The sequence below is a fragment of the Neofelis nebulosa genome, chromosome 18 (assembly GCF_028018385.1).
Source record: "Neofelis nebulosa isolate mNeoNeb1 chromosome 18, mNeoNeb1.pri, whole genome shotgun sequence".
NCBI lineage: Eukaryota > Metazoa > Chordata > Mammalia > Carnivora > Felidae > Neofelis > Neofelis nebulosa.
In genome coordinates this window covers 16,388,131-16,532,309 of record NC_080799.1, presented here as the reverse complement: position 1 = coordinate 16,532,309, position 144,179 = coordinate 16,388,131, and the positions used below count along the sequence as shown (strand labels likewise).

Here is a 144,179-nt window from a genome sequence, read left to right as displayed (position 1 = left end):
TTGTACTCAATTCCGTGAAGAAAACATGAGGGGAGGGCCTCTTGCAAATGACATGCCCTTTTCACTAAGCAGGAAGTGTTTGTTTATTTTTTATTATTTTTCTTTTGGAAGTGTTTGTTTAGAAGCCGAGCGGGGCCTACGAGGCAAGCCTATACACTCAACTCTGTGAAGCAAACAGACGGGGAATCCAGATGTCAACTAATTTCTCCTTCCCCTAAATTACACGGGTTTGAAATCCTTGCAGGGCCTCACAGTAATGCACCCCATGTTCATCTCCCAGAAGCAAGGCTGTCTGCAAACCAACTTCAACTGGCGTCAGTTGGTACCAGTAAGTCAGAAGTGTGGGAGTAGGTGTGCCGGCAAAATGCTTAGACTGTCATACACTCATCTTGAGAACCACACTATGGTGACTCCACCTATCCACTGAAACTTTGTTTCACAGTCAACAGGGTTTGAAAACCTAGGTGGAGCAATACAAAGAGTGCCGTATGCTGAACTCGGTCAAAAGACACTATAGGGAAGCCTTCTCTGAGATCCCATCATGCTTCACTCATGTCAGTAGTGTTTGCAAAGGCCCGCAGGGTGCGGAGCTGTGAGGCAAGTGCCGTCTACGCTCCTCTCTGAAGCATCAAGGTTGTGACACCATCTTGCAACTAACATCTGGTTTCACTAACTTACAAGTGTTCGAAAACTTATGCTGGCTGACAAGGAACGTTCCCTATGCTGATTTTCAGGAAAGAACACTGTGTGAGTGTGTTGTGGGGAGGTGGCAGAGGGGGGCGATAAGACCCCTCTTGTAGCAAACATCTCATTTCACAAAGCTTCAAGTGTTTGAAACATAAGTGGGGGCTGAACGTGAGGTGTCAACCATGGAGCTGTGTGAAACCACAGTGCAGCGATACGATCTTTCAACTCACATGGGTTTCACCAAGTGACAAGTGTCTGGAATATTAAACGTGGCCTATGCGGAGAGTCACTCATGTGGTGACAAAATATTGAGGTGAATCCTTGCTGTGACTACCCGCTTGTTTCCCAAAGCTAGACTTGTTTGAAATCCTGTGCGGAGCCAGGCTGGAAAGAGCCACATAGTGAACCCAGTGAAACAGCACGGTGGGGAAGCCTTCTTTCAGCTAACCCCTGGTTTCACTAGGTTGGCAAGCTTTGAAAACCCCAGCGGGCAACTAGCAGGGCAATTCCATGGATTCCACTGTATGAAACCTCAGTGTGGTACCACCATCTTTCCCTCTACCTTCACGAAGGAGGAAGCCTTGGAAAACGTCTGCCGTGGCTGCCTGGAAAGTGCCAGTAACTAAACTCTGCGAGAGAAATTCCAGTTGGGGAAACACAGCTTTCAATCAACAACGTTGTTCCACTAAGGAGGAAGTGCTTGCTGGAGAGCACTGCGGGGCCCACACGGCCCGTCCACTCTACTCAAATGCGGGATGCAAACTTGTGCGGAGGGCCTCTTTCAACTGACACCCTGTTTCCCTAAGGAGGAAGTGTTTGCTGAGAAGTCCTGCGGGGCCAAGGAGGCAAGCCCCGTATGCTCAACTCTGTGCAGCCAAAAGGTGGGGTCATCCAGATGTCGAACGACTTCTCCTTCCCCTAAATTACAAGGGTTGGAAATGCTTGCGGGGTCTCACAGTGAAGCACCCCATGTTCATCTCCCAGAAGCAAGGCTGTGCGGTAACTGACCTCAACGGGCTTCAGTTGACTCCAGTAAGTCAGAAGTGTGGGAATAGGTGCAGTGGCCCTAGGCGTTAGGCTGTCATACGCTTGTCTGGAGAAACCACGTTATGGTGACTCCACATCCCCACGGACGGACACCTCGTTTCACACAAAGGGGTTGAACACCTAGTGGAGCAATACAAAGACAGAGCTGGATGCAGAACTCTCCGTCGACAGACACTATGGGGAATTCTCTGAGAACCCATCCGGCTTCACTCATGACCGCAGTGTCGGCAACGGCGCGCGGGGCACGGAGCTGTTAAGCAAGTGCCGTCTACGCGACTCTCGGAAACATCAAATGGGGACACCGTCTAGCAACTAACATCTGGTTTCGTTTGGAAGTGTTGGAAAACTTACGCTGGGCGACAAGGAAAGCTCCCTATGCTGATTTGCAGGAGAGAACACTGTGGGCGTGTGTTTGTTGGACGGTGGCGGAGTGGGGCGATAAGACCCCTCTTGGAACAAATATCTCATTTCACACAGTTAGAAGCCTTAGAACAACCGAGATGGGGGCTGAACGCGAGGTGTCCACCATGGAGCTGTGTGGAAGCAAGGTGCGGCGATAGCCTTTCCACACAAAGGGGGTTTCACCAAGTGACAAGGGTCTGGAAAACTACCCGCGGCCTAGGCGGAGAGTGCCACACACTCCTGTGGTGAAACAAAATAGGGGTGGAGCCCTGCTGTGACTACCTTCTCGTTTCCCAAAGCGAAACGTGTGAGCAAGCCTTTGCGGAGCCAGGCTGGAAAGAGCCACAGAGGGAACCCTGTGACACAACACGGCGGGGCAGCCTTCTTTCAGCTCACCAAACCCTGTTTTCGCCAGGTTGGCAAGGCTCTGAAAACCCCCGCGGGCAACTCTTCAAGGCAATGCCTTGGGCTCCACTCTGTGAAGCCTCAGGGTGGGACCACCCTCTTTCCCTTCTACCTTCACGAAGGAAGAAGCCTTGGAAATAGTCTGCCGTGCCCGCCTCGAAAGGACCCTTGACTAAACTCTGCGAGAGAAACTCCAGTTGCGGAAGCCCAGCTTTCAACCAACAACGTGGTTCCTTCCACCAAGGAGGAAGGGCTTGCTGGAGAGCACTGCGGGGCCGACACGGCCTGTCCCCTCTACTCAACTCCAGGAAGCAAACGGGCGCAGGGCCTCTTTCAGCTGACACCCCGTTTCCCCAAGCAGCAAGTTTTCGCCGAGAAGCCTTGCGGGGCCCACGAGGCAAGCCCCGTACGCTCCGCTCTCTCCAGCCAACGGGCGGGGGGGGGGGGAATCCAGATATCGACCAGCTTCTCCTTCCGCGAAGTTACAAGGGTTGGAAATGCTTGCGGGGCCTCCCAGGGATGCGCCCCATGTTCACCTCCCAGAAGCAAGGCCGTGCGGTAGCCCACCTCAACGGGCCTCAGCCGACGCCAGTAAGTCAGAAGCGTGGCAGTAGGTGCACCGGCCCTAGGCGTTAGGCTGTCACACGCTCGTCTGGAGAAACCACGTCTTAGGTGTGGTGTATGTGAGATGCGTGTGCAATATTTGTGGTGTTTGCATGACATGTATATTTTGTGTTTTTTTTGTTATGTTGTGGTGTATTTGAACTGTTTGATATAATTGGTTTTTGTGTCACATGTGTACGTGTGTCATGGTGTGGTTGTTCTTTGTGATGTATGTGTGCATGTTTGCATGTGTGGTGTGTCTGTGGTAGAAGTAACCACATGTGTGGTGTGTGTTGGTAGGCGTACGCTGTGTGAGTGCTATAATTGTGGTGTGTGTGTAATGTATGTGTTTGTGTATGTGTAGTGGGTGTTTGGCCTGGGTGTAAAAGGGTTTTCTTTGTGGTGTATGTGCGTAGTGTGTGTGGCATGTGTGCAGCATTGATGTAGATTAGGTCTATTTGTATCAGTAAGGATTTTTTGGTATGTGTTAATCATGTGTGTGGTGAATCTGTGGTGTGAACGTGGTGTCTGTGTAGTTTGCGATTGTGTGCTGTGTGGATGGTTTTTGTATGACATGTATGTTGTTTGTGTGTGGTATATATGTCGTGTGTGGCATATGTGTTTGAATATGCGTCATGTGTGTTGTATTTTGTACAGGCATGTTATATGTGCAGTAATACTTTATGTGTAATGTTTGTGGTATATGCATGCTGTGTGTATACATTGCTCTATGTGTGATAATGTTTGGTGTATGTGTGGTATGTGTGCTTTTGTGGTAAATGTGGAATATGTGTATTGTAACATTGGGAATATGTGTGTTGCTATTTATGTTGAGTGTCTTGTGTGCAGCGTCTGTAAAATATGAGTGTTGTAGGTGTGGTTCATGTATGTGTAGGGTGTGTGGTGAAAATGATGTACCTGTTTGTGTTGTTTATGTGTTGGTTCTGTGGAGTATATGTGGTGTGTGTGTATTTCTTTGAAAGAATAGTGTATCTTTTGTGTGAGAGTTGTGGATGTTTTGAGTGTTGGTGCATGTGTTTTCTGTGTGTGTGGTATATATGGAAAATAAGTGGAGTTTGGTATGTGTGTATGGAATATGTTGTGTGTGGTTTGTGTGTGCTGAGCATGCATGAGGTATATGTGCTGTGTATTTGTGGTGAAGGTGTGGTGTGGTGTGTGTGTGTGAAGTATGTGTTCCTCTGAGTGATATTTCAGTGGTGTATTTGAGTGTGTTTGTGTTGAATAAGGTGTTGTGTGGTGGGTAGGTGTGATTGTGAAGTATGTGTCCCTGTGAGTGGTATTTGTGTGTTGCATTTGAGTATGTGTGTTGAATATGTGCAGTGTGTCTGCAGTATAGGTGTATGGTTCGTGCTTTCTGTGTATTTGTGTGTGCAACATCTGTGGTGTGTGCAGTGTGTATAGATCTTAATATTGGTTACAGTGTGGTTTACATGTGAATTGTCTATGTGTGGTATATATGAGTTGTGAATGTGGTTAACATGTGCAGTTTACACAAAGTGTGGTCTGTGTAGTGTGTATAGGTGTTATTTGTATGTATTTGTGGTACAGTGATTGACATATGTAGGGTATTTGTGTTTAAACACACATGTTTGGGGCGCCTGGGTGGCTCGGTCGGTTAAGCGTCCGACTTCGGCTCAAGTCATGATCTCACGGTCCGTGGGTTCGAGCCCCGCGTCAGGTTCTGTGCTGACAGCTCAGAGCCTGGAGCCTGTTTCAGATTCTGTGTCTCCCTCTCTCTGTGACCCTCCCCCGTTCATGCTCTCTCTCTGCCTCAAAAATAAACGTTAAAAAATTTTAAACACACATGTTTAAGGTGTGGTGATATTATAGTGTCTTTGTGATGTATATGCTGTGGAATTGTGTATATAAGGTATGTTAGTGAAATATATGTCTTCTATATATGGTACATATGAGTGTATGGTGTGGTGTAAAATTGGGGTGGCTATGCCTATTTAGCATGGGTGTGGTATACATGGAGTGTGTGGGAAGTATACCTATGGTGTACATGTGGTGTATGTCTGTGTTTTATGTGTGTTTTTTGGTGTGTGTGTCATATGTATTCATCCGTGTCATATGTATTCTCTGTGTGTGTGTGCATAATGAATGGTATGTGTGTTGTGCGTTTGATGTTGGCTTAGGTGCTTTGTTTCTGTGTGTGGTATCTGTGTTCTGTGAGTGGTGTTTCTGTGTTTATGTACATGTGGAAACATAAGTTGTGTGATGTGTCCTTTTGCTGTAGAGGTTGCATGTGTGGTCTGTGTGTGTGGGGACTTTTGTGGTTATTTTGTGGTATACGTGTCATGTATGTGGTATATATGTTTACCATATGTATGGTGTGTGTCACGTGAAGTATGCGTGTTCTAGATGGGCAGCATCTGGGTGCATGTGTAGTATATACAATGAAAATGATTGGTTTATGTGTCTGTGTGTGGAATTGGCAGTGAGTGTGGTGTCTGTGGTGTAGGTGTTGTGAGTCTATTCTGTGTATGTCATGTATATTTGTGTGGTGTCCTTGTGGTATATTTGTGGCATATGGGTAGTGTGTGTGTCATATATTTGTGTGGCATGAGAGCATATGTGTCTTGTATGAGGGATATGGCATATGTGTGGGGTGTGAGTGTTGTACATGTGGAGGTTTTTGTGGTATCTGTGCAATGTATGCAGGCTATGTGTGTGTTGTACATGTAGCATTTCTGTGTATGCTTGGTTGGTGTGTCATATGTGTGGTGTGTGCATGGTGTATGGGTAGCATGGGTGTTTTGTGTGTGGTGTGTGCATAAGGCTTATGTGTTGTGTTTCTGTGGTGTGCACAGTGTATGAGTTGTGAATGTCTGGTATATGTGTGTGAGTGCAGTATATGTGTGTATGGGAATGGTATTTGTGTGGTGTAAGTTAGGCTGTGTGTGATATATAGGTTTTGTGTCTGTTGTGTGTGCTGTATTTGAATTCTGTGTGCTGTACATGTGGTGAATGTGACAGGTGGTGTGTGTGCACTAAAAACGTGATGTACATATTGCTGTTTGTGGCATTTATTTGGCATGTTTTGGAGGGTATATGTGTGGGTGTGGGTGTGTATCTATGGTATATGGTGGTGTAAGTCAGTCTAATTTATATGTGTTCTTTGTGTAGCGTGTGTGAGGTCAATGTGTGGTGTGGTGGTATAGGTATGGTGTGGGTGATGTTGAGGTGTGTGCATGTTCTGTGCCTGTGTTTGGAAAAAGTGCGGTTGGTGAATTCTAGGTGTGATGTGTGTGTGATATTTGTGTAGTGTGTGAGTGGTGTTTGTGGGATGTCTGGGAGTGTATGTAGTATGTGCGGTCTGTGTGTGGTTTATATCATGTATGTGTTTTACGATATGTGGTTAGTGTTGTTTGGTGTGTATGCATTACGTATGTGGTGTGTGTATTCACCCAGTGTATGTGCAGTATATGAGTTCTGTGTGTGTGTGTGTGTGTGTGCATGTTTCTGGTGAGTGTTGGCATTTTGAGGATTGGGGCACTGTGTATGTTATATGTGTATATGTATAGTATACTTGATAAACGTGTGTTGGATGTGTGGTGTGTCTGTGATAAATGTGTGGTGTGTGGGGAGCATATGCATTTAATCTGTGTTGTATTCATTGGTGTGGTACATTTGAATTGGGTGTGTGGTGTGTGTGATGTAGGTGATATATGTGTGGCGCATGTGTGGTGTGTGTGTGTCAATGTGTCATGTTGTTTGGTGACACTATTCTCTGTGTGGTGTTTGTGGTGTATATTTTATGTATTTGTTCTGTGCACATGGTGTGTTTGTGAATATGTTTTCTAATTGTGATGCATATAGAGTGTATTGTGTGTGCAATGAAATTGTGATTTCCATATTGTGCATCTGAGGTGTATATTTGGTGTATGTGTTCTCTATATCTATAGTGTATCTGTAGTGTCCGTTTTAGATGTGTGTTGTGTGCATGAGGTGTGTTTTAGGCGTGGTGTGTGCAATATGTGTGTGTAATGTTTTTGTTGTATTTTTGTTGATATATGTGTGGTTGGTGTATGCGTGTGTGTGATATGTGTGGTGTGTGAGTAGTGTTTGAATTGTGTTTGTGTGTATAGTAAATGTGTGATGTTTGTACTGTGTGTGTGTCATATGTATGCTTGTTTATGTAAGTTTGGTGTGTGTGGGTCTGTGTGTGATGTGAGTGTGATGCATGTGATATGTGTTTTATGTGGTGTGTATGTAGTTTGTATCTGGTGAGTATGTGAAAGATCAGTTTGGTGGTGTGTGTGTTGTATGTGTATATGGAACATATGTGTGCTGTATTTTTGGTCTATTTGTGGGATGTCTATAATATATGTGTGGTATTTGTATGATTTCTGTGTAGCTCTTGTGTGGTGAAGGTTGGGTGTGTTTGATGGCTATATAATTGTGTATGTGTTGTGGGTGTGACATGTGTCACACATGTCACCTGTGTTGTGTATATGTGGATTTTGTATTTGTAATGTGTGTGTGTGTGTATGTGGTTCAGAATTTTGATATACGTGGAATGTGTTGGAGTTGTGTTTGGTGTGTGGTGTATTTATCTAAGGGGTGTGTGTATGTATATGGTTTATAAGCAGTATTTCTCTGGTGTATGTGTATGTCTGTGCATGGTATATGGAAAACGTGTGCATGGAATATGTGTGCTGTGTATGTGGTGTGATGTACATGTGGCATTTGGTCTGTGTGATTTATGTTTTGTGTATATGATGCATGTGTGTTGTGTACTTTCCATGTAAACTGTTGGTGTGGTATATATGTGGTGTGTGTCTTTATGTGATTTATAAGCAATATAAGAAAGAGCACATGAGAGTTCTATGTACGAAGTGTGACTGTGTGGTACTTTATGTGTGTTGTGGTTTGTTTTGTAAATGTGGTATATTTGGGGGGCTTATGTGTTATATAGGCAGTGTGTAAGGATTATGTGTGCTCTTTGTGGGGTATAAATGCTATATGTTGGTGTGTGCTTGGTGCATGGATCTTAGTTGGCTACATGTTGGTTATTTTATGGTATATGTGAAAGACGTTAGTTTGGTGTGTTTGTTGAAAGATGGTTTGCCAAAGTGTTGTTTGACAGAGTTGAGTACATGGCACTTTCTGCATAGGCCCTGCATAGGTTTTCAAAAACTTCTTAGTGAAAGAAGATGTTAGTGAAAGATGGGATTTCTCTGAAGTATTTTTTCATGGAGTTGAGTATATGTCACTTTCCTCATAGTTCTCTGCATAGGTTTTCAAACACTTCAACTTTAGTGAGTCAAGAAGTTAGTTGGAAGATGATTTCTCCAGTGTTTTTTTTTTTTTTACAGAGTTGAGTGTATGGCGCTCTCCTTACAGACCCCCACATAGGTCTTAAACAATTCAAAATCAGTGAATAAAAAATCTAGTGGAAAGATGGTTTTTCAACATTATTTTACAGAGTTGAGCACATGATACTTTCCTCGTTATTCCTCGCAGAATTTCCACACACTTTTATTTTAGTGAAAAATTGTGTTAGTTGAACCGCAGTTTTTACTGTGTTATAGCACAGAGTTGAATGTATGGCACTTTCCCTATGCTTTACTGCATTGGATTTCAAAAACTTCTTACCTACAAAAATATAAAATTAGCGAGATTATTTCTCCACAGTGTTGTTCCACAGACTTGGGTATAGGGGCACTTTCCTTATACTTCCCTGCAAAGGGTTTCAAACCCTTTTTAACTACTTTTAAAAGAATTAGTTGAAAGATTGTTGGTTTCTCCAGTATTGTTTCACAGAGTTAAGTGTAGGGAACTTTTCTTGTTTCCCACATAGATTTTCAAACACTTCTAACTTAAGGAAACATGATGTCAGTTTTAAAATAGTTTCTCCCCAGTGTTCTTTTACATAGTTGAGTATATGCCACTTGCTTTGAGTTTCTAATAAAAGTGCTTAAACTCAACTCAGTGACACAATACTGTGCAAAAACAATCTTTCAACTAAAATCTTGTTTGAATGAGTTAGAACTGTTTGAAATCTTATGCAGGAAGCTATAAGGAAAGTGGTATACAGAGCGGGCGGGTCAACATTGTGGAGAAGTAGGGGGATCCATACTTTCTGCGTCTCTCAAACAAAGAAGTGCTGAAGCCAAAGGACTTTGAACCCCAAGAGTCTGGGAGGAAAAGAGACTGTATCTACTGGGAAGAAAACGAGACAACTTGAGAAACCATAGGTGAGTGATAGCAAACTGGGGGAAAATAAAAACAGCCATGAAGGCATGGAGGGGAGGATTCGCCTTCTGTGGAGACACAAAGGGAACAGAAAGAGTGGCTGGGAAGTGGAGGACAGTATCTGGACAAGAGAAAAAACCTCAGTCTGGGACTCAGATGCTATCTCTACCTGCAGGGCTTTCTTTGAACTGGGGCCATCTTCCTGTTCATGCACTTGGGGAGGAGGGGAGCCATCCCTGGGTTTGCTGGTGGAAGAGTGGCACAGTCCACAGTAGGAGGAAGTGGTCCCCTCCCTGGAGGGCTGCACGATAGGACAAAGCCTGTCTGTGTCTGCCATCCACGGGCTCAGTGGCTAAGTCGAGGAAACAGTCCGCAGTAGGAGAAAGCAGCCCCTCCCTGAAATGCTGTGAGAAAATACAAAGCCTGCTTGCATCCGCCACCCCCGGGCTCCATGGTGAGTTCAGTGGCACAGTCCACAGAAGGAAAAGGCGGTCCTCCCTGAATTGTGGCAGCACATACAAAACCAACCAAGATCACATATCAAGCCGCACAGAAAGGGGTTTCCATGCCAGAGCACACAGAGGGGGACTTTGAATCCTAGACAAGCGTTAGGCCAGGGGAGTTGGTGGAGTGAGAAGGACCATGTCTGCACCCATGGCACAGTGAGGATGAATCAAAAGGAGTCCATCGGGTCATGGAGAAGAAACGGTGGGATCGCCAGTTTCCCCACTACCACCACCAAGGCAGGGCCTCGGGGATCAATCCTGGGGCCCATAGTGGAGGTGGAACCAACTTACACCAACCACGCCCCTCTGTGTCAGGTAAATGCGTATCTGCTGGAGCCAGATAAATGCTGTGCAACCAGACAGCTCCATCATCCAGAACAGTGATGCTGCATAACTTGTATTAATTGCAGGACAATTGTTTTTATTTAGATATATTCTCCTTTTCTATCTCTTCCCTCCTCTAGGCTGGTTAATCTGTTGGTTTGTTTAAGCAGACATATTTAATCCATTCCATTGATATATGATCTACATCTCCTTCTGTACTTTCCTTCTCTCTCTCTGGAATAATCAAGACAGAGTTTCTCTGGGTAACTTAATCTTCGTTTCTTTTCCCTGCCTCCTTTTTTATTTTCCTTTCTCTCTGGGTTAAGCCATTTAGTCTCTCTGCCAGTCAATGTTTATTTTCTCTTTGCCCCACCCATCATTTCTTTCTTTGTGTGTGTTCTTCCATCAGCACTGCCTCCACCCTGCTCTTTATTTGTAGCTGGTATTTCTGTTATTTTGTTTTTGGACTCTTTTTTTTTTTGTTTGGTTGTTTGTGTATGTGTGTGTGTTTTAATTCATTTTTTGTGTTATTTGTATATATTTTTGCATGTTTCCTCTTTGCCTGTTTTTTTGCCTGTTTGTTTTCTTTTCAGGGCTACTTCATGGAACAAATCACAGGACACCTCATGAAGGGTCCAAAACATCACTATGAGTAGAGAAATAAAATAGTCAAAGTCACGATAGAGAAGAAGTAAAGTTCTCCAAAATCTACCTCCTGAAGGGCCAGGCTGTAGACAGTGTATGACCTCCTTTTTATTAAAAACTTTTAAAACTCATAAGGGACAGAAAACTAGCCAAAATGATGAAACAGAAGAATTCTACTCAAAAGAAATTCCAGGACAAAGTGACAGCTAAAGAATTGATCAAAACAGATATAAGCAATATAACTGAACAAGAATTTAGAATAATAGTCATAAGACTAATCACTGGGCTTGAAAAAGGTTTAGAAGACAATCTATTATTAGCACAGAGATCAAAGAAGTAAAAAATAGTCATGAGAAATTAAAAAATGGTATAAATGAAAAATAAAATGGAGGTGGCCACTGTGCGGATTGAAGAGGCAGAAGGGAGAAAAGGTGAATTAGAAGATAAAATTATGGAAAAAGAGGAAGCTGATAAAAAGATTTTTAAAAATCCAGGAACAAGAGGGAAGAATCAGAGAACTAAGTGATGCAATCAAATGGAACAATATCAGTTTCACAGGAATTCCAGAAGAAAAGAGAAAAGGGTTGAAGGTGTACTTGAAAAAATCATAGCTGAGAATTTCCCCAATCTGGGGAAGGAAAGAGACATTGAAATCCAAGAGGCACAGAGAACTCCCTTCAGACACAACTTGAAGCGATCTGCATGATATATCATAGTGAAACTGGCACAGTAAAAGGATAAAGAGAGAATTCTGAAAGTAGCTAGGGGTAAACAAATCTTAACATACAAAGAAAGAAACATAAGAATAGTAGCATACCTATCTACTGAAACTTGGCAGGCCAGAAAGGAACGGTAGGAAATCTTCAATGTGGTGAATAGGAAAATATGCAACCAAGAATCTTTTATACAACAAGCTTGTCATTCAGAATAGGAGAGATAAAGGTTTTCCCAAAGAAAAACTGAAGAATTCATCACCACTAAATCATCCCTACAAATATCCTAAGGGGTATTGTGTGAGCGAAATGTTGCAAAGACCACAAAGTAACAGAGAAATCACTACAAACATGAGACCTACAGATAACACAATGATTCTAAACTGATACCTTTGAGTAATAAAATCTAGTGTAAATGGGCTAAATGGTCCAATTGAAAGACAGAGTGTATCAGATTGCATAAAAAATAAGACCTATCATTGGCTCTCTACAAGAGATTCATTTCGGACCTGAGGACACTTTCAGATTGAAACAGCAGAATATACTTTCTTTTCAAGTGCACATGGAACATTCTCCAAGATAGATCACATACTGGGTCACAAAACAGCCCTCCATAAATATAAAAGAATTATTAGGGAATACTATGAAAAATTATATGCCAACAAAATGGATAAACTGTAAGAAATGGACAAATTTCTAAATACCCACACACTACCAAAACTCAAACATGAAGAAATAGAAAATTTGAACAGACCCATAAATAGTGAAGAAATTGAATCAGTCATCAAAAATCTCGCAACAAATAAGAGTCTTAGACAAGATGGCTTCACTGGGGAATTCTACCAGAAATTTAAAGCAGAATTAATACCTATCTTTCTCAAGCTGTTCCTGAACATAGAAAGAGAAGCAAAACTTCCTGACTCATTCTATGAATCCAGCATTACTTTGATTCCCAAACTAGGAAGAGACCCAGCAAAAAAAGAGAACTTCAGGCCACTATCTCTGATGAATATGGATGCAAAAATTCTCAAGATACTAGCAAATTGAGTTCAACAGCACGTAAAAAAAGATTATTCACCATGATCAAGTGGGATTCATTCTTGGGCTGCAGGGCTGATTCAATATTCGCAAATCAATCAATGTCATACATCGCTTTAATAAAATAAAAGGTAAGAACCATATGGTCCTGTCAATAGATGCAGAAAAAGCATTTGACAAAATACAACATCCTTTCTTGATGAAAATCCTCAAGAAAGTTGGATGAAAAAACATACCTAAATATCATAGACGTCCACAGCTTTTATGAAAAGCCCACAGCTAATATCTTCAATGGGGAAAAACTGAGAGCTTTCTTCCTGAAATCAGCAACATGACAGGAATGTCCACTCTCACCACTGTTAACATAATATTGGAAGTCAGCAGACAACAACCTCATGAAGATAAGCTTCTGCAATGCCATCTGGATGTCTTCTTTAGAAAGGTGTCTATTCATGTTTTTTGCCCAATTCTTCACTGGATTATTTGTTTTCTTGGGCGTGGACTTTGGTGAGCTCTTTATAGATTTTAGATACTAGCCCTTTGTCCAATAGGTCATTTGCAAATATCTTTTCCCATTTCGTTGGTTGCCTTTTAGTTTTGTTGATTATTTTCTTTGCAGTGCAGAAGTTTTTATCTTCATGAAGTCCAAATAGTTCATTTTTGCTTTTAATCCCCATGCCTTTGGAGATGTGTCAAGAAGAAATTGCTGCTGTTGAGGTCAGAGAGGTGTTTTCGTGCTTTCTCCTCTAGGGTTTTGATGGTTTCCTGTCTCACATTCAGGTCCTTTATCCATTTTGAGTTTATTTTTGTGAATGGTGTAAAAAAGTGACCTAGTTTCATTCTTCTGCATGTTGCTGTCCATCTCTCCCAGCACCATTTGTTAAAGAGACTCTTTTTTCCATTGGATATTCTTTCCTGCTTTGTCAAAGAATACTTGCCCATACATTTGTGGGTCCAATTCTGGAGTCTCTATTCGATTCCTTTGGTCTATGTGTCTGTTTTTGTGCCCATACCATGCTGTCTTGATGATGACAGCTTTGTAGTAGAGGTTAAAGTGTGGGATTGTGATGCCTCCTGCTTTGGTCTTCTTCAAAATTACTGTGGCTATTCGGGGTCTTTTGTGGTTCCATACAAATTTTAGGATTGCCTGGTCTAGTTTCGAGAAGAATGCTGGTGCAATTTTGATTGGGATTGCATTGAATGTGTAGATAGCTTTGGGTAGTATTGACACTTTAACATTTATTCTTGCAATCCATGAGCACGGAATGTTTTTCCATTTCTTTATGTCTTCTTCAATTTCCTTTTTAAGCTTTCTATAGTTTTCAGCATACAGATCTTTTACATCTCTGATTAGGTTTACTCCTAGGTATTTTATCTTTCTTGGTGCAATTGTGAATGGAATCAGTTTCTTTGTCTTTTTGCTGTTCAATATTAGTGTGTAAGAATGCAACTGATATCTGTACTTTGATTTTTTTATCCTGCAACTTGCTGAACCAATGTATCAGTTCTAGCAGACTTTTGGTGGAGTCTATCAGGTTTTCCATGTATAATATCATGTCATCTGCAAAAAGTGAGAGCTTAACAACATCATTGCCAATTTTGATGCCTTTGATTTCCTTTTGTTGTCTGCTGATGCTAGAACTTCCAACACTTTGTTAAACAACAGTGGTGAGAATGGACATCCCTGTCACGTTGCTGATTTCAGGGGGAAAGCTCTCAGTTTTTCCCCATTGAGGATGATATTAGCTGTGGGCTTTTCATAAATGGCTTTTATGATGTTTAAGTATGTTCCTTCTATCCTTTCTCCAGGGTTTTTATTAAGAAAAAATACTGAGTTTTGTCAAATGTTTTTTCTGCATCGATAGACAGGACCATATGGTTCTTTTCTTTTATTTTTTTATTTTTTATTTTTTTATTTATTTTTGGGACAGAGACAGAGCATGAACGGGGGAGGGGCAGAGAGAGAGGGAGACACAGAATCGGAAACAGGCTCCAGGCTCCGAGCCATCAGCCCAGAGCCTGACGCGGGGCTCGAACTCACGGACCGCGAGATCGTGACCTGGCTGAAGTCGGACGCTTAACCGACTGCGCCACCCAGGCGCCCCTGGATCTTTTCTTTTATTAATGTGATGTATAACATTGATTGATTTGTGAATGTTGAACCAATCCTGCAGCCCAAGAATGAATCCCACTTGATCATGGTGAATAATTCTTTTTATATGCTGTTGATTTTGATTTGCTAGTATCTTATTGAGAATTTTTGCATCTATATTCATCAGGGACATTGGCCTGTAGTTCTCTTTTTTTGCTGGGTCTCTGTCTGGTTTGGGAATCAAAGTAATGCTGGCTTCATAGAATGAGTCTAGGAGTTTTCCTTCCCTTTCTATTTTTTGGAACAGCTTGAGAAGGATAGGTATTATCTCCGCTTTAAAAGTCTGGTAGTGGGGCGCCTGGGTGGCTCAGTCGGTTGAGCGCCGACTTCGGCTCAGGTCACGATCTCGCGGTCCGTGGGTTCGAGCCCCGCATCGGGCCCCTGTGCTGACAGCTCAGAGCCCGGAGCCTGTTTCAGATTCTGTGTCTCCCTCTCTCTGACCCTCCCCCATTCATGCTCTGTCTCTCTCTGTCTCAAAAATAAACGTTTAAAAAAAATTAAAAAATAAAAAATAAATGTCTGGTAGAATTCCCCTGGGAAGTCATCTTGTCCTGGACTCTTATTTGTTGGGAGATTTTTGATAACTGATTCAATTTCTTCACTGGTTATGGGTAGGTTCAAGCTATTTCTTCATGTGAGTTATGGAAGTGTGTGGGTGTTTAGGAATTTGTCCTTTGCTTCCAGGTTGTCCAGTTTGTTGGCATGTAATTTTTCATAGTATTCCCTGATGCTTGTATTTCTGAGGGATTGGTTGTAATAATTCCATTTTCATTCATGATTATATCTATTTGGGTCATCAACCTTTTGTTTTTGAGAAGCCTGGCTAGAGCTTTATCAATTTTGTTTATTTTATCAAAAAACCAATTCTTGGCTTCATTGATCTGCTCTACAGTTTTTTTAGATTCTATATCGTATATTTCTGCTTTGATCTTTATTATTCGTCTTCTTCTGCTGGGTTTGGGGTGTCTTTGCTGTTCTGCTTCTAGTTCCTTTAGGTGTGCTGTTAGATCTTGTATTTGGGAGTTTTCTTGTCTCTTGAGATAGGCCTGGATTGCAATGTATTTTCCTCTCAGGACTGCCTTTGCTACATCCCAAAGCATTTGGATTGTTGTATTTTCATTTTCATTTGTTTCCATGTATTTTTAAATTTCTTCTCTAATTGCTGGTTTGACCCATTCATTCTTTATTGTGGTGTTCTTTAACCTGCATGCTTTTTGGAGGTTTTCCAGACTTTTTCCTGTGGTTGATTTCAAGCTTCATACTCGTATACTTATGAAGGGCTGTTTTGTGACCTAGTATGTGATCTATCTTGGAGAATGTTCCATGTGCACTCGAGAAGAAAGTATATTGTGTTGTTTTGGGATGCAGAGTTCTAAATATATCTGTCAAGTCCATCTGATCCAATATATCATTCAGGGCCCTTGTTTATTGATCCTGTGTCTAGATGATTGATCCAATATTGTAAGTAGAGTATTAAAGTCCCTTGCAATTACCAGATTCTTATCAATAAGGTTGCTTATGTTTGTGATTGTTTTATGTATTTGGGGGCTCCCATATTCGGCACATAGACATTTGTAATTGTTAGCTCTTCCTGATGGATAATTATTATATAAAGCCTTTCTTCATCTCTTGTTACAGACTTTATTGGAAGTCTAGTTTGTCTGATATAAGTATGGCTACTCCAGCTTTCTTTAGACTTCCAGTAGCATGATAGTTCTCCATCCCCTCACTTTCAATCTCATGGGGTCCTCATGTCTAAAATAAGTCTCTTGTAAACAGCAACTTGATGGGTCTTGGGTTTTTTTTATCCATTCTGATACCCTATGTCTTTTGGTTGGTGAATTTAGTCCATTTACATTCAGTGTTATTATTGAAAGATATGGGTTTAGAGTCACTATGATGTCTGTAGGTTTCATGCTTGTAGTGATGTCTCTGGGCCTTTGTGGTCCTTGCAAAATTTCACTCACAGAATCCCCCTTAGGATCTCTTGTAGGGCTGGTTTAGTGGTGATGAATTCCTTCAATTTTTGTTTGGGAAGACCTTTATCTCTCCTTCTAGTCTAAATGACAGACTTGCTGGATAAAGGATTTTCGGCTGTATATTTTTCCTGTTCATCACATTGAAGATTTCCTACCATTCCTTTCTGGCCTGCCAAGTTTCAGTAGATAGATCACGAGTTTTATCGGTCTCCCTTTATGTTAGAGCGTGTTTATCCCTAGCTGCTTTCAGAAATTTCTCTTTATTCTTATATTTTGTCAGTTTCACTGTGATATGTCACACAGAAGATCGATTCAAATTACTTCTGAAAGGAGTTCTCTGTGCCTCTTGGATTTCAATGCCTGTTTCCTTCCCCAGATCGAGGAAGTTCTCAACTATAATTTGTTCTAGTACATCTTCAGCCCTTTTCTCTCTCTCTTCCTCTTCTGGAATCCTTATTATACGGATATTGTTGTGCTTGATTGCATCACTTAGTTCTCTAATTCTCCCCTCATACTCCTGGATTTTTTTTATCTCTCTTTTTCTCAGCTTCTTCTTTTTTCATAATTTTGTCTTCGAATTCACCTATTCTCTCTTCTGCCTCTTCAATCCGAGCTGCTGTCACCTCCATTTTATTTTGCACCTCATTTATATCATTTTTTAGCTCCTCCTGACTGTTTCTTGGTCCCTTGATCTCTGTAGCAATAGATTCTCTGCTGTCCTCTATACTTTTTTCAAGCCCAGCGATTAATTTCATGACTATTATTCTAAATTCATGGTCCGTTATGTTGCTTAAATCATTTTTGATCAATTCGTTTGTTGTCACTACTTCTTGGAGTTTCTTTTGAGGAGAATTCTTCCATTTCATCATTTTGGATAGTTTCTGCAGTGGCACCAAACCGCAGGGCACTTCCCCCGTGCTGTCTGGAGTAACTTGTGTTGGTGGACAGGGCCACAGTCAGACCCGATGTGTGTCCCCAGCCCACTCCTGGGGCCAGTCAGACTGTTGTGTACCTTATCTTCCCCTCTCCCAGGGGCAGGACTCACTGTGGTGTAGTGTGGCCCCTGTCTGGGTTACTTGCACACTGCCAGCTTGTGGTGCTTCTTTGATGGGATCTGGCATATTAGCTGGGGTGGATCCGCCAGGTGCACAGGGGCGGGAGGGACAGGCTTAGCTCACTTTGCCATCGGTGGTTCCCTGCGGGAGGGGCCCTGCAGCATCAGGAGGGAGGCAGACCCGTCAGAGGAATGGAACCACAGAAGTACAGCATTGGGTGTTTGCACGGTGCAAGCAAGTTCGATGTCGGGAACTGTTTCCCTTTGGGATTTCGGCTGGGGGATGGGAGAGGGAGATGGCGCTGGCCAGCACTTTTCTTCCCCACCAAGCTGAGCTCTGTCTTCCAGGGCTCAACAACTCTCTCTCCCGGTGTCCTCTTGCCCTCCCACTCTGCGAGCAGAGCTGCTGACTTTTAACATTCCAGATGTTAAGTCCCGCTGGCTGTCAGAACTCACTCCATCTAGCCCTTCCGGTTTTGCAAGTCGGACTCGGTGGCTCTGCCTTGCCAGGCAGGCTGTCCTTCCACCGCCCCAGCTCCCTCCCGCCAATCCATGTAGCACGCACTGCCTCTTGTCTATGCTTGGCTCCGGAGAGTCCATTGTGCTAGTCTTCTGGCAGTTTTGTGGGTTATTTAGGCAGATGTCAGTGGAATCTAAGTGATCAGGAGGACGTGGGGAGCCCAGCATCCTCCTACACTGCCATCTTCCTATTCTCAGTTTTTAAGAGTCTCCTATGGTATGGCTCCCTCCTCTTTTTTTTTCCTTCCCCTCCCCCATGATCTTCTGTTAAGTTTCTCAGGATCCACATAGGAGTGAAAACATATGGTATCTTTCTCTATATGACTTATTTCACTTAGCATGACATGCTCCAGTTCCATCCACATTGCTACAAAAGGCCATATTTCATTATTTCTCATTGCCAAGTAGTATTCCATGGTGTATATAAACCACAATTTCTTTAAATTTTTTTTTTCAACGTTTTTTTATTTATTTTTGGGACAGAGAGAGACAGAGCATGAACGGGGGAGGGGCAGAGAGAGAGAGGGAGACACAGAATCGGAAACAGGCTCCAGGCTCCGAGCCATCAGCCCAGAGCCTGACGCGGGGCTCGAACTCACGGACCGCGAGATCGTGACCTGGCTGAAGTCGGACGCTTAACCGACTGCGCCACCCAGGCGCCCCTAAACCACAATTTCTTATCCATTCATCAGTTGATGGATATTTAGGCTCTTTCCGTAATTTGGCTATTGTTGAAAGACATGGCATCCATTCAGGTTTGCATCTCAGTTATAACGTTTTTAATTTTGGCCTGTGTAGTTTTTAGTTCTCTTGTCTCTGCAGTAAAGGATTCTTTAGTGTCTTCTATGCTTTTTTCAAATCCAGTTAGTATCCATGTAATTCTGGTTTTAAATTCAATTGTGACGTATTACTTATATCGGTATTGATTAAATACCTGACATCACTTCTTTCTGTTCTTTCTTTATGGGTGAATTCTTCTGTCTTGTCAATTAAGAGGTAAAAAATAAAATGAAATAATAAAGAGAGCTATATCCTAGGTGTGTTTTGTTTTGCTTGTTTAGAAAAGTTTGGTTCAAGAGAGGAGTTAGATGGCAGGAAGAAGGGTGATGCTGGGCTCTCCATCCTCATTTCTCACAGTTGTATTGCAGTCAGTTCACTTGGAACACCCAGGAAATTGATCTGCAGACTGGCAGAAAGATCTCCATTGTTGGAGGGAGACATTGTGGAAAGTTCAAGGTTCATGGAAGTGAATTGGAGAGAAAAAGAGCAATGCCACGGAAGGAAGGGAACCCTTTCTGTGGAAAGGCAAAAGGAGAGTGATAAACAGGCATTGAAAGAATGTGGTATCGGGTTTGCACAAGAGGAAAACCTCTCTGGACCTCAGGCTGTGGAGCTAGAGGTACTGAGTACAGCAGGGATTTTTTGCAAGCAGCATGTGGAGTTCAAACACTGAGGTTTTGGAAGTGCATGACTTTCTCCAGAGTGGAACTGTGGCATGCACTCCTGGGTAGAAGGAAGGAGTTGGCCCTAGAGTGCAAATGTGTAGTGATCTCTGGAGCACAATGGGAAAGCACTCCCCTTCCTGAAATACTTTGGGCAGAGGGTATATTTCCTCTCCAAGGACAAAAGACCCTGTAGGTGCCAGAAAAGGGCTTTTCTTTGGCAGGTGATAGAGGCACCCATAGAGGGCTTATTGTTGCTTTTAGTGGTGGTACACTTTAAATTCTTCACACTGCACAGGTGTAGAACTGTTTTTCTGATACAAAGTACATCAGACACAGCATGGATAGGCTCTACTCAAGAGGAGGAGGGCAGTCCATTTAGTTCTGGGTCCTTAAGATCTTGAGTTTTAAATCCCAGCCACACGCTGAAGAAAAAAGCATAAGAGAGCTGTGACACAGAGTCAGCTGACTGCCCTCCCTACTTTGTGAGGGCTTCCAGAACAACGGAGGGTGTGAGACCCCTTATCTGGGAATGAGAGATAAGGGTGGCACCATTGTCCCCCAACACCAATATGGTAGGACTTCAGAGGGCAACACAGTGGCCCCCAGTTGAGGCAGGACCCACATACTCCAAACCTGCCCCCCCCCGTGCCTGGTAACTGCTTATTTACTGGGACAAGATTGACTCTGAGCCTCTTCCCCAGAAGACCATCACAGGTAGTGCACCCTATTCACCAAGTATACTGAAAATAGAGTGCTTCAAGGCATCACTTGATGTTTTGGTGGAAATAGAACCAGGCGTTCTTTCTTTCTTTCTTTCTTTCTTTCTTTCTTCTTTCTTTTTCCTTTCTTCCTTCCTTTCTTTCTTCCTTCCTTTTCTTTCTTTTTTCCTTTCCTTTCTTCCTTTCTTCCTTTCTTCTTCTTCTTCCTCTTCCTCTTTGTTTTATTTTTTAATCAGGTTCATAGTTTTTTGTTTGGTTTTTTTTTATTTCCTTTTCTCCCTTGTTGCTTTTTCTTACTTTTTTTTTTTTTTTTTGCTTCTTTCTGTTCTTTTCTTTGGAATCAGGCTTATAGTTTTTTGATTGTTTGGTTTTTTATTCATTCATTTTCCTTTTCTCTTTATTTTTGGATCAAGTTTTTTTTTCCTACTTTTTCCCCTTTTATTCAAATAAATCAAAGAACACCTAGTTAAAGTCCAAACACTCCCAACTACAAGCAAGGAGGAACTCTGCAGTGGACTGACCAGTGAGAAGGAGCAGCCAAAACACAATAGCGGATCACACACTGCGTACAGCATTCAGGAAAACTTCCTAAAGTGTCAGGCCTGGACAATGTATGAAGTTTTTAAATATAGCACTGCTCTTTGGTGTAGGAAACCTAAGAAACTTTTAAAACATGTAAAAGAGGCCCTTGTGTGGCTCAGTTAATTAAGCGTCTGACTCTTGATTTTTTCCCCAAGTTATGATCTTGCAGTCATGCAATCGAGCCTCACATTAGCCTCCCCACTGGGTATGGAGCCTCCTTCACATTGTCTCTCTCTTCCTCTGCCCCTTTCTTTTCTCACTCTTTCTCTCTCTCAATATAAATAAAATAAACATTCCAAACATACAGAAGACAGAAACTTAGCCAAAATCACAAGACAGATAATTTCTCCCCAAAAGAATGGTCAAGAATAAATCACAGCCAGATTAAGTAAGGCAACTGTTGGGATGACCACTGGGTGTTATATGTAAGTATATGTTATATGAATTAATAAATTCTACTGAAACCAATACTACACTATATGTTAATTAACCTGAATTGAAATTTTAAAAAAGGAAATTACAGCCAGGGACTTGCTCAAAACAGACATAGGCAAAATATGTGAACAAGAACTTAAAACAACAGTCATAAGACTATGAGATGAGCTTGAATAAAAAGCATAGAAGACACCAGAGAAACCCTTGCTACTGAGATCAAAGACCTAAAAACTAGTCAGGCTGCGATAAAGAACGCTATAACTGAGATGTAAAATTGACTAGAAACAGTCACAAGAAGGATTTAAAAATCAGAGAAGAGAATAAATGATAAGATAAAATAATGGAAAACAAGGAAGCTGAAAAGAAAAGGGAAAGGAAACTATTGGATTATCAAAGGGGACTTAGGTAACTCAGTGATTCGTTCCAGCAAAACAATATCCATATCACAGGAGTCTGAGAAGAAAAAACTACACTACAGTCCGGAACCTTTTGGGATGCAAGAAAGACAGTCCCAAGAGGAAAGTATATTATGATTCAGGCCTATCTCAAGAAGCAAGAAAGGTCCCCAATACACAATTTAACCTATACTTAAAGGATCTAGAAAAGGAACAGCAAATAAAGCACAAAGTCAGCAGAAGAAAAGGAATATTAAAGATTAGAACAGAAAGTAAGAAAGGGGATAGAAGTAAGAAAAGGAGATAGAAAGTTTATTGGAACAAATTATAGCTGAGAACTTCTTTAATCTGGGGAAGGAAACAAGCATTCAAGTCCAGGAGGACAGAGAACCCCCCCCCTCCAAATCAACAAAAACAGGTGAACACCATGATATATCACAGTGAAACTTTCAAAATACAAAGACAAGGAGAATTCTGGAAGCAGCTGGGGACAAAAGGCTCTTAACCTACAAGGGTAGACAAAGTTAGTAGCAGACCTGTCCACTGAAACTTGGCAGGCCAGGAGTGGCAGGAAATATTCAACATGTTCAGTAGGGGAAAAAATATGCAGCCAAGTGTTCTTTATCCAGCAAGGCTTTCATTCAGAATAAGAGATAAAGAGTTTCCCAGAAAAACAAAACCAAACAAGTTTATGACCACTAAAGCATCTTTGCAACAAATTTTAAGTGGGACTCTTTGGTTGGAGAAAAATAAAACCCAACATAACAAAGACTACAAAGAACCAGAGAACATTACCAGAAACACCAGCTCTACAATGGCACTATATTCATATCTTTCAATAATTGCTCTGAATGTAAATGGACTAAAGGCTCCATTCAGAAGATAGAGTATCAGAATGGATTACAAAACAAGACCCATCTATATGTTGCCTACAAGAGACTCACCTTAGACCCAGAGACACCTGCAAATTGAAAGTGAGGGGATGGAGAACCATCAGGCTAATGAATGTCAAAAGAAAGATGGAGCAAACACATCATACAAGCTAGATTTTAAAACAAAGACTATAACAAGCAAAAAAGAAGGGCATTATATTATAATTAAGGAGTCTATCCACCAAGATCTAACAATTGTAAACAATTATGTCTCCAATTGGAACACCCAAATATATAAATCAATTAATAACAAACATGAGAAAACTCATTGATAATGCAATAATAGTAGAGGACTTTAACACCCCACTTACAATTAACAGATCATCTAAGCAGAAAATCAACAAGGAAACAATGGCTTTGAGTGACACACTGGACTGGATGGACTTAGATATATTCAGAACTTTTCATCCTAAAGTAACAGAATACACATTCTTCTGGAGTGCACATGGAACATTTTCCAGAATAGACTGCACACTTGGTCACAAATCAGCTCTCAATAGGTAGAAAAAATTTGAGATCATACCATGCATATTTTCAAATCACAATGGTATGAAGCTTGAAATCGCCACACACAAAAAATTGGAAAGCCTCAAATACATGGAGGTTAAAAACCATCCTACTAAAAATGAATGGCTCAATCAGGAAATTAAGGAATAAATAAAAAAATACATGTAAGTCAATTAAAATGGAAACACTACAGTCCGGAACCTTTTGGGATGCAAGAAAGACAGTCCCAAGAGGAAAGTATATTATGATTCAGGCCTATCTCAAGAAGCAAGAAAGGTCCCCAATACACAGTTTAACCTATACTTAAAGGATCTAGAAAAGGAACAGCAAATAAAGCACAAAGTCAGCAGAAGAAAAGGAATATTAAAGATTAGAACAGAAATAAATGATCTAGAAACCATAAAATATATTAAGGCATATCAATAAAACCAAGAGCTTGTTCATTGAAAGAATAAACAAAATTGACAATACCCTAACAAGACTTCTCAAAAAGAAAAGAGAAAGGACACAAATAGATAAAATCACAAATGAAAGAGGCATCACAACCAACACCACAGAAATACAGAAACTATAAGAGAATACCATGAAAAAGTATATGCCAACATAGTAGGCAATCTGAAAGAAATGTACAAATTCCTAGACACTCACAAAATACCAAAATTGAAACAGGAAGAAAATGAAAATTTGAACAGACCCATAAAGAAATTGAATCACCATACAAAAATCTTCCAGCAAACAAAATTCCTGGTCCAGATGGCTTCCCAGGGGACTTATACCAGACGTTTAAGGAAGAGTTAATACCTATTTCTCAAAATGTTCTAAAAGATACAAATGGAAATAAAACTGCCAAGCTCATTCTATTAGGCCAGAATTACCTTGATTCCAAAACCAGACAAAGACCTCACTAAAAAAAGAATTAAAAGCCAATTCCCTGATGATCCTGGATGCAAAAATTCCCAAAAGATACTAGAAAATAGAATCCAACAGTACATTAAATGAATTATTCACGATAATCAAGTGGAACTTATTCCTGGGCTGTAGGAATGGCTCAATATTCACAAATCAATCAACGTGACACACCACATCAATAAAAGAAATGATAAGAACCATATGAGTTTCTCAATAGATGCAAAAACAAATGCATTTGGCAAATTACAGTATCCATTCTTGGTTAAAAAAAAAAAAACCTCAACAAAGTAGGGATAGATGGAACATCTTAACATCACAAAGGCCATATACAAAAGACCCACAGCTAATATCATCCTCAATGGGGAGAAAAACTGAGAGCCTTTCCCCTACAATCAGGAACAAGGCAAGGTTATCAACTTTCACCATTACTATTTAACATAGTACTGGAAGTCTTGGCCTCAGCATTCAGAAAACAAAAAGAAATAAAAGGCATCCTAATTGGAAAGGAAGAAGTGAAACTTTCACTATTTGCAGAGGACAGGATAATCTATGTGAAAAACCTGAAAGCCTACCCCGCAAAATTGCGTGAGCTAATAGATAAATTCAGCAAAGTCGCAGTGTAAAAAAATCAACGTGCAGAAATCTGTTGCATTTCTATACACAAATAATGAAGTGACAGAAAAAGAAATCAAGGAATAGACTCCTTATACAATTGTACCATGAATAAGATAACTAGAAATAAACCTAACTAAAGAAGTAAAAGATCTGTACTGATAACTCTAGAAGAATTATGAAAGAAATATAGATGGACACAAAGAAATGGAAAAACATTTCATGTTTATGGATTGGAAGAACAAACACTGTTAAAATGTCTATATCACCCAAAGTAATCTACACATTTAATGCAATACCTATCAAAATACCACCAGCATTTTTTGCTCTAGAACAAACAATCCTAAAATCTGTATGGAAACAAAAAATACCCCAAATAGCCAAAGCAATCCTGCAAGAGAGAAACAAAACTACAGGCATCCTGATTCTTGATATCAAACTATATTACAAAGCTGTAGTCAAGACAATATGGTACTGGTACAAAAACAGACATATAAATCCATGGAACAGAATAGAAAACCCAGAAATGGACCCACAACTAAATGCTCAACTCATCTCTGACAAAGCAGGAAAAAAGATACAGTGGGGGAAAAAACAGTCTCTTTAACAAATGCTGTTGGGAAAAATGACAGTTACATGCAAAAGAATGAAACTGGACCACTTTCTTACAACATACACACAAAAATATTCAAACTGGATGAACTACCTAATGTGAGACAAGGAACCATCAAATTCCTAGAGCAGAAAACAGGCAGGAACCTCTTTCACCGCAGCCAGAACAACTCCTTACTAGACATGTCACTGAAGACAAGGGAAGCAAAAGCAAACATGAACGATTAGGACTTAAGATAAAAAGCTTCTGCACAGTGAAGGAAACAATCAACAAAACTAAAAGGCAGCCTACGGAATGGGAGAAGATATTTGCAAATGACATATCTGATAAAGGGTTAGTTTGCAAATCCATAAAGAACTTATCATCAAATTTAAGACCCAAAAAACTAAAATCCCAGTTAAAAAATGGGTAGACAACATGAATAGACACTTTTCCAAATAAAAATCCAGATGACTAACAGACACATGAAAAGATGCTCATCATCACTCATCATCAGGGAAATACAAATCAAAACCACGAGATACCACCTCACACTTGTCAGAATGGCTAACATTAACAACACAAGAAACAACATTGTTGGTGAGGATGCAGAGAAAGGGGAACCCTCTTGCACTGTTGGTGGGAATGAAACTGGTGTAGCCACGCTGGATAACAGTATGGAGGTTTCTCAAAAAACTAAAATTAGAATTATCCTATGATCCAGAAATTGCACTATTAGGTATTTACCCAAAGCATACAAAAATACAGATTCTAGGGGTGCCTTGGTGGCTCAGTCAGTTAAGCATCCAACTTCAGCTCAGGTCATGATCTCACAGTTCATGAGTCCAAGCCCCTCTTTGGGCTCTGTGCTAACAGCTCAGAGCCTGGATCCTGCTTCGGATTCTGTGTCTCCCTCTCTCTCTGCCCTTCCCCTGCATGCACTCATGATCTCTCTTTCTCTCTCTCTCTCAAAATAAATAAACATTAAAAATTTTAAAATACAGATTCTAAGGGGGGCATGCACCCCAATGTTTATAGCATCATTATCAATAATAGCCAAACTAAGGAAAGAGTCCAAATATCTATTCTGATGAATGGATTACGATGTGGCATATTATACACTGGAATACTAACCAGCCATAAAAAAATAAATGAAATCTTGCCCTTTGCAACAACATGGATGGAGCTAGAATGTGCTATACTAAGCTCAATAAGTCAGAGAAAGAAATGCCATATGATATCACTCATATGTGGAATTTAAGAAACAAAACGGATGAACATATGGGAAGCAGGGAGATGGGAAGAGGAGACAAGGGAAACCACAAGAGAAGGAAACAAATCACTCTATCTTTTAATAATAGAAAACAAACTGAGGGTTGATGGAAGGAGGTGGATGGAAGATGGGCTAGAGGGTGCTGTATATGTAAGTGATGAATCCCTGAATTCTACTCCCGAAACCAATATTACACTGTATATTTACTAAAATTTCAATTAAAAATAAATATATGAACAATAAAGAGAGAATCTTGATTCAAAAAATAAGTAAAAATTAGGGTGCCTGGGTTGCTCAGTCAGTTAAGTGTCCGACTTCGGTTCAGGTCATGATCTTGCAGTTCATGGGTTTGAGCCCCATGTAGGGCTCTGTCTGAAACGAATCCGGGAGCTTGCTTCAGATTCTGTGTGTGTTTCTCTGCCCCTCTCCCACTCACACTCTGTCTCTCTCAAAAATAGACATTAAAAAAAATTTAATAAGTAAAAATAATAAAATGTAAAATAAAGTAAAAAATAAATAATAAAATAAAATTTAAAATGAAAATAAATTGCTTCCTCTGTATCCAAAAAAAAAAAAATCCCCAAGGAAAACTATATCTTGTTTCCCCTAGAACTGAAGATTTGCAGCACTCTAGAATCAGTAGAGTTGGTGCATAGGAGGGAATTTGTCCTAGTCGTCTGGGGGAGGGGCCTGCTGCTCTGATTCTCAGGTGAACTTGCCTTAGAGGAGATACCCTTGCAGGGTGCTTCCAGTGGTGTTTGGTGAAAGTAGCTCTGGCTTCCACTTGGTGGCACTGTTTTGCTCACTGAACTGGATCAGTGTTGTTGGGAGTGGGGGTAGTGAATGGCTTAGCCTAGCTCTCTTGTCTCTGGAACAGGGAGCTCTTATCTGCCACTCCTCAGGAAGTCCTCACAGATGAGCAATCATCTTTCCTGTGTCCCCAGCTTCCATCAGATCCCCACCCTCACCCTGTCTGTGTCTGAGCTGTCTGCCTTCCAGGCAGCAAGCACTCCTGCATTTTATCTCAGGTGTGGCTGTGATTCTAAACTCCAAACATCAGAGACACGTGGTGAGGACCCATGCTGATCCTTTGGGGAGGGTCTTGTTGCACTGTGGCCAGTGCAGTCTTGTCCAAAACTATGGCCACACAACCATCCTCCAGTTCGGAGTTTATGGTACATAGCAGCACAAAACTGGTGCCACGGCTGCTGTCCTCAGCCAGCATCTTTGTTATGTTATTGAACGGGGCAGCCCAATGGCATCCACAGGATCTTTTGTGCACAGAAAGGCCAAATCACCTCTGCCAAATGCACTCCAAGCAGGAGAACTTTTTCCTCCCCATGCAACCCTCAGACCATGCTGTCCACTCCTGGGTCTCTGCCCTCCTTCCCCACTCAGCACTGCTGAGCCCACTGGGTGCGACCCTCCTGATGGTGCTGACTGCAGAAACTTCAGACTCTGCACTCTACTGTTTATAAAAAACTTGTAGTATTTAAACCCTCTCCTTTTCCCAGTCAGTGGTTTGGGGAAGTTTTTTTGTGCAATCCCCTGCATTTGTTTTCACTCTTGTTTTCACTCTTTCTCTCTTGCTCCTCTCTCCATGATGACAGGAAATTTCTTAGCTAATCCTATGTTGGTAATTATTTTGTGATATATAAATATATCAAATCAACACATTGTACACCTTAAATTTACACAATGTTCTGTGTTAACTATATCTCAACAAAGATGAAAAAATGATAGACTTTGGTGTCTATTTCCTAATACTAAAGAGGTCAACACTTTTACTGAACATTGTAGTAAAAGTCCTAGTCAACTCAGTAAGGCAAGGAAATAGAAGTAAACTGTTTTGAATCAGAGATGATATGGTCACATACCTAGTAAATCCAAATAAATCTACAAAAAAATGTACTTCAACTTAATAAATTTAACAAGTTTTATAAAAGTGACAAAATACAGAATCATTGCATTAAAATTATTGCACTGTATATTACTAGTAGTGATCAAATGGAAACTGAAATTTTTAAAAAGGCAATTTGCATTAACATCAAAATAGTGTAGCAAATAAAAAAAACAAGGAAAGCCAAATTATGCTTATAAGTCTTTAATAACTCTGACTTATGAAAACTGTGCTACATAAATTTGGAACTTCTGTTTTACATAAAAATGGATCTGAAAAAGAAAAGTAATTTTAATCATAAAATTAAAGGATATATGTGAAACACACTATTTTACAAAACTGTTATACAAAGAGCAAATGTATGCCTTATATTACTAAATTATAACTTGTTCTATACCATTAGAAAAGAAATTGTTTAAATACACAGTTTATGTAAGGTAAACCTTTATAATCTCTAAAAGAAACTATGGACTGTCACATTATTACCAGAAAGTCCATTCTAATGTGCAATAGAGTGATAGTTTTTACAAAGTTAATATTATTTTTTATACATGTCTCAACTTTGCTGACTCCAGTTTTAATAACATTAGATTGTGTTGAAAGAGTAAGAAGATGAAAGTCCCTTAGCAGTATAACCCAGCATTTGAAAAGCACTAAGTTACATTGTCTATCTTCTGAAGATTAATGATCTAGATTAAACTATCCATACCTATAATACAGCTAAAGTATTGTTAACGTATTCATTTATCAAATAAACAGGTGCCAGCCACTGTGTAGTCAGGCAAAGCAAAAGTGAGAAAAATGCAAAAGTGAACAAAAAAAAAAAAAAAGACCCTAGTCCTAGTAGAGTTTCTATCGAAAGTTCATATAGAAGATTTCTTTCCTCCCCCAAATTATAAAATCTGTAAGATGATTTAATATCATATTTAAAAATCCTATGGATGTGGGATGCCTGGGTGGCTCAGTTGTATGAGCATCCAGCTCTTGATTTTGGCTTGGGTCATGATACCAGGGTCATGGGATCAAGCCCTACATTGGGCTCAGCGCTGAATGTGGAGCCTGCTTAAGATTTTCTCTCTCCCTCTTTCCCTCTCCCCACTTGTGCACTCTCTTTTTCTCTGTTTCTAAAAAAAATAATAATAAAGTAAAAGTAAAATTAAAATCCTGTGGATGTACCTCCCTTTCCCCATATTTTTAAATAAACTTTTCAATAAGTAAATATAACCAGAGATTATTATATTCTGAAGCTAAATTATAATACCCTGATATCCTTTTAAAAAGAAAAAAGTTCTGTCTTTGAAATTATGCAATAATAAAATTACAACAAAAACAAATATTCTTTTAGGAACATGAAAAAAATATCATGCACTATGCCAGATGTTGTTGAAATAAATATATAAATGCCCTCAAAGGTAGCATTTTTATTTTTGAGAAAGAGAGAGAGAGAGCCCATGAGCAAGGGAAGGGCAGAGGAAGAGAGACAACTTTAAGACCACATAGAGCTCAACCTCAAGACCCTGAGAACATGACCTGAGCCAAAATCAAGAGTCTATTAACCAACTTAGCAACCCAGGCACCCCTCAAAAGTACATTTTAACAGAGTGAGTCATGGTGAAGGCTAGCTACACAAATATTAGAATATTCAGTCAGAAAGAAAATTTTGAATTAGCAAAAAAATCCAACTTATTTTCTAAAAGCTTGGTAACTTTAGTTTTAATATATACATAAAATCTATAAATCATCATCCAAATATTACTTATGGTGCTCCATTGTTCTCTGGCTTGACCCAACTTCTAAAACTTTTATTCTAATAGTTTTACAAGGTCTGACTTCAAAGCATAGAAGTTCTAACAAAACTCAGTCTTTTATTGTAATAACTATCAAGAAATTATTATCAGTAGAATTTAGTAAAGGAAGTGAGCATAAGATGAGATTTTTATACATATGGCTTGCCGGAAGCCAAGCTATCCAACCAGCCTGATGGAAGGGCCCAGGCGGTGGATGGATCGGGACCGTCCCCATCCTAATCTAAATGCCTCTTAATTCTAAAGTGCCTCCTGGGGGCCAAGTGGGCCTAGGGGTTGGAGTAACTTGTGCCCATAGACACACTCCTTTGTTGCCAGAGTGGGGGTTTTAAATCCATTTGTCCCTCCTTGGCTGGGAAATGTATGAGGCTATCTTTCCTTTAGGTAGAAGAATCTTTATAGGGAGTGGCAAGGGCTAAATGTAGAGCTGCACAATTTCCTTGAGGAACCTTATTTCTTTCCCAAAGGTTCTTTTCCCAAGGGCCTGTCAAGGGCAATTCCCCAACAGAAAATTCCCCAGGTACTTTATTAAGGCCAAATTACATAAAGGCGGGAGTACAAATGGATTTGAAAACCCCACTCTGGCAACAAAGGAGTGTATCTATGGGCACGTTACTCCAACCCCTAGGTCCACTTGGCCCCCAGAAGGCATTCCAGATGATGATTGAACCTAGTCGGTTAAAGTACAGAATTGTTCATTATTTCCTAGGTGCATTGTCTCTCTGAGAATGTATAAGGCCTGGGTTCCTAAGGCCCTTTTGGCCCCCTCCTGGCACCTCAGACCAAGGCGAACACTTTTGTTCCTCAAACCACAAATTGTTCAGTGAAACAACTAAGAGGTCATGTTCCTGTATCTGTTACACTTGAGGTGTTGAGAGATAGATGACCTTTCATGAAAACAGCAAAGCAAATGCTTTATAGATTATAGATAAACGTAGATACATAATGAAAATAATGTAAGAAATTAATCAATAAGCAAAGGGCAGGAGGGAATATTATGAGAAAATAACCATGCTATTCCTTAAAAGGTGATTACACATAGGAACATTTTAGAATTAGGTAATGCTAGAAAACATAGATGATGCACACTACAAGGAAATTGCTAACAAATATAATGCCACATTTGCCACAATAAAGCAGCCAGTTCAACACACTGCTGTTGTCTGTGTCCATTTTTATTTTTGATTTATTTTTTTTCATTTTTTTGCCAACGTTGTTCAGCCTTCAGGAACCCCTCGACCTGCTGGAGCTTGACTCCGGCAATAGCTCATGAACAAATCCCCTATATATAGTTATAGTTGTTATAGTTGTTATAGTTGTTATAGTTATAGTTATATAGTTACAGTTATAGTTGTGCACTGCAGCCATAGCCAGAGCTATGGTATTAAAAAAACAAACAAAAACAGCTAATCGACACTACTTACACTATGTTATGTATTTCTTTGATTTTTTTTTCATTTTAGCAAATATTTACTGAGTGGAAACTGTGTTAGTTTTTGTTAAAAACACTGAAGACACAAAATCTAATATGATGGCCAGGGTACCTGCTCTTGGGAAGTTCACATTCTAATTGGGGAAGAGTTAAGTGCTATAAAGATAATCTCACAGAAAGATAGACTTGAGAGCGATAAGGCTCTATAATACACAGAATGGTAAGAGAGGGCTATTTCTTACGATCTTTCTCCTTCTTTATATTGGTGCACACCAGAGTCTGTAATGTTCCAGAAACAGCCTTCAATTTACAAAAATCCATTATTTCTTCTTCCAATTGTCTTCTCTTCTCCTCAAGTTTCATTTTCTCCTCTTGTTGGACTCGTTTAAGATGCTCAAACTTCTCCTGTAACTGTAAAACAAATGCGCAGCTGTGACTCAATGCACACTATGGTAGCACATTCCCAGGGACTTGATGGTGTTTTCTACTGGTTATTAAATATAACCTAATCATCAGAGTAGAGCATGATCTTAGTAACGGTCTCTAAATTTCATGTTTAAAGTAGAAAATCAGATATGAAATTTCTTTCTTAATTTTAATTTTAAATGTGTCCCCATTGAGCCAAATGTAATAAGATGCAAAATTATGAAAAATACTCAATTTAAAAATTTTTACTAATGTATAATTTTTTACTCTATACTTTTCCACTAATCTGAGTAAAAATTGATAGATCCATGTCCTGTAAAGATACATACATTAAATTATGAAATGGATTATAAATTTTTTGTTTATACTTTGATAAAGTCATTTCAAAAGAAAGTCTGATAATTTCCTTGTTAAGTAAGATTAGTACAATTATAGGAAGAAAAAAACCTCATTCAGTTACTTGTTATTTACTACTGAGATCTTTAATCTGTGGTATTTAAGCCAAATTAATCATAAGAAAGAGATAATACCACCTTAGTTTCCATTAGAGACAGGCCTGGGTCTTTAGTAAGACATTATTCAACATAAGGTTTGCTTGTATGCATCAGAGATGGTATGATTTTTTTGAATTTTTGCTAATCCAAAAAAATTATAAAGGACCAACTAATTTTCCATTTAACTTTTTGAAAAACAGGCTAGGGGCTTAAATTGCCACAATATTAATTAGCTGCCTTATATGGCTGTGAAGAACACAAGCATGGTATTGGTATTACCCTAAATGCCCATTAGAATCATTCAGTAAGTTTGTAAATCTCCTAATGCACAAGCTACCCACAGATCAATTGCATCACACTATCTGGAAATGAAACCTGAGCATCAGTCCTTTTAGAAAATCCCCAGGTAATTTTAGTGTGCAGCAAAGTTTGAGATCCATGGTCTTTCTTTTTTTCTTTCTTCCTCTTTCTTTCTTTCTGAGAGACAGAGAGAGAGTGAGTGGGGGAGGGACAGAGAGGGAGAAAGAGAATCTCAAGCAGGCTCCATGCAGTGAGCATGGAACCCAATGTGGAGCTTGATCTCATGAACTGTGAGATCGTGACCTGAGCCGAAATCAAGAGTCTGATGCTTAACCGACAGGGCTACCCAGGTGTCCCAAATCCATGGTGGGTTTTTTAAAATTTTTGTTAATGTTTATTTATTTTTGAGAGATAGAGTAGGGGAGGGGCAGGGAGAGACGGAGACACAGAATCTGAAGGAGGTTCCAGGCTCCGAACTGTCAGCACAGCTGACATGGGGCTTGAACCCATGAGCCATGACATCATGACCTGAGCTGAAGTCAGATGCTTAATCGACTGAGCCACACAGGCACCCATAAGTAAAGATTATATTCCTTCTGCTGAAGTCAGATAGAATTACATTTTCATGCCTGAGAAGGAAATGAATACTGACACACAGTTGAAAAGACTGGGGATGTGAGAGTGTGGTATCTATAAATGATGGGAAAAATCAGTGAGAAAACTCACTTAAAGATGGGAAGGTGAGACTTGGAAGGAAGATGGCAGTGGAGTAGGAGGAACTGAGGCTCACCTTCTCCCACAAACACAACTAACTATCCAATCATCCTAAATGTGCCAAAAATAAACCTGAAGACTGACAGAACAAAATCCACAATTAAAGGGAGAAAATAAGTCACATGAAAGAAGATAGTAAGTGTGGAGATGTGATTTAGAGGAGAAATGGATATCAGGTGCTGTGAAGGGGTGGTAGCTGTTGATCATGGAAAAGGGAGAGAGCGAGGGGAGCACATGGAGGAATGCACAAGGAGAATGCTTCCTCAAAGCCATTGGCTTGGAAAATAAAGTGGGTTGAACTATGTGAGTTCTTACAACTTGTGAGGCTTAGATCCTGGAGTTTTCAAGATCAGGAAGTTTGGCTCAGATAGAGCCCTGAAAGCACTGCCCTGCTCCTGGAGAGAAGACAGGCAGAGAACACAGGGGCAGATGGCATGGAAACAGTGATCTGAGGAACACCTGGGGCACATAATTGGAAAGATTATTTGTCCTTCTTAGAGCTTCTCTGAGAGACAGCATTCACTAACACATCTCTCCAGGAACAAAGGAGCTGACTGGCACAACTTCCCTTCCCCATCCTTCAGCGAAAACACAGAGCTACCTGCTGGAAGCAGTGCAGCACTGACACTGGCTGCCTAACTTCCATATACCAAGCCCCATGCATTCTAGCAGGACTGCCTTCTCAGTCAAGCTTGCCTCAGTCCCAGTGTGGCAAGCCCCTCTCTCAGAACACCAGCACAAACGTCTGCCCAGACCACATCTCCTGACCAAGGAGTACTGCAGGGCCTCACTTCTAGTGGAACTGATGTCAGGTCTCATTTCACAAGCAGACCAGAGCATATCTAGTTAAAACTCACCACATTCAGGCCTGAGACCAAACATTACCCACTGCAGGCAAGGAGAGCCTCTGCAGGTGAGTAGCCTGAAGGATAGAGCAGCCAGAAAACAACAGAGTGCACACAGTACACACTGCAGATACTTCAGGAAGTACCAGGCCTGAGCACTACCCGACCTCTTCTTTATTAGGCCATTACTTTCAGGAGGAAGAGACATAACTGGCTTTTCTAACACAGAGAAGAAAGGAGAGATTTAGACAAAATGCCAAAACAGAGTAATTTATCCCAAATGAAAGAACAAGATAGAGCCAAATCAGAGAGCTAAGTAAAACAGATATAGGTAACATGCCTGATGGAAACTTTAAAGGAACAATCATAAGGATACTCTATTCAGAAAGGAATAGAAGACATCAATGAGACCCTTACCACAGAGATAAGAGAGTTAAAAAGAACCAATCAGAGATGAAGATTGAAATAAACACGATGGGAAACAAGCTTGATGCAATGACGAGCAGACTGAAAGAAGCAGTGTCCTAGAAGGGAGCATAATGGAAAATAAAGAAGCTGAAGAAAAGAAAGAATTATGCAACACAAGAATAGAATCAGGGAACTCAATGAATCCATCAAATGTAATAACATTCATTTTATGAAAGATATGAATCTCTTTCATCAGCATTGTATAGTTTCTCTTCTTATAGAAGAATAGAAACAATGGGGGTGAGGCTAGAAAATTTATGTGAGGAAATAATAGCTGAAAATTACCCTAATCTGGGGAAGGAAACAAATATCTAGATCCAAGAGGCACACAGAATTCCCATCAAAATCAACAAAAGCAACTCAATACCAAGACATATTGTAATAAAATTTGTGAAAAATAGAGACAGAAAAAACATCTTACAAGCAGAAGTCTTTACAAGGGAAGACCCATAAGGCTAGCTGGATATTTCTCAATATAAGCTTGGCAAGCCAAAAAGAAGTGGCATGATATATTGAAAGTGATGAATGGGAAAAATCTGTGGCTAAGGATACTCTATCCAGAAAAGCTTTCATTTAGAATAGAGAAAGAGATAAGGAGTTTCCCAGCAAACAAAACCAAAGGAGCTCGTGACCACTAAACCAGCCCTGCAACAAGTATTAAATGGAACTCTTTGAATGGAAAGGAGGGACCAAAAGTGACAAAGAAGAAAGGATCAGAAAAAATCTTCAGAAACAGTGACAAAACAAGTAATGAAATGACACTGACTACACATCTATCAATAGCTACTTTGTAAGTGAACTAAGTATTCCAATCAAAAGATATAGGGTGACAGATGGATAAAAAAAAAAAACCAAGACCCATCTATGTGCTGTCTTCAAAAGACCCATTTTCAACTTAAAGACACATACAGATTGAAAGCAAGGGGATGGAGACACATCTTTCATGCAAATGGATGTCAAAGAAAGCCAGAGTAGCAATACTTGTATCAGACAAAATAGACTTAAAACAAATACTATAACAAGAGATGAAAGAAGGCACAATATCAAAATACAGAGGACATTTCAAATATAATATCTAACAGTTGTAAATATTTATACACCCAACATGATAGCCCCCAAATATATTAAAAATTGAAACAAACATAAAGGTACTCATTGATAATAAAAGAATGGTAGGGGACTTTAACACCCCACTTTATACCATTCACCTACTGAAAGACATCTCAGTTGTTCCAAGTTTTGGCAATAATGAATACATCTCTTTAAACATCTGTGTATAGGTTTTTGTGTGGACATAAGTTTCATTTCCTCTAGGTAAATACCAAGGAGTACAATTGTTGAATTGTATTGAAAAGGGCATGACTAGTTTTTTAAGAAAACACCAAACTCTTTCAAAGTACATGAAAACGTATGAAAAAACAAGAGTCCAAAACATCTGGAATGCAGCAAAAGCAGTTCCAGAGGGCTGTTTATAGCAATATACGCCTACCTCAAGAGAAAGAAAAATCTAAGCAACCTAACCTTACACTAAAGAAACTAGAAACACAACAGCAAACTCCCAAACCAGCAGAAGGAAGGAAATAATCAAGATTATAACAAAAATAAATGATATAGAAACTAAAAACAAAACAAAACAGGTCACAGCAATGAAACTGGGAACTGGTTCTCTGAAAAAATAAAAATAAAATTGATAACCCCCTAGCCAGAATTATCAAAAAGAAAAGAGAGAGGAAAGGACTCATATAAATAAAATCACAAATGAGACAGGAGAAATAACAACCAACACCACAGAAACACAAACAATTACAAAAGAATGTTATGAAAAATTATATGCCAACAAATAGGATAATTTGGAAGAAATGGATAAATTGCTTAACATATTAACCGCCAAAGCTGAAAGAGCAAGAAATAGGAAACTTGAACACATTGATAACCAGCAAAGAAATTGTATCAGTAATCAGAAAACTCCCAGCAAACAAAAGTCCAGGGCCAAATGGCTTCACAGGAGAATTCTAGCAAACATTTTAAAAAGAGTTAATACCTATTCTTCTCAAATTAGTCCAAAAGAGTAGAAATGGAAAGAAAACTTCCAAACTCATTCTATGAGGCCAGTGATTACCCTGATTCCAAAACCAAAGACTCCACTAAAAAAGAGATCTACAGGCCAGTATCTCTGATGGTTGCAAAATTTCTCAAAAAAATATTGTTAAATCCAATCCAACAATACATTAAAGAATAATTCATCATGACCAAGTGGGATTTTACCTGGAGTAATGGTGGCTCAATATTTGCAAGTCAATCAATGTGACACATTACATTAATAAAAGAAAAGATAACCATATGATCCTCCCAATCGATGTAGAAAAAGAATTTGACAATGTACACATTCGTTCTTGATGAAAACCCTCAAAAAATAGGGATAGAGGGTATAGACTTCAACATAATAATGGCCATATAAGAAAAATGTACAGCTAACATTATCCTTAAAGGGGAAAAACTGAGTTTTTCCCCTAAGGTCAGGAACAAGACAAGGATGTACTCTCTCCCCTTATATTCAACATAGTACTGGAAGTCCTAGCTACGGCAATCAGACAACAAAAAGAAATAAAAAAGAATTCATATCAGCAAGGAAGAAGTCAAATTTTCATTGAATGCAGACTGCATGAAACTCTAGAAAACCCAAATGACTCCATGAAAAAAACCTGCTAAAATGAATAAACGAATAAATGAATTTAGTAAAGTTGCAGGATACAAAATCAACATACACAAATCTATTGCACTTATACACAAACAATAAAACAGCAGAAAGAAATTAAAGAAAACAATCCCATTTATAATTGCACCCAAAATAATAAGATACCTAGGAGTAAACCTAAACAAAGAAGTAAAACAATTGTATTCTGAAAACTAATGCTGATGAAAGAAATTGAAGATAACATCAAGAAATGGATTGGAAGAACAAATGTTGTTAAAATGTTTACACTACCCAAAGCAATCTACACATGTAATGCAATCCCTATTAAAATACCAACAGCTTTTTCATAGATAGAACTAACAATCCTAAAATTTGTATGGAACCACAAAAGACACCAAACAGCCAAAGCAATCTTGAAAAAGAAAAGCAAAGCTGGAGATACCACAATTCCAGACTTATATTATATATCTGCAGTGATCAAAATGCTTTGGTACTGGCACAAAATAGATACATATATCAAGAGAAAAGAATAGAAAACCTAGAAATAAACCCACAACCATATGCAGGAAAGAATATCCAGTGGAAAAAGTCTTTTCAACAAATGGTGTTGGGAAAACAGGACAGCAACATGCAAATGAATGAAACGGAACCACTTTCTTACACCATACACATAAAACAGTTCAAAATGGATCAAGGACCTAAATGTGAGACCAAAAACCATAAAAATCCGAGAAAAGAACATAAGCATTAACCTCTTTGACATCAGCCATAACAACTTTTTTCTAGATATGTCTCCTGAAGTATTGGAAACAAAAGCAAGAATAAACTCTCGGGACTTCATCAAGATAAAAAGCTCCTACACAGTGAAGGAAACAAACAAAATTCAAAGGCAACTTAAGGAATGAGAGAAGATATTTGCAAATGACAAATCTGCTAAAGGGTTAGTATCCAAATTATATAAAGGAATTATAAAAGTCAACATCCCCCCAAAAAACAAACAATCCAGTTAAAAAATGGGCAGAAGACATGAACAGACAATTCTCCAAAGAAGGCATGCAGATGGCCAACAGACAGGTGACAAGATGTTCATCATCACTTACCATCAGGGAAGTGCAAGTAGAAACTACGAGACATCACCTCACACCTGTCAGAATGGCTAAAATCAACAACACAAGAAACAACAGGTGTTAGGATGTGGAGAAATAGAAATCTTCATGCACTGTGCAAAGGTTCAGCCATTCTGGAGAAAAGTATGGAGGTTCCTCAAAAAGTTAAAAATAGAACTACCCTGTGATCCAGCAATTGCACTACTGATTTTTACCTGAAGAATACAAGAACACTAATTCAAAAGGATACATACAGCAGCATTATTTACTAAAGCTAATATATGGATGCTGTCCATGTGCCCATTCATTGATGAATAAAGATGGGGTATATATATTGCAATGGAATATTATTCTGCCATGAAAAAGAATGAAATCTTGCCATTTGCAATGACATGGATGTAGCTAGAGACTACAACTAAGCAAAGTAAGTCAGTCAGAGAAAGCCAAATACCATATGATTTCACTCACATGTGGAATTTGTTAAACAAAACAAGTGAGCAGAGAGAAAGTTCAAGAAACAGACTCTTAATTATAGAGAGCAAACTGATAGAGACAGGAGGGTGTGGGGGGATTGGTTAAAGAGGTGATTGGGGATTGGGAGTGCACTTGTGATGAGCCCAGGGTAGCATATGGAAGTGTTGAATCACTATATTGTACACTTGAAACTAATATAACACTGTATGCTGGGGCGCCTGGGTGGCTCAGTCAGTTGAGCATCCGATTTCAGCTCAGGTCATGATCTCATGGTTTGTGAGTCCGAGGCCCACATCAGGCTCTGTGCTGACAGCTCAGAGCCTGGAGCCTTCTTCAGATTCTGTGTCTCCCTCTCTCTCCGTCCCTCTCCCCGTCATGTTCTGTCTCTTTCTCTCAAAAATAAGTAAACGTTAAAAAATATTAAAAAAATAACACTGTATGCTAACTGAAATTAAAATAACAGATTTAAGAAGATGAGAAGAAAGATGATGAAATCTCTAGTAATGTGGGAAATGTACAAACTTATCAATTTTAAGTATTTGAAAATTATAAAGTTGTAAGTTTGATTTCTAATTTATCTGCTACATGGGCTTAAAAAGTTTGCTTTACCTTTGTGAGTCTCCACTTTCCTTTTCAGTTAATCATAACTTCTGTCTACTTACCATGTTTTCAATAATTAAGCTGTTCCTTTTTTGAGGAAGTCTGGTGGGCCCATTTCCTTTCATTTTACTCTTCGTGGTTGCTTTTACTATCTCGGTCATTTTATTTCTACCAGAAATTTAATTTTTTTCTACAAAAATTAATCTCTGTTTGTTAAGAATTTCATCACTCTGCACAACCAACTTTAAGTTATGTTTGGTTTTTCTTGAGGGAAATATAACTGAAGAATGGGAGAATAACTGATGTGCAGAGGACAAAAATGAAACAGATGTACACAGTTCAGTGCCATAACTAAGGTGAATAAGGTAGGGAAGAAATAGAGAATGTAAATGGCTGGTATGGTTTCTGATAACCTCCTACTTTGGGTTTAAGTTATCATGAGATCCAGTTATGCTTCCTGTTCTTGGATTCCATAAGATACCCTTGAAAAATTCCAAAACTTTACCTTTATACTGAAGCTAAAAGAATTTTTATTACCTATAATTCAACTGTCCATGATTGAGACATCTGTTACAGAACACCTAATCACTACATTGTTTCTATTGAGAAAGAAGTTCATGTTCAATGTACCTATTTCTGCTCAAAACTAAAATATTAAGTTAAAACCACAATCATTTGAAAGGTATTTATGATTCCAAATATATTTTTTGTTAAAAAGGTATTGGTGCAAATAACCAAAACTATATAAGTTGTCTTTTTTTTCAATTTCTTGGAAGCATAAAGGAATGAAATGAAAAAAAATCCAAATAATTCACCAACTAGATGTTTTCTAATTAATTAAGATGTGTGTTATTCAACATTTACCTGCTTATTTATAAAAGTGAAAATTTTTTTATAATGCAGTAGTAGCATTAGAAAGTAATAACTCTTCACACATATCAATAGCTTGATTTTTTTATAAATTAAAATTTATTCATGAAAATTCATATTATAAAATAAAATAAAGGTAAATAGATTTTACAAAATTATTTTCGTTTTTTCTAAAAATACAAATTGTCTATATGTTCTAAAAAATAAAATTGTTGACTATAATTTTTAAAGGTTGTATTCAAAACCTATACTGTAAACAGTTACTTCAAAAGTAGCAAGTATCCTCCAAAATCATCAACTAAACCTTTGATATTAAAACTTCAAATTAATAATACACATTAAAATGAACACAAATTGGATTATACCAGTGTACTTGCCTCTTTTTCAGATTCTTTAAATGTTGTTTCTTTATCCTTTACTCGCTGCATAAACTTTTGTTTCAATTCTTCTTCTTCCCTCTGACATTGATCATAGAACTTTTGTCTTTTATCTTCATGGATCTCTTGAAAACTATAAAAAATATATTATTGTCATATTAAAATGGTATATAAGTAAACCTGTAAAAATATATACTGTACAGTACATAAACTATATACTGTAAAATATAATGTAAAAAAATTTATATCATGAGATGTAAAAAAGTGGAGTGCAATATTGAATATATGGACAGCATACCTAAAGAGTACTAGAATTTTGAAACACTTATATCAGTGATTTCTTATCAACACTTTTCATTATATCACAACTCTTCACATCTTTTGATAATAAAATTTCAGGAGACCTCTATAAAATTCTTATTTAAAATGAAGCATCATCATCATCCTCATCATCATTATCATCATCATAGCTATAATTATCAAAACAGTATGGTACTGGCACAAAAATAGACAAATAAATGGAACATAATTAAGATCCCCAAAACAAACCCAAGTTTATATGGTCAATTAATCTATGACAAAGGAGGAAAGAATACACAATGGGTAAAAGTCTCTTCAATAATTAGCACTGAAAAACTGAACAGCTAGGTGCAAAAGAATGAAAATGGACTACGTTCATATACCATACACAGAAAGAAACTCGAAATTAATTAATTACCTAAAGCGAAATCTGAAACCATAAAACTCCTAGAAGAAAACATAAGCAATAATCTCTTGGACATTGGTCAACATTTTTCTGCCAAAATTTTTCTAGCTATGTCTCCTCAGGGAAAGGGAACAAAGGCAAATATAAACTATTTTGACTACACCAAAATAAAAGACTTTTGTACAGTGGAGGAAACCATCAACCAAATTAAAAGGAAACCTACTGAATGGGATAAAATATTTGCAAATAATATATCTGATATGAGGTTAGTAACAAAAATATATAAAGAACTTCCACAACTCAACACCAAAAAGAAAAAAATAAACTGATAAAAAATGGGCAGAGGATGTGAATAGACATTTTTCCAATGAAAATATACAGATGGCCAACAGACACATGAAAAAATGCTCAACATTACTATCATCAAGGAAATGCAAATCAAAACACAATGAGACATAATCTTACACCTGTCAGATGTTGGTATGATGTGGCAAAAAGGGAATCCTCATGCACTGTTGGTTGGAATGTAAATTGGTACAAGTGCTGTGGAAAAAAATATGGAGGTTCCTTAAAAAGTTAAAAATATAAATACCATAGGTTCCAGTAATTCCACTACTGGTTATTTACCCCCCAAAATGAAAACGTTAATTCAAATATATATATTATATAAATATATATAATATATTATATATAATATAAATATATGTTATTTATTGTATATAATATATAATATATAATATTATATATAATATATATGTTATATATATTATATATTATTTATATTATATATATAATATGTGTATATATATGAAATCAAATATATATTTGGATATATATTTGATTATTTGGATCTAAATAATATATATTTGGATCCATATATATTCAAATATATATATTTGAATCCTTAAGTGTGCTTCAGCATTATTTACCATAGCCAAGACATGGACGCAACATAAGTTTCCATCAATAGATGAATGGATAAATAAGATGTGGGGTATGTCTGTGTGTATGCTGTGTGTGTGTGTAAATATTACTCAGCCTTAAAAAAGAATAAGATCTTGCTATTTGTGACAACAGGGATGGACCAAGAGGGTACTAAGCTCAGTGAAATGTCATAGAAAGAAAAATGATTTCACTTATATGTGGAATGTAAAAAACAAAGCAGATGAACAAATAAGCAAACAATAAAAGGAGGAACAGACAAATAAATACTAACAAACTGGTGCTTACCAAAGGCTAGTGGAATGGGAGATGGGAAAATGGGTGAAAGGGAGTGAGGGGGTAGAGGCTCCTGGTTATGAAATAAGTAAGGCAAGTGGGTGAAAGGTACACCATAGGAAATAAAGTCCATGGTATCATAATGGTGTTGTGTGGTGACAGATGGTAACTACACTTGTAGTGAGTGTAGCAGAATGTAAAAGTTGTCGTCATTATGTGTACACCTTAAACTAATGTAATGTGTATCACTATAGTTAATTTTTAAAAATTATTTTATGAGTGAGAAAAATCTTTTCACATTTCTTTTTTTTTAATTTTTTTACCGTTTATTTATTTTTGAGACAGAGAGAGACAGAGCATGAACAGGGGAGGGGCAGAGAGAGAGGGAGACACAGAATCTGAAACAGGCTCCAGGCTCCAAGCTGTCAGCACAGAGCCTGATGCGGGGCTCGAACTCATGGATCTGAGATCATGACCTGAGCCGGTCAGACACTTAACCGACCAAGCTACCCAGGCGCCCCATGGTTTTCACATCTTTCTTAGGAAGTCTATCTCTTCTCCCAAAATAAAAATTAAATATTAAGTCAGACATCTTTCAAAATATAATTCAGTTAAAATAACCAGTTCAATTTTGTTTGTCTTCAAAATACCTGAAAAAATCAGCATACCTGGATCATACCACACTCATCATTTGCAGTACAAAAACTATTCTACTTAAATATCACTAAATACACCTACTCTCAAACTATTTTCACTTGAATTCTACAACATTCCACTGTGGCTTTTCCTCTCTCTTTCATCCAACATTCAATGTCCTTTGTCATCCTTCTTAATATTCTTTGCCAGCTTTTATCAATAAAGGCCTTGCCAATATTTGGAAACCTTCTTCATGTACATCTATTTCATATAAAATACAAAAATAAAAACAATATAATGTTTTTCTTTTGGATACACATTTCAGCATATATACATATTGGATACATTGGATACTCTTTTTTGAGCATATAAATGAGCCCTTTAATTATGTTGTTCCTAACAACTCTCTCCAAGTCTGAAGATGATTAAAAAACAAAATTTGAGATTATCCATTTGGATACAACATGGCAGAGAAGTAGGGGGATCTGAAGTTCCCTCATCTCTCAAACACAGCAGTGTTGAGGCAAAGGACTTTGAACTCCAAGAGTCTGGGCGACCAAGTAACAGAGACGCCTCCAGGGACCCACTGGGACAAACTGGCAGGCCATTGGTGTGTGATTACAAACTGGGAGAGATAAAACGGGCAGCAGAGGAATGGAGGGGAAGGATCACCTTCTGTGGAGAGACAAAGGGAAGAGAAAGAGAGGGTGGGAAAGCATAGGACTGTATCTGGACAAGAGAAAAACCACAGACCAGGACTGAGAAAGATCCAATCTCTTAACTGTGGGGCTTTCTCCGGATTGGACGAGCTGCCCTGTTTGCACACCTGGGGAAGAGGAGAGCCAGTCCCAAGCTCAGTAACTAGTTCAGAGGTGCAGTCTACAGAGGGAGAAAGCAATTCCCTCCCTGGAGTGGTGTGGGAAGAAGGTATATAACCATTCAGAGGAAAAAGACTGCCTGCACCTGCCAGCCAGAGACCATATATCTGGCAGTGCAAAGAGGCACTTCCCAAAACTTAAGGTGTATAGAGTGGGAACCTTTAGACATCGGGGTTTAGGTCCCAGCCAAGATGCAGGGAGGCACAGAAATCAGTGGAGCAGGACAAACCACCTTGTTTGAGCCCATGGCACAGTGAAGACAGCCTGAATAGAGTGGTTTGGGACACACTGTCCATGGAGGAGAAACTAGGGTGTCATTTTTCTCCCCATTACCAATAATGTGGGGCTTCAGGGAATGAACAGTGAGCCCAGAGTGGAAGCAGGACCCGCCTACACCAAACCATGCCCCTCTGTGCCTGGTAACTGTGTATCTACGAGAGCAGGATTGACACTGATGAACCAGACAGCCCCTCCTCCAGACCAGCGCTGTTGCATTGCCTGATTTAATTTTCAGACAATTCTTATTATATAGACATAGTCTTCCTTCCTTTTCTCCTTCTTATCTCTCCCCTTCTCGAATCTGGTTATTCTGATTGTTGGTTTGTTTAAGCAGACATATTTAATCTATTGGCTTTATACATGTTATACACCTCCTTCTTTATTTTCCTTTCTCTCTCTCTGGATTAATCCATACAGTTTCTCTGGTCAATTTTCCTTTCTTTCTCCCCAACCCTGTCATTTCTCTCTTAGTATGGGATAAGGCCTATTCCATAAGCACTATCTCCACCATATTGTTTACTTGTAGCTGGTGTTTCTGTGGGTTTTTCTGGGGTTTTTTTTGTTTGTGTGTGTTTTGTTTGTCTGTTTTCCTTTCCAGGGTTACTTCCATCAACAAATCAAAGTAAACCTGGTGAAGGGTTGAAGCATCACTATGAGAAGTAGAGAGATAAAGTAAACCAAAGTCACAACAACTGAGAGCAAGTAACACACTCCAAAAGACACTTATGGAAAGGACAGACTCTGGACAGTGTATGACACCTCTTTAATATAGTACTTCTTGCAGGTGCAGGGCATGTAACAAACTTTTAAAACACATAAAGGAGAGAAAACCAGTCAAAATGACAATTCTCCTCAAAAGAAATTCCAGGAAGAAATGACAGCTACAGGATTGATAAACGTTATAACTGAACAAGATTGTAGAATAATCATCATAAGATTAATCGCTGGGCTTGAAAAAAAAAACATACAAGACAACAGAGAAGCTATTGTTGCAGAGATCAAGGAACTAAAAAATAGCCATGATGAATCTAAAAATGCCATAAATGAGGTGCAAAATAAACTAGAGGTGATGACAGTGAAGATTGAAGAGGCAGAGGGGAGAATAAGTGAAATAGAAGATAAATAATGGGAAATTATGAGGCTGAGAAAAAGAGAGTTTTAAAAATTCTGGACCACAAGGGAGAATTAGACAACTAAGTGATTCAAAGAAAAGGAATAATATCCATATTATAGGAGTTCCAGAAGAAGAAAGAGAGAAAGGGGTGGAAAGTGTACTTGAACAACCATAGTTGAGAACTTCCCCAATCTGGGGAAGAAGATAGACATTGAAATCCAGGAGACACAGGGAACTCCTTTCAGAGATAACTTGAATTGATCTTGTGCACGACGTATCATGGTGAAACTGGAGAAATACAAAGATAAAGAGAGAATTCTGAAAGCATCCAGGGACAAAAGAGTCTTGACATACAAACAGAGACATATAAGGGTAGTAGGAGACCTATATACTGAAACTTGGCAGGCCAGAAAGGAGTGGCAGGAATTCTTCAATGTGATGAACAGGAAAAATATCCAGTCAAGAATCCTTTATCCAGCAAGCCTGCCATTCAGAACAGAAGCAGAGATAAAGGTTTTCCCAGACAAACAAAGACTGAAAGGAGTTCATCACCACTAACCAGCCCTAGAAGAGATCCTAAGGGGACACTGTAAGTGGAAAGTTGCAAAGACCACAAAGGACCAGAAACATCACTACAAGCATGAAACCTACAGATAACACAATGACTCTGAATCCATATCTTTCGTTAATAACACTTAATGCAAATGGACTACATGCCACAATCAAAAGACATAGGGTATCAAAATGGATTAAAAAAAAAAAGACCCATCTGTTTGCTGTCTACAAGAGACCCATTTGAGACCTGAGACCTTTCAGATTGAAAGTGAGGGGATGAAGAACCATGTATCATGCTCCTGGAAGTCAAAAGAAAGCTGGAGTAGCCATACTTATATCAGACAAACTACACTTTCAATTAAAGGCTGTAACAAGAGATAAATATAAATGTCTATGTACTGAATTCAGAAGCCCCCAAATATATAAAACAACTAATCACAAACATAAGCAACCTTGTTGATAAGAATGTGGTAATACCCCACTTACAACAATGGACAGATCATCTAGACAGAGTATCAGTAAAGAAACAATGGCCCTGAATGATACATTGGACCATATGGACTTGACAGATATATTCAGAACTTTTCATGCAAATGCAGAATACACATTCTTCTCGAGTGCACATGGAACATTCTCCAAGATAGATCACATACTGGGTCACAAAACAGCCGTCAATAAATATAAAAGTGAGATCATACCATGCACACTTTCAGATCACAATGCTATGAAACATGAAATAAACCACAGGAAAAAGACTGGAAAACCTCCAAAAGCATGGAAGTTAAAGAACATCTTGCTAAAGAATGAATGGGCCAACCAGGCAATTAGAGAAGAAATTAAAAAATACGTGGAAACAAATGAAAATGAAAATACAACAATCCAAACGCTTTGGGATGCAACAAAGGCAGTCTTGAGGGGAAAATACATTGACATCCAGGCCTATCTCAAGAAACAAGAAATATCCCCAATACAAAATCTAACAGCACACCTAAAGGAACTAGAAGCAGAAGAGAAAAGACACCCCAAACCCAGAAGAATAAGAAGAGAAATAATAAAGATCAGAGCAGAAATAAACATTATAGAATCCAAAAAAAAAAAAAAATAGTAGAACAGATCAATGAAACGAAGAACTGGCATTTTGAAAAAGTAAACAACATTGATAAACCCCTAGCCAGACTTCTCAAAAGAGGAGAGAGGGGACCCAAATAGATAAAATCATAACTGAAAATGGATTTATTACAACCAATCCCTCAGAAATATAAGCAATAATTAAGGAATACTATGAAAAATTATATGCCAACAAAATGGACAACCTGGAAGAAATGGACAAATTCCTAGATACCCACACACTACCAAACTGAAACAGGAAGAAATAGAAAATTTGAACAGACCTATAACTAGTGAAGAAATTGAATCCGTTATCAAAAATGTCCCCCAAAAATATGAGTCCTGGACCAGATGGCTTCCCTGGGGAATTCTAGCAGACAGTTAAAGCAGAGTTAATGCCTATCCTTCTCAAGCTGTTCCAAAAAAAAAATAGAAACAGAAGGAAAAATTCCAGACTCATTCTATGAAGCCAGCATTACTTTGATTCCTAAACCAGAGACTGAGCAAAAAAAGAGAAGTACAGGCCAATATCCCTGATGAACATGGATGCAAAAATTCTCAACAAGATACCATCATATCAAATTCAACAGCATATTAAAAGAATTATTCACCATGATCAAGTGGGATTCATTCCTGGGCTGCAGGGTGGTTCAATATTCACAACACAATCAATGTGATACATCACATTATTAAAAGAAAAGATAAGAGTCATATGATCCTGTCAATCGATGCAGAAAAAGCATTTGACAAAATACAGCATCGTTTCTTAATAAAAACCCTCGAGAAAGTCAGGATAGAAGGAACATACTTAAACATCATAAAAGCCATTTGTCAAAAGCCCATAGCTAATGTCATCCTCAGTGAGGAAAAACTGAGAGCTTTCCCCCTGAGATCAGGAACACGACAGGGATGTCCACTCTCACCGCTGTCATGTAATATAGTGTTGGAAGTCCTAGCACCGGCAATCAGACAACAAAAGGAATAAAACTCATCAAAATTGGCAAAGAAAACTCAAACTTTCACTTTTCGCAGACGACATGATACTATACATGGGAAACCTGACAGACTCCATCAAAAGTCTGCTAGAGCAGATAGATCAATTCACCACCATTCCAGGGTCCAAAATCAGCGTACAGAAATCGGCTGCATTTTTATACATCAATAATGTAACAACAGAAAGAGAAATAAAGAATATGATCCCCTTCACCTTTGCACCAAGAATCATAAAATACCTAGGAATAAACCTAACCAAAGACATAAAAGATCTGTATGCTAAAAACTATAGAAAGCTTATGAAGGAAATGTAAGAAGATACAAAGAAATGAGAAAACATTCCATGCTCATGGATTGGAAGAGTAAATATCGTTAAAATCTCAATACTACCCAAAGCAATCTACACATTCAATGCAATCCCAATCAAAATTGCACCAGCATTCTTCCCAAAGCTAGAACAAACAATCCTAAAATTTGTATGGAACCAAAAAAGACCCCAAATAGCCAAAGTAATATTGAAGAAGAAGACCAAAGCGGGAGGCATCACAATCCCAGACTTTAGCCTCTATCACAAAGCTGTAATCATCAAGACAACATGGTATTGGCACAAAAACAGACTCCTAGACCAATAGAATCGAATAGAGACCCCAGAATTGGACCACAAATGTATGGCCAACTAATCTTTGACAAAGATTAGTGCAGCCACTCTGGAAAACAGTGTAGAGGTTCCTCAGAAAATTAAAATAGATCTACCCTATGACCCATCAATAGCACTGCTAGAAACTTACCCAAGGGATACAGGAGTGCTGATGCATAGGGGCACTAGTACCCCAATGTTTATAGCAGCACTTTTAACAATAGCCAAATTATGGAAAGAGCCTAAATGTCCATCAACTGACGAGTGGATAAAGAAGATGTGATTTATATATACAATGGAATACTACTTGGCAATGAGAAAGAATGAAATCTGACCATTTGCAGCAACGTGTACGGAACTATAAGTTATGCTAAGTGAAATAAGTCAAGCAGAGAGAGACAGATATCATATGTTTTCACTTGTATGTGAATCCTGAGAAACTTAACAGAAGACTGTGGGGAAAGGAAGGGGAAAAATAGTTATAAACAGAGATGAAGGGAGGCAAACCATAAGAGACTCTTAAATACAGAGAAGAAACTGAGGGTGGGCAAGAGGGGAAAATGGGTGATGGGCATTGAGGAGGGCACTTATTGGGATGAGCACTGGGTGTTGGATGTAAGCTATAGGCCACAGGAATCGACCCTAAAAACCAAGAGCACACTTTACATACTGTATGTAAACCAATTTGACAATAAATTATATTTTAAAATAATAAAAAAATAAGACATTAAAAAATTCAGTATGACCCAGAATGTGAAAAGTAGTTATTCTCATTCCCAAATGACTGCATATCATCGTTGTAGGGGATTTCTAAATCACCCATTAGCTTGTTCTGATATGCTCTTCTCTACTCACCTAAGTGGCTTGTTGTCTGGGCCCACATCAGTAAAGCCCATTTTCTCCAGTTTGCAGCACCTATAACGTTCATAGTGCTGAGTGTGAGTTTGTTCTTTCAGGTCTTCCATATTTATACAAAGAAGCATATCCCGGAGCTTGACAAAGTCACAGTGATTTTCATTTTCCACTAGGTAGAAAAATAAGGAAGTAACAACACTCATTAATTCTTGCAACCCAATCAGTATTCTAGAGTGGATATGTGCATGAAAAACATTTAAAATAACAGCTAAGAGATCGTTCTGTTAAATAGCTATAATTCTTTGTAACTATGATTATATGGGACATAACTATTATAGGCAGAGTTTATTTTTGGACCAGGAAAGTTGCTTTAAGTTTATTAGTCAAAGAATAAATAAGAAACAGTGAAATAATATGTTATATTAGTGTACGGCACAGTTTTTCATTAATATTGTTAGTATTTTACAAACTGTCCCCCAAGGTATTTCACTGAGTGCTAACACAGAATATAATATTTCACTAATGAAACACTTTATTTTAGTTAATGTAAATCCTGCTGACATGAAAACATTAAAAGTTATGCATGTTTCAGTTCTCTATTTCTATTTATACCCCATATTTATGAGACCAAATTAGTCAATATCCAAAATCAACCAATTAGTTTATATGGCTCTTTCCTGTGTTTGTCATATCCAGACTACTGGGCACAATATATACTTTATTGTGCATGATATTGTAGCCAAATTTAATATACATTAAAATATATTGTTTAGGGGTGCCTGGGTGGCTCGGTCGGTTAAGCAGCCGACTTTGGTTCAGGTCACGATCTCGCGGTCCGTGAGTTCAAGCCCCGCGTCAGGCTCTGGGCTGATGGCTCAGAGCCTGGAGCCTGCTTCCAATTCTGTGTCTCCCTCTCTCTCTGCCCCTCCCCCGTTCATGCTCTGTCTCTCTCTGTCTCAAAAATAAATTTAAAAAAAACGTTAAAAAAACATATATTGTTTTTAAGTGTGTTTCATAAGTTTAATTTTTAATATATCAATTAATAAAACATTTTTGAAACTAGTATAATTGGAGATAATCCAATCCCCAATAATCTGTATTACAATCATATAAACCAGAGAATAAATGACCGCCTATTAGAATATTTCAATTCATCATGATGTTAGATAGCTAATATAAGTATATAGGTATGAATTTTCCAAAGGTAAATTACATTTCTTTTTTTTTTAAATAGCTTACCATCCTTTTTCTCTGGTGGTCACTTAATGCTTTACAAATTAAGTAGTCATTAATTCATGTAACGGGTTTTAAAGACTGGTATTTATACTTTAATATTGTTCAAAGTTCTTTCCTTCAAAGCACTTTCCAACATTCTGAATGTAGTAGTTTATGCAGAGAGAGATACTATGTATATGTCAGGTTGGGGTAAATGAGGAGGTTCTACCAAACCTCTAAGAATTTTTTTCTAAAGCACCACCTGGTAAACCTCTGTGAGAATGAATTATAAAGTGAGAATTCAGTTAAATGTAAAAGAATCTGTGCTCCTAATTAGTAACTCTCAATTTACTATTTAGCAGCAATTACCACTACTGACTCAAGTTAAAATGTTTTAGGACTATGAGAATACACACACACACAGTCTTTCCAGAGCAAGCCTGCTCACTTTTATCACATTTACCTTGTAAAACTCCCCAAGGGTACTGACGGCCTCTGACCATTCTTTTTCCAACTTTCACTTCATCCATACTCCCTACTACAGCAAAAGGTAATTGTCCCTAGAAAGTAAGAACAACTTTCATTATGTTCCCTTATACCAATAAGGCCTACTCTGTTACCTATTTACGTTGTGGAAATCAAAAGAAAGAATATTATGTTTATTCAAACAAGTTTATCTACCCTGCCTCAGATTTTATGACTTGCAATAAATTTGTGCAAATTAATTTCTGCAAACATTATTGTCAGGTCATGCACACAAATGAAAACTACCGAGTAGAGGCTAAAGCAAGGCATTCTGCTGTGGGGAATACAAATAAAAAATATTTTTACGAGACACAATTTTTTTCACATTGTCTTTACCCCAAAACAAAAAATGTTGAGGAAATAATATGTAAAACACTTTTTAAAATGTTTATTTATTTTTAAGAGAGAGAACAGGGTAGGGGCAGAGAGAGGGAGATAGAGGATCTGAAGTCAACTCTTTGCTGACAGCAGAAAGCCCAAGGTGGGGCTCCAACTCATTAATTGCAAGATCATGACCTTAGCCTAAGTTGGACACTTAACCAACTGAGTCACCTAGGTGCCCTATGTGTAAATCACTTTTAACTCCAATATACAAGTTAAATGGAAAATATTGATAAAAAACTGTAATAATAAATGGATATACAATTAGGGTATATTAATAAATACTACCATACATGCATCAATAAATTCTAAACATAATTAAAGGGTCTTTCTGGGAGGTGAGAATCAGAGAGAGTCTGAAAATTAATGTGCAACCAAACGGAGATTTGGGAAGATAATAAGCAAAGTAAGAAGAATAATCACAGGTAATAATGAGGTTTTCAACAGGCTGTAAAGACAGCAGAAATATTCAAGATAAATTCATGATCTGTCAGAAGTTATATAGATTGAATAGAAAGGTTGATATACAAGAAATGTCTAACATAAAAATTAGTAAGCATCAATATAAATACTTAATACCTAATAATATTTATTAATTGATTTTGATGAAAATGTATTCCCTATGAATTCCTAGAAGTACAATTAGATAGGAAAGGCCAAAATATTTAGGACAAAATCTGAAGAAAATTTAACAGAGAAGAATAAATATAAATTTTACAGACTCAGCTTTTCAATTCAGAAGTCTGTTTAGAGTGTGAAATCTTACAATAAATGGTGTATGAAAAATACCAAAAGAGAAATGGAAGAAACATAATTTTTATTTATCAATTATTTGTTATAGATTGACCCTGTGTATCAGGCACTTCACAAAGACTATGGCATTTATACCTCACAAAAAGCCTCAATAGTCGTATCAATGATACCATAGTGCAGATACATTAAAAACCTCAGGGAATATAGAAATTCTATAGAATTCTACAGGATTTTATTGATTTTTTAAAATAGTTTTACCTTTTTAAAAAGTTTTTATTTAAATCCCATTAGTTAACATACAGTGTAATATTAGTTTCAGGTGTACAATATAATGATTCAACACCTCCATACAGCACTTAGTGGTCATTTCCCATACCCATTCCCCTCTGGTAACCATCGGTTTGTCATCAATAGTTAAGAGTCTGTTTCGTGGCTCCTATCTTTTCCTTTGCTCATTTGTCTTGTTTCTTAAATTCTGCATATGAGTGAAATTTTATGGCATTTGTCTCTCTGACTTATTTCCCTTAGCACTATACTCTCCAGCTTCATCCATGTCATTACAAATAGCAACATTTCATTCTTTCTATGGCTGAATAATATTTAATTTTATATATGTACCATATTTCTTTATCCATTCATCTATTGATGGATACTTGGGCTGCTTCCACAATTTGGCTATTGTAAATCATGCTAAAATAAAAATAGAGGTGTATGTATCCATTTGAATTAGTGTTTCTGCACTTGGGGCATTCATACCAGTAGTGTGATTGCTAGATCTTACGGTACTTCTATTTTCAACTTTCTAAGTGAACTCCATACTATTTTTCTATTTTGTTTCTTAAATTCCCATATTATTTTTGCTTCCATTTACATGGTAAATGTTTTTCATACTTCCACTTTTATTTATTTTTAAATTTTTATTTTAATTTTTAATTCTTTTAAATTAAATATAATTTATTGTCAAGTTGATTTTCATACCACACTCAGTGCTCATCCCAACAGTGCCCTCCTCAATGCCCATCACAAAATTTCCTTCTTCCCCCATCCCCCATCAACCCTGAGTTCTCAGTATTTAGAATCTCTTATGGTTGGTGTCCCTCTCTCTCTGTAACTTCCCCCACTTCACCACCCCCCTAGTTCCCTGTCAAGTTTCTCAGGAAACATGGTGAAATCATATGGTATCTGTCTCTCTCTGCTTGACTTATTTCACTTAGCATAACTTATAGTTCCGTACACGTTGCTGCAAATGGTCAGATTTCATTCTTTCTCATTGCCAAGTAGTATTCCATTGTATATATAAATCACATCTTCTTTATCCACTCGTCAGTTGATGGACATTTAGGCTCTTTCCATAATTTGGCTATTGTTAAAAGTGCTGCTATAAACATTGGGGTACTAGTGCCCCTATGCATCAGCACTCCTGTATCCCTTGGGTAAGTTTCTAGCAGTGCTATTGATGGGTCATAGGGTAGATCTATTTTAATTTTCTGAGGAACCTCTACACTGTTTTCCAGAGTGGCTGCACTAATCTTTGTCAAAGATTAGTTGGCCATACATTTGTGGTCCAATTCTGGGGTCTCTATTCGATTCTATTGGTCTAGGAGTCTGTTTTTGTGCCAATACCATGTTGTCTTGATGATTACAGCTTTGTGATAGAGGCTAAAGTCTGGGATTGTGATGCCTCCCGCTTTGGTCTTCTTCTTCAATATTACTTTGGCTATTTGGGGTCTTTTTTGGTTCCATACAAATTTTAGGATTGTTTGTTCTAGCTTTGGGAAGAATGCTGGTGCAATTTTGATTGGGATTGCATTGAATGTGTAGATTGCTTTGGGTAGTATTGAGATTTTAACGATATTTACTCTTCCAATCCATGAGCATGGAATGTTTTCTCATTTCTTTGTATCTTCTTACATTTCCTTCATAAGCTTTCTATAGTTTTTAGCATACAGATCTTTTATGTCTTTGGTTAGGTTTATTCCTAGGTATTTTATGATTCTTGGTGCAAAGGTGAAGGGGATCATATTCTTTATTTCTCTTTCTGTTGTTACATTATTGATGTATAAAAATGCAGCCGATTTCTGTACGCTGATTTTGGACCCTGGAATGGTGGTGAATTGATCTATCTGCTCTAGCAGACTTTTGATGGAGTCTGTCAGGTTTCCCATGTATAGTATCATGTCGTCTGCGAAAAGTGAAAGTTTGAGTTTTCTTTGCCAATTTTGATGAGTTTTATTCCTTTTGTTGTCTGATTGCCGGTGCTAGGACTTCCAACACTATATTACATGACAGCGGTGAGAGTGGACATCCCTGTCGTGTTCCTGATCTCAGGGGGAAAGCTCTCAGTTTTTCCTCACTGAGGATGACATTAGCTATGGGCTTTTGACAAATGGCTTTTATGATGTTTAAGTATGTTCCTTCTATCCTGACTTTCTCGAGGGTTTTTATTAAGAAACGATGCTGTATTTTGTCAAATGCTTTTTCTGCATCGATTGACAGGATCATATGACTCTTATCTTTTCTTTTAATAATGTGATGTATCACATTGATTGTGTTGTGAATATTGAACCACCCTGCAGCCCAGGAATGAATCCCACTTGATCATGGTGAATAATTCTTTTAATATGCTGTTGAATTTGATATGATGGTATCTTGTTGAGAATTTTTGCATCCATGTTCATCAGGGATATTGGCCTGTACTTCTCTTTTTTTGCTCAGTCTCTGGTTTAGGAATCAAAGTAATGCTGGCTTCATAGAATGAGTCTGGAATTTTTCCTTCTGTTTCTATTTTTTTTTTGGAACAGCTTGAGAAGGATAGGCATTAACTCTGCTTTAACTGTCTGCTAGAATTCCCCAGGGAAGCCATCTGGTCCAGGACTCATATTTTTGGGGGACATTTTTGATAACGGATTCAATTTCTTCACTAGTTATAGGTCTGTTCAAATTTTCTATTTCTTCCTGTTTCAGTTTGGTAGTGTGTGGGTATCTAGGAATTTGTCCATTTCTTCCAGGTTGTCCATTTTGTTGGCATATAATTTTTCATAGTATTCCTTAATTATTGCTTATATTTCTGAGGGATTGGTTGTAATAAATCCATTTTCAGTTATGATTTTATCTATTTGGGTCCCCTCTCTCCTCTTTTGAGAAGTCTGGCTAGGGGTTTATCAATGTTGTTTACTTTTTCAAAATGCCAGTTCTTCGTTTCATTGATCTGTTCTACTATTTTTTTTTTTTTTTGGATTCTATAATGTTTATTTCTGCTCTGATCTTTATTATTTCTCTTCTTATTCTTCTGGGTTTGGGGTGTCTTTTCTCTTCTGCTTCTAGTTCCTTTAGGTGTGCTGTTAGATTTTGTATTGGGGATATTTCTTGTTTCTTGAGATAGGCCTGGATGTCAATGTATTTTCCCCTCAAGACTGCCTTTGTTGCATCCCAAAGCGTTTGGATTGTTGTATTTTCATTTTCATTTGTTTCCACGTATTTTTTAATTTCTTCTCTAATTGCCTGGTTGGCCCATTCATTCTTTAGCAAGATGTTCTTTAACCTCCATGCTTTTGGAGGTTTTCCAGTCTTTTTCCTGTGGTTTATTTCATGTTTCATAGCATTGTGATCTGAAAGTGTGCATGGTATGATCTCACTTTTATATTTATTGACGGCTGTTTTGTGACCCAGATGTGATCTATCTTGGAGAATGTTCCATGTGCACTCGAGAAGAATGTGTATTCTGCATTTGAATGAAAAGTTCTGAATATATCTGTCAAGTCCATATGGTCCAATGTATCATTCAGGGCCATTGTTTCTTTACTGATACTCTGTCTAGATGATCTGTCCATTGTTGTAAGTGGGGTATTACCACATTCTTATCAACAAGGTTGCTTATGTTTGTGATTAGTTGTTTTATATATTTGGGGGCTTCTGAATTCAGTACATAGACATTTATATTTATCTCTTGTTACAGCCTTTAATTGAAAGTGTAGTTTGTCTGATATAAGTATGGCTACTCCAGCTTTCTTTTGACTTCCAGGAGCATGATACATGGTTCTTCATCCCCTCACTTTCAATCTGAAAGGTCTCAGGTCTCAAATGGGTCTCTTGTAGACAGCAAACAGATGGGTCTTTTTTTTTTTTAATCCATTTTGATACCCTATGTCTTTTGATTGTGGCATGTAGTCCATTTGCATTAAGTGTTATTAACGAAAGATATGGATTCAGAGTCATTGTGTTATCTGTAGGTTTCATGCTTGTAGTGATGTTTCTGGTCCTTTGTGGTCTTTGCAACTTTCCACTTACAGTGTCCCCTTAGGATCTCTTCTAGGGCTGGTTAGTGGTGATGAACTCCTTTCAGTCTTTGTTTGTCTGGGAAAACCTTTATCTCTGCTTCTGTTCTGAATGGCAGGCTTGCTGGATAAAGGATTCTTGACTGGATATTTTTCCTGTTCATCACATTGAAGAATTCCTGCCACTCCTTTCTGGCCTGCCAAGTTTCAGTATATAGGTCTCCTACTACCCTTATATGTCTCTGTTTGTATGTCAAGACTCTTTTGTCCCTGGCTGCTTTCAGAATTTTCTCTTTATCCTTGTATTTTGCCAGTTTCACTATGATATGTCGTGCAGAGGATCAATTCAAGTTATGTCTGAAGGGAGTTCTCTGCGCCTCTTTGATTTCAATGCCTGTTTCCTTCCCCAGATCAGAGAAGTTCTCAGCTATGATCTGTTCAAGTACACCTTCAGCACCTTTCTCTCATTTTCTTCTGAAATTCCTACCATACAGGTATTTTTCCATTTCATCACATCATTTAGTTCTCTAATTCTCACCTCGTACTCCTGGATTTTTTTATCTCTCTTTTTCTCAGCTTCCTCTTTTTCCATAATTTTATCTTCTAATTCACCCAGTCTCCCCTCTGCCTCTTCAATCCACGCTGTGGCCACCTCCATTTATTTTGTACCTCATTTATAGCAATTTTTAATTCATCATGATTATTTTTTAGTCCCTTGATCTCTGTAGCAATAGATTCTCTGCTGTCCTCTATAGCTTTTTTCAAGCTCAGCAATTAATTTTATAACTATTATTCTAAATTCTTATTCAGTTATATTGCTTAAGTCGGTTTTGATCAATTTGTTAGCTGCTGCTACTTCCTGGAATTTCTTTCCAGGAGAATTCTTCCATTTCATTATTTTGGCCAGTTTTCTGTCCCTTATGTGTTTTAAAAGCTTGTTGTGTTCTCTGCACCTGCGAGCACTGATACATTAAAGGGGGGGGGTCATACACTCCAGGGCCTGGCACCTAAGGAAGTGTTTTTTTTGAGATTGTTACTTGCTCTCTGTTGTGACTTTGGTTATTTTATTACCCTACTCATAGTGATATTTTGGACCCTCCACCAGATGTGCTTTGATTTGTTCCTAGGTGTAACCCTGTAAAGGAAAACAGACAAACAGGAGACAAAACACACAAACACCCAAACCAATAAAGAAAAACAAAAAACTTAAAACAAAAAACCCAAAAACACCTACAAGTAAAGAACAGGGTGGAGGCGGTGCTGATGGAAGAGCACATACAAAGAGAGAAATTACAGGAGCGGTAACCAAGAAAAAATAAACATTGACTAGGCAGAGAGAAAGGCTTAATCCAGAGAGAGAGAAAGGAAAATAAGGAAGGAGGTGGGCAAAAAGAAATGAAGATAAAGTAACCCAGACAGAGACTATATGGCTTGATTATTCCAGAAAGAGAGAAAGGAATATAAAGAAGGAGGTGTAAAACATGTATCAAGAGAATGGATTAAATATGTCTGTTTAGACAGACTGCTAACCAGAGTAACCAGCCTAGAGGAGGGAAGAGATAAGGAGGAGAAATGGGGTTTGGGGGGGGGAGTATATATTCATATATCCAGAATTGATGTAGAATTAATCTAGACAGTGCTGCATCACTGGTTTGGGAGAACTGTGCACAGGGTCTGTCAGTTTACACAGTTACCCAGTGCGAAGGGGCATGGTTTGGTGTAGCCTGGACCCACCTCCCCTATGGGCCCTGGGACTGATTCCTGAGGCCCCACATTAGTGGTGGGGGGGGAGGGGAATGGTGATACCCCAGTCTCAACAGACCTGGACCCTGTGGACTCAATTTGAGTCATCCTTACTGTGCCATGGGCACGTATGTAGTGGTCCTTCTCTCCTCCAACTCCCCTGACCCTGCGCTTGGCTAGGATTCAAAGTCCCACTCCATGCACTCTGGCACTGGGGAAGCCCCTCTCAGTGCGGCCTGATATGTGGTCCCAGCTGGCTTTGTCTGTATCACTGCACTTCAGAGAAGACCGCCTTCTCCTACTGTGAACTGCACTGCTGACCTCACCACCAAGCCCCAGGGGTGGTGGATGCAGGCAGATGCAGGCAGGCTTTGTCTTTTTCCACAGCACTCCAGGGAGGGGCCACTTTCTCCTACAGTGATCTATACCCTCGGCGCAGCCACTGAGCCCGGAGGTGGTGGGTGCAAGCAGGCTTTGTACTATTGTACAGCCCTCCAGGGAGGGGACCACTTTCTCCACCTGTGGATTGTGCCCCTGACCTACCACCTAACCCACGCCTGGCTCCCTTCCTCCCCAGGTGTGTGAACAGGGATCCAGCACCAGTCTGAAGAAAGCCCCCCAGTTAGAGATAGGGTCCCTCTCAGTCCCAGTCCGAGGTCTTTCTCCCGTCCAGATATGGTCCTACACTTCCCTAGCCACTCTTTCTCTTCCCTTTGTCTCTGCAGAAGGGAATCCCTCCCGTCCGTGCCCATGTGGCCTTTCTTATTTCCCCCAGTGTGCAATCACCTGCCTATCTTTTCTCCAGTTTTCCCATTTTCTTCCTGGTAGATTCAGTCTCTTTTCCTCCCAGACTCTGGGATTCAAAGTCCTTTGACTTCAGCACCTCTTTGTTTGAGAGATGAGGGAAGTATGGATCCCCCTGCTTCTCCACCATGTTGGCCTAGTCACCTTTAATTCTTTTCCATACCTCCTCTGTTAAACTGTGTGTGTCTTTAGGTCTGAAGTGAGTCTTTTGTAATCAATATGTAGATGGGTCTTGCCTTTTTAACCATTCAGTCATTCTATGTCTTTGAATCCATTTATTTTAATCCATTTATCATTAAAGTAATATTGAAAAATGTGTTTATTGCCAGTTGTTACTTGTTTTACAGTCATTTTTATGGTTCTTCTCTATTCTTTCCCTCTTCTCTTGCCCTCTTCCCTTGTGGTTTTTTGGTTTCCTTTAGTATTATTCTTGACTTTCTTATTTTTTTGTTTTGTATCTAATATAGGTTTGTGATTTTTATTTATTTTTAATATGAAATTTATTGTCAAATTGGTTTCCATGCAATACCCAGTGCTCATCCCAACAGGTGACATCCTCAATACCCATCAACCACCCACCCCTCCCTCCCCCCATAAACCCTCAGTTTGTTCTCAGTTTTTAGGAGTCTCTTGTGTTTTGGCTCCCTCCCTCTTTCACCATTTTTTTCCTTCCCCTCCCCCATGGTTTCCTGTTAAGTTTCTCAGGATCCACATAAGAGTGAAAACATATGGAATCTGTCCTTCTCTGTATGACTTATTTCACTTAGCATAACACTCTCCAGTTCCATCCACGTTGCTACAAAAGGCCCTATTTCATTCTTTCTCATTGCCACGTAGTATTCCATTGTGTATATAAACCACAATTTCTTTATCCATTTATCAGTTGATAGACATTTAGCCTCTTTCCATAATTTAGCTATTGTTGAGAGTGCTGCTATAAACATTGGGGTACAAGTGCCTCTATGCATCAGCACTCCTGTATCCCTTTGGTAAATTCCTAGCAGTGCTACTGCTGGGTCATAGGGTAAGTCTATTTTAATTTTTTGAGGAACCTCTACACTGTTTTCCAGAGCGGTTGCACGAGTTTGCATTCCCACTAACAGTGCAAGAGAGTTCCCTTTTCTCCACATCCTCGCCAGCATCTAGTCCCCTGATTTGTTCATTTTAGCCACCCTGACTGGCATCAGGGATATCTGAGTGTGGTTTTGATTTGTATTTCCCTGATGAGGAGCAACATTGAACATCTTTTCATGTGCCTGTTGACCATCTGGATGTCTTCTTTCGAGAAGTGTCTATTCATGTGTTATACCCATTTCTTCACGGGATTATTTGTTTTTCAGGTGTGGAGTTTGGTGTTTATAGATTTTGGATACTAGCCCTTTGTCCAATATGTCATTTACAAATATCTTTTCCTATTCCGTTGGTTGCCTTTCAGTTTTGTTGATTGTTTCCTTGGCAGTGCAGAAGCTTTTTATCTTCATGAGGTCCCAATAGTTCATTTTTGCTTTTAATTCCTTGCCTTTGGGGATGTGTCAAGTAAGAAATTCCTGCAGCTGAGGTCAGAGAGGTTTTCCCCTGCTTTCTCCTCTAGGGTTTTGATGGTTTCCTCTCTCAAATTCAGGTCCTTTATCCATTTTGAGTTTATTTTTGTGAATGGTGTAAGAAAGTGGTCTAGTTTCATTCTTCTGCATGTCACTTTCCAGTTCTCCCAGCACCATTTGTTAGACTTTTTTTCTATTGGATATTCTTTTCTGCTTTGTCAAAGAATACTTGCCTATACATTGTGGGTCCAATTCTGGAGTCTCTATTCGATTCCATTGGTCTATGTGTCTGTTTTTGTGCCCATACCTTGCTGTCTTGATGATTACAGCTTTGTAGTAGAGGCTAAAGTCTGGGATTGTGATGCCTCCCGCTTTGGTCTTCTTCTTCAAAATTACTTTGGCTATTCGGGGTCTTTTGTGGTTCCATACAAATTTTAGGATTGCTTGTTCTAGCTTTAAGAAGAATGCTTGTGGGGCGCCTGGGTGGCTCAGTCGGTTAAGCGGTCGACTTCGGCTCAGGTCATGATCTCGCGGTCCGTGAGTTCGAGCCCCGCGTCGGGCTCTATGCTGACAGCTCAGAGCCTGGAACCTGTTTCACATTCTGTGTCTCCCTCTCTCTGACCCTCCCTTGTTCATGCTCTGTCTCTCCCTGTCTTAAAAATAAATAAAACAGGGGGCGCCTGGGTGGCTCGGTCGGTTAAGCGTCCGACTTCGGCTCAGGTCACGATCTCGCGGTCCGTGAGTTCGAGCCCCGCGTCGGGCTCTGTGCGGACAGCTCAGAGCCTGGAGCCTGTTTCAGATTCTGTGTCTCCCTCTCTCTGTGACCCTCCCCCGTTCATGCTCTGTCTCTCTCTGTCTCAAAAAAATAAATAAACGTTAAAAATAAATAAAACGTTAAAAAATTAACTTTAAAAAAAAAGAAGAATGCTTGTGCCATTTCGATTGGGATTGCATTGAATGTGTAGATTGCTTTGGGTAGTATTGACATTTTGACAATATTTATTCTTCCAATCCATGAGCAGGGAATGTTTTTCCATTTCTTTATATCTTCTTCAATTTCCTTCATAAGCTTTCTATAGTTTTCAGCATACAGATATTTGACATCTTTGGTTAGGTTTATCCCTAGGTATTTTATGCTTCTTGGTGCAATTGTGAATGGGATCAGTTTCTTTATTTGTCTTTCTGTTGCTTCATTAGTGTCTAAGAATGCAACTGATTTTTGTACATTGATTTTGTATCCTGCGACTTTGCTGAATTCATGTATCAGTTCTAGCAGACTTTTGGTGGAGTCTATCAGGCTTTCCATGTATAATATCATGTCATCTGCAAAAAGTGAAAGCTTGACTTCATCTTTGCCAATTTTGATGCCTCTGATTTCCTTTTGTTGTCTGATTGCTGATGCTAGCACTTCCAACACTATGTTAAACAACAGCGGTGAGAGTGGACATCCCTGTCATGTTCCTGATCTCAGGGAGAAAGCTCTCAGTTTTTCCCCATTGAGGATGATATTAGCTGTGGGCTTTTCATAAATGGCTTTTATGATGTTTAAGTATGTTCCTTCTATTGCGACTTTCTCGAGGGTTTTTATTAAGAAAGGATGCTGAATTTTGTCAAATGCTTTTTCTGCATTGATTGACAGGTTCATATGGTTTTTATCTTTTCTTTTATTAATGTGATGTATCACATTGATTGATTTGTGAATGTTGAACCATCCCTGCATCCCAGGAATGAATCCCACTTGATCATGGTGAATAATTCTTTTTATATGCTGTTGAATTTGACTTGCTAGTATCTTCTTGAAAAATTTTGCATACATATTCATCAGGGATATTGGCCTGTAATTCTCTTTTTTACTGGGTCTCTGTCTGGTTTAGGAATCAAAGTAATACTGGCTTCATAGAATGAATCTGGAAGTTTTCCTTCCCTTTCTATTTTTTGGAATAGCTTGAGAAAGGTATTATCTGTGCCTTAAATGTCTGGTAGAATTCCTCTGGGAAACCATCTGGTCCTGGACTCATTTGTTGGGAGATTTTTGATAACTGATTCAATTTCTTTGCTGGTTATGAGGTCTGATCAAGCTTTCTATTTCTTCCTGTTTGAGTTTTGGAAGTGGGTGGGTGCTTAGGAATTTGTGCATTTCTTCCAGGTTGTCCAGTTTGTTGGCATGTAATTTTTCATAGTAGTCCCTGATAATTGCTTGTATTTCTGAGGGATTGGTTGTAATAATTCCATTTTCACTCATGATTTTATCTATTTGCGTCATCTCCCTTTTCTTTTTGAGAAGCCTGGCTAGAGGTTTATCAATTCTGTTTATTTTTTCAAAAAACCAATTCTTGGTTTCATTGATCTGCTCTACAGTTTTTTTAGATTCTATATTGTTTATTTCTGCTCTGATCTTTATTATTTCTCTTCTTCTGCTGGGTTTGGGGCGTCTTTGCTGTTCTGTTTCTAGTTCCTTTAGGTGTGCTGTTAGATTTTGTATTGGGGATTTTTCTTGTTTCTTGAGATAGGCCTGGATTGCAATGCATTTTCCTCTCAGAACTGCCTTCACGGCATCCCAAAGTGTTTGTATTGTTGTATTTTCATTTACATTTGTTTCCATATATTTTTAATTTTATTTTCTAATTTTCTAGTTAGCCCATTCATTCCTTATTAGGGTTTTCTTTAACCTCCATGCTTTTGGAAGTTTTCCAGATTTTTCTTGTGGTTGATTTCAAGCTTCATCACATTGTGGTCTGAAATTATGCATGGTATGATCTCAATTCTCTTATACTTATGAAGGGCTGTTTTGTGACCCAGTATGTCATCTATCTTGGAGATGGTTCCATGTGCACTCAAGAAGAAAGTATATTCTGTTGCTCTGGGATGCAGAGTTCTAAATATACCTGTCAAGTCGATCTGATCCAGTGTATCATTCAGGGCCTTTGTTTCTTTATTGATCCTGTATCTAGATGATCTATCCAATGTTGTAAGTGGAGTATTAAAGTCCCCTGCAATTACCACATTCTTATCAATAAGGTTGCTTATGTTTGTGATTAATTGTTGTATATATTTGGGGCTCCCTTATTTGGCACATAGACATTTATAACTGTTAGCACTTCCTGATGGATAGACCCTGTAATTATTATATAATGCCCTTCTTCATCTCTTGTTACATCCTTTAATTGAAAGTCTAGTTTGTATGATATAGGTATGGCTACTCCAGCTTTCTTTTGACTTCCAGAAGCATGATAAATACTTCTCCAACCCCTCACCTTCAATCTGAAGGTGTTCTCAGGTCTAAAATGAGTCTCTTGTAGATATAAAATAGATGTGTCTTGTTTTTTTTATCCATTTTGATACCCTATGTCTTTTGGTTGGGGCATTTAGTCCATTTAAATTCAGTGTTGTTATAGAAAGATATGGGTTTAGAGTCATTGTGATGTCTGTAGGTTTCATGCTTGTAGCGATGTCTCTGGTACTTTGTCTCACAGGATCCCCCTTAGGATGTCTTGTAGGGCTGGTGTAGTGGTAATGAATTCCTTCAGGTTTGTTTGTTTGGGAAGACCTTTATCTCTCCTTCTATTCTAAATGACAGACTTGCTGGATAAATGATACTTGGCTGCATTTTTTTTCTGTTCATCACATTGAAGATTTCCTGACATTCCTTTATGGCCTGCCAAGTTTCAGTAGAGAGATCCGTCACAAGTCTTAGTGGTCTCCCTTTATATGTTAGAGCACGTTTATCCCTAGCTGCTTTCAGAATTCTCTCTTTATCCTTGTATCTTGCCAGTTTCACTATGATATGTCTCACAGAAGATCGATTCAAGTTACATCTGAAAGGAGTTCTCTGTTCCTCTTGGATTTCAATGCCTGTTTCCTTCCCTAGTTCAGGGAAATTCTCAGCTATAATTTCTTCAAGTACACCTTCAGCACCTTTCCCTCTCTCTTCCTCCTCTGAAATCCCAATTATGTGTATATTATTCCATTTAATTATGTCACTTAGTTCTCTAAGTCTCCACTCATCCTCCTGGATATTTTTATCTCTCTTTTTCTCAGCTTCTTCTTTTTGCATAATTTTATCTTCTAAATCACCTATTCTCTCCTCTGCCTCTTCAATCCGAGCTGCAGTCACCTCCATTTTATTTTGCAGCTCATTTATAGCATTTTTTAGATCCTCCTGACTGTTTCTTAGTCCCTTGATCTCTGTAGTAATAGATTCTCTGCTGTCCTCTATACTGTTTTCAAGCCCAGTGATTAATTTTATGACCATTATTTTAAATTCGTTTTCTGGTATATTGCTTAAATCGTTTTTGATCAGTTTGTTAGCTGTCGCTACTTCCTGGAGTTCCTTTTGAGGAGAATTCTTCTGCTTCATCATTTTGGATAGTCCCTGGAGTGGCGGGGAACTGAAGGGTTCTTCCCTTGTGCTGTCTGGAGTAACTTGTGTTGGTGGGCGGAGCCGCTGTCAGACCTGATGTCTGCCCCAGCCCACTGCTGGGGCCACAGTCAGACTGGTGTGTACTTCATATTCCCCTCTCCCAGGGGCAGGACTCACTGTGGTGGTGTGGCCTCTGTCTGGGCTACTTGCACACTGCCAGGTTTGTGGTGCTGCTTCGATGGGATCTGGCATATTAGCGGGGGTGGATCCACAAGGTGCACAGGAGCCGGAGGAGCAGGCTCAGCTCGCTTTGCCTTTGGTGGTATGCTTTGGGAGGGGCCCTGTGGCACCAGGAGGGAGGCAGACCCATTGGAGGGATGGATCCACAGAAGCACAGCATTGGGTGTTTGTGCGGTGCAAGCAAGTTCATGACGGGAACTGGTTCTCTTTGGGATTTTGGCTGGGGGATGGGCAGAGATGGCACTGGTGAGTACCTTTGTTCCCCACCAAGCTGAGCTGTCCTCTGGGGCTCAACAACTCTCCCTCCCGTTGTCCTTTAGCCCTCCCATTCTCGGAGCAGAGCTGTTGGCTTATAACATTGCAGATGTTAAGTCCTGCTGGCTGCCAGAACACACTCCGTCTGGCCCCTCTGCTTTTGCAAGCCAGACTCGGGGGCTCTGCCTTGCCAGGTGTGCTGACTGCCCCTCCACCGCCCTGGCTCCCTCCCGCCATTCCGTGTAGCGTGCACCGCCTCTCTGCCTTTCCTACCCTCTTTGTGGGCCTCTTGTCTACTCTTGGCTCTGGAGAATCTGTTCTGCTAGTCTTCTGGTGGTTTTCTGGGTAAATTAGGCAGATGTGGGTGGAATCTAAGCAATCAGTAGGATGCAGTGAGCCCAGCATCCTCCTACGGCACCATCTTCCCTGTGATTTTCGTTTAACTAATGTTATACAAACAATGTTTATACATATGTATATATGTATATACATAAACAAATGTTTATACATATAACATCTTAAGTATATAGAAGTTTGTTTTTTGTTTGTTTGTTGTGGGGAATAAGATTAGAAATTCCCTTGGCTTACACCAATTGGTTAACAAGGCATAAAGAATTACAAAGCCATAGGGTGCTCTCACCCAAACTTGCGTGAACAAGATAAAACCCCAGAATGAAGTAGGGTGAGGCAAAGGCCCCAGAATAAAATAGGGAGTGGCCAGAGCCCCCAGAATAAAGAGGGATGGGCAAAGTCCCCAGAATAGAGGGGGGCAAAGTTCCCCAATACAAAGGTATATGAGGTAAGCAATGTTAGGCATTCAGGGCAAAAGTGCCCCCCAATTTGGTACTATAGAAGAAAGCTGCTTTCACAGGAGGGAAGGACCAAGTTAGGTAAACAGGTAAATAGGGCTATAGACCACTGCACTGTGGGTAAAGCTGCCCAGAGCGGAGTTGATTAACAAAAGAAAAGTTGTCTTGTTAATCCTGAGGTTATTTGTTCTATCTGTCTTATCCCCTAGGCTAGCTAAGATAAACAGACATGGCAGCACCTCCTGTCTGCCCTTAACAACTATTTGCCCATCTGCCTGGCGCCAGGATTTTGTTTTATATTGACCCAAACCCCAAACACTGTATATCTTCAAAACCCCATTTGCCCTCATGCCCATGAGTTAATGTTCACCAATTCATTGTCTCTTTGTGCACACCCATCACACTTGTAAGCCTTCTGATCTTAATAAATATGGGTCAATGACGCTTATTTGGGGCTCTTGTCTTTTCCTGGATATTAGCCATCTCTCACTTTTAATCCATCCCACTCTCTTGCTAGACAACAGATAACTTTAGACTTAGAGTGTACTACAATTTTCAAAATTTTAAAATGTTTTTTGAGAGATAGAGACAAAGAATGAGCAGGGGAGGGGCAGAGACAGAGGGAGACACAGAATCCGAAGTAGGTTCCAGGCTCTGAGCTGTCAGCCCAGAGCCTGACATGGGGTTTGAACCCACAAATGGTGAGATAATGACCTGAGCCAAAGTTGGACACTCAACCTACTGAGCCACCCAGTTGCCCCAGTATATAGTAGTTTATTTTAGGTTGATGACCAAGTTAAGTTTGAACTCATCTTAAAAGCACTAAATTTCTATTCCCCCTCCCCACATGTTATATATTTTTGATGTCATACATTACACCCTTTTATATTGTGGATTCCTTGACTCATTTTTGTACATAGGGTCCTACAGCTTTTAAGTAGAGAAGGCAGAATTGAAGTTTCAGTCTAACTACAATGTTTAATTTTCAAAATATGGCTTGATACGTTAGATATTTATTATCGTGAAGAATTTACACAAATAAAACTCTGTCATTCAATATTGTCATAATACCAAAATGATAGAAATACAGTATAGCATTTCTGATTCAGTCCCCACCTACCTGTTTCTGAGACTAAGCCTCTGGGAGCTGCATTTGCAAAATAAGCCTCCCTTCTACTATTCAAGCTGTATTTGTGTAATAAAATCTCTATTTTGGTTAGACGAGTTTTGGACAAAATTGAGGGCCTCATCACCCTCACCTTGGGTATAAGGAGATAGCTCAATGACTAACGAGGCAAGCAAAAGGACCTCAGGCTGCTGCCCCTCCCCACTGAGAACTCCCCACTGACAGTATGCTCACACTAAGGAAATAAATAGCCAATGTCCCCACATCCAATTTCACATCCCTTTTTCAGAAATTTTTCTTGGAGGGAGACATAAAGAAAAGGACATCTAATCTCTTCCTAAATGAGCTGATTTAATTTACAGCAACCATAGAGAAAGAAAAGCCTAAGGGCACTCAAGAAAAGTAGAGCCGAACTCTGGTTTCCTTTGTGGCATGTAAAGAGCTTGTAGGTTATCATTTCTGTCCAAACACCAAGAAAAAAGCTGAACAAAGTAAATACAAAGAGAAAGCAATAGCAGAAAAAATAGAAAACCCATGATTATGTACAAATTAAGTAACACATTCAAACAATCAATGGATGAGTGTAAAAGGAAATTACAAAAGAAATTAGAACTGCCTTCAGACAACCAAAAGAAAACACAAATTTATGGGATACAGCCAAAGTACTGTTAACAGAAGACTTTAGAGCTATAAACATATTTAAAACAAAGAAACACCTCAAATCTACAATCTCATTTTACAGCTCAATGAACTAGAAAGAAGACAAACAAAACCCAAACATAGTACAATGAAGGCAACGATAAACATTAGAGCAGGGTATATGATATAAAGAATAGAATCACAACAGAAAAAAATCACGGTTCTTTTTTGAAAATATTAACAAAAATGATCAGTCTTTAGCTAAATTAATAAAGAAAAAAGAATACTCAAATAGAATCTGAAATAAAAGGAGAGACATTACAATTGATGTTACAGAAATAGCAATATTAAACACAAACCCAAGAAAAATGGCAAAGTGATACATAAAAAGGTGCCCAAAATTACTAATCATCAGAGAAATGCATATCAAAACCTCAATGAGATATTTTATGCTCGTCAAAATCATTAGAATAAAAAAAAAAGAAATGAGAAGTGTTGATGAGGATATGGAGAAAAGGAAATCTGATGAACCATTTGTGGGAAGGTAAATTGGTGCAGCCACTATGGAAAACAGTGTAGAAGTTCACCCCAAAATTAAAAATAAAAATACCATAGGATCTACTAACTCCACTATTGGTATTTATCCCAAATAAATGAAAACACTAATTTGAAAAGGTATGTGCACCTTTATGGCTTTTTGCAGGATTATTTACCATAGCCAAGGCATGGAAACAATCTAAGTTTTTATCCATAAATGCATGGATAAAAAAGATGTGATGTGTTTTATATATATATATATATATATATATATATATATACCAAAATCCCTGATGAACGTTGATGCAAAAAAAAATTTGAACAAAATACTAGGAAATGGAATTCAACAACATATTAAAGGATCTGTCCACAGAAACCTGGCAGGCCAAAAGGGAGTGGTAGAATATATTCAACGTGCTGAATGGAAAAAATATGCAGCCAAGAATTATTTATCCAGCAAAACTGTCATTCAAAATAAGAAAGATAAAGAGTTTCCCAGATAAACAAAAACTAAAGGACTTCATGACCACTAAGTAAGCCCTATAAGAAATTTTAAGGGTGACTCTTCGAGTGGAGAAAAACACAAAACAAAGCAAAAGAGACCAAAAGCAACAGACTAGAAAGGACCAGAGAATATTACCCCAAAACACCAATTCTACATGCAACACAATGGCACTAGATTCATGTCTTTTGATAATCACTCTAAATGAAAATGATTAGGGGCGCCTGGGTGGCGCAGTCGGTTAAGCGTCCGACTTCAGCCAGGTCACGATCTCGTGGTCCGTGAGTTCGAGCCCCGCATCAGGCTCTGGGCTGATGGCTCGGAGCCTGGAGCCTGTTTCCGATTCTGTGTCTCCCTCTCTCTCTGCCCCTCCCCTGTTCATGCTCTGTCTCTCTCTGTCCCAAAAATAAATTAAAAACGTTGAAAAAAAAATTAAAAAAAAATGATTAAATGCTCCAATTAAAAGAAATAGGTATCAGAATGAATAAAAAAATAAGACCCACCTATATGCTGCCTACAAGAGACTCATTTTAGACCTAAAGACTCCTGCAACTTGGAAGTAAGGGAATGGAGAACCATCTATCATGCTAATGGATGTAACCACTAAACCAGACCTGCAAGAAATTTCAAGGGGGAATCTTAGAGAAGAGAAAAAATAAGACCAATGTAACAAAGACTATAAAGGACCAGAGAACATCATCAGAAATACCAACTCTATGGGTAACACAATGGCACTAAATTCATATCTTCCAATAATCGCTCTGAATGTAAATGGACTAAAGGCTCCAATCAAAAGACAGAGGGTATCAAAATGGATTAAAAAACAAGATCCATCTATATGCTGCCTACAAGAGCACACTTGTAGACCTACAAGAGCATACTCATTTTAGACCTAAAGACACCAGCAGATTGAAAGTGAGGAGATAAAGAAACATCTATCATGCAAATGAATGTTGAAAGACAGCCACAGTAGCATATTTGTATCAGACAAAATAGACTTTAAAACAAAGACAGTAACAAGAGACAAACAAGAAGATATCAGAATTGGAAATATTTATGCACCCAACAAGAAAACACATAAATGTATAAAACAGTTAATAAAAAATAAAAAGAAACTAATTGATAATTATACAATTATTCCAGTTGCCTTTAACACTTAACATTAATGAATAAACTATCTAAACAGAAAACCGACAAGGAAACAATCACACACTGAAACAGACATATTTAACAGTATATTCAGAATATTCCATCTTAAAACAGAATACACAGTCTTTTCAAGTGTACACATATTCTCCAGAAGAGATCACATATTAAGCCAAAGCAAAAACCTCAACATATCAAAAAGAGCCAAGTCCTATTGTACATCTTTTTTGACCACAACTCTGTGAAATTAGAAGTCAACCACAAGAAAAATCTAGAAAAACCACAAATACATGGAGGTTAAATAATATGCCACTATAAAATAAATGAGTCAAACAGGAAATCAAAGACAAAATTAAAGAATATATGAAGAAAAATGAAAATAAGAACACAATGACCCCAAATCTTTGGGATGTGACTAAAGCAGTTTTAAGAGAGAAGTTAATACTAATATAAGATCCACTTCAAGAAGGAAGAAAAATCTGAAATAAACAACTTAACTTTACACCTACAGGGGCCAGAAAAAGAAAAAAAAACAGCATAAGAAAATAAATAATAAAGATTAGATCAGAAATAAATGATATAAAAACTTTTTAAAAGAGGAAAAAGAAAAAGAACATATCAATGAAACTAGGAGACGGTTCTTTGAAAAAGTCAACAAAATTGATAAACCTGTAGCCAGATTCATGAGAGAAAGACAGAGAGAGAGAGAGAAAGAGAAACAAAGAGAACCCAAATAAAATTACAAATGAGAGAGGAGAAATAACAACCAACACCACAGAAATAAAATTGTAAAAGAATGTTATGAAAGTGAATTGGCAAAAAAATGGACAAACTAGAAGAAATGGATAAATTCCTAGAAAATAGAACCTACAAAAAATTGAAGTAGAAAAAAATAATTTTTTTTGTATTAGTGTATTCTTTGTTTTGTTTTGTTTTTAGTTTACTTTTATTTTTTAATTTATTTTTTTATTTTACATTCAAGTTAGCATATACTGCAACAATGATTTCAGTAGAGTCCTTAATGCCCCTTACCATTTAGCTATAGAAACCTTATGAAAGAAATTGAAGAAGACACAAAAAAATGGAAAAAGATTCCATGCTCCTGGATAGGAAGAACAAATATTGTTAAAATGTCAATACTACCCAAAGCAATCTACATATTCAATGTAATCCCTATCAAAACAACACCAGCATTCTTCACAGAGCTAGAACAAACAATCCTAAAATTTGTATGGAACCAGAAAAGACCCTGAATAGCCAAAGCAATCTTGAAAAAGAAAACCAAAGCAGGAGGCATCACAATCCTGGACTTCAAGCTGTATTACAAAGCTGTAATCATCAAGACAGTATGGTGCTGGTAAAAGAACAGACACTCAGACCAATGGAACAGAATAGAGAACACAGAAATGGACCCACAAATGTATGGCTAACCAATTTTTGACAAAGCAGGAAAGAATATCCAATAGAATAAAGACAGTCTCTTCAGCAAGTGGTGTTAGGAAAACTGGACAGCGACATGCAGAAGAACGAACCTGGACCACTTTCTTACACCATATGTAAAAATAAACTCAAAATGGATGAAAGACCTCAATGTAAGACTGGAAGCCATCAAAATCCTCGAGGAGAAAGCAGGCAAAAACCTCTTTGACCTTGGCCTCAGCAACTTCTTACTCAACAAGACTCTGGAGGCAAGGGAAACAGAAGAAAAAATGAGCTATTGGGACCTCATCAAACTAAAAACTTCTGCACGGTGAAGGAAACAATCAGCAAAACTAAAAGTCAACTAGTGGGATGGGAGAAGATATTTGCAAATGACATATCAGATAAAGGGTTAGTATCCAAAAATCTATAAAGAACTTATCAAACTCAACACCCAAGAAATAGAAATTTTGAAGTGACTGATTACTAGCAAGGAAGTTGAATTAATCAAAAAACTCTCAACAAACAAAAGTCTAGGACTGGAGCGCTTCATAGGCAAATTCTACCAAAGATTTAAATAAGAGTTAATACTTAATCCTCTCAAAATATTCCCAAAAAAAGAGGAAGAAAAACTTCCAAATTCATTTTATAAAGCCAGCATTACTCATAACACCAAAACTTGTTAAAGACACCACTAAAAAAGAACTACAGGCCAATATCACTGATGAACATACAAAAATCTGCAATAAAATGCAAGCAGACCAAATTGAAAAATACATTTAAAAAATCATATACCATGACCAAGTGGAATTTATTCCTGGCATGCAAGGGAGGTTTAATACACAAATCAATCAAGGTAATACATCACATCAATATGAGAAAGTATAAAAATCATATGATCATTTCAATAGATGCAGAAAAAGAATTTGTCAAAGAGCAACATGATAAAATCTTTCAACAGGGTAGGTACAGAGGAAACATACCTCAACATAATAAAGGTCATATATGAAAAACCCACAATGAATATCATACTCAATAGGGAAATAACCAAGGGAGTTTTTCCTAAGGTCAGGAACAAGATAATGATGTCCACCCTCAACACTCCTATTCAAAATAGTACTGGAAGTCCTAGCTACAGCAATAAGACAACAAAAAGAAATAAAAGGCATAAATATCAGTAGGAAAGCAGTAAAACTTTGACTATTTGTAGATGACATGATACTGTATATAGAAACCTGCAAGACTCCACCAAAAAACTACAAGAACTGATAAATGAATTCAGTAAAGTCGCAGGATATAAAATCAATATACAGAAGTCTGTTGAATTTCTATATACTAATAATGAAGCAGCAAAAAGAGAAATTAAGAAAACAATCCCATTTATAATTTCACCAAAATAATAAAATACCTAGGAAAAAACCAAAGAGGGAAAAAAACCCTATACTTTGGAAATTATAAAATATTGATGAAAGTAGTTGAAGATGACACAAATAAATGGAAAGACAGTCAATGGTCATGGATTAGAAGAACAAATATTCTTAAAATGTCTATACTACCCAAAGCAATCTATACATTTAATGCAATCCCTGTCAAAATACCAACAACACTTTTCAGAACTAGAACAGAACTAGAACAAACAATCCTAAAATTAGTATGGAATCCCAAGATCCCAAACAACCAAAGCAATATTAAAAAAGAAAAACAAAACTGGAGGTCTCACAATTCTAGACCATTTTATTTACAACAAACCATAGTAATCAAAATAATATGGTATTGGCACAAAAATAGACACATACATCAATGGAGCAGAATAGGAAACCCAGAAACAAACCCACAATTATATGGTCACATAATCTTTGACAAAGGAGGAAGGAATATACAATGGAAAATGATAGTCTCAGGGAGCCAAGATGGCGGAACAGCATGAAAGTTTTTTGTGTGTCTCGCATCCATGAATACAGCCAGACCAACACAAACCATCCTGCACACCTAGAAAACTGATCTGAGGATTAACACAAAAATATGCACAACCTGAACCACAGAATTCAGCAGGTACATGGCGCCAACAGGTGAATTTGGGAAGAGAGAAGCAGCAGAGGGCAGGGAGCCACTTTTGCGTGCAGAGAGAGGACAGAAACAGGGGTGGGGGAGGGGAGAATGCGGGAAAAGCCCTCCTCCCCAAAAGCAGCTGGGGAGAAAGTTGAAATTAGGAAACAGCCACAGGAACTAAACTAAAAAGGGAGAAAGGAGAAAGAAGAAAAAAGAAAGGAGAAAGGAGAGGGTTTAAATTCCATCAAGACTGTAAACAAGGGGAATGCAAAGTCTGCAACTCCGCAGCTCGATACCTCATTGTGCTATGGTGAGAAGAGTGAATCCCCAGGAGAAGAGTGGGGTCTGGGAGGTTCTTGGGCCACACGGAGAAAAGCAGTTCCACTGCTGGGAGGACATTTGGTAGAGACTATTGAGGCCACCTGGTCCCAGCAGACCCCAGAGAACGGCCACATTCACTGGTGCTGGAACAAGGTCATTAAGGGTGAAGCCTGGTGCCAAATGTGTGTTGTGATTTTCCACAATCCCTGAAACGCTGCTGCTACACTGTCTCATGAATTTGTGCTGGGGTGGCCTGGCACCTGGCCACAGTCTCTGGGCACCAGCAGCAGCAGGGTCCAGCAAGCATTCCTGGGTGCAGCCGGCATTCAGCCATTGCTCCCTGAGAACCTCCGCAGAGGGGCAGAACAACTCAAAGCCAAAGTCCCTCAGATGTAAGGGGCTGGGGGAAACAGCTGCATCTGAGACAAAACTCAGGAGAGAGGTACTACCTGGGGCTTGGATATGGACAGTATAAAAGCGGGGAGTGGACAAAAGCTGAAGACAAAGGACGGTTGTGCGATTGCTGATCGGAGAGTGTGGAGTTCCGATACTAGAGACTGGGTAGCTGTGGGACACCATTTTCACTACTCCTACGCATGCGCATACACACCTACGAGCCCCACAACAATCCACCTCAGTAGGCTAGCAGCGCCATCTAGTGGAGAATGGAGCCATTACACTAAGCCCAACCCAACTGGGCCAACCTCGCTCTTCAAGAACACAAGTCTCACCACCTGCTTAATTTGTGGACTATAAAGCGCTTTATAGTCTGACTTCTAGGGGAAAACAAAGTAATTTTAGTCATATGTCTGCTGTTAGCAGGTCCATCTATTCAATTTTCTTTTTTCCCGCTTTTCATTTCTTCTCTTTTTCTTGAATACAGCAAGAAAATTTTCACTTTTATTTTCAATTTTTATTAAAAATGTTTTTCTTTAATATTTTTACTATGTGTTTTACTTTTGTGTAATTTTTTTCAAATTCTATTTTTCTTCCATCATTTTATATTAGTCTACTTCAGGGTATTCACTTTTTCTAATTTTCAAACGATTTCCTTTTTTTCCTTTTTCCTTTTTTTTCATTTAGTTTCTTTTTCTTGAATACAGAAAGAGAAAAAATTCATTTGTATTTTCAATTTTTATTAAAATATTTTTCTTTAATTTTTTCTATATTCTTTACTTTTGTGTACATTTTTTCAAATTCTATTTTACTCCATTTCATTTTAGTCTACTTCAGTGTATTCATTTTTTCAAATTTTCAAATGACTTCTTTTTTTTTCTCTTCTCCCCCTTTTTTCTCTAATCTATCAAGCCACGTTCAACATCCAGACCAAAATACACTTAGGATCTAGCATCATTTATTCAATTTTGTGTGTGTGTGTGTGTGTGTGTTTCTAATTTTTTAATTTTAATATTTTTTAATTTTAATTTTTTTTAATTTTAATATTTTCACCTCATTAATTCCTTTTCTCCCTTCAAAGTGACAAAACAAAGGAATTCACCCCAAAAGAAAGAGCAGAAAGAAACGACAGCCAGGGACTTAACCAGCACAGATACAAGCAAGATGTATCATGCAGAATTTAGAATCATGATAATAAAAATACTAGCTGGAGTTGAAAATAGATTAGAATCCCTTTCTGTGGAGATAAAAGAAGTAAAAACTAGTCAGGATGAAATAAAAAATGCTTCAACTGAGCTGCAATCATGGATGGATGCCCCGGCAGCAAGGATGGATGAGGCAGAACAGAGAATCAGTGATATAGAGGACAAACTTATAGAGAATAATGAAGCAGAAAAAAAGAGGGAGATTAGGGCAAAAGAGCACGATTTAAGAATTAGAGAAATCAGTGACTCATTAAAAGGGAAAAACAACAGGGGCGCCTGGGTGGCGCAGTCGGTTAAGCGTCCGACTTCAGCCAGGCCACGATCTCGCGGTCCATGAGTTCGAGCCCCGCGTCAGGCTCTGGGCTGATGGCTCAGAGCCTGGAGCCTGTTTCCGATTCTGTGTCTCCCTCTCTCTCTGCCCCTCCCCCATTCATGCTATGTCTCTCTCTGTCCCAAAAATAAATTAAAAACGTTGAAAAAAAAAAAGGGGGAAAAACAACAGAATCATAGGGGTCCCAGAAGAGGAAGAGAGAGAAATAGAGGTAGAAGGGTCATGTGAACAAATCATAGTGGAAAACTTTCCTAACCTGGGGAAAGACACAGACATCAAAATCCAGGAAGCACAGAGGACTCCCATTAGATTCAACAAAAACTGACCATCAACAAGGCATGTCATAGTCAAATTCACAGAATACTCAGGCAAGGAATCATAAAATCAGCAAGGGTAAAAAAGTCCTTAACCTACAAGGGAAGACAGATCAGGTTTGCAGCAGACCTATCCACAGAAACTTGGCAGGCCAGAAAAGAGTGGCAGGATATATTCAGTGTGCTGAATCAGAAAAATATGCAGCCAAAAATTCTTTATCTAGCAAGGCTGTCATTAAAAATAGAAGGAGAGATAAAAAGTTTCCCAGGTAAAAAAATTAAAGGAGTTTGTGACCACTAAACCAGCCCTGCAAGAAATTTAAGGGGGACTCTCTGAGGGGAGAAAAGATGAATAAATAAATAAATAAATAAATACCAAAAGCAACAAAGATTAGAAAGGACCAGAGAACACCACCAGAAACTCCAACTCTACAAGCCACATAATGGAAATAAATTCATATCTTTCAGTACTCACTCTAAACATCAATGGACTCAATGCTCCAGTCAAAAGACTGGAGTAACAGAATTGGGTAACAGAATGGATAAGAAAACAAGATCCATCAATATACCGTTTACAAGAGACCCACTTTAGACCTATAGACACCTTCAGATTGAAAGTAAGGGGATGGAAAACCATCTATCATGCTAATGGTCAACAAAAGAAAGCCCGAGTAGCCATGCTTATATCAGACAATCTAGACTTTAAAATAAAGACTGTATCAAGAGATGCAGAAGGGCATTATATCATAAATATGGGGTCTATCCACCAAGAAGGCCTATTAATTGTAAACATTTATTTGTCAAATGTGGGAGCAACCAAATACATAAATCAATTAATCACAAACATAAAGAAACTCATTGATAATAATACCATAATAGTAGGGGCTTCAACACCCCACTATCAGCAATGGACAGATCATCTAATCATAAAATCAACAAGGAAACAATGGCTTTGAATGCCACACTGGACCAAATGGACTTAACAGATGTATTCAGAACATTTCATCCCAAAGCAGCAGAATATACATTCTTCTCCAGTGCACTTTGAACATTCTCCATAATAGACCACATACTGGGACACAAATCAGCCCTCAGCAAGTACAAAAAGATTGAGATCATACTGTGCATATTTCCAGACCACAATGCTATGAAACTCGAAATCAACCACAAGAAAAAATTTGGAAAGGTAACAAATACTTGGAGACTGAAGAACATCTTACTAAAGAATGAATGGGCTAACCAAGAAGTTAAAGAGGAAATTAAAAAGTATATGGAAGCCAATGAAAATGATAACACCACAATCCAAAACCTCTGGGAAGCAGCAAAGTCAGTATTAAAAGGAAAGTATATAGCACTCCAGGCCTTCCTAAACAAGGAAGAAAGATCTCAGATACACAACCTAACCTTATGACTCAAAAAACTGGAAAAAGAACAGCAAATAAAAGCCTAAACCAGCAGGAGACAGGAAACTATAAAGATTAGAGCAGAAATTAATGCTATCAAAACAAAAACAGTAGAACAGATTAATGAAACCAGAAGCTGGTTCTTTGAAAGAATTAACAAAATTGATCAACCACTAGCCAGTTTGATCAAAAACAAAAAGGAAAGGACCCAAATAAACAAAATCAAGAATGAAAGAGGAGAGATCACAACCAAAACAACAGAAATAAAAACAATAATAAGAGAATATTATGAGCAATTATATGCCAATAAAATGGGCAATATAGAAGAAATGGACAAATTCATAGAAATATATACACTACCTAAACTGACAGAGGAAGTAGAAAATTTGAAAAGACCCATAACCAGTAAGGAAATCAAATTAGTAATCAAAATCTTCCAAAAATCAAGAGTCCAGGGCCAGATGGCTTTCCAGGGGAATTCTACCAAACATTTAAGGAAGAGTTAGCACCTATTTTCTTGAAGCTGTTCCAAAAAATAGAAATGGAAGGAAAACTTCCAAAGTCATTCTATGAAACAAGCATTACCTTGATTCCAATACCAGACAGAGACCCCACTAAAAAGGAGAACTATAGACCAATTTCCCTGATGAACATGGATGCAAAAATCCTCAACAAGAGGAGCCAACTGGATCCAAAAATACATTAAAAAAATTATTCACCATGACTAAGTGGGATTTATACCTGGGATGCAGGGATGGTTCAATATCCTCAAAACAATTAACATGATTCATCACATCAATAAATATAAGTAAAATAAAAATAAATATAAATATAAATAATATTTATATTTATATAAATAAATAAATAAAAATATATTTATATAAATAAATAAAAATAAAAATAAAATAAAGGACAAGAACCATAGGATCCTCTCAATAGATGCATAGAAAGCATTTGACAAAATACAGCATCCTTTCTTGATAAAAACCCTCAAGAAAGTAGGACTAGACATATCATACCTCAAGACCATTAAAGCCATAGATGAGGGACCCAACACTAATATCATCCTCAATGGGGAAAAACTGAGAGCTTTTCCCCTAAGGTCAGGAACAAGACAGGGATGTCCACTCTCACCACTGTTATTCAACACAGTATTGGAAGTCTTACCTCTGCAATCAGACAACACGAAGAAAAAAAAGCATCCAAATTGGCCAGGAGGAGGTAAAACTTTCACTCTTTGCAGATGACATGATATTCTATATGGAAAGCCCAAAAGATTCTACCAAAAAATTGCTAGAACTGATTCATGAATTCAGCAAAGTTTCAGGATATAAAATCAATGCACAGAAATCAGTTGCATTCCTATACACCACAATGAAGCGACAGAAAGAGAAATCAAGGAATCGATCCCATTTACAGTTGCACAAAAAAACCCATAAAATACCTTGGAATATATCTAACCAAAGAGGTGAAAAATCTATACACTGAAAATTATAGAAAGCTTATGAAAGAAAATGAAGAAGACACAAAAAAAAATGGAAAAAGATTCCATGCTCCTGGATAGGAAGAACAAATATTGTTAAAATGTCAATACTACATATTCAATGCAATCTACATATTGAGTGAAATCCCTATCAAAATAACACCAGCATTCTTCACAGAGCTAGAACAAATAATCCTAAAATTTGTATGGAACCAGAAAAGGCCCTGAATAGCCAAAGAAATCTTGAAAAAGAAAACCAGGGGCGCCTGGGTGGCTCAGTCGGTTGAGCCGCCGACTTCGGCTCAGGTCATGATCTCGCGGTCCGTGAGTTCAGGCCCCGCGTCGGGCTCTGTGCTGACAGCTCAGAGCCTGGAGCCTGTTTCAGATTCTGTGTCTCCCTCTCTCTGACCCTCCCCCGTTCATGCTCTGTCTCTCTCTGTCTCAAAAATAGATAAACGTTAAAAAAAATTAAAAAAAAAAAAAAAAAGAAAGAAAACCAAAGCAGGAGGCATCACAATCCTGGACTTCAAGCCATACTACAAAGCTGTAATCATCAAGACAGTATGGTACTGGCACAAGAACAGACACTCAGACCAATGGGATGGAATAGAGAACCCAGAAATGAACCCACAAACGTATGGCCAACTAATCTTTAACAAAGCAGGAAGGAATATCCAATGGAATAAAGACAGTCTCTTCAGCAAGTGGTGCTGGGAAAACTGGACAGCGGCATACAGAATAATGAACCTGGACCACCTTCTCACACTACACACAAAAATAAACTCAAAATGGATGAAAGACCTCAATGTAAGACTGGAAGCCATCAAAATCCTTGAGGAGAAAGCAGGCAAAAACCTCTTTGACCTTGGCAATAGCAACTTCTTAGTCAATACATCTCCGGAGGCAAGGGAAACAAAAGCAAAAATGAACTACTGGGACCTCATGAAAATAAAAAGCTTCTGCACAGCAAAGGAAACAATCCGCAAAACTAAAAGGCAACTGACAGAATGGGAGAAGATATTTGCAAACAATGTATCAGCTAAAGGGTTAGTATCCCAAATCTATAAAGAACTTCTCAAATTCAACACCCAAAAAACAAATGGTCCACTGAAGAAATGGGCAAAAGACATGAATATTCAATTCTCCAAAGAAGACATCCAGATGGCCAACCAACACATAAGAAAATGCTCCACGTCACTCATCATCAGGGAACCTGTCAGAATGGCTGACATTAACAACTCAGGCAACAACAGATTTGGCAAGGATGCAGAGAAAGAGGATCTCTTTTGCCTTGTTGGTGGGAATGCAAGCTGGTGCAGCCACTCTGGAAAACAGTATGGAGGTTCCTCAAAAAACTGAAAAAAGAACTACCCTACGACCCAGCAATTGCACTACCAGGTATTTATCTAAGGGATACAGGTGTGCTGTTTCAAAGGAACACATGCACCCCCATGTTTATAGCAGCACTATCAACAATAGCGAAAGTATGCAAAGAGCCTAAATGTCCATCGATAGATGAATGGATAAAGAAGATGTGATATATATGTATACACACACACACACACACACACACACAATGGAGTATTACTTGGCAATCAAAAAGAATGATTTCTTGCCATTTGAAACTACATGGATGGAACTGGAGGGTATTATACCAAGCAAAATTAGCAAAATATCTATGACTTCACTCATATGAGGACTTTAAGACACAGAACAGATGAACATAAGGGAAGGGAAACAAAAACAGTATAAAAACAGGGAGGGGGACAAAACATAAGAGACTCTTAAATATGGAAAACAAACAGAGGGTTACTGGAGGGGGTATGGGCTAAATGGAGGAGCACTAAGGAATCTACTCCTGAAATCATTGTTGCACTATATGCTAACTACTTTGGATGTAAATTTAAAATAAAAATTTGGGGCGCCTGGGTGGCGCAGTCAGTTAAGCGTCCAACTTCAGCCAGGTCACGATCTCGCGGTCCGTGAGTTCGAGCCCCGCGTCAGGCTCTGGGCTGATGGCTTGGAGCCTGGAGCCTGTTTCTGATTCTGTGTCTCCCTCTCTCTCTGCCCCTCCCCCGTTCATGCTCTGTCTCTCTCTGTCCCAAAAATAAATAAAAAACGTTGAAAAAAAAATAAAATAAAATAAAAATTTAATTATAAATAAATAGCACACACACACAAAAAGGAACGATAGTCTCTTCAGCAACTGGTGTTTGGAAAAGTGAACAGCTATATGCAAAAGAATGATACTGGTCCACTTTCTTACACCATGCATAAAAATAAATTCAAAATAGACTAAAGATTTAAAAAAATGTTTTAAACATTTTTTTGAGAGACAGAGACTGACGGAGCACAAGCAGCAGAGGAGCAGAGAAAGAGGGAGACACAGAATCCAAAGCTGGCTCCAGGCTCCGAGCTGTCAACACAGAGCCCAACATAGGGCTCGAAATCACGGACCATGAGATTATGACCTGAGCTGAAGTCAGCCATTTAACCAACTGAGCCACCCAGGTGCCCCAAAATGGACTAAAGATTTAAACGTGAGACCTGAAACCATAAAACAAGAAGGCAGCATAGACAATAATTTCTCTGACATGGGCCATAGCAACATTTGTCTAGATATGTCCTCTGAAGCAAGGGAAATAAAAGCAAAAATAATCTAGTAGGACTACATCATAATAAAAAATTTCTGCAGGGGCACCTGGATGGCTTAGTCGATTAAGCTATTGACTTTGGCTCAGGTCATGATCTTGCAGTCTGTGAGTTTGAGCCCTGCGTGGGATTCTACCCTGACAACTCAACCCTGGAGACTGCTTCAGATTATATGTCTCCCTCTATCTGCCCTTCCCCTGCTCGTTTTCTCTCTCTCTCTCTCTCTCTCTCTCTCTCTCAAAAATAAACATTAAAAACAAGTTTTTAATAAAATAAAAATTAAAAAATAAAAAGCTTCTGTACAGGAAAGAAAACAATAAAACTAAAAGCCAAGCTACAGAATTGGAGAAGATATTTGCAAATGACATATCTGCTAAAGGGTTAGTATCCAAATTATATAAAGGACTTATAAAACTCAACACCCGAGAAAACAAATAATCTAATTAAAAATGGACAGAATATATGAACAGTCATTTCTCCAAAGAGAACACCCAGATAGTCAACAGACACATGAAAAAATGCTCAACATCATTCATCAGGGAAGTGCAAATCGAAACTACAATGGTATATTATCTCACACCTGTCAGAAACAAGTGTTGGCAAGAATGTGGAAAAAAAGGAATACTTGTGCACTGTTTGGTGAGAATGCAGTGATTCAACCACAGTGGAAAATGGTATGGAGGTTCCTCAAAAAGTTAATCACACTTATCAGTAATCATACTACAAGGTATTTACTCAAGGAATACTAAAATACTAATTCAAAGAGATATATGCACCCCAATGTTTATAGCAGCATTGTTTACAATAGTCAAGATTTGAAAGAAGCCCAAGTGTCCATCGATTGATGAATAAAGAGCAAGTGATAGATATGTAGACAATAGATAGATGATAGGTAAATGATAGAGATATACATATACACATATATACATATATACAATGGAATATTTTCAGGCATAAAAAAGAATGAAATCTTGCCATTTGCAATAACATGGATGGAGCTAGAGAGTATAATGAGAAGTGAAATAAATCAGAGAAAGACAAATACCATATGATTTCATTAATGTGAAATTTAAGAAACAAAACAAATGAGCAAAGGGAAAAAAGAGGGAGGGAGGAAGAAACCAAGAAGGAGACTCTTAATTATAGAGAACAAACTGATGGTTACCAGAGGAGAGTTGGGTAGTGGATGGGTTAAATAGGCGATGGGGATGAAGGAGTACACTTGTCCTGATGAGCCCTGGATGATGAATGGAGTTGTTGAATCACTATATTGTACACCTGAAGCTAATATAACATTATGTGTTAAATATGCTGAAATTAAAATAAAAACTTAATAAAAATAATAATAAAATACAATAAAAATACTAAAAAAATTGTGTGAGGTAGCCAAAGCAATGACTAGATGGAAATTTATAGCCATAAATCCCTATAAAGAAAGAAGATAGATGTCAAATCCACAAATTAACCATTCATTTTAAGACACTTACAAAAGAAGAAAGAGCTAAACCTAAAGCAGACAGAAGGAAGAAAATAATACTGGTTACATTGGGAATTAATGACATAAGGAATAATAAAATATAGGAAAATCAAAGAAATTTAAAGTGGGTTCTTTGGGGGAAAAAACAACAAAATTGACCAAACTTTAGCTCTATCAACCAAGGTAAAAAAGGAGATTCAAATTATTAGAATCAGAAATGAAAGAGACACATTACTACCAACATTTCAGAAATAAAAATAATTATAAATGAATATTATGAACAACTGAACACCAACAAATTAGACAACTAAATAGAATGGAAATGTACATATTTCTCCACTGAAAGTATACAAATACCAAAAGCACAATAAAAGATGCTTAACATACATAATCATTAGGAAAATTCAAATCAAAACTACAATGAGATGCCACTTCATATCCATTAAGATTAGCTATTTAAAAAAATAGAAAATAACAAGCATTGGTTAGGATGTAGAGAAACTTGCACACTATAGTTGATAATGAAAAATAGTGCAGACACTATGAAAACAGTATGACAGTTTTTCAAAAAAAATTAAACATATAATTACCATAAAATCTAACAATTCCACTTCTTGGAATATATTCAAAGTAATTCAAAGAGTTATTTGTACATCCATTAAAGGACAAATATTGTATAATTGTGCTTTCAGGAAGTAACTTGAGTAGTCAAATTTATAAATAGAAAGTACAATGGTGGTTTCCAGGGGCTAAAGGGAAGGGTAATGTGGAGTTACTGTTTCTTAGATACAGGGCTTCAGTTTTACAAGATGAAAAGGGTTCTGTAAATAGATAATGGTGATGGGAGCACAAAAATGTGAATGTATAATACAACTCCACTGTACAGTGTAGAATATTTAAGATGGTAATTTTCATGCTATGTGTATTTTACCATAATTTTTAAACTCTTAGAAGAAGGTAAATACTTATTACCTTGGATTTTGCAAAATATTCTTAGATATGACACCAAAGATACAAGTAACAATAACAAAAATAGATAAATTGGACTTCATCAAAATTAAACCTTTTGTGTTTCAAACGATAGCAAAAAGAAAATGAGGAAATGACCAACAGCTTGGAAGAAAGTACTTGCAAGCCATATTTCTCATAAGGAACTTGTATCCAGAATATATTAAAAAAACTTACAATTCAATGATAAAAAAGACAAAACCTCAATTAAAAAATGGATGTTTTTTCCATTTTCCAATCCTTGTAAAAAGGATATAAGCAAACATTTCTCGTGGGAAGATATACTAATAACCAATATGTACACGAAGAGACCAAATATTATTAAATTTATCCATATGCTAATTCCATAACAAAAAAATCTACATAGAGAGTTGATTAGTAGTTGCTTAGCATTGGTGGCGAGGTCTGACAGGTGGGAGAAGAGAAAAAGGGAAGGGAAGGGAAGGGAAAAGAAGGGAAAGGAAGGAAAGAGGGAGGAGAGGGGAAGGGAAGACGGGAGGGGAAGGGAAGACAAGGCAAGGTTTCCCACAATAAATTTTGGGGGGAAATGCCTTATTTAAAGTCTCTTTGTCAGATATGAGTGACAATTTATTACTAATATTGTTACTTATAAATTATATTTTTATTCCCACACAAAATAGAAATGATATTCAATAGTTAGAAGCTTACATTCATTGAGGAATTCACCTGAGCAGTAGTTTCATCATCTGTTGGGAACTGATATATCTGGATGCCATTACTAACCAATTCACTCACTATTTTACACTTGAATTTCTGTAAGTCGTTTTTAGAAATTGTATCTGCTTTGGCAATCAATGGTATAATGTTCACCTGTAAATAAAGAAGCAAATAAAATCTCACCATTGAGGATTTGTTGTTAATCTTGGAATTTTTACAGTCAAAACCTCACTCTGACAATAAATTTTTACAACTAGATAATCAGTGGCTACCATACCTTCATCACAAAATTGCTTCCCAAAATCATCAGTACTTTTGAAGATGAATCTTTTCTCAGAATTCAGGTTTAAAAGTTTCAAACTTTTTTTCTCAAACTTTCTTACACTTTCAACACATTTGGAGTTAGTAAAATGTAAGTGGTATAATGAAATAGTCTATTAACTCATTATCGATTTGATTTCTTATTAAATTGAGTGCTAAAAGACAGAAGAGACCTTTCATCACACTATATATGAGATTTATTTTGTCCATCTACCTGTCATTCATTTGCATCACCTTCTTCATAAATTCATTTTAATCAATGTCCCATTTTCACAGATCCTTGATCTACCTACATGTCTTTGCAGATATATTTGCTTCTGTTTTCCAAAGACCATGTAAAAATAATAGACTTTTTTTGTTACCATACTCTAAAGGCTGAATGTATGTATACATTTGTGTAATATCTTGCTCACAAAACTCTTCATTCATATTTTGTAAAAAGGCACTATTTCCATATTGCATATTTGAGGTTGAAATTTTATTCATAAACTTTTCTTCATAGTTCTACAACATGATCCCTCCTGTCTCCATGCATTTATATCTTAATAATTAAACTTTGCAGAAAGTAAAAATATGCAAAATTCTAAAATATGTTTTATTACTGTTAAACTAAGATATTTTATTAAATCATAGCTACATAATGTCAAGGCTTGTGATATAGTGTGAATGCATAAGAATCAGTTCTATGTATTTTGCTTTTGTTTTAGATTCTTCAAAATACGTTTTAAAAAAATCCTTGTACAAATCTAGGGCTTCAATATAACACTGATGTTCAAATTTTTATCTAGCTTTCAAAACTTAAATAATAGTTTCCACAGTAAAAAGCAGACAGCTACTAAGATAGATTCAAGTCTAACATAAATATCTTGGATTATACTGCTGAGAAAGCTATCCTCTAATGATAGTAAATCCTTAACACATAACAAGTGGAAATTTTCCATGTTAATTTGTTAGGTGTTCAGATTTGAGGAATGAAAGTCACTTATTGCAGAAGGGAACTGAGCAACCTAGAAGACAACAGACACATAGGCACGGTTATCCACCCCTTTATGTAATGTCCTTGCAGAAAAAAATAGCAATTTTCTATATCTGGAAATTCTTTGATGATAACAGTTACCCATAAGATTAAAAATAAAACTTTGTGCCTCAGACTATTGAATACACTAATAATAAAGAAATTAGGTCAGCTCTTGATTTTAAGTAAAAATCTAACTTCTTCCAACAACTTGGTGACATATATGATTAGGTACAAAATTTCTTTCTAGTTTGAAGCAAAAGTCAGGCCTTCTTTGATAAAAAGAAACCAAATTTTAAAAGTTATTCTCTCTTCAACTTCATAAAGTACAGAAAAGAATCTCATGAAATAGAAGTTTCTTTCATATGTATATTTACCTTCTATTGGAAAAAATATACATGAACATATTGCATTCTGAATCCCTCTGATAGGATCACTAGCCAGGATCATAAAAACTTCATGTTTCACACAATCAATGGTGTCAAGTAAATGTTAATGGGATTGTTTTATAGTACAATAGAATAAATTCAAATTTACAAATACAGGCAAATTACCACAATCTGTATGATCTTTAATCACAAAAAAAACCTGTAAGTTTTTTAAAAATATTTTTTAACCTGTATCTTATTTTCCTAACAGATACTTAATTAAATTTATCTGTAAAGCAAACTAAGGTTGAAATTTATCAAATGCTATTATGGGCTGAATGTATCATTCCTCCCTTAATGCATATGTTGAGTTCCTAACACCCAATATCTCAGAACAAGACTGTATTTGGAGAATCTTGAAAAAGGTGATTAAGTTAAAATAAAGCCATTAGAATAGGGGCTAATACAATGTAACTGGTATCCTTAAAAGAAGAGGAAACATAGACATACAACAAAAAGACATCAGATACGTGCACAGAGTACAGATCATGTGAAGATACAGTGGGAAGGTGATGGTCTACCACTCAATAAAAAAGATTGCAGAAGAAAACAATGTTGGCAGCATCTTCATCATGGACTTCTACTTTCCATTACTGTGAGAAAATTAACTTCTGTTGTTTAAACTACTAAGTTTGTGGCATGTTGTAATGCTATCCCTTTTAACATTTTAAACATATTTTAAATATATTAAACATATTAAAAAATAATAAATTCTTGGGGCGCCTGGGTGACGCAGTCGGTTAAGTGTCCGACTTCAGCCAGGTCACGATCTCGCGGTCCGTGAGTTCGAGCCCCGCATCAGGCTCTGGGCTGATGGCTCGGAGCCTGGAGCCTGTTTCCGATTCTGTGTCTCCCTCTCTCTCTGCCCCTCCCCCGTTCATGCTCTGTCTCTCTCTGTCCCAAAAATAAATAAAAAACGTTGAAAATAATAATAATAATAATAATAATAAATTCTTGTATGCAAATACCTTCAAATTATATATTATCATAAAATAATTATCAAATCCTGACAGGTTAATAGATTTACCTAACACACCTTATTGTCAATGTTCTTCATAGTTAATAGATCAATGGACTTCAAAGAATGTCCTGTAGGTGAAATGAAGTAAAGGCACACATGTATACGGGAATCATGGTAGTCAATGAAGGAACGTTTAATTTTCAATTCTTCTTGAAGATAGGCCTCAAATTGAGCATCTACATATTCAACTATAGGTTGGTAGCTGGGGAAAAAAAGGTTATTTCAACATATTAGTATAAAAGATTAATAACATCTATAGTCTGTCTTTTCACCACTTAGTAAATAGCTAATATGGGGGAGCTTGGGAAGATGACATAGTAGGAGGACCCTGAGCTCACTACATCCCATGTTTACAAATAGATATCATCTACATCCAAGTCAATAAACCAGAGAGTGATCCAAAGATTGGCAGAACAAACTCCACAACTAAATACAGAGAAGAGGCTGCATCTGAAAGGTTAGGCAGGCCAGAATGATGGAGGGAGACTTCCCACAGGAGGAAGGGAGCTGCATATGCAGAAGGGTAGATAAATAGGCCCTTGCACCAGGGAGTTCACACAGGGAAGACAAATCCCCATAAAGTTCGGCTTTAAAAACCAGAAGGGTTGAATTCTTGAGTTTGTGTAACCAGTGGAACTTGGAACCTGGACCTTTAACTGCTGGCTGGCTCAGCACTGGGCGAGCCCAGAGGGCTAGTGATAGCTGTGTCATTGCCTGTAAAGAGACAGCAGCCTGTGCATAGAAGCAACATAAAAAATGGCAATTTATACACCAGGGGCAAACAGGAGACACAGCTGTTTATATTTATTCAGAGCATGTTAGGGGACTTCACCAAAGACAAAGGAGATGGCAGGTGCCACTTGCCTTCCCCAGCCCCCAACATAAACATAGGGCCATCTGCAGGTGGCCAGGCTGCACAGACACTAGCTAAATAACTTGCTAGCAATGTGCCATGCCCACAAGTTCTCCTGAGGACACTCACACTCCAAGCCTGCTAGCCTCAGCCCTGGGCCCAGGGAAAATTTTGTCAAGCTGCATACAAGCCCTGCCCAGCTACTGGGTGCACATCCACCACGGCACACCTGACCAAGCCATGTCCAAATATCACCATATGCTGTGCCCAGTCTCACACAACTTCCCACCCTAATGCCCAGCCCCCCAATGCCCCAGCACTTTGAGGGATCCAGCATAGGACTAGTGGCACCAGGCAAATTTGCTAAAACTGCCGCCCCAGCCCCAAGTTCCCCAGCAGGCAGAACCCTTAAGAGCTGCCCTGTCTCGGTCCCACTAATGCCACAGAGAATAAATACAGTCCACAATAGGCAGAGAGTCAGTGCAGATGACTGAACTGAAAGGAAGAGTTGTTCACACACAAAAGCAGGATGTAAGCAACACACAAAGGATAATTCTCCCGAAGTACCAGGTTCTGGTGCATAGGAGACACTGCACAGCAAACCACTCCGGGACCTCTTCTTCATAAAGTCACTACTTTCAAGAGCAGAAGACATAACTGACATTCTTAACACACACAAACAGACACAGAGAGGCAGACAAAATCAGGAGACAAATAAATTTACCCAACTGAAAGAATAGGACAAGGCAACAGCAAAATCAAAGTGGGACAGATAAAAAGAACATGCCTGATAGAGAATTTAAAGTAATGATCACGAGGATTCACTGGAATTGAGAAAAGAGTGCAATACATGAGTAAAACTCTTAACAAAGATATAAGGAAAAAAGAGAAGAAATAAAGGACACAATAAACTAAATAAGAAACATGCTTAATGGAATGAACAGCAGGATGAAAGAAGCAGAGGAACAAATTAGTGACCTAGAAGATAGAGTAATGGAAAGTAACCAAGCTGAACAAAAGAGAGAAAAAGAATTATGCAAAAGGAGAATACACTCAGGAAACTCAGTGACTCCACCAAACATAATAACATCCACAGTATAGGAATTCCAAAAGCAGAAGAGACAAAGGGAGGCAGAAAATTTATTTGAAGAAATAATAGTTGAAAGCTCCCCTAATGTGGGGGAAAAAATACACCTCTCCAGATCAAAGAGGCACAGAGAACTGTCATCAAAATCAACAAAACCAGACCAGAACCAAAACCTATTGTAATTAAATTGGCAAAATACAATGATAAAGAACAAATTTAAAGAAGCAAGACAAAAGAAAACAGTAACTAACAAGAAAAAGTCCATAAGACTAGCAGGAAATTTTCCAGCAGAAACTTTACAAGCCAGAAGGGAGTGGCATGATACATTCAAAGTGCTGAATGGGTAAAATCCGCAGCGAAGAATGGATCATAAAAGGTGGAAAAGACAAGAAAGGGTCAGAAAAAAATCTCCAGACACAATGACAAGTAATAAAATGGCACTAAATACTTATCTATCAATAATTACTTTGAAAGTAAATGGATTAAATGCTCCAATCAAGAGACATAGAGTGTGAGAGTGTATTTAAAAAAAAAAAAAAGACTCATCTATATGCTGCCTACAAGAGATTCATTTTATACCTAAAGTCACCTGCAGACTGAAAATGAGGGGAGAAAGAAATATTTATCATGCAGATGGATGTCAAAAGAAAGTCAGAGTAGTAATACTTACATTGGACACACTAGATTTTAAAACATACTGTAACAAGACACAAGAAAGGGCACTATATAATCATAAAAGGTATAATCCAACAAGAAGATATAACAATTATAAATATTTATGCACCTGACATGGTAACACTCAAATATATATGTGTAATAAACATAAAGGAACTAATCAATAGTAATACCAAAATCATAGCGGACTTAAACACTCCACTTACCAATGGACAGATCATGTAAACAGAAAATCAATAAGGAAACAATGGCTTTGAATGACACACTGGACCAGATGGACTTCACAGATATATTCAGAACATGCCATTTTAAAATAGCAGGATATACATTCTTGTCAAGTGAACATGGAACATTCTCCAGAATAGGTCACATATTAGGTCAGAAATCAGGCCTCAACAAATACAAAAACATTGAAATCATACATTGCATCTTTTCTGAACACAACACTATAAAATGTGAAGTCAACCCAACAAAAAAAATCTGGAAAGAGCCCAAATACATGGAGGATAAACAACATGCTACTAAATAATGAATGGATGAAACAGGAAATCAAAGAGTAAAGAAAGAAATACATGGAAACAAATGAAAATGAAAACACCATGGTCCAAAATTTTGGGATGCAGCAAAAGCAGTCCTAAGAGGAAAGTATATGGCAATATAAGGCTACCTTAAGAAGCAAGAAAAATCTCAAATAAACAACCAAACCTTACACCTAAAGGAGCTAGCCAAAGGACAACAAATGAATCCTAAAGCCAGAAGTAGGGAAATACTAAAGATTAGAACAAAAATAAATGATATACAAACTAAAAAAATTTTAAACAGATCAATGAAACCAGGAGCTGGTTCATTGAAAAATTTAATAAAATTGATAAACCCCTAGCCAGACCTATCATAAAGAAAAGAGAAAGGACCCAAATAAAATCACAAATGAAAAGGAAGAAATAACAACCAACACCACATAAATACAATAATCAGAGAATACTATGAAACATTATATGCCAACAAATTGGACAACCTGGAAGAAATGTATAAATTACTAGAAACATATAATCTACCACCACTGAAACAGAAAAGAATAGAAAATTTAAACAGACATATAACCAGCAAAGAAATTGCAACAGTAATCAGAAAACTCCCAACAAACTAAACTTCAGGGCCAAATGGGTTCCCAGGAGAATTCTACCAAACATTTAAAGAGTTAGTACCTATTCTTCTCGAACTATTCCAAAAATATAATAGAAAGGAAAACCTCCAAACTCATTCTCTGAGGCCAGCATTAGCCTGATACCAAAATCAAATAAAGACTCCACTAAAGAAGAAAACTACAAGGGAGGGGCCAAGACAGCAGAAGAGCATGGAAGGTTTTTTTTTTTTGTCTCTCATCTCTTAAATGCAGCCAGATCAACACTAAACCTTGCACACCTAGAAAACTGATTTGAAGATTAACACAACAATATGCACAACCTGAACCATAGAACTCAGCAGGTATGTGGCGCAGAGAGGTGAACTGGGGTAGAGAAAAGCTGCAGAGAGCAGGGAGCTGTTTTTGCTTGTGGAGAGATGAAAATGGGGGGCAGGAGGAAAGTATGGGCAAAGCACACCTGGAAAGTAGCTGGAGAGAAAAAGGGAGAGTGGAAACAGCCACAAGGGACTGAAAAAAAAGGGAGAAAGGAGAAAATAGAGGGTTTAAATTCCATTAAGACTCTATAAACAGGGGGAGCACAGAGTCTGATACTCTGCAGGTCGATACCTGGTGGTGCTCTGGGGGGAAAGACAAATCCCTAGGAGCAGAAAGAGAGGTCCAAGGAGTCCTTGGGCCACACAGGGAGAGGCAGTTCCCTGCTGGGAGGACATTTGCAGCAGTGCGGCTTCCACAAAGAAAAAGGTCCCAGTGGACCCAAAGAATGGCCACATTTGCTGGTGTTGGAGCAAGGACATTAAGGGTGAAGTCTGGTGCCAGATGTGTGTTGTGATTTGCCATAATCCTTGAAACACTGTTGCTACATGATCACATGAACTTATTCTGGGGCGGGCTGGCACCTGGCCACAGTTGCTGGGCAGAGGCAGTGGCACAGGCTCATGAACATTCCTGGGGACAGACCAGCACCTGGCCATTGCTCAGCAAGACCCTCCCCCAGAGGGTCAGAGTGAGTCAAAGCTGCAGTCCCTCAGAAGTGAGGGGTTGGGAAACAGACCCATTGAGATAAAACTCAGGATGGAGGTGCCACCTGGCAGCCTGATGGCTTTGTCACAGACAGTGTAGAAGCAGGTGGTGGATGGAAGACAGAGACAAAGGAGACGTGCTTGATTGCAGGTTGGGGAGAGCACAGAGTTCTGGTAAGAGACACTGGGTAGCTGGATGACTCCATTTTCACCCTCTGGCATATTCACATACACACCCACAAGTGCCACAACAATCCACCCCAGTAAGCTAAGCAACGCCATCTAGTGGAGAACGGAGCCATTACATTAAGCCCTGCACAACTGGGCCAACTGCCCTCTTGAGGAACAGAAGTCTCTCCACCTGCTTAGTTTACAGACTATAAAGTGCTTCATAGTTTATCCTCTAGGGAAAACCGGATATAATTTCAATTGTACTTGATTCTGTTCACTGGTCCATCTATTCAATTTCTTTTTCTTTTTTTCTTTCTTATTCTTGTATATAGAAAGAGACACTATTTTTATTTTCCATATTTTTAAAAAGACTTTTAATTTTTTCCTACTATATTTTTTACCTTTTTGTAAATTTTTTAAATTCTATTTTACTTCCATCATTTCACTTTATTTATTTTATTGTATCCATTTTTTCAAAATTTCAACCTATTTCCTTTTTTTGTCCTCTTTTTTCTTTTCTTTTTTTCCCCTTTTTTCTCTGATCTATCAAGTATTTTTCAACAAGACCAAAACATACGTAGGATCTATCATCCTTTATTTGATTTCTTTGTGTTGTTTTTAATTTTTTAATTTTAATTTTAATTTTTTTTAATTTATTAATTCCTTTTTTCCTTCAAAATGATGAAAGGAAGAAATTTACCCCAAAAGAAAGAACAGGAATAAATGACAGCCAGGGACTTCATCAACACACATGCAAGCAAGATGTCTGAAACAGAGTTTAGAATCACGATAATAAAAATACTATCTGGGGTTGAAAACAGACTAGAATCCCTTTCTGTGGAAAAAAAAAAAAAGTAAAATCTAGTCAGGATGAAAATAAAATTATACTGCTATAACTGAGCTGTAATCTCGAATGCACACCACAGTGGCAAGGATGGATGAAACAAAGGAGCGAATCAGCAATACAGAGGACAAACTTATGGAGAATACTGAAACAGAAAAAAAGAGGGAGACTAATGCAAATGAGAATGAAATAAGAATTAGAGATCTCAGTGACTCATTAAAAATGAGTAACATCAGACTCATAAGGGCTCCAGAAGATGAAGAGAGAGAAATAGGGGTAGAAGGTTTACATGAGCAAATCATAGCAGAAAACTTTTTAACTTAGGGAAAGACATACACATGAAAATCCAGGAAGCACAGAGAACTCCCATTAGATTCAACAAAAACTGACCATCAACAAGGCATGTCATAGTCAAATTCACAAAATACTCAGGCAAGGAGAGAATCATGAAAGCAGCAGGGGAAAAAAAGTCCTTAACCTACAAGGGAAGACATATCAGGTTTGCAGCAGACCTATCCACAGAAACTTGGCAGGCCAGAAAGGAGTGGCAGTATATATTTGATGTGCTGAATCAGAAAAACATGCAGCCAAGCATTCTTTATCCAGCAAGGCTGTCATTCAAAATAGAAGGAGAGATAAAAATTTTCCCAGACAAACAAAAATTAGAGTTTGTGACCATTAAACCAGCCTGGCCAGAAATTTTAAGGGGGACTCTCTGAGGGGAGAAAAAAATGAAAAAAAAAATTACCAAAAGCAGCAAATACTAGAAATGACCAGAGAATACCACCAGGAACATCAACTCTACAGGCAAAATAATGGTATAAATTAATATCTTTCAGTACTCACTCTAAATGTCAATGGACTCAATGCTCCAATCAAAAGACATAGGGTAACAGAATGGATAAGAAAACAATATCCATCTATATGCTGTTTACAAGATACCCATGTTAGACCTAAAAACAGCTTCAGATTGAAAATAAGGGGATGGAGAACCATCTATCATGCTAATGGTCAACAAAAGAAATCTGGAGTGGCCATACTTATATCAGGCAATCTAGATTTTAAAACAAAGACTGTAACATGAGGGGTGCCTGGGTGGCTCAGTCGGTTAAGCGTCTGCCTTCAGCTCAGGTCACGATCTCACGGTCTGTGAGTTCGAGCCCCACGTCAGGCTCTGGGCTGATGGCTCAGAGCCTGGAGCCTGTTTCAGATTCTGTGTCTCCTTCTCTCTCTTCCCCTCCCCCGTTCATGCTCTGTCTCTGTCTCAAAAATAAATAAACGTTTAAAAAAAAAGATTAGGGGCGCCTGGGTGGCTCAGTCAGTTAAGTGTCCGACTTTAGCTCAGGTCACGATCTCGCGGTCCGTGAGTTCGAGCCCTGCGTCGGGCTCTGGGCTGATGGCTCAGTGCCTGGAGCCTGCTTCCGATTCTGTGTCTCCCTCTCTCTGCCCCTCCCCCGTTCATGCTCTCTCTATCTCTGTCTCAAAAATAAATAAACGTTAAAAAAAATTAAAAAAAAAAAGATTGTAACATGAGATGAAGAAGGGCATTATATCATAATTAATGGGTCTATCCACCAAGAAGACCTATCAATTGTAAACATTTATGCTCCAAATGTGAAAGCATCCAAATATATAAATCAATTATTCACAAACATAAAGAAACTCATTGATAATAATACCATAATCGTAGGGGACTTCACACCACACTTATAGCAATGGACAGATCATCTAAACAGAAAATCAACAAGGAAACAATGAATGACATTGTTTGGCTTTGAATGACACACTGAACCAGATGGACTTAACAGATATATACAGAACATTTCATCCTACAGCAGTGAAATACAAATTATTCTCCAGTGCACATGGAACATTCTCCAGAATAGGTCACATACTGGGAGACAAAGCAGCCCTCAACAAGTACAAAGAGATCAAGATCATACCGTGCATATTTTCAGACCACAATGCTATGAAACTTGAAATCACCCACAGGAAAACATTTGGAAAGATAGCAAATACTTGGAGACTAAAGAACATCCTACTATTGGTTCTGGAAGATGGCGGCGTAGGAGGACGCTGGGCTCACCGCGCGTCCTGCTGATCACTTAGATTCCACCTACACCTGCCTAAAGAACCCAGAAAACCGCCAGAGGATTAGCAGAACGGAGTCTCCGGAGCCAAGCGCAGACGAGAGGCCCACGGAAGAGGGTAGGAAGGGCGGCGAGGCGGTGCGCGCTCCACGGACTGGCGGGAGGGAGCCGGGGCGGAGGGGCGGCTCGCCGGCCAAGCAGAGCCCCCGAGTCGGGCTGGCAAAAGCGGAGGGGCCGGACGGACTGTGTTCCGACAGCAAGCGCGACTTAGCGTCTGGGAGGTCAGAAGTTAACAGCTCTGCTCAGAAAGCGGGAAGGCTGGAGGACAAAGGGAGGGAGAGCTGCTGAGCCCCCGGACGGCAGAGCTCAGCTTGGCGGGGAACAAAGGCGCTCGCCAGCGCCATCTCCCCCGCCCATCCCCCAGCCAAAATCCCGAAGAGGACCAGTTCCTGCCAGGGAACTTGCTCGCTCCGCGCAAACACCCAACTCTGTGCTTCTGCGGAGCCAAACCTCCGGCAGCGGATCTGACTCCCTCCCGCTGCCACAGGGCCCCTCCTGAAGTGGATCACCTAAGGAGAAGCGAGCTAAGCCTGCCCCTCCCGCCCCTGTGCACCTTGCCTACCCACCCCAGCTAATACGCCAGCTCCCCAGCACCACAAGCCTGGCAGTGTGCAAGTAGACCAGACGGGCCACACCACCCCACAGTGAATCCCGCCCCTAGGAGAGGGGAAGAGAAGGCACACACCAGTCTGACTGTGGCCCCAGCGGTGGGCTGGGGGCAGACATCAGGTCGGACTGCGGCCCCGCCCACCAACTCCAGTTATACACCACAGCACGGGGGAAGTGCCCTGCGGGTCCTCACCACTCCAGGGACTGTCCAAAATGACCAAACGGAAGAATTCCCCTCAGAAGAATCTCCAGGAAATAACAACAGCTAATGAACTGATCAAAAAGGATTTAAATAATATAACAGAAAGTGAATTTAGAATAATAGTCATAAAATTAATCGCTGGGCTTGAAAACAGTATACAGGACAGCAGAGAATCTCTTGCCACAGAGATCAAGGGACTAAGGAACAGTCACGAGGAGCTGAAAAACGCTTTAAATGAAATGCAAAACAAAATGGAAACCACGACGGCTCGGATTGAAGAGGCAGAGGAGAGAATAGGTGAACTAGAAGATAAAGTTATGGAGAAAGAGGAAGCTGAAAGAAAGAGAGATAAAAAAATCCAGGAGTATGAGGGGAAAATTAGAGAACTAAGTGATACACTAAAAAGAAATAATATACGCATAATTGGTATTCCAGAGGAGGAAGAGAGAGGGAAAGGTGCTGAAGGGGTACTTGAAGAAATTATAGCTGAGAACTTCCCTGAACTGGGGAAGGAAAAAGGCATTGAAATCCAAGAGGCACAGAGAACTCCCTTCAGACGTAACTTGAATCGATCTTCTGCACGACATATCATAGTGAAACTGGCAAAATACAAGGATAAAGAGAAAATTCTGAAAGCAGCAAGGGATAAACATGCCCTCACATATAAAGGGAGACCTATAAGACTCGTGACTGATCTCTCCTTTGAAACTTGGCAGGCCAGAAAGGCTTGGCACGATATCTTCAGTGTGCTAAACAGAAAAAATATGCAGCCGAGAATCCTTTATCCAGCAAGTCTGTCATTTAGAATAGAAGGAGAGATAAAGGTCTTCCCAAACAAACAAAAACTGAAGGAATTTGTCACCACGAAACCAGCCCTACAAGAGATCCTAAGGGGGATCCTGTGAGACAAAGTACCAGAGACATCACTACAAGCATAAAACATACAGACATCACAATGACTCTAAACCCGTATCTTTCTATAATAACACTGAATGTAAATGGATTAAATGCACCAACCAAAAGACATAGGGTATCAGAATGGATAAAAAAACAAGACCCATCTATTTGCTGTCTACAAGAGACTCATTTTAGGTCTGAGGACACCTTTAGATTGAGAGTGAGGGGATGGAGAACTATTTATCATGCTACTGGAAGCCAAAAGAAAGCTGGAGTAGCCATACTTATATCAGACAAACTAGACTTTAAATTAAAGGCTGTAACAAGAGATGAAGAAGGGCATTATATAATAATTACAGGGTCTATCCATCAGGAAGAGCTAACAATTATAAATGTCTATGCGCCAAATACCGGAGCCCCCAGATATATAAAACAGTTACTCATAAACATAAGCAACCTTATTGATAAGAATGTGGTCATTGCAGGGGACTTTAACACACCACTTACAGAAATGGATAGATCATCTAGACACACAGTCAATAAAGAAACAAGGGCCCTGAATGATACATTGGATCAGATGGACTTGACAGATATATTTAGAACTCTGCATCCCAAAGCAACAGAATATACTTTCTTCTCGAGTGCACATGGAACATTCTCCAAGATAGATCATATACTGGGTCACAAAACAGCCCTTCATAAGTTTACAAGAATTGAAATTATACCATGCATACTTTCAGACCACAATGCTATGAAGCTTGAAATCAACCACAGGAAAAAGTCTGCAAAACCTCCAAAAGCATGGAGGTTAAAGAACACCCTACTAACGAATGAGTGGGTCAACCAGGCAATTAGAGAAGAAATTAAAAAATATATGGAAACAAACGAAAATGAAAATACAACAATCCAAACGCTTTGGGACGCAGCGAAGGCAGTCCTGAGAGGAAAATACATTGCAATCCAGGCCTATCTCAAGAAACAAGAAAAATCCCAAATACAAAATCTAACAGCACACCTAAAGGAAATAGAGGCAGAACAGCAAAGGCAGCCTAAACCCAGCAGAAGAAGAGAAATCATAAAGATCAGAGCAGAAATAAACAATATAGAATCTAAAAAAACTGTAGAGCAGATCAACGAAACCAAGAGTTGGTTTTTTGAAAAAATAAACAAAATTGACAAACCTCTAGCCAGGCTTCTCAAAAAGAAAAGGGAGATGACCCAAATAGATAAAATCATGAATGAAAATGGAATTATTACAACCAATCCCTCAGAGATACAAACAATTATCAGGGAATACTATGAAAAATTATATGCCAACAAATTGGACAACCTGGAAGAAATGGACAAATTCCTCAACACCCACACTCTTCCAAAACTCAATCAGGAGGAAATAGAAAGCTTGAACAGACCCATAACCAGCGAAGAAATTGAATCGGTTATCAAAAATCTCCCAACAAATAAGAGTCCAGGACCAGATGGCTTCCCAGGGGAGTTCTACCAGACGTTTAAAGCAGAGATAATACCTATCCTTCTCAAGCTATTCCAAGAAATAGAGAGGGAAGGAAAACTTCCAGACTCATTCTATGAAGCCAGTATTACTTTGATTCCTAAACCAGACAGAGACCCAGTAAAAAAAGAGAACTACAGGCCAATATCCCTGATGAATATGGATGCAAAAATTCTCAATAAGATACTAGCAAATCGAATTCAACAGCATATAAAAAGAATTATTCACCATGATCAAGTGGGATTCATTCCTGGGATGCAGGGCTGGTTCAACATTCGCAAATCGATCAACGTGATACATCACATTAACAAAAAAAAAGAGAAGAACCATATGATCCTGTCAATCGATGCAGAAAAGGCCTTTGACAAAATCCAGCACCCTTTCTTAATAAAAACCCTTGAGAAAGTCGGGATAGAAGGAACATACTTAAAGATCATAAAAGCCATTTATGAAAAGCCCACAGCTAACATCATCCTCAATGGGGAAAAACTGAGAGCTTTTTCCCTGAGATCAGGAACACGACAGGGATGCCCACTCTCACCGCTGTTGTTTAATATAGTGCTGGAAGTTCTAGCATCAGCAATCAGACAACAAAAGGAAATCAAAGGCATCAAAATTGGCAAAGATGAAGTCAAGCTTTCGCTTTTTGCAGATGACATGATATTATACATGGAAAATCCGATAGACTCCACCAAAAGTCTGCTAGAACTGATACATGAATTCAGCAAAGTTGCCGGATACAAAATCAATGTACAGAAATCAGTTGCATTCTTATACACTAACAATGAAGCAACAGAAAGACAAATAAAGAAACTGATCCCATTCACAATTGCACCAAGAAGCATAAAATACCTAGGAATAAATCTAACCAAAGATGTAAAAGATCTGTATGCTGAAAACTATAGAAAGCTTATGCAGGTAATTGAAGAAGATATAAAGAAATGGAAAGACATTCCCTGCTCATGGATTGGAAGAATAAATATTGTCAAAATGTCAATACTACCCAAAGCTATCTACACATTCAATGCAATCCCAATCAAAATTGCACCAGCATTCTTCTCGAAACTAGAACAAGCCATCCTAAAATTCATATGGAACCACAAAAGGCCCCGAATAGCCAAAGTAATTTTGAAGAAGAAGACCAAAGCAGGAGGCATCACAATCCCAGACTTTAGCCTCTACTACAAAGCTGTCATCATCAAGACAGCATGGTATTGGCATAAAAACAGACACATAGACCAATGGAATCGAATAGAAACCCCAGAACTAGACCCACAAACGTATGGCCAACTCATTTTTGACAAAGCAGGAAAGAACATCCAATGGAAAAAAGACAGTCTCTTTAACAAATGGTGCTGGGAGAACTGGACAGCAACATGCAGAAGGTTGAAACTAGACCACTTTCTCACACCATTCACAAAAATAAACTCAAAATGGATAAAGGACCTGAATGTGAGACAGGAAACCATCAAAACCTTAGAGGAGAAAGCAGGAAAAGACCTCTCTGACCTCAGCCGTAGCAATCTCTTACTCGGCACATCCCCAAAGGCAAGGGAATTAAAAGCAAAAGTGAATTACTGGGACCTTATGAAGATAAAAAGCTTCTGCACAGCAAAGGAAACAACCAACAAAACTAAAAGGCAACCAACGGAATGGGAAAAGATATTTGCAAATGACACATCGGACAAAGGGCTAGTATCCAAAATCTATAAAGAGCTCATCAAACTCCACACCCGAAAAACAAATAACCCAGTGAAGAAATGGGCAGAAAACATGAATAGACACTTCTCTAAAGAAGACATCCGGATGGCCAACAGGCACATGAAAAGATGTTCAACGTCGCTCCTCATCAGGGAAATACAAATCAAAACCACACTCAGATACCACCTCACGCCAGTCAGAGTGGCCAAAATGAAGAAATCAGGAGACTATAGATGCTGGAGAGGATGTGGAGAGACGGGAACCCTCTTGCACTGTTGGTGGGAATGCAAATTGGTGCAGCCGCTCTGGAAAGCAGTGTGGAGGTTCCTCAAAAAATTAAAAATAGACCTACCCTATGACCCAGCAATAGCACTGCTAGGAATTTATCCAAGGGATACAGGAGTACTGATGCATAGGGGCACTTGTACCCCAATGTTTATAGCAGCACTCTCAACAATAGCCAAATTATGGAAAGAGCCTAAATGTCCATCAACTGATGAATGGATAAAGAAATTGTGGTTTATATACACAATGGAATACTACGTGGCAATGAGAAAGAATGAAATATGGCCTTTTGTAGCAACGTGGATGGAACTGGAGAGTGTGATGCTAAGTGAAATAAGCCATACAGAGAAAGACAGATACCATATGATTTCACTCTTATGTGGATCCTGAGAAACGTAACAGAAACCCATGGGGGAGGGGAAGGGAAAAAAAAAAAAAAAAAAAGAGGTTAGAGTGGGAGAGAGCCAAAGCATAAGAGACTGTTAAAAACTGAGAACAAACTGAGGGTTGATGGGGGGTGGGAGGGAGGGCAGGGTGGGTGATGGGTATTGAGGAGGGCACCTTTTGGGATGAGCACTGGGTGTTGTATGGAAACCAATTTGACAGTAAATTTCATATATTAAAAAAAAAAAAAAAAAAGAATAGAGTCAAGGTCATGGTCATCATCTTGCAACCCAACAAAAGAGAAAGATATGAGGACATTAAAATAAAAATCAAAATATAATAAAAAAAAAAAAAAAAAAAAAAAAAAAAAAAAAGAACATCCTACTAAAGAATGAATGGGCTAACCAAGAAGTCAAAGAGGGAATTAAAAAGTACATGGAAGCCAATGAAAATGATAACACCACAGCCTCAAACCTCTGGGATGTAGCAATGGTTGTCATAAGAGGGAAGTATATAGCAATCCAGGCCTTCCTAAAGAAGGAAGAAAGGTCTCAGATACATAACCTAACCTTACACCAGAAGAGCTGGAAAAAGAACAGCAAATAAAACCTAAAACCAGCAGAAGACAAGAAAAAAAAGATTAGAACATAAATCAATGCTATCAAAACCAAAGAAACAAACTAAAAAACAACAACAACAATAGAACAGATAAATAAAACCAGGAGCTGGTTCTTGGAAAGAATTAACACAACTGATAACCCCCTAGCCAGTTCAACCCCAAAAAAATGAGAAGGAAAAGACCCAAATAAATAAAATCAAGAATGAAAGAGATCACAACCAACTCTGCAGAAATACAAACAATAATAAGATAATATTATCAGCAATTATACATCAATAAAATGGGCAATCTGGAAGAAATGGACAAATTCCTACCAAAACTAAAACAGGAAGAAAGAGAAAATTTGAACAGACCCATAACCAGCAAAGAAATCAAAATAATATTCAAAAATCTCCCAACAAAGAAGAGTCCAGGACAGAATGGCTTTCCAGGGGAATTCTACCAAACATTTAAAGAATTAACACCTATTCTTTTGAAGCTGTTCCAAAAAAATAGAAATGAAAGGAAATCTTCCAAACTCATTCTATGAAGCCAGAATTACATTCATTCCAAAACCAGACAGAGCCCCCATTAAAAAGGACAACTACAGACCAACTTCCCTGATGAACATGGATGCAAAAATCCTCAACAAGATACTAGCCAACTGGATTAGTTGTTATGTATTATGTTTTTGTATTATTAGTTAATGTATTAACAACACATTAAAAGAATTATTCACCACGACCAAGTGGGGTTTATACATGGGATGCAGGGCTGGTTCAATATCCACAAAACAATAAATATGATACATCACATCAATTTTAAAAAAAAGGACAAGAAGCACATGATCCTTTCAATATATCCAGATAAAGCATTTGACAAAATATAGCATTCTTTCTTGATAAAAAAAAAAAAACCCTCAAGAAAATAGGGATAGAAGTATCATACCTCAAGATCATAAAAGCCATGTATGAAAGATCCATGGCTAATATCATCCTAATGGGGAAAAACTGACAGCTTTCCCCTAAGGTCAGGAACAAGACAGGGATGTCCACCCTTACCACTGTTATTCAACATAATATTGGAAGTCTTAGTCTCAGCAATCAGACAACACAAAGGAATTAAAGGCATCCAGATCAGCCAGGAGGAAGCCAAATTTTCACTCTTAACAGATGACATGCTACTCTATATGGAAAACCCAAAAGATTCCACCAAAAACTGCTTGAACTGATCCACGAATTCAGCAAAATTGCAGGATATAAAATCAATGCACAGATATCGGTTGCATTCCTATACACCAACAATGAAGCAACAGAGAAATCAAGGAATCTATCCCATTAACAATTGCATCAAAACCATAAAATACCTAGGAATAAACCTAACCAAAGAGATGAAAAATCTATGCACTGAAAACTATAGAAAGCTTATGAAAGAAATTGAAGAAGACACAAAAAAATGGAAAAAGATTCCATGCTCCTGGATAGGGAGAATAAACGTTGTTAAAATGTTGATACTACCCAAAGCAATCTACATAGTCAATGCAATATCTATCAAAATAACACCAGCATTCTTCACAGAGTTAGAGCAAACAATCCTAAAATTTGTATGGAACCAGAATAGACCCTGGATAGCCAAAGCAATCTTGAAAAATAAAACCGAAGCTGGAGGCATCACACTCCAGGACTTGAAGATGTATTACAAAGCTGTAATCGTCAAGACAGTATGGTACTGGCACAAGAACAGACACTCAGATCAATGGAACAGAATACAGAACCCAGAAATGGACCCACAAACGTATGGCCAACTAATCTTTGACAAAGCAGGATAGAATATCCATTGGGATAAAGACAGTCTCTTCAGCAAGTGGTGCTGGGTAAACTGGACAGCAACATACAGAAAAATAAATCTGGACCACTTTCTTACATCCTACATAAAAATAAATTCAAAATGGATGAAAGACCTAAACGTAAGAGAGAAAGCCATCAAAATCCTCGAGGGAAAAGCAGGCAAAAACCTCTTTAACCTTGGTCACAGCAACTTCTTACTCAGCATGTCTCCAGAGGCTAGGGAAAGAAAAGGAAAACTGAACTACTGGGACCTCATCAAAATAAAAAGCTTTTGCACAGCAAAGGAAACCATCAGCAAACCTAAAACGCAACCAACAGAATGGGAGAAGATATTATCAAATGACATATCAGGTAAAGGGTTAGTATCCAAAATCTATAAAGAACTTACAAACTCAGCACTCAAAAATTCAAATAATCCAGAGAAGAAATGGGTAGAAGACATAAATAGACACTTCTCCAAAGAAGACATCCAGATGACCAGCTAACACATGAAAAGATGCTCAACATCACTCATTATCAGAGAAATACAAATCAAAACCACAATGAGATACCACCTCACACCTGTCAGAATGGCTAACATTAACAACTCAGGCAAAAACAGATGTTGGCGAGGATGCAGAGAAAGAGGATCTCTTTTGCATTGCTGGTGGGAATGCAAGCTGGTGCAGCCACTCAGGAAAACAGTATGGAGGTTCCTCAAATAGTTAAAAATAGAACTACCCTATGACCGAGCAATTGCACTACTAGGTATTTATCCAAGGGATACAGATGTGATGTTTCGAAGGGGCACATGCACCCCAATGTTTATAGCAGCACCATCGACAATAGCCAAAGTATGGAAAGAGCCCAAATGTCCATGGACGGATGAATGGATAAAGAAGATAGATAGATAGATAGATAGATACACACACACACATATATATATACATACACACACACACACAGACAATGGAGTATTACTTGGCAATCAAAAAGAATGAAACCTTGCCATTTGCAACTACATGGATGGAATTAGAGGATATTATGCTAAGTGAAATTAGAGAAAGACAAATATCATATGACTTCCCTCATATAAGGAATTTGAGACACAAAACAGATGAACATAAGGGAAGTGAAGCAAAAATAATATAAAAACAGGAAGGGGCCAAAATAGGGGGTTTCTGGAGGGGTTGTGTGAGGGGGGGGGATGGGCTAAATGGGTAAGGAGCATTAAGGAATCTACTTCTGAAATTATTATTTTACTATATGCTAACTAACTTGGATGTAAATTTAAAAATTAATTTATTAATTTAAACAATAAAATAAATGTTAAAAAGTGAATAATCTACATTTACTATATATTCACCTTTCTAGTGAGATTTATTCTTTCACGTGTTTTCTTGTTGTTAGTTAACACCCTTTCTCTTCAACTTAAAAAAAATCCCATTAATACTTCCTGTAAGGCTGGTTTAGTGCTGATAAACTCCAGCTTTTCTTGCCTGGAAAACTGTTTCTCTCTCCTTCAATTCTGAATATATTCTTGGTTAGGAGTTTTTTTCAGTATTTTGAATATGTCATTCCACTTTCCTCTGACCTGCAAATTTTGTGCTGAAAAATCTATTAGTCTTATGGGGATTCTCTTTTACCCCAAAAGTTGTTTTTCTCTAGCATAATGTATAAACTTGTCAAATCACTATGTTGTGCACCTGACACTAATGTAACATTGTGTTTCAACTATGCTTCAATAAAAAAGTTGTTTTCCTTTTAAAAAAAAGAACTACAGGGAAATATCCCTGATGAATAAGGCTACAAAAATTCTCAACAAAATATTAGCAGAAAGAATTCAACAATACATTAAAAAATCATTCACCATGATCAAGTGGGATTTATACCTGGGTTGCAAGGGTGATCCAATATTCACAAATCAATGAATGTGATACATCACATAAATAGGACAAAGGATAAGAACCGTATGATCACTTCAATAGACAAAGAAAAACCATCTGACAAAGTACAACATCCATTCATGATAAAAACCCTCAACAAAGCAGGTTTGGAGGAAGCTTACCTCAACATAGTAAAGGCCTTATATGGAAAACCCACAGTGAATATCAAAGGCGATATTTAAAAATGGAGAGGTTATCCTCTAAGGACAGGAAAAATACAAAGATGTCCATCCCCAAACTTTTTTCAACATAGTACTAGAAGTCTTAACCATAGCAATTAGACAACAAAAAGGAATAAAAGGCATACAAATTAGGAAGAAGTAAAACTTTCAGTATTGGAAGATAACATGACGGTATATAGAAAACTCATAAGACTCCATTAAAAAACTGCACAAACTGATAAATGAATTTAGTAAAGTTGCAGAATACAAAGTCAATACATAAATCTGTTGCATTTCTAGATAGCCCTAATGAAGCTATCATTACAGAACAGAAAGAGAAACTAAGGACTCAATCCCACGTACAATTGCACCAAACACAATAAGATAGCTAGTAAGAGACCTAAACAAAGAGGTGAAAGACCTGTATTCTGAAAACTATTTAAACACTGATGAAAGAAATTGAAGATGACACCAAGAAATGGAAAGATATGCCATGCTCATGGATCAAAAGAACAAATATTGCTAAATGTCTATACTACCCAAAGCAAGTTACACATTTAACTAAATCCCTAAAAAAAAACCAACAGCATTTTTCACAGAACTAAAACAAACAATTCTAAATTTTATATGGAACCATAAAAGACCCCAAATTCCCAAAGCAATCTTGAAAAAGAAAAGCAGGGCCACTTGGGTGGCTCAGTCAGTGAAGCATCTGACTCTTGAGTTCAGATCAGGTCATGATCTCATGGTCATGGGATTGAGCCCTGCATCGGGCTGTGAGCTGACAGCACAGAGCCTACTTGGGAGTCTCTCTCTCCCTCTCTCTCTGCCCCTCACCCACTTCTGTATACGTGCTCTCTCTCTCTCACTCACTCACTCTCTCAAAATAAATAAATAAACATAAAAAGAGAAAGAAAAGCTGAAGGCATCACAACTCCACATTTCAAGTTATATTACAAAGCTGTAGTAATCAAAACAATATGGTACTGGTACAAATATAGATATATAGATCAATAGAACAGAATAGAAAACCCAGTAATAAACCCACATCTATATAGTCAATTAATCTTTGACAAAGCAGGAAAGAATATCTGATGGGAAAAGGACAGTCCCTTCAGCAAATTGTATTGGGAAAACGGCTCAGCTACACGAAAGAAAGAAACTGGACCATTTTCTTACACCATACATAAAAACAAATTTAAAATGGATTAAAGACTTAAATTCGAGTCCTAAAACAATAAAAATCATAGAAGTGAACACAGGAAGTAACCTCTTTGACATCAGCTGCAGCAACCTTTTTTTCAGTAAGCCCCCTGAGGCAAGGGAAACAAAATAAAAAATAAACAATTGCAACTACATGAGAATAAAAAGCTTCTGCCCACCAAAGGAAATAGGCAACAAAACTAAAAGGCAACCTGTGGAATGGGAGAAGATAGTAGCAAATTACATATGTGATAAAGGGTTAGTATCCAAACTGTATAAAGAACTTATAAAATGCAACATCCAAAAAACAAATAATCTAATTTTAAAATGGGCAGAAGGGGTGGGGCACCTGGGTGGCTCAGTAGGTTAAGCGTCTGACTTCAGCTCAGGTCATGATCTCACAGTTTGTAGGTTCGAGGCTTGCATCAGGCTCTGTTCTGACAGGTCAGAGCCTGGAGCCTACTTTGGATTCTGTGTCTCCCTCTCTCTCTCTGGCCCTCACCTGCTCACACTCTGTCTCTCTCTCTCTTTCAAAACTAAATAAACATTTTTTAAAAATTAAAAATGGGAAGAAGACATAGACATTTCTTCAAAGAAGACATCCAGATGGTCAACAGACACATGAAAAGATGTTCATCATCACTTACCATCAGGGAAATGCAAATCAAAACTACAATGCGGTATCACCTCACACCTGTCAGAAAGGCTAAAATTAACAACACAAGAAACAACAGGTGTTGGCAAAGATGTAGAGTAAAAGAACACTCATGCACTGTTGGTGCAAATGCAAACTGAGGCAGCCACTCTGGAAAACAATATGAAGTTTTGTTTGTCAAAAAGTTAAAAATAGAACTAGCCTAAGATCCAGCATTTGCACTACTGGGTATTTAAGCAAAGAATATAAAAACACTAATTCAAGGAGCTATATGTACCCCTATAATTATAGCAGCATTATTTACAATAGCCAAGATATGGAAGTAGCCCAAATGTCCATAGACTGATGGATAAAGAAGAGGCATATATATTTTATATATATTATTCATATACGCACTCATATATTTTGTGCTGAATAAAAAATATATATGTAATTCCATATAATGTATGGAATATATTATATATTTATTATATTATATATGGAATATTATATATGATATGTGGAATATTATGTATTATATATGGAATATTATATATGGAATATTATTCAGCATAAAAATAATGAAATCTTGCCATTTTCGATAAGATAGAGGGAGCTAGGGAGTATAATGCTAAGTGAAATAAGACAGAGAAAGACAAATACCATATGATTTCACTCATATGTAGAATTTAAGAAACAAAACGAACAAAGGGAAAAAAAACTGGGTGTTGTTTGGAAGTGTGGAATCATAATATTGTACACCTCAAACTAATATAATACTGTACGTTAACTAACTAGAATTAAAATAAAAACTTAAAAACCCAACATCTACAAATTAAATTTCCTGTCTTTTGTGGACACAGCTCATAGCACCCCAAAATAATTACAAAGTAACATCAGAGATCTCTGATCATAACAATATATAATCATGAAAAACTTTTAAATATTGCAAAGTTACCAAATGTGACACAGAGACACAAAGTCATCAAATGCTCTTGGAAAAGCCAGGCTGATAGACTTGTTTTACACAGAGCTGCAATAAACTTTCAATTTGTAAAAAAAATACATAAAAAGAAATATATCTGACAAGCACAATAAGGTAAGTCTAGTAAAATCAGGTATTCTTGTGCAAATAAGGAGGTTAAATAAGTAATCAAAAATTTACCAACACAGAAAACTCAGGCTTCAGTATTGAATTCTAATAAACACTTAAAGAAGAATTGACACCAATACTTAAAATCTTCCAAAAGGATTAAAGGGAAAATTTCCAACTCTTTTGAAGGCCAGAATTATCCTGATATAAAAAAAATTACAGATAAATATCCCTAATAAACACAGATGCAAAATCTTCAACAAAATACTTAGCAACGTGAATTCAACAGCAAATTAAAAGGATCATACACAATGAGTAGGTGGGATTTATCCTCAGAATGCAAGGATTATTCAATATAAGTAAGTTGATTTATAAACACCACATTGATTGAAAAAGAAAAATTACATAACTATTTCAATAGTTGCAGAACAGATACTTGATGTAATTTAACACCTTTTCATCATTTAAAAAATAGCAAAACTCTTGAAACTATGTATAAAAGAATTTATGTCAACACAATAAAAGCTATATATGAAAAGCCCATGGCCAACCTCTAAATTGTTAACTTTATGGGCATTGAATTGTTTGTTGTATTCTTATCTTTTTAATATTTGTTTTGCATTTCGTTTAAAGCGCTTTTCAGCTCCTCGTGACTGTTCCTTAGTCCCTTGATCTCTGTAGCAAGAGATTCTCTGCTGTCCTCTGTACTGTTTTCAAGCCCAGCGATTAATTTTATGACTATTATTCTAAATTCACTTTCTGTTATATCATTTAAATCCTTTTTGATCAGTTCATTAGCTGTTGTTATTTCCTGGAGATTCTTCTGAGGGGAATTCTTCCGTTTGGTCACTTTGGATAGACCCTGGAGTTGTGTGGACCTGCAGGGCACTTCCCCTGTGCTGTGGTGTATAACTGGAGTCAGTGGGCGGGGCCGCAGTGAGACCTGACGTCTGTCCCCAGCCCACCGCTGGGGCCACAGTCAGACTGGTATGTGCCTTCTCTTCCCCTCTCCTAGGGGCGGGATTCACCATGGGGTGGCGTGGCCCATCTGGGCTACTTGCACACTGCCAGGCTTGTGGTGCTGGGGATCTGCCGTATTAGCTGGGGTGGGTAGGCAAGGTGCACGGGGGCGGGAGGGGCAGGCTTAGCTCGCTTCTCCTTAGGTGATCCACTTCAGGAGGGGCCTTGTGGCAGCGGGAGGGAGTCAGACCCGCTGCCGGAGGGGTGGCTCCGCAGAAGCACAGCGTTGGGTGTTTGCGCGGAGCGAGCAAGTTCCCTGGCAGGGACCGGTTCCCTTTGGGATTTTGGCTGGGGATGGGCGGGGGAGATGGCGCTGGCGAGCGCCTTTGTTCCCCGCCAAGCTGAGCTCTGTCGTCCGGGGGCTCAGCAGCTCTCCCTCCCTCTGTCCTCCAGCCTTCCCACTTTCCGAGCAGAGCTGTTAGCTTCTGACCTCCCAGACGCTACGTCGCGCTTGCTGTCGGAACACAGTCCGTCCGGCCCCTCCGCTTTTGCCGGCCAGACTCGGGGGCTCCGCTTGGCCGGCGAGCCGCCCCTCCGCCCCGGCTCCCTCCCGCCGGTCCGTGGAGCGCGCACCGCCTCGCCGCCCTTCCTCCCCTCCTCCGTGGGCCTCTCGTCTGCGCCTGGCTCCGGAGACTCCGTTCTGCTAATCCTCTGGCGGTTTTCTGGGTTCTTTAGGCAGGTGTAGGTGGACTCTAAGTGATCAGCAGGACGCGTGGTGAGCCCAGCGTCCTCCTACGCCGCCATCTTCCCTCTCTCCCCTAATATTTGTAAAATCAGTAATAATGTCTTCTTTTTTGTTCCTGATGTTGGTGATATTTGGCTTCTCATTTATTTTTCTTGCTCAGTCTAGTTAAAAGTTTTCAATTTATTGATTTTCTGACATTTTTTCTGTTTTCATCAATTTCTGCTGTAGTATGATTTTTCCTTTCTTTTTCTTGCTTTAGGGTAAATTTGTTCTTATTTGGCTAGTTTCTTAACATTGAAATTTATAATACTTGAGATTGTCGTTTTTTCTAACATAAGTATCTTATGCTATTAATTTCCCTAGGTGGCTCAGTCGGTTGAGCATCCGACTTAGGCTCAGGCCATGATCTCATGGTTCATGGGTTCGAGCCCCACATCGAGCTCTGTGCTGACAGCTCAGAGCCTGGAGCCTGCTTCAGTTTCTGTGTCTTCCTCTCTCTGCCCTTCCCCCCCCCCTCTCTCTCTCTCTCTCAAAAAAAAACATTAAAAAATTTTTTTAAATTTCCCTCTAAGTAAAACTCCTGCGGCATTCCTATAGCTTTTTTTTAATTGCAGTAAGATCGCTTAATGGATATCTACTCTCATAACAAGTTTTTGAATGTAATATAAAGTACTATTACATATACTGTTAAACCTTCTGTTGTACAGCAGATCTCATCTTGCATGATTAAAACGTTATGTCCATTGAACAAGAACTCTTAATTCCTCCTTCTCCCCAACCATTGGCAAACATTTTACACTCTTCTATGAGTTTGGTGAGGGGTTGTGATCAAGAAAGGGAAATGTCTTGAGGCACCTGGATGGCTCAGTCGGTTGAGTGTCCGACTTCAGCTCAGGTCGTGATCTTACGGTCTGTGAGTTTGAGCCCTGCATTGGGCTCTGTGCTGACAGCTCAGAGCCTGGAGCCTGCTTCAGATTGTGTGTCCCTCTCTCTCTGCTCCTCCCCCGCTCATGCTGTCTCTCTATCTCTCTCTGTCAAAAATAAATAAACATTAAAAAAATTTTTATAAGAAAGGGAAATGTCTAAGGCCCATGGGAATCAGACCACAATTTGAATGAAAGGTGATTACATAGGATGTTTCAGAATTATCTATTAACCTGTTCATAAATGTTTTATGCGTTTTTGTATTATACATAATATAGTTTAAGGAAACTTGTTCTGTATTATTTCAAATGTATTTTAATTATTATAAAAATTCAACATAAGGTCTGAGTTATTGTAAGTTACTAAACTTACAATAGTGGCTATTTTTGGAAAAAGAAAAGGCTCTAAGTACTTACATTTGGCTAAGTCGGTTTTCATTTCATCTGGATCGTTTAAATTTTTACAGAAATAAATTTACTTATAACTTGGGTAAGTGATTTTAAAAATGAGAATATCCAACAAGTAAATATATGGGGAAAATCTATTTGAAAAATTTATAGAAATCAACCTTATATATAGGATATCTATATCGATATTGATATAGATATATAAGGATATACCCTTATATAAAGGATTCAATGGTGAGAATCAGATGGATATGTCTGCATCCTAATCTATAAAACCAGTAAATTTAATCTTATTGGGAAAAAAAGAGTGTTTGTATAAACAAGATCATCCTGGATTTTCTGGATACATCTTAGTTCAAACAACAAATGTCCTTAAAAGAGACATAAGGAGAGCAGAGAAGGCTATATAAAGGTGGAGGCAGATGGGAGTGATATAGCCAGAGGAAATGTCAGTAAAGAAGGTAAATTCCTTTAAAGAATAAAATCTTTTGTAATTAAAATAAGAAAACACTAACCTGGCTTCTTTGTTTATTTGATCACCGTATCCCACTGTTTTCACAACAGTTAATTTCAATTGAACATTACTTTCCTGAAGTTCATATGTCTGAATTTTAAGTCCAACATTTGAGTAAAAATGTGAGGATTTTTTGTCTTTCAAATTAGTATTGAATAATGTGTCGATGAGTGTTGATTTTCCAATTCCAGTTTCCCCTGTAATAAACATAGATACATTATCTAGGGGCATAAAATGGCTAAGAAGAAGTAACGCTTAACCCAAATACATCAATGACTATAATGTCCTTTAAAGTATACATGTTTAGGGGCTCCTGAATGGCTCAGTTGGTTGAGCGTCCAACGTCAGTTCAGGTCATGATCTCACAGCTCATGGGTTCAAACCCCGCATTGGGATCTATGCTGACAGCTCAGAGCCTGCAGCTGCTTCAGATTCTGTCTCCTTCTCTCTCTGCCCCTTCCCCTGCTTATGTGTGTGCACTCTCTCTCTTTCAAAAATAAATAAATATAAAAAATGCATTTAAAAAATCTTGTGAATAAAAATGAGGTATACATGTTTCTCTTGACTCTCTCAGTCATTAATATAATATAGAAAAAATATACACAAAAACATATCAGATTTTGAAGAGCACTGAAACATCCAAAGAAAATAAAAGTCTAGGGGCGCCTGGGTGGCTCAGTCAGTTAAGCGTCCAACTTTTGGTTTCAGCTCAGGTCATGATCTCATGATTCATGGACTCTAGCCCCACATTGCCCTCTGTACTGACAGTGTGGAGCCTGCTTGAGATTCTCTCTCTCCATCTCTCTCTGTCCCCCCCGTCACTCTCTCTCTCTCAAAAACAAATAAAAATTTATTTGTATAAAATATCTAAGTAATGTGACTAACATGATAGGAACAAATACAGATAGAAGGACATGGTCTTGAATTAGCAGCACCAGTGTTACACTACTTAGGTAAGTTGAAGTAAGCATTTGAGAAAATTAAGTACTAATTCAGATGAGGAATCAGGTACTTACCCACACAGAGAATATTAAAAGAAAATCCTTGTTGAATAGATTGGTTTACCAACTGATGAGGCAAACATTCAAAACCAAAATGACCAAGCATTGTTAAGCAACGGACACTATCTCCTCTTTGCTTAAAAACACAAAAATAAAACAATTAATTAAAATTAGTAAAATCATTTGAAAAAATAATTTTAATAATAGGTTTAAGAAATTAGAATTATCATTTGATTATCATAACTCAGACAAGATTTGAATTAAGTAAATTTGAGAGCAAGTAAGTCTTGTCCAGACACATAGTTTTTGCTTTCAATTTTAAAAATAGTAAATCTGTAGGAGGGAGAGGAAGATGGCAGCAGAGTAGGAGGACCCTAGCCTCATCTTGTCTCTTGAACACAAATAGATAACTATAAAATCATCCTAAATACTCCAGAAATCAATCTGAAGACAAACAGATCAAACTCCACAATGAAGGGAGAGAAGAGGCCACATCAAAGAAGGTATGAGGTGCAGAGAAGTGGTATAGGGGAGAAAAAGATTATGGGTGCTTCAGAAAGGAGGGAGCCAGCATCACAGAGAAGGGTGAGAAAGAGAGGAGCACAGAGGGGAACACCCAAGGAGAATATTTTACAAAAGTCATTGGTTTGGAAAACTAGAGGGGCTGAATTTCATGAGTTCTTGCAACCAATGGTGCTTAAAGCCTGGAGTTTTAAAGGTGAGCTGGCTTGTCTGGGAGAGAGCCCCAAGGGCATTTTTCTGCTCTTGGATATAAGGCAGGCAAACAACCCAGGGGCAGATCCCATGGAAACAGCACTCCAAAGAATGCCTGGGCACATAGTGGGGAAAGTATTTGCTCTTCTCTGAGCACATACCAAAGAGGCATCATTCACAGATGCCTCTGTGGGAACATAAGAGCTACCTGGCACCCTTTCAGTCCCCTGCCCCTCAGCATAAACAAAGAGCCACCTGCGGAAGCAGTGCAGTGCCCACACTAACTTGCTTGCACAAAGCCCACTCCCTGCACTCTGATGGGACTGCCCTGCTCATTCAAGCTCGCCTCAAGCACAATGGGGTGGACCCCTCCCTTAGAAGGCAAGCACAAACCCCTGTCCACATCATGTCTCCTGACCAGAGAATTTTATGGGCACTTAGTTCTGGTGGAAGTAGTGTCAGGTCTCATTTCATAAGCAGACCAGAACACACCTAATTAAAACTCACAACATTTAGGCCAGGGACCAAACAATGCCCACAGCAGACAAGGAGAACCTCTGCAGATGACTGGCCTGAAGGATAGAGTAGCCAAAACACAATAGCAGAGTGCATGCAGCACACATCCAGACACTTACTGAAATGACAGGCTGGGGATGTTACATGATCTCTTCTTCATAAGGCCATTATTTCAGAATAGAGACATAGCTGGCTTTTCTAACAGAGAGAAGGCAGAGACATAAACAAAATGCAAAGATGGAGTGATTGATCACAAATGAAAGAACAAGATAAGGCCATGGCCAGTGAAACAGATATAAGTAACATGTCTGATGGAAAATTTAAAGCAACCATCATAAGAATACTATCAGGGCTTGAGAAAAGAATGGAAGACATCAGACACCCTTACCACAGATATAAAAGACTTAAAATGAATCAGTCAGAGATAAAGAATACAATGAACGACGTTAGAAACAGTCCTGATGCAATGAACAGTAGGGTGGAAGAAGCAGAGGAATGAATTAGTGACACAGAAGACAAAATAATGGAGAAGATGGCAGCAAAGTAGGAGGACCCTAGGCTTGTATCATCCCTTGAACACAATTAGATAGCTATCAAATCATTCTAAATAATCCAGAAATCAACCTGAAGACTGGCAGAACAGGCTCCATAACTAAAGGGAGAGAAAGAAGCCACATCAAAGAATGTAGAAAGTGTGGAGACATGGTTTAATGGAGAAATGGGTGCTGCAGAGAGGAAGCAGCTGTGTTCACAGGAAAAAGCAAGAGAGAGTGAGCACACAAGGGAAAGAACACACAAGGAGAACATTTCCCCTAAAGCCATTGGCAGGAAAAACAAGAGGGGTTGATTTTTTGTGAGTTCTTACAACCAGCAGGGTTTAAAGATGAGTTTTAAAGGTCCACAGGCTTTGCCAGGATTGAGCCCTGAAGGCACTGATTTATTCCTAGAGATAAGGCAGGCAAACAACCGGGGGGTGGGGGGAGGAGATGGTGAGGGGAATGGGGAAGCAGAAGGCATGGGATCAGTACTATGAAGAATGCCTGGGGCACACAGTGGGGGAGATTATTTGCTGCTCATGGAGTGCATCTCTGAGAGTCAGCATTCACAGAGTTGACTCTCTGGGGACAAAGGAGCCACTGGTGCTATTTCCCTCTGCAGCCCCTCAGCATATACACAGAGCCACCTGCTGGAAATAGCACAGCACTGACACTGGCTGCCTAACTTGCTTATACCAAGTTTCACCCTCTGTGCTCTGGTGCAACTGCCCTTCTCAGTCAAACTTGTCTCAGTCCCAGTGAAGTTGGCTCCTCCGCAAGACTACCACAAGCCTTTGCCCACACCGTGTCCCTAAAGCCTGGAGTTTGGTTTTTTTTTTTAAATTTTTTAACGTTTATTTATTTTTGAGACAGAGAGAGACAGAGCATGAATGGGGGAGGGTCAGCGAAGAAGACACAGAATCTGAAACAGGCTCCAGGCTCTGAGCTGTCAGCACAGACCCCGATGTGGGGCTCGAACTCATGGACTGCGAAATCATGACCTGAGCCAGTCGGCCGCTTAACCGACTGAGCCACCCAGACACCCCTAGCCTGGGGTTTTAGAAGTCAGCAGGTTTGGCTGGGAGAGATCCCAGAGGGCACTGTGCTGCTCCCGGATAAAAGGTAAGCAATAATCCAGAAGCAGAGAGTCTGGACACAGACATCTCAAAAATGCCTGGGTCAAACACGGAGAGGAGATTATTTGCTTTTCTTGGAGTGCTTCCCTGAGAGGCAGCATTCAAGGAGTCACCTCTACAGGAACAAAGGAGACAGCTTATGTCAGTTCTCTCCTTCAACCCTCATATAAACATAGACACACCTGCAGTAAGCAGGCAGTACCAAGACTGGCTGCCTAACCTGCCTGCACCAAATCCCACACCCCTACACTCTGGCACAACTGCCCTTCTCAGTCAAGCTTACCTCGGTACCAGCACAGCAGGCCCCTTCCCCAGAAGAAAGACCAGCATAAACACCTGGCCACACCATGTCTCCTGACCAGGAAGATCTGCAGGGCTTCAGTAGTATCAGGTCTCATTCAACAAACAGATAAGGCCATACCTAGTTAAAACTCCACATTCTGGCCAGGGACCCAACATTGCCCACTGCAGGCAAGGAGAGCCTGCAGACGCATGGTATGAAGAATAGAGCAAATAGCAGTGCATGCAGCACACACCAGAGACACTTCCTAAAGTGACAGGCCCTGGACATTTATGACCTCTTCTTCATAAGCTATTACTCTAGGGAGCAGGAAACATACAGGCTTGTAACACACAGAAGAAGGCAGAGACTTAGACAAAATGCCATGACAGAGGAATTCATCCCAAATGAAACAACAAGATAAGGTCACAACCAGAGATCTAAGAAAGGCAGATATAAGTAACATGTCTGATGGAGAATTTAAAGCAAAAATAATAAGTATATTCTCTGGGTTTTAAAAAAAGAATAGAAGAAGAGCACCTTGGTGGCTCACTCAACTAACTGTCTGACTCTTGATTTTGGCTCAGGTCATGATCTCATGGTTCATGAGTTCAAGCTCTGCATCAGGCTCTGTGCTGACAGTATGGAGCCTGCTTAGGATTCTCTCTCTCTCTCTCTCTCTCTCTCTCTCTTTCTCCCCCCCTCTCTCTCTCTGTCTGTCTATTTCAAAAAAAAACCTCAAAAAAATAAAAATAAAATGAATATTTTAAAAGAAAAGAAGAGAGGAGCGCCTGGGTGGCTTAGTCGGTTGAGCATCCGACTTCAGCTCGGGACATGATCTCGCGGTCTGTGGGTTCAAGCCCCACGTCGGGCTCTGTGCTGACAGCGCAGCCTGGAGCCTACTTCAGATTCTGTCTCCCTCTCTCTCTGCCCATTCCCCGCTCATGCTCTGTCTCTCTCTCTGTCAAAAATAAATAAACATTAAAAAAAAATTTTTAAAGAAAAGAAGAGATCAGTGAGACCATTACCACAGATATAAAAGAGTTCAAAAAGAATCAATCAGAGATGAATAGTGCAATAAATGAGATTGGAAACAGGCTTGATGCAATGAATAGCAGAGTGGAAGAAGCAGAGGAATGAATTAGTGATAGAAGACAAAGTAAGAGAAATTAAAGAAGCTAAACAAAATAAGAAAGAATTATGCAACATGAGATAGACTTAAGGAACTCAATGACTGCATCAAAGGTAATAACATTTGTATGACAAGAGTCCCACAAGAAGAAGACAGAGAAAAGGGGGCAAAACATTTATTTGAAGAAATAGTAGTTGAAAACTTCCCTAATTTGAGGAAGGAAACAGACATCCAGATCCAGGAGGCACAGAGAACTCCCATCAAAATCAACAAAAGTGGGGCCTCTGGGTGGCTCAGTCGGTTAAGCATCCAACTTCAGCTCAGGTCATGAGCTCACAGTTTGTGAGTTCAAGCCCTGCATTGAGATCTGTACTGACAGCTCAGAGCCTGGAGCCTGCTTGAGATTCTGTGTCTCCATCTCCTTTTGCCCCTCCCCCACTCACACTTTGTCTCTCTTTCTGGCTTTCAAAAATAAACAAACATTTAAAAAAAATTTTAAATCAACAAAAACAAGCCAACAGCAAGATATATTGTAATTACATTTGCAAAGTAGAGTGAAAGAAAACATCTTTAAAGCAGCAAGACTAAAGAAGTCCTTAACTTACAAGGGAAAACCCATAAGGCTAGCTGGAGATTTCTCAATAGAAACTTGACAAACCAAATGGGAGTGGCATGATATATTCAAAGTGCTGAATGGGGAAAAACTGCAGTCAAGAATATTTTCCAGCATGGCTATCATTCAGAATAGAAGGAAAAATAGAGTTTCCCAGACAGACAAAAACCAAAGGAATTACTGACCACTAAACAACCCTGAAAAAAATATTAAAGGGGATTCTTTGAGTGGAAAGACCAAAAGTGGCAAAGAAAGAAGAGACCAAAGGTGGCAAAGACAAGAAAAGATCAGGAAAAATCTCCAGAAACAATGACAAAACAAGTAATGATGTGGCACTGAATATATCTATCAGTAATTACTTTGAATATAAATGGACTTAACACTCCAATCAAAAGCCATAGGGTGTCAGAATGGATTTAAAAAAACAATACCCACTTATATGCTGCCTATGAGACTCATTTTAGACCTGAAGACACCTGCAGATTGAACGTGAGGGGATTGAGAAATATTGACATGCAATGGACATGAAAAGAAAGGTGGAGTTGTCATACTAATACACGAAAAATGGACTTCAAAAAAAAAAGTCAGTAGTAAGAGACCAAAAAGGGCACTATGCTATAATAAGGGGGACAATCCAACAAGGTCTAACAATTATAAATATTTATGCACCCAACATGAAACACCAAAATATATTTTAAAAGCTAACAACAAATATAAAATTACTCATTGATAATAATACCATAATATTAGGGGATTTTAACACCCCATTTATATCAATGGAGAGAATATCCAAACAGAAAATCAACAAGGAAACAATGGCTTTGAATGACACACTGGACCAGATGGACTTCACAGATATATTCAGAACATGCTAATCTAAAATAACAGAATAAAGATTCTTTTTAGTCTACATGGGAGATTCTCCTGAATAAATCACATACTAGGTCAAAAATCAGGCCTCAAGAAGGACAAAAATATTGAGATCATATCATGCATATTTTCTGACCACAACACTATCAAACTGGAAGTAAAACCATGAGAAAAAGTCTGGAAAGAGCTTGAACACATGGAGGTTAAACAACATGCAACTAAACCATGAATGGGTCGCACAGGAAATAAAAGAATAAGGAAATACATGGAAACAAATGAAAATGAAAACAGAACGGTTTAAAACCTTTGGGATGTGGCAAAGTGATCCTAATAGGGAAGTAGATAGTAATACAGGCCCACCTAAACAAGCCAGAAAAATCTCAAATAAACAATCTAGTCTTACACTTAATGGAGCTCAACAAAGAACAACAAATGAAGCCTGCAGCCAGCAGAAGAAGGGAAATAACAAAAATTAGAGAAGAAATAAATGACATAGAAACTAAGAGACAACAAAAAACCCACAATAGAACAGATCAATGAAACCAGGAGCTGGTTCTTTGAAAAAATTAATAAAATTGATAAAGCCCTAGCCAGACTTACAAAATAAAAAAGACCCAGATAAATAAAATCACAAATGAAAGAGGAGAAATAATAGCCAACACCACAGAAATACAATTATTGGACAATATTATGAAAAACTATATGCCAACAAATTGGACAAACTGGAAGAAATGGATAAATTCCTAGAAGTATATAAGCTACCAAAACTGAAACAGGTAAAAGGAAAACTTCGACAGACCAATAACCATAAGAGAAATTATATCAGTAATAAAACATCTCCCAACAAACAAAAGTCTAGGGCCAGATGACATCACAGGTGAATTCTACCAAACAATTAAAGAAGAGTTAATATCTATTCTTCTCAAACTATTCCAAAAAATAGAAGTGGCAGGAAAACCCCAAACTCATTCTCTGAAGCCAGTATTAGCCTGGTACCAAAACCAGATAAAGACTCCACTAAAAAAAGAACTACAGGACAGTATAACTGATGAATATGGGTGCAAAAATTCTCAATAAAATACTAGCAAATCGAATCCAACAGTACATTAAAAAAAATCATTCACCATGATCAAGTGGGATTTATTCCTGGCTACAAGCGTGGTTCAATATTCACAAATCAATCAACCATATATATCACACTAAGAAAAGAAAGGGTAAGAACCATATAATCTGAATGGATGCAGAAAAAGCATTTGACAAAATACAGCAACCATTCTTGATAAAAACCCTCAGCAAAGTAAGGATAGATGGAACATACCTCAACATCATAAAGGCCATATACAAAAGACTCACAGCTAATATAATCCTCAGTGAGGAAAAACTGAGAGCTTTTCCTCTATGGTCAGGAACAAGACAGGCATGTTCTCTCTCACTATTACTACTTAATATAGTACGGCAATCTTAACCTTAGCAATCAGGCAACAAAAAGAAATAAAAGACATCCAAATCAGCAAGGAAGAAAGCAAACTTTCACTATATGCAGATGACATAATACTCCATATAGAAAACCCAAAAGATTTGACCAAGAGCATCTAGAACACATGAATTCAATAAAGTCTCAGGATATAAAATCAACATGCAGAAATATGTTGTATTTCTATACACCATAAGGAAGCAGCAGAAAAAGAAATTAAGTAATTGGTCCCATTTACAATTTCACCTAAAATAATAAGATATCTAGGAATAAACCTAACCCAAGAGGTGAAAGACCCGTACCCTCAAAGTTATAAAACACTGATGAAGGAAACTGAAGATGACACAAAGAAATAGAAAGACATTCTATGACCTGAATCAAAAGAACAAATATTCTTTAAATGTCCATACTACCCAAAGCAATCTACACACTTATTGCAATCCTTATCAAAATAACAATAGCATTTTTTCATTGAACCAGAAAAAAACTATCCTAAAACCTGTATGGAATGAACAAGGACTAAAAATAACCAAAGCAACCTTGAAACAGAAAAGCAAAGCTGGAGCCATCACAATTCTAGACTTCAAGTTATATTACAAAGCTGTAGTCACCAAAATACTATGATACTGGCACAAAAATATATACATAGATAAATGGAACAGAATAGAAAACCCAGAAATAAGCCCACAACTATGTGGTGAATTAATATTCAACAAAGTAGGAAAGAATATCCAATGGAAAGAAGACTGTCTCTTCAACAAATGGTGTTAGGAAAACTGTTCAGCAACATGCAAAAGAAAGGAACTGGACCACTTCTTTACACCATATACAAAAATAAATTCAAAATGGATTAAAGACTTAAATGTGAGATAGGAAAGACCTAAATGTGAGATAGAGAATAACATACGCAATAACCTCTTTGACATTAGCTATAGCAACTTCTTTCTAGATATGTCTCCTGAGGCAAGAGAAACAAAATCAAGAATAAACTATTGGGACTCAACATATAAAAAACAAATAATCCAGTTAAGAAATGGGTAGAAGACATGAATAGACATTTTTCCAAAGAAGACATCCAGATGGCTAACAGACACATGAAAAGATGCTCAACATTGCTCAACATCAGGGAAATACAAATCAAAACCACAATGAGATACCACCTCACACCTGTCATAATGGCTAAAATTAACTACTCAGGAAACAACAGATGTTGGTAAAGAATGTAGAGAAAGAGGAACCCTCTTGCACTCTTGACAGAAATGCCAATTTGTGCAGACATTTTGGAAAATGGTATGGAGGTTTAAAAATAGAACTACTCAATTATCCAGCAATTGCACTCTTGGGTCTTTACTCAAAGGATACAAAAATACTAATTCAAAAGGATACATGCACCCTGATGTTTATAGCAGAATTATCAACAATCACCAAATTATGGAAAGAGTCCTAATGCCCATTGACTACGAATGTATACAGAAGAATTGGCCATATATATATATATATATATATACATATATATATAATGGAATATTACTCAGCAATAGCAACAATGAAATCTTTCCATTTGCAATAACATGAATGGAGCAAAAGAGTATTGTGCTAGGTGAAATAAGTCAGTCAAAGACAAACACCATATGATTTCACTCATATGTGGAATTTAAGAAAGAAAACAAATGAACATAGTGGGGGAAAGAGAGGCAAATAGAAAAACAGACTCTTAACTATAGAGAACAAATTGATAGTTACCAGAGGGGAGGTGGGAAGGGTGATGTGGTAAATAAGTGATGGGGATTAAGGAAGACACTTATTGTGATGAGCACTGAGTGTTGTATGTAAGTGTTGAATCACTAAATTTTACACCTGAAACTGATATTACACTGTATGTCAACTAACTGGAATTTAAATAAAAACTTGGTGTAAAAAAAGATGTGGCATATATACACAATAGAATATTACTTGGCCATAAAAAAGAATAAGAACCTGCCATTTGCAACAACATGGATGGACCTAAAGTGTATAACGCTAACTGACATGAGTCACTTAGAGAAAGACATATATCATATGATTTCACTTATATTTGCAATTTAACAAACAAAAAACATAAAGAAAAAAAGACACACAAAAAAACAGACTCTTAAATACAAAGAAGAAACTGGTGGTTACCAGAAAACAGGAAGGTGGGAGAATGAATGAAATAGATAAAAAGGGACTAAGAGTTCATTAATTATTATGAGCGCTGAGTAATGTATTGAATTGTTTAATTATATTGTATGTCTGAAACTAATATAAAACAATATGTTAATTACACTTCAATAAAAAACAATTAAATGAGTCTACTTAAGCCTTGAATTCCAATACAGGAGAGAGATTTAAAAAAAAAAAGATAGACATCCTCACATATTGATGGTTGTAGCATAAATTGACATAATATCTTTATAGAGTGATTTGCTAATTACTATCAAATTTTAAATTGCATATACTTTCTGATCCAATAATTTCATTTCTAACAAAATACATGAAACATATACATGAAAAAGTATGTAGGAGGATATTCAATGCAGCATTATACAGAATTGTGAAGAAGAAAAAGAAGAAAAAATGAGGAGGAGGAAGAAAGAGAAACAGAAAAAAAAAAAAAGCCCAGAAGTTACCTTACCACTACATAGAGGGGCTGGCTATTGAAAAAAAGTACATTTATAATAGCAAAAGTACAGAGCTATTAAAAAGAATAAGGTTGATCTGTGTGCTGATATAAAAACTTGTCCAAAGATTAGTTACTGCTGGTGAAAAACTAGGTTGAGAGGAGTGTTTTCTCTTTCTTATTGTTTGAGCATGATGAGGGAACAAACTAAGTTGCCAATTGTAAAATGGTTAAAAAAAGTTGGAAGGTTACTTGCTAAAGGGTGTGTACTGAGCATTTCTACCTTAGCTTAAAGTGTGACTAATTGGCCTTTGGGATCCCTTCTAATTCTAAAATTTTATTATTTTAATATCATGTAAACAAAGGAATGTTCACCATGATTTAATGCAAAAGAGGGGCCAAAGATATTATGGCATGGACATAAGTCAGTGGTTTCGTTTCTGAGACATGACTTTGACAGTAGTTTAAAAAGCAGTGAAGATGAAAGGTGGATCAAGTGTGATTTTAAGCATGTGACAGATAGAAAAACAAATATTGAATAAGCCATTCTCTTCAGAGGAGTAACAGTGAGAAGGAAAAGAGAAAAAATATGGTAGTTTGGATATGCATGTTTGGAGGAAGAGAAAATACCAAGAAGAGAGCCATTAGGTACTAAGACATAAATGAGCACTATTTAACATAGATCAATGTTCACATGTATATTTGACATTCTGCTCAAAAGGAATTCTAAAACTCACTTTTCACTCATTCAGGCATACTACTCTCTTTTTTAGTGTAAATTTGTATGTGAATTATTGTAAGTTGTCCCTAGTACAGAGGCTCATCTTAAAATATAACTTGTTTCAATCTCCCACTGAGCAAAGAAATAAACAGCCACCCAACCACTTCTTAAAATAACTTCACTTAAAAGTTATTTATTATCAGCACATAAATTTCCACAAACACATGCATCAAAATAGTGCTATTCTTCCCACCTAATGGGAGGTTTGTTATTCTTTGGTGTTAAAGAAGAATACTACCAAAAAGGTCTGCAAACTCAAGAAACAGGGAACAGTTATTTAAACCAATATTGGTATTTAACTCCAATCAATGTAAAATTTAATTCATGTGCAAGCATAACAAACACGAATCTTTATGACCTATGTTTATATCATTTTACTGAATCAATATTTTGAAATTACCCAATCTTGTTAAAGTACAAAATTGGAAGTTCTATTTGAAAGATATACTCAACTGTATCTTCATCATGGGGTATTTGTGTGGACATACACAATGGTTTTTCTGCCATACCAGGCTGAAAGACCTGAAAATGAAGAAACAAAAATCTGTTAAAAATTACTTTATAAGACTATATTCCTTCAATATAATTTAGATCAAAAGAGAGTCTAATAGAGACATTATCCCAGGTTTTGGCTTTCAGTCCACACTATTGATCTGTTTTAAATTGTAACTGTTTTGCTAGACAGCCTCCTATATAATATGTAATGTTCAACTTAAAATGCACAGTGATACATTTAACCATAAACATGCAGAATAATCTAAAGAAAGGGTAAACTCTCTTTTGAAATCAAGAGGACAGAGAGCATTCTTCTTTAAAGCACTGAGTGTAAAATAGGTAATTTTGCCTTAAAAAGTGCTTAAAAGAACCAGGAAAGGCAAAATTACTTAACTTTACAGAGAAGCTTACCAGGGAAGGCTGGGGTGATACAGCTCAAGGAGAGTTGGAAAAGAAGAGCTTATAAAATCTAAACAAGTCCCTTAAACATTGTACTAAATTAATAAAAACTGTCACTTATGAAGCACTTATTATGCACCTAGCATTGTGCTGAGTGCTTATGTGCTTTAGCTCCTTTAGTCATCGTAATAGATAGATATAGACATATTTTTGTTGCCATATGCCAGTTGAGAAAATTCATATTCAGAAAAATGAGTAACTTACTTGCCCAAGATTTCAGCAATGCAGCAGACACAGGTCTGAACTGACTCCAAAGCTGGTGTTCTTCCTACTGTCCACAGTTATGAACCAAATATTCACTGTGCTTGCAACACTGTGGAACAAGGGAGGGGAGGTACAAAAGAGCATGTGCTGATTTCTAAGCAGAACTGTCTGAGAAGGACATGCTATCCTACTTTTGAGTAGAGCACAAAGATATGAGAATATGGGGCATGATTTAAAAGGAAATATTATATACAAATATAGCAAAAAGAAAAGTAAACAGTATCAAATAATGGCTCTGTATCATGGCTTCTTCACTTGAGAATAATAATTCCTGAGAATTATTCCACTTTCGTGTATATGTTGACTTCATTTTTTCCTTAATAGCAAATAGTATCCTCTAAAACAGATAGTGTTCTGTGTTATGGTATTGTTTACTCTGGTCTATATATGCAAGTTCTGTATTAGCAGAACTTTAATGTTGGGTATTGCAGTCATTTCTAGCCTTTAACTGAAATCAACAATAAACATCTAAACCACAAAAAAAAAAAGAATTGTTTCTTAACTTCCCCTGCCTATTCTGTCTCAGAATTTGAAGTAAGTTACTATAAATTCAAGAGTCTCAAATTTTAGTTATGCAAAGGATAAAGTTCTGGAGATCTACTCTATAGCATGGTGATTATAGTTAATAATACTGTATTGTGTACTTGAAATTTGCTAAAAGAGATCTTAATTGTTCTTATCCCCCACATACACACACACATGCAAACACACACACACAGTGTTAACTATGTGAGGTAAGGGATATGTTAACTAGCTTTATTGGGATAATCATTTCACAATGTATATGTATATCAAAACATCACATTGTACACCTTAAATATATACAATTTTTATTTTTCCGTTACATCTCAATAAAGCTACAAAAAAGAGAAAAGTATTTTCAGAAAAAGAATATCTCTGATTGCTGCCTTTTGGCAAACTTGCACAAGATGGTTTGAAAACTAGAGATACAAATTATCTTGTGTTTTAAACCAAACTAACTGCGTCTTTTTTTATGTTTATTTTTGAGAGACAGAGAGAGACAGCATGAGTGGGGGAGGGGCAGAGAGAGACGGAGACCCAGAATATGAAGCAGGCTCCAGGCTCTGAGCTGTCAGCACAGGCTTGAACTCACAGCCATGAGATCATGACCTGCAAAGTCGAACGCTTAACTGACTGAGCCACCCAGGCGCCTCCAAACTAACTGTGTATTAAATAGTGGTTTACTTATGTCACATAAATCTGGAGCAAATATTCTGAAAGCATGTTCCCTGGGACTCTGGGGATCACTGACCCTCTTACAGGGAACCCATAATATGAGTATAAATATGAATAATATGAAGGTGATTTGCTTTTTCCAATGTGTTGACTGATGGTTCAAAAGCAATGGTGGATAAAACTGTTGCTACTTTAATCAAGGCAGTGTCACCAAATAGTCACTTGTGTTTTAGTCACTTCACACATTCACACAAAAAGAAAAAGAAGGCAAGTACCCATAAACATTTATACTGTAGACAAGTGTGATGGATGTCTTAAAGTAAAACAAGTTATGTGATTATGAGATATAATAACTCCTTTTGTCAAGGCATGTCAAATTCAGTTGCAAAACCAACTAACATCACTAGTTTTTAAGGTTTTGTTATATCTAGGACAGTTTTTTTTTTAATTTAACAAATATTTATATTTTTTAATTAAAAAATTTTTTTTAATTTTTTTTTCAACGTTTTTTATTTATTTTTGGGACAGAGAGAGACAGAGCATGAATGGGGGAGGGGCAGAGAGAGAGGGAGACACAGAATCGGAAACAGGCTCCAGGCTCCGAGCCATCAGCCCAGAGCCTGACGCGGGGCTCGAACTCACGGACCGCGAGATCGTGACCTGGCTGAAGTCGGACGCTTAACCGACTGCGCCACCCAGGCGCCCCTAAAAATTTTTAATTGAGGTATAACTGATATACAACATTATATTTCTTTCAGGTGTACACCATAATGATTCAATATTTGCATATAATGTGAAATAATCACACAATAAATCTAGTTAACATCAGTCACTGCATATATAGTTGTAGAATTTTTTTTCATGTGCTGAGAACTTTTTTTTTTTTAATTCAAGTTAGTTAACATACAGTGTAGTATTGGTTTCAGGAGTAAACCTGGTGATTCATCACTTACATATAACACCCAGTGCTTATCCCAACAAGTGTCCTTCTTAATGCCCATCACCAATTTAACCCATCCCACATGCACCACCCCTCTACCAACTCTCTAACAACTCCTCTTCTCATATTTAAGAGTCTCTTATGGTTTGCCTTCCTCTCTGATTTTATCTGATTTTTCCTTCCCTTCCCCTATGTTCATCTGATGTGTTTCTTAAATTCCACATGTGAGTAAAATCATATGATATTTTTCTTTTTCTGCCTGACTTATTTCACTTAGCATAGTACACTTTAGTTCCACCCACGTTGTTGCAAATGGCAACATTTCATTCTTTTTTATTGCTAAGTAGTATTCCATTTTTTATATACACCATATATTCTTTATCCATCCATCAGTTGATGGACATTTGGGCTCTTTCCCTAATTTGGCTATTGTTGATAATGCTGCTATAAACATTAAGGTGTATATATCCCTTTGTATAAGTATTTTCAGAATCTTTGGGTAAATACTTTGTAGTGTAATTCCTGGATTGTAGCGTAATTCTATTTTTAACTTTTTGAGGAACCTCCATAATACTGTTTTCCAGAGTGACTGCACCAGTCTGCATTCCCACAAACAGTGTAAGAGGGTTCCCTTTTCTGCGCATCCACATCAATACCTGTTGCTTCCTGAGTTATTAATTTTAGCCATTCTGACAGGTGTGAAATGTTATCTTATTGTGGTTTTGATTTGTATTTCCCTGATGATGAATGATGTTGAGCATCTTTTCATGTGTCTGTTATCCATCTGGATATCTTCTTTGGAAAAGTATTCATATTTTCTGCCCATTTCTTAATGGGTTGTTTGCTTTTTGGGTGTTGAGTCTGATAAGTTTTTTTTTTTTTATGAAATTTATGTCAAATTGGTTTCCATACAACACCCAGTGCTCATCCCAACAGATGCCCTCCTAAATACCCATCACCCACTTTCCCGTCCCTCCCACCCATGATCAACCCTCAGTTTGTTCTCATTTTTTAAGAGTCTCTTATGGTTTGCCTCCTTCCCTCTCTGTAACTTTTTTTTCCTCTTCCCTACCCCCTAGTCTTCTGTTTAGTTTCTCAGAATCCACACAAGTGTGAAAACATGCGGTATCTCTCTTTCTCTGCCTGACTTATTTCACTTAGCATAACACTCTCCAGTTCCATCCACGTTGCCATAAATGGCCATATTTCATTCTTTCTCATTGCCTACTAGTATTCCATTGAATATGTAAGCCACATCCTCTTTATCCATTTGTCAGTTGATGGACATTTAGGCTCTTTCCATAATTTGGCTATTGTTGAAAGTGCTGCTATAAACATTGGGGTACAAGTGACCCTATGCATCAGTACTCCTGCATCCCTTGGGTAAATTCCTAGCAGTGCTATTGCTGGGTCATAGGGTAGGTCCATTTTTAATTTTTTGAGGAACCTCCACACTGTTTTCCAGAATGGCTGCACCAGTTTGCATTCCCACCAACAGTGCAAGAGGGTTCCCATTTCTCCACATCCTCTGCAAAATCTATAGTCTCCTGATTTGTTCATTTTAGCCACTCTGACTGGCATGAGGTGGTTTCTCGGTGTGGTTTTGATTTGTATTTCCCTGATGAGGAGTGACGTCGAGCATCTTTTGATGTGCCTGTTGGCCATCTGGATGTCTTTTTTAGAAAAGTGTCTATTCATGTGTTCTACCCATTTCTTCACTGGATTATTTGTTTTTCAGGTGTGGAGTTTGGTGAGTTCTTTATAGATTTTGGATATTAGCCCTTTCTCTGATATGTCATTTGCAAATATCTTTTCCCATTCTGTTGGTTGCTGTTTTAGTTTTGTTGATTGTTTCCTTTGCAGTGCAGAAGCTTTTTGTCTTGATGAGGTCCCAATAGTTCATTTTTGCTTTTAATTCCCTTGACTTTGGGGATGTGTCAAGTTAACAAATTGATGGGGCTGAGGTCACAGAGGTTTTTTCCTGATTTCTCCTCTAGGGTTCTGATGGTTTCCTGTCTCACATTCATGTCCTTTATCCATTTTGAGGTTATCTTTGTGAATGGTGTAAGAAAGTGGTCTAGTTTCATTATTCTGCGTGTTGCTGTCCAGTTATCCCAGCACCATTTGTTAAAGAGACTGTCTTTTTTCCATTGGATATTCTTTCCTGCTTTGTGAAAGATTAGTTGGCCATACATTTGTGGGTCCAATTCTGGAGTATCTATTCTATTCCATTGGTCTATGTGTCTGTTTTTGTGCCAGTACGATGCTGTCTTGATGATTACAGTTTGTAGTAGAAGCTAAAGTCTAGGATTGTGATGTCTCCCACTTTGGTCTTCTTCTTCAATATTACTTTGGCTATTCGGGGTCCTTTGTGGTTCCATACAAATTTTAGGATTGCTTGTTCTAGCTTCAAATAGAATGCTGGTGCAATTTTGATTGGAATTATACTGAATGTGTAGATAGCTTTGGGTCATATTGACATTTTAACAATATTTATTCTTCCAATCCAAGAGCACAGAATGTTTTTCCATTTCTTTATGTCTTCTTCAATTCCCTTCATAAACTTTCTATAGTTTTCTTTTTTTTTTCTCAACATTTTTTTATTTATTTTTGGGACAGAGAGAGACAGAGCATGAACGGGGGAGGGGCAGAGAGAGAGGGAGACACAGAATCAGAAACAGGCTCCAGGCTCCGAGCCATCAGCCCAGAGCCCGACGCGGGGCTCGAACTCACGGACCGCGAGATCGTGACCTGGCTGAAGTCGGACGCTTAACCGACTGCGCCACCCAGGCGCCCCTCTATAGTTTTCAGCATACAGATCTTTTACATCTTTGGTTAGGTTTATTCCTAGGTATTTTATGCTTCTTGGTGCAAATGTGAAAGGGATCAGTTTCTTTATTTGTCTTTCTGTTGCTTCATTATTAGTGTATAAGAATTCAACTGATTTCTGTATATTAATTTTGTATCCTGCCACTTTGCTGAACCCAGGTATCAGTTCTAGAAGACTTTTGGTGGAGTCTGTTGGGTTTCCCATGTATAATATCATGTCGTCTGCAAAAAGTGAAAACTTGACTTCATCTTTGCCAATTTTGATGCCTTTGATTTCCTTTTGTTGTCTGATTGCTGGTGCTAGAACTTCCAACACTATGTTAAACAACAGCGGTGAGAGTGGACATCCCTGTCGTGTTCCTGATCTCAGGGGGAAAGCTCTCAGTTTTTCATCACTGAGATGATATTAGCTATGAGCTTTTGACAAATGGCTTTTATGATGTTTAAGTATGTTCCTTCTATCCCGACTTTCTCGAAGGTTTTTATTAAGAAAGGATGCTGAGGGGCGCCTGGGTGGCGCAGTCGGTTAAGTGTCTGACTTCAGCCAGGTCACAATCTCGCGGTCCGTGAGTTCGAGCCCCACGTCAGGCTCTGGGCTGATGGCTCAGAGCCTGGAGCCTGTTTCCGATTCTGTGTCTCCCTCTCTCTCTGCCCCTCCCCCGTTCATGCTCTGTCTCTCTCTGTCCCAAAAATAAATAAAAAAACGTTGAAAAAAAAATTAAAAAAAAAAAAAAAAGAAAGGATGCTGAATTTTGTCAAATGCTTTTTCTGCATCGATTGACAGGATCATATGGCTCTTATCTTTTCTTTTAATAATGTGATGTATCACATTGATTGTGTTTGAATATTGAACCACCCTGCAGTCCAGAAATGAATCCACTTGATCATGGTGAATAATTCTTTTTATATGCTGTTGAATGCGATTTGCTAGTATCCTGTTTAGAATTTTTGCATCCATATTCATCAGGGATAGTGGCCTGTAGTTCTCTTTTTTTGCTGGGACTCTGTCTGGTTTGGGAATCAAAGTAATGCTGGCTTCATAGAATGAGTCTGGAAGTTTCCTTCCCTTTCAATTTTTTGGAACAGCTTGAGAAGGATAAGTATTATCTCTGCTTTAAATGGCTGGTAGAATTCCCCTGGGAGCCATCTGGTCCTGGACTCTTATTTGTTGGGAGATTTTTGATAACTGATTCAATTTATTCACCAGTTATGGGTCTGTTCAAGTTTTCTATTTCTTCCTTTTTGAGTTTTGGAAGTGGGTGGGTACTTAGAAATTTGTCCATTTCTTCCAGGTTGTCCAGTTTGTTGGCATATAATTTTTCATAGTATTCTCTGATGATTGCTTGTATTTCTGAGGGATTGGTTGCAATAATTCCATTTTCATTCATGATTTCATCTATCTGGGTCCTCTCCCTTTTCTTTTGGAGAAGCCTGGCTAGAGGCTTATCAATTTTGTTTATTTTTTCAATAAAACAACTATTGGTTTCATTGATCTGCTCTACTGTTTTTTTAGATTCTATATTTTTTATTTCTGCTCTGATCTTTATTATGTCTCTTCTTCTGCTGGGTTTGGGGTGACTTTGCTGTTCTGCTTCAATTTCCTTTAGGTGTGCTGTTAGATTTTGTATTGGGGATTTTCCTTGTTTCTTGAGATAGGCCTGGATTGCAATGTATTTTCCTCTCAGGACTGCCTTTGCTAACCCCAAAGCATTTGGATTGTTGTATATTCATTTTCATTTGTTTCCATATATTTTTTAATTTCTTCTCTAATTGCCTGGTTGAACCATTCATTGTTTAGTAGGATGTTCTTTAACCTCCATGCTTTTAGAGATTTTCCAGACTTTTTCCTGTGGTAGATTTCAAGTGTCATAGCATTGTGATCTGAAAGTGTGCAAGGTATCATCTCAATTCTTTTATATTTATTGAAGTCTGTTTTGTGACTCAGTATCTGATTGATCTTGGAGAATGTTCCATGTGCACTCGAGAAGAAAGTATATTCTGTTCCTTTGGGATGCAGAGTTCTAAATATATCCGTTAAGTCCATCTGATCCAATATCTAGATGTTCTATCCTTCTCTGTAGGTGGAGTATTAAAGTTTCCTGAAATTACCACATTCTTATCAATAAGGTTGCTTATGTTCGTGGTTAATTGTTTTATGTACTTTGGTGCTATCGAATGTGGTGCATAGACATTTATAATTGTTAGCTCTTCCTAATGGATAGAACTTGCAATTATTATATAATGTCCTTCATCTCTTGTTACAGCCTTTAATTTAAAGTCTAGTTTGTCTGATATAAGTATGGCTACTCCAGCTTTCTTTTGACTTCCATTAACATGATAGGTAGTTCTCCATCCCCTCACTTTCAATCTGAAGGTGTCCTCAAGTCTAAAATGAGTCTCTCGTAGACAGAAAAGAGATGGGTCTTGTTCTTTTATCCATTCTGATACCCTATGTCTTTTGGTTGGAGCATTTAGTGCATTTACATTCAGTGTTATTATTGAAAGATTTGTGTTTAGAGTCATTGTGATACCTGCAGTTTAGAGTCATTGTGATGTTCATGCTTGTAGTGGTGTCTCTGGTACTTTGTGGTCCTTGAAACATTTCACTCACAGCATCCCTTTAAGATCTCTTGTAGGGCTGGTTTAGTAGTGATGAATTCCTTCAGTTTTTGTTTGTTTGGGAAGAACTTTATCTCTCTATTTTGAATGACAGACTTGCTGGATAAAGGATTCTTGGCTGCATTTTTTTTTCTGTTCATCACATTGAAGATTTCCTGGCATTCCTTTCTGGACTGCTAAATTTCAGTAGATAGGTCTGCCACTACCCTTATGTGTCTACCTTTGTATGTTAAGGCCCATTTATCCCTAGCTGCTTTCAGAATTCTCTCTTTATCCTTGTATTTTGCCAGTTTCACTATGATATGCGGTGCAGAAGATCTATTCAAGTTACATCTGAAGGGAGTTCTCTGTGCCTCTTGGATTTCAATGCCTTTTTCCTTCCCCAGATCAGGGAAGTTCTCAGCTATGATTTGTTAAAGTACACCTTCAGCCCCTTTCTCTCTTCTGCTGAAAATCCTGTGATATGGATATTGTTCCATATGATTGCATCACCTGGTTCTCTAATTCTCTGCTCATCTCCTGGATTTTTTTTATCTCTCTTTTCTCAGCTCCTCTTTTTCCATAATTTTATCTTCTAATTCACCCATTCTCCCCTCTGCCTCTTCAATCCGTGCTGTGACCACATCCATTTTTTGCACCTCATTTATAGCATTTTTAATTCATCATGACTATTTTAGTCCCTTGATCTCTGTAGCTATAGATTCTCTGCTGTCCTCTATGCTTTTTTCAAGCCCAGCGATTAATTTTATGACTGTTATTCTAAATTCTGGTCCCTTTTAATGCTTAAATTGGTTTTGGTCAATTCATTAGCTGTCACTACTTCCTGGAATTTCTTTTAAGGAGAATTCTTCCGTTTCATCATTTTGGCCTGTTTTCTGTCCCTTAAGCATTTTAAAAGCTTGTTGTGTTCTCTGCACCTGCGAGCACTGCTACATTAAAGAGGGGGGCATACATCCAGGGCCTGGCCCCTCAGGAGGTGTTTTTTTTTTTGGAGAGTGTTACTTGCTCTCTGTTTTTGTGACTTTGGTTATTTTATTACCCTACTCGTAGTGATAATTTGGACCCTCCACCAGATGTGCTTTAATTTGTTCCTTGGAGTAGCCCTGTAAAGCAAAACAGACAAACAGGAGACAAAAACACACAAACAAATAATACAAACAAATAATCAAAAACAAAAACCTAAAGACTAAAAACAAAAATCCCAAAAACACTGGCTACAAGTAAAGAAGAAGGTGGAGGTGGTGCTAATGAAAGAGCATATACAAAGAGAGAAATGACAGGAGCAGGGCACGGGGAAGAAAAAATAACCATTGATTAGGCAGAGAGACTAAAAGCCTTAATCCAGAGAGAGAGAAAGGAAAATAAGGAAGAAGTTGGGGAAAACAAAACGAAGATAAACTTACCCAGACAGAGAAACTATATGGCTTGATTATTTCAGAGAGAGAGAAAGGAGTGTAAAGAAGGAGGTGTAGAACATGCATAAAGACAATGGATTAAATATGTCAGTTTAGACAGACCAATAACCAGAGTAACCAGCCTAGGGGAGGGAAGAGATGAGGAGAAATGGGGGGGGGGGGGGGGAGAATATATCTATATATCCAGAATTGACCTAGGGTTAATCTAGGCAATTCTGCAGCACTTGTAGGTAGTAGCTATCCACAGGTTCTGTGCCGCTCCAGTGGATAGGCAGTTACCCAGTGCAAGGGGGCATGGTTTGGCGTAATCTGAACCCACCTCCACTATGGGCCCTGGAAGTGATCCCTGAAGCTCCTTCCTTGGTGGTGGTGGTGGGGGGGGGAATGGTGATCCCCCAGTCTCTTCTCCATGGAGCCAGACAGGTGGGCTCAATTTGAATCACCCTCACTGTGCTGTGGATGCAGATGGGGCAGTCTTTCTCTCTCCACCACCTCCCCTGACCCTGTGCTTGGTTAGGATTCAAAGTTCCACTCCGTGCGCTCTGACACTGGGGAAGCGCCTCTCAGTGTGGCGATATGTGGTCCCGGCTGGCTTTGTCTGTGCCACAGCACTTCAGGGAAACAGCGGCCTTATCCTCCTTCAGACTGTGCCTTTGGCCCAGCCACTCCACCCAGAGGTGGCAGACACAGGCAGATTCCATACTATCGCATAGCTCTCCAGGGAGGGAACCACTTTCTCCAGCTGTGGACTGAGCCTCTGACCTACCACTGCACCCAGGGCTGGCTCCCCTCCTCCACAGATGCACAAACAGGGAGCCAGGCCCAGTCTGAAGAAAGCCCTATGGTTAGAGATAAGATGCCTCTCAGTCTCAGTCAGAGGTCTTTCTCCTGTCCAGATACAGTCTGCACTTCCCTAGCTGCTCTTTCTCTTCCCTTTGTTTCTCCACAGAAGGGGGGTCCCTCCTCTCTGTGCACATGCAGGTTTTTTTTATCTCCCCCAGTTCACAGTTACCCACCTTTTTTCCAGCTTTCCCATTTTCTTCCTAGTACATTCAGTGTCTTTTCCTCCTATGCTCTGGTGCTCAAAGTCCTTTGGCTTCTACACTTCTCTTTTGAGAGATGCAGGAAGTATGGATTCCCCCTACTTCTCCTCCATGTTGGCCCCCATCCCCGAGTCTGATAAGTTCTTTATAGATTTTGGACACTAACGCTTTATCAGATATGTCACTTGAAAATATCTTCTCCCTTTCTGTAAGCGGCTTTTTAGTTTTGTTGATTAATTCCTTCAGTATGCAGAAGCTGATCTTGATGAAGTCCCAATAGTTTGTGTTTAGTTTTGTTTCCTTTGCCTTCAGCCACATCTGTAGTATGGGGTTGCTCTGGCCAAGGTAGAAAGGTTGCTACCTGTGTTCTCCTCTAGGATTTTGATGGTTTCCTGTTTCACATTAGGTCTTTCATCCATTCAGATTTATTTTTGTGTATGGTGTAAGAAAGTGATCCAGTTTCATTCTTCTGCAGGCAAATATTGAACCAACCCTGCAGCCCAGGAATAAATTCCACTTGATCATGGTGAATATTTCTTTTAATGTACTGTTGAATTTGATTTGCTGGTATCTTATTAAGAATTTCTGTATCCAGTTTCATCAGGGATATTGACCTGTAATTTCCCTTTTTAGTGGGGTCTTCAACTGGTTTTAGGATTAAGGTAATGGATGGCTTCATAGAATGAGTTTGGAAGCTTTCCTTCCATTTCTATTTTTTTCCATTTCAATTTTTTGTTCCATTTATATTTTTTGGAACAGTTTGAGAAAAATAGGCATTACCTCTTCTTTAAATGTCTAGTAGAATTCCCCTGGGAAGCCATCTGGCACAAGACTCTTGTTTGTTGGGAGACATTTGATTACTGATTCAATTTCTTTGCCAGTTATGAGTTTGTTCAAATTTTCTATTTTTTCTTGTTTCAGTTCTGCTACTATATGAGTTTCTAGGAATTTGTCCATTTTTTTACAGAGTGCTCAATTTGTTGGCATATAATTTTTCATAGTATTCTAATTGTTTGTATTTCTGTGGTGTTGATTGTGATCTCTTCTCTTTCATTCATGATTGTATCTATTTGGGTCTTTTCTCTTTTCTTTTTGATAAGTCTGGGTAGAGGTTTATCAATTTTGTTAATACTTTCAAAGAACCAGCTCTAAGTTTTGTTCATCTGTTCTACTGGTTGTTTTGTTTGTTTGTTTGTTTGTTTGTTTCTATATAATTTATATCTGCTTTAGTCTTTATTATTTCCCTTCTTCTGCTGGATTTATTTGCTGTCCCTTTTCTAGGTCCTTTAGGTGTAAGGGTAGGTTGTGTATTAGGGACCTTTCTTGCTTCTTGATATAGGCCTGAATTGCAATATACTTTCCTCATAAGAATGCCTCTGCCTCGTCCCAAATGGTTTGTACTGTTGTATTTTCATTTTCATTTGCGTCCATGTATTTTTTCATTTTTTTAAACTTCTGGGTTAACCCATTAGTTCTTTAGTAGGATGTTCTTTAACCTCCATGTATTTGACAGCTTTCCAAATTTGTTCCTATCATTGATTTCAAGTTTCATAGTGGTCTGAAAATATGAATGGTGTGATCTTCTTTTTGTATCTGTTGAGGGATGATTTGTGACCCAGTATGTGATCTAGTCTGGAGAATGTTCCATGTGAGCAAGAGAAGATTGCGTATTCTGATGCTTTAGGCTGAAATGTTCTGAATATATCTGTTAAGTATATCTGGTCCAGTGTGTCATTCAAAGCCACTGTTTCCTTGTTGATTTTCTGCTTAGATGATCTGTCCACTGTTGTAAGTGGGATATTAAAGTCCCCTACTATTATTATTATCAATTAGTTTATTTATGCTTGTAATTAATTGATTTATACATTGGGAGTTTTCATGTTGGGGGCTAAATATTTACAATTCTTACATATTCTTGATGGATAAGCTCTTTAATTATGATATAATTTCCCTCTTCATCTCTTGTTATAATCTTTGTTTTAAAATCTAGTTTGTCTGATATAAATATAGCTAATCTGGCTTTCTTTAACATCCATTAGCATGATAGATGATTCTCCACCCCTTACTTTCAATCTGCAGGTGTCTTTCGGTCTAAAATAAGTCTTATGTAGGCAGAATATAGATGGATTTTGTTTTTTTTTTTAATTTTTTTTTCAACGTTTTTTATTTATTTTTGGGACAGAGAGAGACAGAGCATGAACGGGGGAGGGGCAGAGAGAGAGGGAGACACAGAATCAGAAACAGGCTCCAGGCTCCGAGCCATCAGCCCAGAGCCTGACGCGGGGCTCGAACTCACGGACCGCGAGATCGTGACCTGGCTGAAGTCGGACGCTTAACCGACTGCGCCACCCAGGCGCCCCTGGATTTTGTTTTTTATTCATTATGATACCCTATGTTTTTGATTGGAGAATTAGTCCATTTACATTCAGAGTGATTATTGAAAGACATCAATTTAGTGTCATTGAGTTACCTGTAAAGTTGGTGTTTCTGGTGATGTTCTCTGGTCCTTTGTAGTCTCTTATGTTGGTCTTGTTTTTTTCTCCACTCAAAGAGTATCCCTTAAAATTTCTTGCAGGGCTGATGTAGTGGTCACCAACTCCTTTAGTTTTTGTTTGTCTGGGAAGCTCTTTATCTCTCCTTCTATTCTGAACGGCAAACTTTTTGGATAAAGAATTCTTCACTACATATTTTTCCCACTCAACACATTGATTATTTCATGCCACACCCTTTTGGCCTTCCCAGTTTCAGTGGACAGGTCTGCTGCTAACCTCATGTGTCTACCTTTGAGGTTAAGGACATTTGTCTCTAGCTGCTTTCAGAATTCTCTTTATATTTGTATTTTGCAACTTCCACCACAATATGTTGTGCTGTTGACCTGTTTTTATTGATTTGGAAGGGAGTTCTTTGTGCCTCTTGGACTTGAATGCCTGTTTTCTTCCCCAGATTAGGGAAGTTCTCAGCTATAATTTGTCAAATAAACCTTCTGCCCCTTTCTCCCACTCTTCTTCTGAGACTCCTATGATACAGATGTTTCATTTTAGATAATCACTAAGTTTTCTGAGTCTCCCCTTGTGATCTAATAATTTTCTTCTCTTCTTTTCAGCTTCATTATTTTCCATAATTTTATCTTTTATTTCACCTATTTCCTCTGCTTCTTCAATCCTTACTGTGACTGTGTCCAATCGGTTTTGCATTTCATTTATAGCATTTTTTTTTTATCTCAGCCTGACCAGTTTTTAGGTTTTATGATCTTGCTGCAGCAATAGTTTCTCTGGTGTCTTCTATGCTTTTTTCAAGCCCAGATGGTAATCATATAACTGTTGCTCCAAATTATTGTTCAGATATATTGCTTATATCTGTTTTGAGCAAGTTCCTGCTATGATTTCTTCTTCACCTGTCTTTTAGGGAGAATTCTTTCATCTTGTCATTTTTTCTAAGTTTCTGTCTTTTATGTGTTATGAAAGCATGTTTTGTTTCCTGCACCTGAGACTACTGCTATATTTAAAAGGGATCATACTGTATCCAGGGCCTGGCACTTCAGGAAGTGTTTCCAGTGTATTCTGTGTGCACTCCGCTATTGCATTTTGGCTGCTGTTTCCCACTGGTCAGCACTTTAAGAGCTCCTCTTGCTTGCAGTGGTGGAGTGTTTGAACATTTAACTCAGTGTGTTTTGATTTGTTTGTTAAAATAAGCCTAGAGAAGAGAAGAGAAGAGCAGGGAGGGGAAGGGAAGGGGGAGGGGAGGAGGGAAGGGAAGGGAAGGGAGGGGAAGGGAAGAAAAGCCTGACTACCACCCCCCCCAAAAAAAGGGGGAAAAGGAAAGGGAATGAAAAAAAAACAATCAGAAAACTTAAGGCTGATTCCAAAGAAAGATAAAAAAAGAAAAAATGGTGAAAAAAGAACAAAGACCGATTAAAAAAAAAAACAGAAAATGAAATGAAAAAAAAATACTATGAACACGGTTGCAAAGCAAAAAAAGAACAAAGAAAGGAAATTAAAAGAAAAGAGAACAGAACAGAAAAGAAAAAAGAAATAAAGTAAGCCTGGTCCTCTTTCCACCAGAACTACAGGTGTCATTTTGAAGCACTCTGTTTCAGTACACTTGGTGCATGTGGGGTCCTGCCTGTACTGGTCTTCTGGAGAAGAGGCCCACTTCACACTCTCAGTGTCAACCCTGTGCCAGTAAATAATCGGTTGTCAGGCACAGTGGGGCATGCTTGGTTTAAGTGGGTTCCTCCTCCATTGGGGGACACTGTGTTGCTCTATGAAGCCCCACCATGTTTGTGTTGGGGGGAAAATGGCACTATCCCAATCTCTCCAGGGGATCTCACACACCCCACTGTTCACGCAGTTCTCACAGAATACAAGAGCAGTCAGCTCACCCTGGGCCACAGCTCTTCTTCATTTTTTCTTTGGCACACAAGTGGGATTCAAAACTTGGAGTTTTAAAGGACCCAGAACCACACAGACCTTCCCCCTTCCTCTGGAGTAGATCCTCTCCATGCTCTTTCTGATGTCCTGTGGCCCAGAAAAACAGCCCCATGTCTGGGCTGTGTGCAGAATCTATAGTGGTGCACTGGTAAAAGCAGCAATAAGGTTATATGCCTTCTGGGCTCGCCTCTGTCATCTGCCAGTAAAAGGCCTTTTGCTGGAGCCTACAGGATCTTTTGTCCTTGAAAAGGCAATATACCATCTTCTGAAAGTATTCCAGGAATGGGGAATGTTCTCTCCCAGTGTGCCCCCAGAGATCCCTACACCACACTATGCACTCAAGAACCAGCTCCCTCCTTCTCCCTAGTAGCTCTGCTCTGGAGAATGTCATACACTTCCAAAACCTCAGAGTTTGAGCTCCAAGTGCTGTTTGCAAAAAAACCTGCAATACTCAGTACTTCTCTCTCCTCAGTCTGTGGTCTACAGAGGTTTTCATCTTGTATGAACCCAACGCCTCACTCTTTCAACACTTCTTTCTTTCTCTCCCTTTTGTGTCTCCACAGAAACGTTCCCTCCCCTCCATGGCACTGCTGTTTTTCTCACCCCCAGTTCTCTTCCGTGCACCTCACACCTGCCACACTTTCTCCCCTCAACCATGGAGATCCTTTGGCCAGTACACAGATTGATTTTCTAAGTGTTCCAAGTGATATGACCTCAATACAGCTGTGTTTGAAGGACAGGAAAGCCCAGGGTACCCTACTTCTCTAACATCTTAACTCCTCTCTGTTGCCTGTGCTTTTGATGTCAAATACAAGAAATCATTTCCAGGAACACATCATGAGGTTGTACTCCTATTGTTTCTTCTAAGAGTTTTATAATTTTAACTCTCACATTTAGGTCTTTTATCAATTTTGAATTAATTTGGCTGGGGGAGGAAGATGGCGGCATAGGACGCTGGGCTCACTGTGTCCTGCTGATCACGTAGATTCCACCCACACCTGCCTAAATAACCCAGAAAATCACCAGAAGAATGGATTCTTTGGAGCCAAGCATAGACGAGAGGCCCATGGAAGAGGGTAGGAAGGGCGGAGAGGTGGTACGCACTACACGGACTGGAGGGAGGGAGCTGTGGCGGAGGGGCAGCCCGCTGGCCAAGCAGAGGCCCCGAGTCTGGCTGGCAAAAGCGGAGGGGTCAGATGGAGTGTGTTCAGACAGCAAGTGGGACTTAACATCTGGAAGGTTATAAGCTAACAGCTCTGTTCAGAGAGCGGATGGATGGAGGACAACGGGAAGGAGAGTTGTTGAGCCCCGGGACGACAGAGCTCAGTTTGGCGGGGAACAAAGGCGCTCGCCAGTGCCATCTCCCTCGCCCATCCCCCAGCCAAAATCCCAAAGGGAACCAGTTCCTGCAGGGAACTTGCTTGCACAACGTAAACACCCAACACTGTGCTTCTGTGGATCCATCCCTCCGGCGGCAGGTCTGACTCCCTCCTGGTGCTGCAGGGCCCCTCCTGAAGTGGATCACTGAAGGATGAGCGAGCTGAGCCGGCCCCTCCCACCCCTGTGCACCTTGCCCATCCACCCCAGCTAATACAGCAGGTCCCCAGCACCACAAGCTTGGCAGTATGCAAGTAGCCCAGACGGGCCACGCCACCCCACAGTGAATTCCATTCTTAGGAGAGGGGAAAAGAAGGTACACAAGTCTGACTGTGGCCCCAGCGGTGGGCTGGGGGCAGACATCAGGTCTGACTGTGGCCCCACCCGCCAACGCAAGTTATTCAAGACAGCACAGGGGAAGTGCCCTGCAGTTCTGCACCACTCCAGGGCCTATCCAAAATGACAAAACGGAAGAATTCCCCTCAAAAGAATCTCCAGGAAATAATGACAGCTAATGAATTGATAAAAAACGATTTAAACAATATAACAGAAATTGAATTTAGAATAATAGTCATAAAATTAATCACTGGGCTTGAAAACAGTATAGGGGACAGCAGAGAATCTATTGCTACAGAGATCAAGGGACTAAGGAACAGCCAGGAGGAGCTAAAAAATGCTATAAGAGCTGCAAAATAAAATGGAGACAACCACAGCTCGGATTGAAGAGGCAGAGGAGAGAATGGGTGAACTAGAAGATAAAATCATGGAAAAAGAGGAAGCTGAGAAAAAGAGAGATTAAAAAAATCCAGGAGTATGAGGGGAAAATTAGAGAACTAAGTGATGCACTAAAGAGAAATAATCTACGCATAATTGGTATTCCAGAGGAGGAAGAGAGAGGGAAAGGTGCCGAAGGTGTACTTGAAGAAATAATGCTGAGAACTTCCCAGATCTGGGAAAGGAAAAAGACATTGAAATCCAAAAGGCACAGAGAACTCCCTTCAGATGTAACTTGAATCGATCTTCTGTGAGACATGTCATAGTGAAACTGGCAAAATACAAGGATAAAGAGAAAATTCTGAAAGCAGCTAAGGATAAACGTACTCTAACATATAAAGGGAGACCACTAAGACTCGTGACAGATCTCTCTACTGAAACTTGGCAGGCCAGAAAGGAATGTCAGGAAATCTTCAATGTGATGAACAGAAAAAATACGCAGCCGAGAATCCTTTATCCAGCAAATCTGTCATTTAGAATAGAAGGAGAGATAAAGGTCTTCCCAAACAAACAAAAACTGAAGGAATTCGTCACCACTAAACCAGCCCTACAAGAGATCCTAAGGGGGATCCTGTGAGACAAAGTACCAGAGACATCGCTACAAGCATGAAACCTACAGACATCACAATGACTCTAAACTCATATCTATCTATAATAACACTGAATGTAAAGGGACTAAATGCACCAACCAAAAGACACAGGGTATCAGAATGGATAAAAAAAACAAGACCCATCTATTTTCTGTCTACAAGAGACTCATTTTAGACCTGAGGACACCTTCAGATTGAAAGTGAGGGGATGGAGAACTATTTATCATGCTACTGGAAGTCAAAAGAGAGCTGGAGTAGCCATACATATATCAGACAGACTAGACTTTCAATTAAAGGCTGTAACAAGAGATGAAGAAGGGCATTATGTAATAATTACAGGGTCTATCCATCAGGAAGAGCTAACAATTATAAATGTCTATACACTGAATACGGGAGCCCCCAGATATATAAAACAATTCCTCACAAACATAAGCAACCTTATTGATAAGAATGTGGTAATTGCAGTGACTTTAACACCCCACTCACAGCAATGGATAGATCATCTAGACACACGGTCAATAAAGAAACAAGGGCACTGAATGATGCATTGGATCAGATGGACTTAACACATATATATAGAACTCTGCATCCCAAAGCAACAGAATATACTTTCTTCTCGAGTGCACATGGAACATTCTCCAAGATAGATCACATACTGGGTCACAAAACAGCCCTTCATAAGCTTACAAGAATTGAGATCATACCATGCATACTTTCATGCTACAATGCTATGAAGCTTGAAATCAACCACAGGAAAAAGTCTGGAAAACCTACAAAAACATGGAGGTTAAAGAACACCCTACTAAAGAATGAATGAGTCAACCAGGCAATTAGAGAAGAAATTAAAAAATATATGGAAACAAACAAAAATGAAAATACAACAATCCAAACGCTTTGGGATGCAG

At 38.5% G+C, this 144,179-nt stretch overlaps 1 protein-coding gene across 1 annotated transcript; it reads right to left on the bottom strand.

Annotated features, from left to right (window-relative positions):
• Window positions 1-25,193: 25,193 nt before the first annotated feature.
• On the bottom strand, window positions 25,194-126,102 carry SEPTIN14 (septin 14). The gene is made up of 11 exons (XM_058710700.1): window positions 126,001-126,102; window positions 125,296-125,364; window positions 114,168-114,288; window positions 113,153-113,348; window positions 88,628-88,814; window positions 85,819-85,980; window positions 51,920-52,016; window positions 50,242-50,410; window positions 41,264-41,396; window positions 32,077-32,245; window positions 25,194-25,633 (listed from the first exon to the last, which is right to left on the bottom strand). The coding sequence occupies exons 2-11, from the start codon at window positions 125,347-125,349 to the stop codon at window positions 25,560-25,562; spliced, it is 1,362 nt and encodes a 453-aa protein (XP_058566683.1). The 5' UTR covers window positions 125,350-125,364; window positions 126,001-126,102; the 3' UTR covers window positions 25,194-25,559.
• Window positions 126,103-144,179: the final 18,077 nt, after the last annotated feature.

What these genes read in the sequence shown, in the direction of transcription:
- SEPTIN14 (XM_058710700.1), bottom strand. Translation starts at nt 125,349, where the DNA reads ATGGCAGAAAAACCATTGTGTATGTCCACACAAATACCCCATGATGAA. An exon ending in CCCTTGGGGAGTTTTACAAG is followed by an intron (nt 50,411 to 51,919) that starts GTAAATGTGATA and finishes TTTTCTACCTAG; the next exon opens with TGGAAAATGAAAATCACTGT. An exon ending in TTAAAGAATCTGAAAAAGAG is followed by an intron (nt 32,246 to 41,263) that starts GCAAGTACACTG and finishes TTTGTTTTACAG; the next exon opens with TTACAGGAGAAGTTTGAGCA.